The 125,836-nt window shown below is 43.4% G+C and overlaps 6 protein-coding genes across 11 annotated transcripts in view; 2 read left to right on the top strand and 4 right to left on the bottom strand.

Annotated features, from left to right (window-relative positions):
* Window positions 1-5,719: 5,719 nt before the first annotated feature.
* Window positions 5,720-10,348, bottom strand: gpx4a (glutathione peroxidase 4a). Of its 2 annotated transcripts, none has more exons than XM_079266863.1 (7): window positions 10,208-10,348; window positions 8,079-8,173; window positions 7,660-7,804; window positions 6,907-7,058; window positions 6,765-6,789; window positions 6,499-6,558; window positions 5,720-6,070 (listed from the first exon to the last, which is right to left on the bottom strand). In XM_079266863.1, the coding sequence occupies exons 1-7, from the start codon at window positions 10,271-10,273 to the stop codon at window positions 6,038-6,040; spliced, it is 576 nt and encodes a 191-aa protein (XP_079122989.1). In that variant the 5' UTR covers window positions 10,274-10,348; the 3' UTR covers window positions 5,720-6,037. The 2 variants fall into 2 exon arrangements, with proteins under 2 accessions (XP_079122989.1, XP_079122988.1); XM_079266862.1 differs by having other exon boundaries at window positions 10,181-10,342.
* A 245-nt stretch (window positions 10,349-10,593) lies between these two features.
* polr2eb (RNA polymerase II, I and III subunit E, b) lies at window positions 10,594-13,686 on the top strand. Its single transcript, XM_079266819.1, has 8 exons — window positions 10,594-10,749; window positions 11,250-11,424; window positions 11,658-11,773; window positions 11,898-11,978; window positions 12,069-12,127; window positions 12,337-12,415; window positions 12,934-13,006; window positions 13,548-13,686. The coding sequence occupies exons 1-7, from the start codon at window positions 10,693-10,695 to the stop codon at window positions 12,997-12,999; spliced, it is 633 nt and encodes a 210-aa protein (XP_079122945.1). The 5' UTR covers window positions 10,594-10,692; the 3' UTR covers window positions 13,000-13,006; window positions 13,548-13,686.
* Window positions 13,687-14,115: 429 nt separating this feature from the next.
* Window positions 14,116-30,928, bottom strand: arhgap45b (Rho GTPase activating protein 45b). Of its 2 annotated transcripts, none has more exons than XM_079267033.1 (24): window positions 30,774-30,928; window positions 29,647-29,860; window positions 28,606-28,788; window positions 25,136-25,279; window positions 24,544-24,628; window positions 23,396-23,468; window positions 22,904-22,979; window positions 22,246-22,377; window positions 21,466-21,527; window positions 21,204-21,314; window positions 21,002-21,082; window positions 20,725-20,892; window positions 20,453-20,590; window positions 20,118-20,314; window positions 19,260-19,351; window positions 19,066-19,140; window positions 18,800-18,892; window positions 18,501-18,664; window positions 18,212-18,400; window positions 17,975-18,112; window positions 17,529-17,800; window positions 17,217-17,445; window positions 15,925-16,030; window positions 14,116-15,063 (listed from the first exon to the last, which is right to left on the bottom strand). In XM_079267033.1, exons 1-24 carry the CDS (start codon window positions 30,891-30,893, stop codon window positions 14,630-14,632), a joined length of 3,576 nt encoding a protein of 1,191 aa, XP_079123159.1. In that variant the 5' UTR covers window positions 30,894-30,928; the 3' UTR covers window positions 14,116-14,629. The 2 variants fall into 2 exon arrangements, with proteins under 2 accessions (XP_079123159.1, XP_079123160.1); XM_079267034.1 differs by lacking the exon at window positions 30,774-30,928 and adding an exon at window positions 30,319-30,684.
* A 1,689-nt stretch (window positions 30,929-32,617) lies between these two features.
* tjp3 (tight junction protein 3) lies at window positions 32,618-53,652 on the bottom strand. 4 transcript variants are annotated; one of them, XM_079267047.1, is made up of 30 exons: window positions 53,519-53,652; window positions 44,909-44,965; window positions 44,223-44,347; window positions 43,990-44,092; window positions 43,609-43,897; window positions 43,405-43,508; window positions 43,093-43,282; window positions 42,886-42,961; window positions 42,623-42,720; window positions 42,432-42,522; window positions 41,948-42,130; window positions 41,345-41,451; window positions 41,126-41,210; window positions 40,362-40,450; window positions 40,043-40,136; window positions 39,040-39,128; window positions 38,852-38,924; window positions 38,655-38,728; window positions 37,876-37,939; window positions 37,631-37,787; window positions 37,034-37,142; window positions 36,723-36,942; window positions 36,433-36,638; window positions 36,226-36,321; window positions 36,043-36,122; window positions 34,941-35,151; window positions 34,699-34,799; window positions 33,780-34,349; window positions 33,249-33,304; window positions 32,618-33,150 (listed from the first exon to the last, which is right to left on the bottom strand). In XM_079267047.1, the coding sequence occupies exons 2-30, from the start codon at window positions 44,954-44,956 to the stop codon at window positions 33,027-33,029; spliced, it is 3,912 nt and encodes a 1,303-aa protein (XP_079123173.1). In that variant the 5' UTR covers window positions 44,957-44,965; window positions 53,519-53,652; the 3' UTR covers window positions 32,618-33,026. The 4 variants fall into 4 exon arrangements, with proteins under 4 accessions (XP_079123173.1, XP_079123171.1, XP_079123172.1 ...); XM_079267045.1 differs by lacking the exon at window positions 53,519-53,652 and adding an exon at window positions 49,170-49,312; XM_079267046.1 differs by lacking the exon at window positions 53,519-53,652 and adding an exon at window positions 49,170-49,312 and having other exon boundaries at window positions 37,631-37,781.
* A 3,686-nt stretch (window positions 53,653-57,338) lies between these two features.
* On the bottom strand, window positions 57,339-117,489 carry sbno2b (strawberry notch homolog 2b). The gene is made up of 32 exons (XM_079267653.1): window positions 117,350-117,489; window positions 103,774-104,006; window positions 102,214-102,302; window positions 94,665-94,788; window positions 76,495-76,674; window positions 75,063-75,149; window positions 74,190-74,295; window positions 73,893-74,053; window positions 73,635-73,768; window positions 72,594-72,684; window positions 72,276-72,419; window positions 72,058-72,175; window positions 71,852-71,957; window positions 71,511-71,664; window positions 71,224-71,400; window positions 70,754-70,851; window positions 69,576-69,658; window positions 69,092-69,274; window positions 68,491-68,612; window positions 68,202-68,333; window positions 67,940-68,075; window positions 67,288-67,400; window positions 65,033-65,104; window positions 64,807-64,915; window positions 64,621-64,692; window positions 63,520-63,663; window positions 63,182-63,276; window positions 61,481-61,573; window positions 61,175-61,306; window positions 60,204-60,280; window positions 59,644-59,834; window positions 57,339-59,150 (listed from the first exon to the last, which is right to left on the bottom strand). The coding sequence occupies exons 2-32, from the start codon at window positions 103,879-103,881 to the stop codon at window positions 57,982-57,984; spliced, it is 4,800 nt and encodes a 1,599-aa protein (XP_079123779.1). The 5' UTR covers window positions 103,882-104,006; window positions 117,350-117,489; the 3' UTR covers window positions 57,339-57,981.
* Window positions 117,490-120,456: 2,967 nt separating this feature from the next.
* tm6sf2b (transmembrane 6 superfamily member 2b) overlaps window positions 120,457-125,836 on the top strand; it is a gene marked incomplete at both ends in the record, with an annotated part of 10,673 nt that continues 5,293 nt past the window's right edge. The window contains 4 exons of the mRNA XM_079267714.1: window positions 120,457-120,536; window positions 123,093-123,196; window positions 124,737-124,834; window positions 124,953-125,056. Of these exons, the coding sequence (XP_079123840.1) occupies window positions 120,457-120,536; window positions 123,093-123,196; window positions 124,737-124,834; window positions 124,953-125,056 (386 nt within the window). The remainder of the gene's footprint in view (window positions 120,537-123,092; window positions 123,197-124,736; window positions 124,835-124,952; window positions 125,057-125,836) is intronic.

The following is a 125,836-nucleotide window of genomic DNA, read 5'->3' as shown; positions in this document are numbered from 1 at the left end:
GCAGGTATTCCCAGAAAAACAATGGGAATCTGAATCATATTGAAACACAACACATGAAATGATATCATTGAAATAAAGACAGGAAAAAGAAAATGAATCCTATCTGAAAACATAGTTTAAAAGAAGAAAAAGCAACGCTAAAAAGTAAAACACTCCCCATCCCCAAAAACAAAATCCACCTCTCAAAGATATCATAAAAGTACAGAATACAAAACGTTGAACATATCAGAAAATACAAAATACCCCCACAACCTCTTTGTTATTGTATTTTTTCTTTTCTTCTCTCTCCTAGAGCAGAAAAGTCAATGTCCAGAGTCACATGCGAGCCGCGCCAGCAGCCGTCACTGTCGATAGTTCAGCATCTCCCGTCCAAGACGCCACCTGTCTCAGCCCGCTTTCTGTCCCAGAGGACATATTCCTCTACCCCCTGGTCGTTAGAGTCGATTGAAGGCCCCCGGGCCCACGGAAAGTCCAGTTTCAGTATTCGGATACTGATAAGGACCCAGGTCCGCGTAGGCCAGGTCTCCCCCGATGGGCTGATGGTCCCTCAGGTCCGTTGCATCACGTAAGGGCCCGTACACGTTTCGGGGATCGATTTCTTCGTCCACAGAGTGGACAAAGGTCAGGGTCATGTGGACGTTGGGAGACAGAGAGGGAGAGATAGCAGTGGGTGATTCTGGCGAGTCCGACAGTGGTACAACCCGCCGGTCCAACTGGACCTGCCCCGAGCTTGGAGATTCGGTGTGGTTAACCTGGAGACCTCAGGGATGAGAGGTTAAACCCAATATATCCAGGGGATGAGGATAAAAGTATTCAACAAAAATAGCAGTAAAGTATCAAAGAAAGAGAAAACCTTAAATGACTACCTATTTCAACCTGTCCTTTCTAGACTGAGGCGTGCTATCTCGCAGCCGATTAAGTTTTATACAATCGTGAAGGATATTGTTAGCTGCTGTTTCCCTCGCCCTTCTGTATGCCATATGAAAGCACAGATCAGGATCATAGATCGTTGGGCTGGGCCAGTCATCTGGTCCAAGATTCATTTTCACATAATGACCAGGGTAGAAATCGTGTAGAAATCAAAACATAAAAATCTGAAAAGGCTCTCTCCTTCCTTAACTAGAATATTCAACTTAAAAGTTTGAAAAAGTTTTAAAACTAAAAATAAATGCTCAGTCCGTAACAACTGCATAAAACACTCAAACGATGTGTATATAATCCCTACTTAATATAAAGGATAAGATCGTAAAAAATATAAAATAAGAAATGAACAAAATGTCCTCGCAGGAGAAACTGAAAAATCTGAGAAACTCGTGTAAAATATACGGCTGATAAGAATGGAACTGGTAAAGTAACAAACAAAAAAAATGATATACTTTTAAAGGATTAAAGACCCTAACTATATTTAGAGAAACGGTGATTTTGGAGTTCCCCTGAATGCCAATAGAGGGCTGTCCAGGCTCATTCTAGGCAAAATCTTGTCCCCTGAGCAGCTGATGATCCAGCCGGTTTGTGGAATGTAACGTGTGAGGTCACAGAAGTCAACGTGAGGCTCATGCTTGCCTTTTTCCTTTTTTCCTGGTGTAGCTGTCTTGAAGCCATCAACCATCGTTCACTGTTGACCCGTGACCTCACTTTGTGTTGGATGTGTTCTAAGGTTAGGAAGAGGAACTAGATTCTGTTTCAAAAAACCTATTGACCTTGTCGTGTCCCTCATTTCGTAATCCCTCATGCACATTGGTCCTTATTGGAGAGGCTTGCTCAATCAGGACCTCAGTGAGTGCATCTTTCCCTCTCCAACCTGGTGGAAGGAGTTAGGGAAAGTTTAGCCGTTTTTCGGCCTGGCTTTGGGCCATTTAATCCACTTGTGTGGGCGAGCGGTTTGCTTTTTTTTCTTATTCTAGCTCATTCTGAGCTGCCTTGAAAGCAAGGGAAGCAAAGGGGAGGGGCTGCCCCTCCTCCCCCGCTCGCTCTCTCTCCTCTGAGCAAAAAGGAGGGGGCCGCCCCTCCTTTGCCTGCTCTCTCTGCTCGGAGCAAGGAGGGGGGGAACTGCCCCCTCCCCTCCGCCTGCTCTCTCTGCTAGGAGCAAGGGGGGGGGCTTTTTAAATTTTGCACTTATCAATATTAACCAAAATCAACACTGTAATACTACCCCACACTGCAAATTTATAAATCGTTTTTAGTGTTTTAAACACGGATGTTCTAAACCGATATCTTGTATTCATGGTATATACTGTGCATTCCTGATTATATGGTGGCGGAGCACTGGGCTCCAGGGCTTTCCTTAATTCCCTGCAATAACTACCCGGATCAGCGTATTTACGGGGATCTGGACATAATGTCCTCCGCGGTTGCTCAAAGTGGGGGGGAGATAACCCCCCATGAGGAGGGTCCTCACTATCTGAACCCCATTCCGTTCCTTCCTCCTCCATTTTCGAAATACTATTATTTTAATATATAACAGCAATAAAATACAACGTGTTGCGATACCACTGCGGTAATATCATACACCCTGATTCTATCCTGAGAGAAATCAATCAGTTCCCCTGTTCCACACGTCTTGGCGTTTCAGAGCCTCATTCTCTCAGGTCTCTGCTAAATGCTAGAATCATATACTGATAATACCATTAAGCCCTGCAATAATATTACTGTAATATTACTACGAACAATACATGGAACTTCTCTATTATATAACTATGATATAATCTTCCAATATATTGACTAAGGAAGGATTTTGCCCTTTTTCATCTCTTCAGTGCCTGAGTCGTTAATTGCATTGAGTGATCAGCCCAACTAGACCTTCTCTGTGTTACAGCGGTGTGCTAAAAAGGGCACCCTGTTTTTAGACGGGGGAGGATACTATACTATTTTATTTAAAATCGTATGCTCTCGCCGGGCCTCTGTGTCGACAAGCTAGGTATCCTTTAAACCTATGCGCAGCGATCAATATCTCTGTCCACTAAATCTCTTAAATGCCCTCCCGTGAAGTACTTTTAATTTAAGGGTTTCCTCTCTACTTGGTTCTAAGTTTTTTAACACTAAGGATCTGTCTATTTGTCCCGTTTTAACTGAACGACTCCTTCTCCTGTGAGAAGGACGGTCAAGTTTTTTAGAGGATTTATTGACTGCCTCGATCCCTGGTACCGATTCCTAATAGAGAGAGCAGAGTGATAAAATCTTTTCCTTGACTGCCGGTACTGACGGACGAGTGTTGCGAACGTCGGTCGAGGATTGTCGATTTTTTTACCACTTCTGGCAGAGTTCAATATATCACCTCAGCTTGATTTCGCTGGTTGAATTCACATCACTTTTCTGTTTTCTCCTTGGGAGGGTCCGTGTATTTTAACCCGAGAGGGAACCTCTGTTCTACCCAGAATACACGTTCTAGTGTTTCTAGGATCTAATCCCTCTCGGGTCCCTGTTCGGGCGCCATGTTACGTGATTTCTGGGGGGTGACCCCTCACGACTTTTTGATTCGATAATAAAAAATTGAAAAATTAATTAATTAATTTTTTTTTTTTTTTAATTATTAGAATAAGTATCAGTGTGGTTTGGGCATTTCAAGAATGCCATCAGTAATGTACCGAGCTGGATCAAACACAACTTACCTCAGGGGATGAAGGGGATCATCTGAGGTGTGACCCCTCTCCAGGGCTGACTTCTCAGGAAAATATCAAGAAAAGGACTTGGTCGAAGAAACTAATTCGTTATTTATTTATTTGCATTTAAATCAAAGTATAGTCTCTTGGTCCAAAATGCAGATGAAAATCGTTAACTGAAAAATATAAGAAAAAATCACCTAAGTATTCAAAAACCCCTTCAGAGCAGTTTACAGACAAAGGATCTGTAAAAAGCTGACTCAGACAGCAGACGGGCTTGCTGTGTAGCTTACGGAGGAAAAAAGTTAATGATTCACCCAGCGCAGGACTGGACAGAGTGAGCCTTCTCTCCTGACTAGACTTCAAAAAATCTTCTATTTGTCCTTAAAAATTCTGACTTGTCTCTAAGTCCGGAGATTCTGTAAAAAGTTAAAGTTTCACCCCGTGCAGGCAGGAGGCCGCACGGGGTTCGAGACTCCGTCCAACTCCTTCTCCAAAGCTGCTTCCAAGGTTCTGCTCCAAGTGTTCTTCTGCTGTTTCAAAACTGCCCTTATTTATACTAATACGGGCTTCAGATGTCTGACTTCCAACGGATTCCTACCCTTCACCTCACTTGATTGATGACACAAAAACCCTTACTTCAGCGTAATCTTTGAAAGCCAGGTCTGCCTTCGTGGTCCATATGAGCTCCTCAGCATTTTTCACTTTGTCTGGGAATTTCCCTTCTGTCTTCTCTAGACTAATGACCTATATTCTCATGGATCACACTGCCTCCGGCTTCCCGGACTCCACGGGGGTGCGATGGCTGCCCCCCCCCCCCCCTCCTTCTCCCCTAGACTAGGTGGCGTCTCAGTAATTTGCTGGCTCAGCTTTTGGACTTCCCCATGAACCGAGGAGAGCATCGGGGGGGGGGGGGGTTGAGGGTGTGTGTGTGTGTGTGTGTGAATGAGTGTGCGCCCACCCGTACACATCAGTGCAACAGGGGTTTTGCACAACACAAACCTGTCTGTCTACCCGGTTCAATCTTATAAGAGCCTCAGAGTCATATGCCTGATTTAAACAACGGCTTTGCTGGTAGAGACATCACTACTTCGCAAAATCTCCACCGTGTTCAACAGTTGGACTAGAGAGAAACGTCTTTTCAACTCCCCTGTATGTTCAGTACATTGTGGAATTGACAATAAAGCAAACTTTGAACTTGTGTAATCTCTTCACAATACCAACATGAAGTCTGATTTTTATACCTTGTTTTTGGTTGACAATGCCATAATTTAATCATTATCCAATGTAGAATTATTAACAGGGATCTGTAGTTTATCCAGGGTAAAAACAATCACTGGCAGATTATTTCTTTGCTGGAATATTTTAATATATACTTTTTCTGGCTTTATGAGGCAACTTCAAATGATGAGGTTAGTCTGAATTAGGCACATTTGTTTTGCTTGTAATCCTTTAATACAAAGCCACATCTCCCCAATTGTGAGCAGTTCAATCAAACAGGGATTTTTCCCATCTCACATCGTTTAATTTGAGTTGTTCGTGGTGGCATGAAAAGGTTAAACTATCCAGTATTTCACCAAGCAAATGCAAATAAGAGGAAAATGTAATCTTGTGATTCCTTGTACGTTTCTGAACCAATGATCCCGGACAAAATCTGTGTTGTGTGTGTGTTTATTTTACTTCGTATGCAAGGATAGTTTTATTGAATAGTCAAAATGTTTAATCTGTGTCTCTACAACCATCTCTACTGTGTTGGAAACAAACACAGTAGAGTGCTCGTCATTCAAGTATTGAGTGGCTGTGCTGCGAGTTCAATATCCAAAAGATAAAACTGACATTGTTCATTTTTCTTCCCTGAAAAAATAAAAACCTGTTTCACTTTAAGCCCCGGCGCTCACTCGTGAACGGTTCTCTGACACGCTTGAATTTGTCAGTGCGAGATAAATGGATTTTCTGTCTTTTTTTCCACCATTTCCATAAAACAGAAAGAAAGATCTTTGTGCCCAACAATCCCTGAGGACAAAACACATCTATTCTACAAGCAACACCAACATGATACAATATAATACAACTTTTAAAACGTCAGTGTTTTCCTGACAGACAAACAATACAGACAGAAATATCATTCGAGCAAAATCTTAGTGCATTTTATTATGAACACACTGCCACACATGAATACTGAAAGACGTGATGATCCATTTAGGGATCCTTCCTCTTTCTCTCCAGAGAACCAAATGAATGCAAGCTTAGTAATCCTCCCAGGAGGTTTGCACGCCATTTTCATCAGGTCTGCTCTGTCCGCCATGCGGGTTTATGAACAGACCGTCACTGGTTCTGGGCTGGAACCAAACTATGTCCACTGGTTCTCGGAGAGGAAGAGAAAAGGAGCGAAAAGGACAGAAGATCAGCGAGTGAGGCATCAGTCATCCATGAGGCGTTTACAGGTATCGGGGAAGATCCTTCTCCACCACCTGGAAGAAAAGCAAGAGCAGCGGTTGACTATAATTGTCTGAATGAAAGTGTATTAACACCCGGAGAGACACAAATATGTGCAGTTACAGTCACACACAAATCCTGATCGTTTTTTATGAATTATGGCCGAGAGATAATAAGAGTTAGTTTATATGAAAGTCAATTAAACTTAAAGCCTCATTCTTGCCCCTTTGTTCATTACTTCAACTTATTCATCATGTACACAATGTTACATCTGGACAGTTTTACATGGAAAGATCTGGACATGAACTGAAAAAGCTCTGCCCAGTGTCACCAGGTCTCTGAAGGCGAATAATTACACAGCCACATGGGAAATATCTAAAACAAGTGCATGAATAAAAAGATACACAAAAAGTGCAGTACAGTCATGATAAATACACTATAGTATCTGTGGCAAAGTACATACACTTGGATCATCCAGGGGTCCGTATCTCTTCACCACCTGACCTTCTCTGTTGATCAAAAACTAAAGAGAAAGACAGAAAAGTACAGAAGAAGAATGAAACACTTTCTCAAGAATCATTTACAGGCTTCTTTCAATAAGTATTCTGCACCCTCATGATAGTAAACACACTATAGAGATATGGAAAGAACACAGGAATATGACCCATTTTCAGCGCTATCAGCGGTAATGTCTAAATTTATAATAAATAACAGATACAAAATATTTACCTTGGTGAAATTCCACTTGATGCTACTGTAGGGATGAAAACAAATCACACGTTAGAAAATAGTAACAATTGATTTAGAGGATGTGTCTCTAAGCATCATGTCATTATATTATGAATAAACCTGTTGTAATATCACCACGTACTTTCCCATGAAGCCTTTCCCGTTGGGCTGCTCCTTCAGCCACTTCCACAGAGGATGAGCGGTGGCCCCGTTCACATCGATCTTACTGAACATGTCAAACTGGGCGTCGTAGGACTGTGCAAACTGCTTGATCTGAGTTTCATTGCCGGGCTCCTTCAAAATAAAACAAGTTGAGAGAAATAATTCATGCCCTGTGGTGTTAAAGTCTCCAAATAAAACAATGCTGATGAAACAAAGGTTGGCTAAATGGAATACTTCACTTCATTCCTACAATGTTTAAAGAATTATTATTATTATTATTATTATTATTATTGGGAAAAAGTAAAAATGATAGTAAAGTCGAAAAAATAAAGATATAAATAAAATAAGGATAATACAGAAGTAGGCTAGTATGATGGTGCACATATACTGTATATTTACACCTTCATACTTATATATTTGCATACGCACAGATTTGTCTATACACAGGAAAAAAATAACTCCTCAAACTCTAGTTATTTTTATTCTCCTTTATCCATGGAGGTGTGCAAGAAAAACAAAGTTTATTTCAAGAATTCATGGTAACACTGGATGAGTAATTGAAATATAAATGATAATTTGGGGGGTGAAGTATTCCTTTAATTTATTATTTTAAAAAAGGACAATAATATACTTGCTGTTTCACATTCCTAGAGACATGCCACTTTATAGATCACGCACACGTATGTTATAATGCCTGTTGTAGCACAGAGCCTTAATAAAACATGTTGTTTACCTGGTTCCCAAACTGGTTCGAAGGGAAGCCAAGGATGCGTAAACCTCTCTCAGCGTACGTGACGTGCATTGCCGCAAACTGAGAGTAGTTTACTGGGGTTTTTCCTCACTTAGAGGCAACGTTGGTGATGATGACAACATCCCCCCTAAAAATACAAAGACACACAAACATCATGTTTTAGTGATGGTGAGCTTATGTAATGCGATGCTTTTTAGGGAGACAATATGTAATTGTGATACTCTAAAATCACTATTATACAACAATGCTGTGTTAATGTTGTTTAAATATTCATATTAATATTATTGTGTACTTCTCTATTTTGATGCTTTGGCAACATTATTTTTTTCCTTCAACTTTCATGCCAATAAAGCCACATTTAAAAACGAAATTGAAAAAGAATATATCAAAGATAGATTTACCTGTATTTTTCTAGGGAAACCAAGTTGCCATCAATATCCGTTGCTGAGAAGCTGTAGATAGACGTGGCCGTCTGCCAGTCCTCTGTCGGAGTAGACTGTAAGGAGAAAGGAAACTTGAGTGATGGGAGCTTTTTTTTAAATTATACTTTTATCCTGTTGAATGAATATTAGACAACAAGACATTTATGTTCCAGCAGATATACACATTTCCCCTGAGAATACATCTTTAAGAGTAAAAGAGTTCTGTGTGCATTTCATAATTATACATAATGAATACATCAAAAGGAATGAAAACATGAACACATGTAATGATCAATTCAGTTCAACAAAATCTGACTTTGTCCAAACGTAAGTTCCAGTGCTGCAACATAAACCACCCGTCCCTGTCTCAAGTTTTCTTACCATAGCCTGCAGCAGGACAGAGAAAAGGACAGTGGACCCTATGAGGCGCATGTCTGCCCTTCAGTAATCTGTAAACCGCCTGAGTGGCTTCAGCTACACCCTCACTTGTCAGAACATAAAATCACTACTGAGAGAAAGCAGACGATCCAGTGTCCTCATGTAAAAAGAGAACGGGTTGATCATTCACACAACTGATAGGCTGTGAGTCTCCAATAGGTCCCTGTCTACTGCTGCAGGCAAATAAATCCACGAGACACGCAGATGCACCTCGGTCCACAGTCCACGACGGTATCACAACCTCTACAGCAAAGATGACGCGTTATAAAAGCAAAACAATCGGCCATGTCGGGGTGAACAGACCTTGGGTGAGCGTCATGTGGCCAGGGTAAAGACCAACAGTCTGAATAAATACATAAACTCATGAGCTTAGTATCAGAATGAAAAAACTAAAAGTTGCATCAGTGAATAAAGCACACATAACCTTCTAAATCTCACCCAAACATAAAAGTTACAAAGGCTGAGACGAAAACACATGTTCATTCTACCAAATAATCATAAGCTGGAAAAACAAAAACAATTGGTGTTTAAACCCAATTAGAAGGAATAAATCAATGTAATACCAGTAGAACCACCAGGCAAATCATTGAACAACGGTGAGCTGTTGGGCAACACACTGATCGGGTTCTTACAAGATTATTACACAATTTTCAGGCAAGTCTACGTGGGAATCATGCTTCATAGTTACAATACATCTGCTCTATTCAATAACATCTAAACAGATACTTTACTGAATGATTCAATATATACAATTGAGGAGCCAAAACAATATATAGATGTAAATGACAAATAAAATATCGTAATAATAACAATAAAGTTTTTGTGAGGGAAAGTAATTTATATTTGGGGATATTACAGATATGGAATAAAGAGGAAAATAATTTCAAGTTTGCAAGGAAGGAAATAAATGAAATACATTTACTCCACTGTTGTATTTATTTACACCTTTAACACACTCGTACTTCACTTGAGTACCTTCATTTTTAGATTACTTTACACTCCTACTCCACTACATTTACTTTCCATGTGTAGTTTATTTGAAGATTAATATTTTGTGAGAATTAGTTGCTTGAAGAGACGCTGGTAAACTGAAATGAATTCCCATTGCTGATATAATAAGATGTCAGCTGTAACAGACAACGACATTGTGTTCTAAAACCTTTCAATGACTGCGCATGTTGATGCGTTTCTCAGACTGATTAGCCTACCACCTGATATCTATCAGCTGATATCAGCTGCCAGATGATGGGAGGGGGCTGCTGCAGGAACATCCGGTGTTACAAACCAAGCTCATATAATATGGGCTGACCTTTTAATTACTTCTCACACTCCAACACCATTAATTAAGTAATACGCAGATACATATTAAGCTGTACTGTGTTTACAATCGTGCACCACCATGCTGACAGACAAAAACAGGTATTTTGCACTGAATGAGGAACCGTTATCTGGGCAGAGAGCCACGAGGAGCATTACAGTACTGACAAAGTATTCCTTTACCAAAATAACATCCACCATCGATCATATGCTGCAATTAAGAAGGGAAATCAGAGGTTGGTAGTTTCCGGACATCACTGTTACTTGGAAATCACAGGAGCACCCCCCACACCACACAAGCACCGGATAAGTTAGGGTTACTTTACCGTTCGGGATACAACTAAATACAGTACCATCGTCAGTAGTGCTCCGCTGCTCACCACAGCCCCAAATATCAAAATAGCATATAATGGCCTCATTGTTTCTATCAGAGAGGCCAAATTGAATCTACTCAATAGCTACAAAGTAGCTGCTGATCCGCCCCCTTCCGTTTGTTGTGAAACTGCGGCGGAAACCGGCGGTTCGAAACTGTCAGAATAAAACGATTAACAAATAAAATATATATATATAGAATTATCACTGTTAGTATAAATATCGTTACAATTACAGTACAATTACTATTATTATCGTACAGATGATAATAATAATTGTTAATATTAGTAAGAAACATCGTTATTCGTCAAACTCCACCCACACACACTACGACTCAGCGTTGACGTCATCAGCTTGCGCTGATCAACGGAAACGTGCGTCGCATTGTCCGCAGGAGCGAAGCTGATAAATTAACAAAAAACACACTTTAGTTAAAATCTAGAGCAAGTGAAACATTTGAGACGATATGGATGACGAAGAAGAGACTTACAGGCTGTGGAAGATTCGTAAAACCATCATGCAGGTACTTTATTTCTTAATGTTTTTGTTTTTTAGCCTGCTAACTTAGCATGTAGCTAAGTTCCTCCAGGAACTAAATGTGAAAAAAGCTGTGAAATCTCCTTTTTTTTGCATTTTCACAAATAGCATGAATGATTCATGAATCCAAAACTGTGTTTTAAAGTGTCTCTTGCTTCTCTGGGATTAATGGAGTGTAGATTGGACAAGTCTAGTTCTAGTGGTCTTTAATCTGGACCTGGTCCAATGTGGTCTAAATGTGACAAAAGCAGTGAAAAATCCCCCCTTTTTGTATTTTCACAAATGGAACAAAGACATTTAAATGTGGGTTATAGACAGGAAATAATGGAAACCTCTACATTGCCTTCTAATTGCTATTAGAGGTGATTTACAGTGCTGGGTGTGAAGAGCTTCTTGACAGCTCTAATCTGTCCCAGTTTGATTTTTAAACATAATAGTTTATTCTGTACACTCACTGATTTTACGGTCTCACCTTCACACCCTCAGCTGTGCCACGACAGAGGCTACCTGGTGACACAGGACGAGTTGGACCAGACGCTGGATGAGTTCAAGAGTCAGTTTGGAGACAAGCCCAGCGAGGGTCGCCCCAGACGCACAGACCTCACTGTGCTGGTGGCACACAACGACGACCCCACCGACCAGATGTTTATTTTCTTCCCTGGTAGGTTGATACCTATTCATACATACAGGGTGGCTAGCAGTCCTTTTATTTACAAAATAAATAAATACACAAATTGTCCTGGGAACTAAAAATGAGGCCATTGTATAATTGTTGACAGTGAGCTGAAAGGTGTTGAGCTTTGAATTTATGCCTCTACATGCAGCAGTGTGCATTATTATTATTATTATTATTATTATTATTATTATTATATATTATTTTTCTTCACTTTTCAGAGGAGCCCAAGGTGGGAATCAAGACGATCAAGATGTACTGTCAGAGGATGCAGGAGGAGAACATCACACGAGCCATCATTGTTGTTCAGATGGGCATGACACCGTCAGCCAAACAGGTAAACACCTGCATCGTATATCAAATTTCTGAACATCTCCAATTATGCAGCGACCGTCTTGTTGTTGTTTTGCTTTCTTTCTTGCTCTCTCGGTAACCATATTTAATGAAATGTCTCCTTACAGTCTCTCGTTGACATGGCACCCAAATACATATTGGAACAGTTTCTACAACAGGAGCTGCTCATCAACATCACAGAGCACGAGGTAAACAACGTACTGTATTAAGATCTCGTTTCCGCTGTTGATCGATTGAGAATTACATTTTTGTTTTTGATGCGTTGTTTTGTCTTTCAGCTTGTTCCAGAGCACATCGTTATGACAAAAGAGGAAGTGGTTGAACTTCTGGGAAGATAGTATCCTTACAGCCACTGCACTATTTAGAGTAATTGAACAATGCAGGAAAAGCACTCGGTCATCTTCGGAGTACTTACTATTTGTAATGAAGTTTAAAGTAGCAGTTTATTTACATAAAGACAACCATCAAGCTGTATTTAGTGTATTTGAGACTCAACTCTTCATGAAAACATGTATTTGTTATCAGACTTTAACATTTTAACCTCAGTAAATTAAAGGAAAGTCAGTTGCCGAGGATTCAGGCTGGGGACCCCGTGGCTCGCTACTTTGGCTTGAAAAGAGGACAGGTAGCTCATCGATGAGACGTTTGTTCTAATAATCACAATGCATAACATTGTCATCATCACATGACTGCATGGTGCTGCGTATTGGATCTTGGGTTGGTACTCTGGTATATTGCCTTTCTGTCAAGGAGTGTGATCACTCAAATAGAGTTTTAGAACTTATATATGTTCCAAGACAAAATGTTTTAAAGATGCATGAAGGATGATTCCAGTTCATTAGCATGTGGGTCTTATTTAGGACTTTGCTGTAACAATGTTGTGTTTCCAAATCTTAGCTATTATCTTGATTTTCCGATCCTGAATTTGAAATGATAGTAGTGTCCAAAACTAAAAAATTAGACGTGTTTTTAATAAACTGGAATTATTGTTTTAACACGCATGGAAGTTATTTGCATGTAACATATGATAGCAGCTGGAATTCAAATAAACCTCTACCCAAATGCAAATACAAGAAGCATGCAACTTGTGTTCCCAGTAATTCCAGCACAGTCTAAAATTCTGCGATTTGTCTACTTTTCCAGGTGGTAAAGATCATCAGACCCAGTGAAACAGCTGGGAGGTACATCACATACAGACTGGTGCAGTGACAGACAGGTAAGTGTGTGACGCACAAATTAGCAGTTTGTCACGAAAAGGTTGAAACACACTCATACAAGTCAGCCTGCACGTTAAGCACATTGATACTCCTGTTGTTAGACTTTTTGTTTTCATTTTTGTAACTACCGTAGCTTTTGTTTAGCATTAACGGGAGAATTTGCCAACTCTGCTACATTGACCGAGAAAGCAGAGTTCTCCTGCTGACTGAGCCGTGTGGGCAGTGCCTACACGTACCAGGATGCATTGCACACAAGCTGTCGCATCAAATTATGGCTCTGGACCACTGTCTCTTCTGCAGCGACGTACTCTGCTTTCTTGGTCAAATATAGGACACAGTTCTTTCTTCAGCTTACTTGAAGTTGGGGCTATCTGGGGTTTACCACAATGTATTAAGAGAAAGTGAATAATTGAGAAAGGGATCAATTGTCCCGCCCAAAAATACATGCCCAATCAGTCGTGACAACTTATCTTATCAGCCATAATGTGTGTGTGGACCATGGCTTTAAATAAAACATATTTTGTTTGTTTTATTTTCCAGATTATTTCCTTATTGATCAACATTTTGGAGCTGAAACTGACTCATTCATCCATGGATTATCCTTCTGCTCTTGACTTGTTGAAATTGTAGTTTATTTGTAATAACTGATTTTGTAAAATAAACTATTCAAAATGTCAAATGTTGTTTCCTCAGGATGATTTAGTTCAAATGCTCTCACCGTTTGTATACATATCAAAAACTAGAAGTTTAGTTTAGTATAAACTTGTGTTCTATTTCTGCCAATAGATTCCCCGAACTACTAAACACAAGACCTGTGAAGCAGGACAGAATGATCTACATCATGTTTTAAAGGTTTTAGAAGCCTACCTTCCTCTTCCTCTTAAAGGGCATGTTGTAGCTGCTGTAGACGGAAGCTTTGAGAGCTGGTTGTTGCTCCTCACAGCTAAAAACCTCCACCCGCTGCAGTATCCTACCTCTAGTGCCCTCCCCAGTACCAGGGAAGTGAACACGTCTCTGTTCAGCGGCTCACCTTTAGTTTCCCATTTTACATGTAAAATACATAAAGACAATCAAAGCAAGATTGTAGATCGAATAACAAAACTTTAAAATAACAGTTTTATTATAATAGACCAAACATCCATAACAAGGCAATACAGGCAACATTTATAAGAGACCGCTAAATTTATTATTAAACATTTTAGTGCTGGAATAGATCCAACAGCACTTTAATTTGCATCAAAATTATGCACATTTAAATGTGACTTACTACCCACCTTTCCTCAAGCTGGCAACAGCAACGAGTAAAATATTTAAAAAACGTATTTTTGCAGCAGTATGCATTCAATCATTTCAGTCAAAACCTCTTGAAATGACCGGAGTAATCGCATCAAACAGCAGTAAGCGTGCAGAGGTTTCACTGCCAGGATAGATCAGTACAGCTGGACAACGCATTCAAATATTAGATCTAGACGTACACAACACGATAGCCCCATCAGGTGCAGGTTTAGCTGGATTTTAATTAATAAAACCAGATCAATAATCCTGTCACTCAACTCAAACTGACTTCACACACACACACACTCTCTCACACACACACACACCCACAGGTTTCGATCATGAAATCAGACAAACTCAGGCTCACTGTCCCGGTTTTTGGTCAGGGGTAGTTTCTTTTGACACAGACGTGCCAATGGAAACCCCGACAAGCTCAATACGGGGGACAATGGGTAGTTGTTGTTCTGGTTGACGTTGAGCTCGGCCAGAGAGGCGCTCAGGTCCTGCTCTGCCGCTGCCTCTTCATCTGGTGGCCCGCTGTCCGGCAGCGCGGGGGGCTCCGCTGCAGCGTGGCCCTGATCTGCATCCTGTTCCGGGTCGGTTTGGGTCGCAGACTGGCTGGACAGGTCCAGACTGTCCCTGTAGCTCAGCTGGTCGTCGTCCACGCTCACCTCGCTCTCCTGCGCCACCAGGCCGGGAGGGAGCGCAGTCCTCTGGCCGCTATCGTCCAGCTCAGAGTCGGAGTGCTGCTCACTCGACCCCAGAGACCCCAAAGAACTTCCTAAATGGAGACAAAAGAGTCAAATGGTTGCACAGGGGTAAGATGTTTTTATTGCAGTAAATTACAGAGAATTTCATTTTTAGAGGCGCTACATTCGTACGACGTCTACTTTTAAAAAGGCATACTGTGCAGGAATTGTCGCTCACTGTTTGTGAACGACGAACTGTTTTTGTGCCCCTCTGCCACAACCCCAGAGGCTCCTCCCTGACCCGATTATCAGAACACAGCCCAGTGCACCACCTGCAGCGTCACAGGCTGCAGTGAAAGCAAACCCCACATTCACTCTCGTTTTGGAAAAAGTTCCAGAGCTTCCGCGTGGTGATTGCCTCGCTATATTTGCATCTTTTCCGGCGCTGTGTTCGCCATCGTTATGGATTTCTGTTAGAGTCCGTCCGAGTTGGAACCTCTCGTTGTCTCTCCAGCCCCATCAGCCTCCTTCTCTCTCTCCTCATGTTACTTTTGTAAATAATCAGCGAGTAACGGAACACGTTAACAGCTAAATGGAGGGTTTTGCAAAGTTCTACGCCGGTACGTTGCATGCACCTTCTGAAGGGCACCTCTGTTTATGATCACCATGCATTTGCATGACTGCGTCCATGAGAAATTTTAACACGAGCAACGAAATGTGGTCGCAGTCTGGTTCCCTGTCAGAGGGTCATAAATGGTGATTGAGGGACTATTTTTGAATGAATCTACATTTTAGTGAAATCCTTCATAGTATACCTTTAAATACCGTGACGTCAATGCGAGCGAGAAGCACACAAGTTAACTTCTTTTTAATTCCACTCTTTGAGGGGAAGTTAGATCATTCAACAGTATTATACAACCTAGGCTTTATTAAAAAGAAATATAAAAACGTACCACATCCCTCCTCCATCTTGTCAGATTCGGGTTTATTTGGCTCCTCGCTGCCTCCATCCTCTTCTGCGTCAGCAGAGCTCACAATCTTGTCATCTGCAGTACTTTCCTGAACCAGGAGGGGGAAATGAAGAGATTGTTATCAAGAAAAACAATGTGAGCTTTTAGTTTTTTTCAGATCAGAGCTGTATATCGAAACATGCAAATCAGGAGGGAAAAGCTGTCTTCCAATGAATCGCTTTTGTAGTCAATGAAGGTTTTGTTCATGCTTATAAATTATTGGCAGCTTCTCAGTAAGACCATCTTTCATTCGTTAGAGTAAAACAGGTTTCCACTGCTCTGCGCTGAACCAACGTTTCCCAAATGACTCCTAAGGGTTCAAGTTCTCTTCTGTAAATATCTTATTCAAAAGAAATATTAAAAATATCTTTTTTACTCGCAAACTCACACCCTAAAGAAAATACACTAATTTGTATTATTAATATATTTTATTTGTAACTAGCTGCTGTGGGAGGCGGTACTTAGACACTGTGGTGCAACGTACACGGTTCGGATTCTTCCTGGTGGGTGCCGTCACACAGTGACTCATTCATTTGAATAAAAAGCTACAATGCAAATGTGAAATGACCAAATATTTGGCTGTGGCGTCATAAATCCACAGGACCATCAATGAGGTCGTCACATCTAACGCCCATTTATTTATTGCCTTCAAATTTCATATAAAAAGGCCGACAACACCCCCAAAAGGCCCAGCGGTGTATTTCAGTGTCCAAAAAACTAAAAGGGTCATAGTTACAACCTGTATAATTAAATATTAACCCCTAGTCCCTTATGCATCACACTAGGGACATTTGTTTTTTACATAATTGTATACATCTTATTTTGTATGTTCACGGTTCAATCTTAGCTCCCATGAGAGGAAATTAAATAAACAGTGTCGTCAAAATAGAGACTCTGACCCTCCAGGACCAAGATGTCCCCGTTGAAACACATTAAAACGTTTTTTGCCCCCACAGCCAGTACAGCATTATATTATAACAGCCGTTAAGGGTTTCAACTCGCGGCATCGCAATCAAAAATCAATGTTGTTGCTCATCATTGAATATCCCAGACTGTGAATTCTCCCTTCAGTTTTCAACAGTTGCGTTCTGTAAACAAACATTTAAAGGGTTCTGAAAATGAATGCATATATTCTTGTAACGATCAGGACTGAAGTTGTTTGAAAAACGTCAATTCAGTGAAAGTGGAAAATAACATTTGATGTATAATTCTTTTATGACCGTTCCCATCCATACCTGCTGCGAAGCAGTGCGAGAGGTTTTGTGGGTCCGAGAGGTTTTGGACTGGAAGATGGAGGAGTAGAAGACAATGAGCGACTCCACGATGCGGGCCTGGTGGGGGTAATCGACCAGAGAGGACAGGGATATCGTGGCCCCGGTCGGACGGGGACGCATCAGGGAGGGACCAAACACAATACCCAGGTTACTGGGACTCATCTTGTTGTCTTCCTCTAGCTCTGCAATCCTGGAGGCACGAAGAGAGAATCAACAAAAGAGCCTGGAGTTTTATCTTCCTAATTTAAAATTTTGTTTTTAATAATTACTGACCTCCGGAGGTGGCGGATTATGCAGCGCAGCGTAGTGATGTTAGCCTTTGGCAACTCCTTCAGAAGCGCCTTCAGCTTGTCCACCAGGACCAGGACCTCTGGGTCGGTGTCTGGGCCCAGATCCACCAGCTCCGGCCCCTTGCCCCCCGCTGGGTTGATACTGTTCGACTCGGTCTCCTCTCCCTCCGGTGTCTCTGCTTCACCCTGCAGACTCTCCTTCGCCAAACCCATCAGACTGTTGTACAGGCGGAACAGCATGATGGGCTCTGGAAGCTGGGGGGGGGGTGAAGGATACAAGGAGTGTTAGAGGGTATTATGAACGAACACACTCTTTAAAGTATGGAGGAGCAAGAGAGGCGTGCGAAAGGCAATTTCTACAAAAAAAAGTGAATCAAGTCTACAGACTGGACCTTTGAAGCACACTGCGTTTTACTCTTGCGTGAGCACCTGTCTGAGGTAAAGCTTGAGGACGTTGCTGATGTCATGTGGTGAACACTGGGACAGCTCCACCAGCTCCTTGCCGTTCTCAAAGGCCTGACACAGCTTCTCCACGCGCGTCTTCACCCCGTTCACCCGGTAGATGCCCTGCAAGGAGGAGGCGGACAGTTTAAAACAGACCCTGGGGAAAGTATTCCAAGACGTCCAGCAGTGCTCACTTAACAAAAGCAACATTCCCTTTCTCACCTTCATCTTGAGCGCCCGTCTCTCTATCTCGAAGATGCACTTGGTGATGATGAAGGGGATGCCGTCACTGGCGTCGCTGGCCACCTGAGAGAAGTCCCTGCCGAACAGCTGCAGACGGCCCTGCAGCTTCTTGTGGCCGCACTGGATGGCCAGAGTCTCCAGGCAGCGCTTGTGACACGCCAGGAAACACTGCGAGGACGGAGAACAACGCGTTGACCTCACGAACATCAGCGAGGTGCTTTGAGAGCTGCGTGTCCCGAGTCGGAAAACGGGATGAGGGGAAACTCACCTCCTCGCACTCGGCCCCCTGGAAGTAAACGTAGCTGTCGCATTCGCGGCACTTGGAAGGAGTCCGTAGCTTCCTCAGTCGGTGGGTTTGCGACGCTTTGGACAGGCCGATGTTACGGAAAGGTCTGGTGGACACCACCACGTCGGGATCCATGCCGTTCATGTCTGAAGACAAAGACCCACGTCATACAGGAAACCCACAAGTGATGAAGATGATGCGTCTCAAGTGGGGTTTTTCCTCAGTCGAGTCATGTTATTTAAATGTCACATCAAACAGTGATTACAAGCTGTAAATCTTACTTTGAGCTTCAAATGAGGTCACATTCTCATCTGCGTCCTCATTGGACGACATTGTTCCAGTGGACAACGTGCGAGCAATTTTACTGATGTCACCTAGATTAAAAATACAGTTTAAATACTCACATATGAATGAAGACAATCACACATACTGTGTGCCTTTCAGTGGGAAAAAACCTCAATAAATCTTCGTTGTGGTTCTTTATGAATGAGATATTCTGGTGCACGTTCTTGTGAATCCCTTTCAACAACCCTAGGTTTTCACTCACTTGTGCTGGCAGTAGGAGACTCGAGGCCGACGCTGTCGTCGCTCACCGTTGAACCCCACGACTTGTGGCCCTGCCCTGGGGACGACGAAGGGACAAGACTTAATATTTACTCTTGAAATACAGAATGCAATGAACCATGAACTCATCAACAGGCTGGAGTTTCTGTAACATCTGCAGCAGCAGGCGTCACTTACTCTTGCGGTGAGCCTCCGTGTCTCCAGACGCTGCTTCTGTCTGGCTCGTCTGCTCGGTGTTGAAACTGTCGTTCCTCAGTCTGTGGCCGTGGCTGCGATGTGGAATTAGAGGGCAAGTTGTTTTAATTATTATTTGGTAAATACACGTTAGAGAGTTAGATGAGAAGATCAATACAACTCTCTTGTCTGGTCACTAAAAAGGAAGCTACAGCAGTTCCCAGTTGTTGTGCTAAGCTAACTGGCTACAGGCTGTAGCTTGATGTTCAGGTCTTCTCATCTAACCGGCATCACAAAAGCATATGAGAATACACAGAAACATGTTTTTTTTTTAAGGCGGTATAATATCAAACAATTTCCTAAAACAGAGACAAAAATATTCTCTCCCAATCATCACAAAGAGAGCGGACACGCTACAGCAGGACGAAGGCTGCATTCATTCAAAATCAGTACATTTGTGTTATTGTGTCTTAGGTGTTTTAAAGGGTTAGTGTGGATTCAACAACGTTACATAATAACATAAACAAACTAACGGTAGACCAGCAACATCGTGGTCTGCAAGTTAAAATGACTGTTTTTGTTCATGGAGTCGTGTAGCTTTGAGGACAGCTGACAGACTGCTTCAGGTCCCGCTGGAAAAAGCTGTCTGATGGCAAGGTAGAGAGATGAAAATATATATACACATGTCTGCTTCCTCCATCCTCAACAGTCTGTTTCTCCAAACTGTGGGCGTGCAGAACGCCATCTTTTGCAGGCAACACAACGACTGTAGACCTCATACAACCCAACGTCAAAAACTACCCCTTTAAAAAGGTTGCAATTGAAAACCTGGATTGTTGTGGCACGGACTGAAGCTCTTACTGTGACGATGAGCTGGAGGGACAGTAGTTCTCAAATGTGTAGTGGACAGTCGGCTGCTCTGGCAGCTGCAGGTCTCGCACGTGGGCCGCGTACTGCTGGCCTGGGTCATACAGCTTACTGTTCTCACACAGAGTCTGGTAGTGCACCGGCAAGGCTACCGTCTGCATGTGCATCAGCTGGTAGTACGAGATGGTCGCCTGGTGGAGGAAAGAGGTACAACCAAAAGGATCAGGACAGAGTTTCTATTCGTCTTCTTGGATCACAGGCAAGAAGCTGACACCAGGAGTGTGTGTGTGTGAGTGAGTGTGTGTTTGTGTGTGTGTGGGTGTTCTGACCGAGCGGAGGGTCTGGTCGCTCTGTTTGATGACGTCCTGCAGTTGTCTCAGCACTGTGACCTTTGTGTGCTCCAGCTCCAGCTGCTGAGTGGTGGCATCTGCGATACACGTCCTGTAGGTGGCCTCCGCCTCGTCTGACTGCACACAAACACATTGTTTCATTTGCAACTTACTTCCAGTGTTTTCCTGTGGCAGCCAGATTAACCATATTTTTTGGTGATAAAGCTCTGAAACAACAGACATAGCGATAAAGTAAAGTTATTGCTGAGAACCTTGTTGCGAGCCTCTTCCTCCACTCTTTTCTTCTTCTCCACAGACTTGGCTGTAGCTCCTCCTCCCTCCTCTTCAGCTCGGCAGGCTGCCGTTTTGGCCTTTTCGTACTCCTCGCAGCGGACCATGTAGACTTGCTTGGCTTTCCGCAGGTTCACCTCACACTCCATCTGAAAGGCGAGTCATTGTTGGCCCTTATGATTCCTTATTGCTACTTTGAGATGAATAAACAGTCTCACTGCAAACGCTTGCTCACGTGTACAAAGTAAGAGGTCGCACCAGTTTTCTCTTGGCTCGAATCCAGTGCTCCTTGATCTCCTTCCGTCTCTTTTCGTGCTCCTGCTTACGCTGCATCAGCGGCTGCACAGACAAACACAGATCGACACCATGTGGATGGAGAGCATGAGCATGCATGAGAGGCCGTCACACACACGACTGACAGAAGTTGTTCACGTTGCTTTCAAACGTTGGTTGAGGTTACCTGGATGAAGGTCTGGGTGTGCAGGGTGGTGTTGGCCTGCTGCAGACCCACACTCTGCTCCTGGTCCTGATCCAGAGCCACAGAGTAGATGGAGAAGAGGGGCATGTGGGGCTGGACGGAGCCAAGACCGACACGGAAAGAGAAGGTTTGATATCCAACACAAACAGAGAGACGGAATTCTGTATCGCTTTACGTTTATCCAAGTTGTTAACATTCGATAACTAGTGAGAGATATTCAGAGGTGGAATAAATGGAGGTTTACGTGTGTTATGCTGTGTTTGCAGGACTGGTACAATCTCTGGAGGCCTTTGGAAAACTCTGTCTCTGGTCAAACAGAAGAAGAGGACACTGTGTTAGCAGAGTGTTTCTTCAGTGTTTCATATAATAGGGCTACAACTATAGAGTGCTACAGGGACGAGTCCCAAAATCAGAACATTTGTGAAGATTATCTTGCCGAGTGAAACATGCAAGTATCATAAACGTTTCTTTGCCACGGAGTTTATTTTCTGCAATCATCCAAAATCCAATGGAAAAAGCTTTTTGTCGAGGAAATCAGTGCGATGCTAACTTCCCGACAAAAATACGTCATTCCAGCAAAAATACGTCAGCAGCTATTATCTTAAATCACTGTTAAATCACAATCATAGTAATTAATCATCCATCTTAAAAAATGTCAAGAAAATTACAAATAATCACAATTTGCTGAAGCTCCAACCTGTGTCACATAACCGTAGCTCACAACATAAAAAAAGATTTAACAAGCTATAATCAAGTCTTTAGCAGAGCATGAATAATATAATCAATTATGTTTCTGCATTTAATATTTAACCTTCATTTAATAAGATATGGGATATAGTCCAACTGAGATCATGCATTTCTTTTATAGGTTTCACCACATAAAAACATAGAGTAAAAATAAAAAGATCCATAAAAACACAAAAGAAATCACTTAAAAGAGACAAGAGTCTTAAAACAAACCATCAAATTGCATCAAAGGACATGACGTCCCATAATAAACTGAGCCTCCGACACTCCCACTCACCCAGTGAGGTCCTCTTCTCCACGTAGCTCATCAGCTCCTTCATGTACTTGGAAATGGTTTTGGCGTAGAGCAGAGCGGAGTCCACCCCTCCCTCGCTGTTCTGGAGGATCACATCCACTTCCTCGGCTCTGCCTACGCATCGACACACAAACACAGGTCACTGCACAGGAACAACCACAGCCTGCTGCGACAACATTCAACCGTTTGATTATTAGGATTTGTGGGAGGCAGAAAAAAAAAAAGTCTGCAGTCAGAGTTATGATCTCAGACATCCGGTGTTGTATTTTGGCGAAGACGACTTGTCGCCGCTGTGATCAAAACTGGAATTTTCAAACACTGTTGGAAACATTTTTCTTCCGAGTTTCTGCAGCTGAGCCGGCCCTCCTGCCGTGAAACACATCGGTGTACCGCAGTCTTTACGCCAGCAGGGGGAGACCTCCCAGACACGCAGTGTGTGGCACAACATGTGAAGGTTTTCATGAACTGAATAAAGGTTGGATCACCACTTCCTACTGTAAACAGATAACAGGGTACAACACAAACATGTAAAAGCAACAAAAGGGGAAGTGACTGGAGGGACAGAGGTGTAGAAGTGCCACAGACATCAGCCATGAGGGACAGAGAGACGTGGGAGTGGAGGAGCAGCTGATCGGCCTACCCATGTCCTGCAGGTCGCTCCTGAACGGTCCCCCGTCGGCTCCCTGTCCCGCTGCAGCGTACAAGTTCTCCATCGACTACACAGCACAAAGATGAGCCATTACTGACCGACACACAGGGCTCGTCATCCACGGAGGGATGTTTTTGGGTGTCAGTGTCAGGGTGATGGGACTAAGTGAACAACTGATGACATGACGAAAATAAAAACATGTATTTTATGTCTAAAATAAAAACATGTATTTTATGTCTAAAATAAAAACATGTATTTTATGTCTAAATTGTACATCGACTGGTGATGGGTTCTAATGATTCTATTTCTTGGTGAAGTGTACCGTTATATAAAGTGGGGACGGGCTACAATCTTTAGCTTTTACATGTTTTCATCTTCAACCTGCAGTAAGGACAAAGTGCAGACACTTTGCGTGATAATGAAACGTATTATATTATTCCAGTGTATTTGTGTGTGTGTTCAGCAGCTCTGTATTGAACTCACCCTGCTCTTCTCAGTGGGCAGCAGAGAGAGCAGCGTGCTGCTGTCCACCTCTCCCATCAGCAGCTCAGACACACTGAGGAGACACAACACAGACAGCTTTACATTGGGCAACATCAGATATTAATAGATGCAAATATAATATGGATGTGAGGAGGTCACGGTGACAAAGAACGAGGCAGTAATAATCATCCCTGTGTGTGAAAAATGGCAGATTACAAAATAAAAAGAGGAAGGGGCCCTCATGGAAAGTCTCCACAGCGCCACATGTACTGCAGGAGGGAAGTGATCCAATACGCTCAATGCGAGTGACTTTCCTCTACCTGGGACGATCTTACTCGCTAACATTCATTCTTTATGTGGAAGAACTCAATTTCTTTCAGAATCAGAATCCTGTTTATTCCTTTTGACATCTTTCATTTGTATTTAATTATTTAGACTAAACAAAAAAAAAGTGGCGTCTCCATCTCGGTGTTTTTCTGTTTTCGTGACACGAAAATGAGTCGAACAGAGGAAGAGCGGAGGAGAGAATGAGGAAACAGACACATCAGGCAGATTTCAACCGTCTCTGCGAGCTCACTTCCTCCTGAAGCTGTGACAGATGTCTGAACCCTGAAATGGCACAGACCAACATGTGATAACTGTTGGTGCGCTCCAACTACACAGCTCTCTGCTCTGGGTTCACTTTTATTTATCATATTATTATTTTTTTAAAGACTGAAAACGTAAAAACGTAAATTTTGAAATAAAACAAACAGATTTTACGGTTTCATAGTTTAATGTGTTTGGTCTCGATTCCTCTAGAAGAACATTCTAGTGACTCGTTATCTCGTCTGTCTGTAGCAATCCGCCAGGTAGTCAACAGCAATTTCTAGTTTTGGTTTTGTGTCATACGCTAGAAGAAAAAAGAACCACTTCCTGTTTTCGGCTCAGCCTCATGCAAATGTGTCACCAGCGCTGCACTTTTCACTCCAAATTCCCAACAACAGACTCGGTACGCAATGACACACACACACACACGGTTAGAAACACTTCCTTTGTCATTGAAGGTCTTTGTTGAAGGGCCAATAACTATGTCATACTACTTGAGGATTAAAAAGCTTGTGATCTGATCATCAGACGTGTGGTGTGAAGGTGCATCAGATACTCACTTGCTGCTAAATGCAACTGCAATGGTTTCGATTGCCTTCTCAAAGTCATTTTTATCCGCCTCGTTACAAGCTTCATAGTGGAAACCTGAAAAATCACAACCATGCATGCGCTCAGGTTTCAGTTGTGGTTTGAAATAAACTTCTGGGCAAATTAACTCAGTCACCTGCACATCACACCATATGATGAACGAAATAAGTTCTCTCACAAACGAGATGTGTAAATGTTTTATTTTAAACAGCAGCTTTTCCACTAAACCTCAGTAAAAGTAAATGAATATAAAGCATGGAAAATAATAGTCAAAAAATGAATAAGGGCATCAACATGCATAAAAACACCACAGCAGTAAAATGTGAACACAAAGACAAATACGCTCCTAATTACATAAATATAGACTGAAGACTTTACTCATTCATAAAGTTATCAGAGCCTAAAGCATCAACCCAGCAAAGGAAAGGTTAGTGTATCATAATGACAATGAAATACAACATAACCTTGTTGGTTGACTGTTGATTAAAGTTGTGAGTTTGTGTCATCACACCAAATAAGGCGGGTCTGATGGTCTGTAGTTTCAGAGAGCGAACCCCGACTCACCTTTGACTTTGGATATGAGCTTGCCGGCAGCAGTGAGGATCTCCACGGTGTTGAGCAGAGGGTAGGTGTTGATGACCTGACGCAGCACCCGCAGGACCTCGCCCAGGCACTCGTGAGCCACGGGCCGCTGACTCTCCCTCTTACCTGGACGAGAGGGAGGAAGGAGAAAGGTGAGCGGAGCAACAAGAGTAACGCAGCGATATCTCAACGGGCTGGAAAAGACCACATCCCGGCTTTATCACATTAACTAGGAGGCATTTACACCTTCAATTTACTTCAGCAGTGTCTGAAACAAGCTAACACTCTCTGAAATTTAATTTTCAGACGGGCAAGCAGTTACATCATCATTTTCCAGACGGGGATCGAGTGATGATCCTCAGCCGTCAGAGCCGAGGCGGAGCCAGACGGCGTGAGCCCCTATGGTCGATAAAACACAGTGCACTGATGGGGGGCCCTTCAATGGACAAAATGCGACATGCAGTGCCATGTAAGCTGCAATACAGGCTAGAAAACATGCATGCTGATGCTACACCTCTCAGACAGGCCGAGTCCGCCACTGCGTGAAAGTAGTCGGGCTTCAGCTCAAACCTAGACGGGGGTCCGGGGGCTTTTTAGTAACATAACATAGGTAGGGTTGGGATTTAGGATAAAGAGCATTAATGGTCTTGAAACCTATTTTGTGACACTATGCGGGTAGAGTTCACAGAATAACGGTTTAGCTGACCGAGACACTGAGGGGAAATTACAAAGACATTTTGGGTGATACCCTTTATCTTGATCCTGCCGGGGAAACCAGCCGAGACGAGTCGTGTTCAGTTTTTGCGTGGATTAAACAAAAAAAAAAAAGTGTCAGTGAGCATCAGATGTGACACATTTTGTTACCTTTAGACAGAGCCAGGCTAGCTGTGTCGCCTCGCTTCCAGTGTTTATGCTAAGCTAAGAGGCTACCGGCTTTATATTAACCATACACATATGAGACTGGCCTCGATCTTCTCATCTTTACTTGCTGCAAGGAAGCAAATACATGTCGCGAGTGTTCCTTTAAGTCAGTGCTTCAATCGTCTCTGCGCAGCGGATGGAGACGGACAGTCTGAGCACAGACAGTAAGGTCAGTGATAACGGGCGAACAGGTCCAGAGTGCCAGACGGGTCAAAGCTCCTCTGCTTTGATGCCACGAGTGACACATTGGCAGCCTCCATCCTCATTTCCTCCCAACACACACAGTCTAGTTTCGTTAACTTATGTTTCTGTCTAATGTTGCAACCTCACACTCTTCTGTGAACCCCTTATTTCTTTTTCTAGATTGGAGGCAGCTCGGCCAGAGGGCAGCCGATCCGCCGTCCTCACACAAGAAGTGTGTCAGAGTGTCGGAGCTGCAGCAGAGACAATAACAACACAGTGACCTGAACATCACGCCGGAGGGGGATGTGGTCATCTCTATTGTTGTGCAAGATTAGAAACTAATTACGGTGCGCAACATCTGCTTTCTGCGGCTCACGAAAAACAAAATCACTTTACTCTCGACTCGGCTGGTTTGACGTTAAAAGAAATTTAAAAAAAAGGTGAGAGCCAGCAGCCGCTCCAGATCAAGTGGCTCGTTGGATCACAGAGGGGAGGACACGAGGCCAAAACTCTGATTGTGCTGCTGATTAAAGGGCGAAGAGGAGGAGTCACGTCACGGCCATGCAGCCAGCCTATCGGAGGAGGAAGCGTGGACGAGGCCCTGCTGTCGGAGGCTATCCATCATGGCTTCCTGTTTAGAAAGCGCTCTCTGGGTGGAGAACAAGACGGAACAGAGCCAGATAACGGCAGAGAGAAGGACGCGCAAACAAAACTCGTTCTGGTTCATCTGAACCACAGAACCCTTCCCAACCGTGACGAAGTCAAACTTTATTTGGTTCAGCAGGTGGAGTCCACTCTGAGGTGGTAGCATTTAACTCCAAGGAGGAAACCTGTCGATGTTTCGCCATTTTTAAGCCTGTGTGAGGCTGCAGTAAACAAGAAGCCGGCTTCCTGCTGGAGACAAGAGTGCGGTCGAGTCTGTGGGCGCAGCGGAAACGCAGCCCTTCACTTGGAGAGAGGACGCTCACACAAGCTTGTTCACTTGCTTGTGCAAGGTGGCGCCTCCCTTGTTCTCCCTCCTCCTCCCCCACACGTCGGTGAACACAACTGATGCAACATTGCCAAAAACCTTTTGTGGACACTTCATGTCCTCTGTGTGTGTGTATGTGTGTGTGTCAAAAGGGACTGGAGCTTGAAACACTAAAAGGGGAAGAGGCCAAACTGTATTGTTCCATCTAAGTTCACATGAACACAACACAGCGGCCCTGTTCACACCTGGAGCGGCCGGCCCAGAGTGCGTCAGATCACACCCGGCTTCAGAATGAGTCTCCAGGACCACTTGTGACTGAATCTATTGACCGGGTCTATTTGTTGGCATGTGCCAAGCGAACCAATTCACAAAAGAGGTTTGAAGCACTCGGAATGAATCTCTAAATTTCCAGATGTCGTGGACAAAGCCAGTTAAACTGATTTGAGAATCAAGTGGAGAAAAAGGAGGAACAAACGGAGAGCGGCGGCTATGAATTCTTATTTTCCGTATTCGTCGGGGACACGTGATATGTTGTCTCACGCCTCCCTGACCACCTCATGAAGTGGCGCGAGTGATCGGATCACAACGTGTCTTGGTCGTCGTTTACACTTTTATTTAGCGCCGTCCACTCTTTTTCCCTCTCTTTAGTTTTGTGTTCGCAGCAAAGAGAGCATTTGGCTCAAACCCAAAACATCCAATCAAACCCGTTTCTGTGCCTTTTGGCAAACACGTACCAGCTGACAAGACGCACAGGAGCCAAACTCATATTGATGGTAAATATTTGAGACCTTCTGAAGCAAACATGAGGTCAATGACTGCTGGAAGATGACACTACAGGTGAGTAGGGTGAAATGTTAACGAACCAATAGCCTCATGAAACTTCCCTAGTTGATTACCAGAATATAAATATTGTTCTCATTACAATATTTCTACAAATGTATGTTTCAATGTGCAAATGAGGCATTATGGTAAATCTCCATGTTTTTAGGTATGAAATATTGCATAAATCAGGCTCTGAATGATATATGAACAAACACCTCTGTAGAAACCTTCAGACTATAGAGAGGAAAGAAAGTGGAAAGTTCGGTGTATGTAACAGCTGCTGAAGTGGAGATTTCTGGCTCAGAGTCTGAGAAAAAAAAACTCATTTAGTGAAATAAAATGTTGTAGTTATTAGTTTTCTGAAATGTTATGTTTAAATATACAAACGAGGCATCATCTAGTGGTAACTTTTGGCAAATCTAGGAGAAATCTACAGACAAAGTGGTAAAATAAACACCTAAATGTGTGTTTGTGATGTTTTTGCTCTACTTGTCTGAAAGAAGACACGTTATGAAGGCTAAACAGCCCTGAACCTGAGCATGAAAGCCTCCCCTACCTTCAGCCATCACGACATCCTTCAGCTTCTCCACAGCCTCCGCGAAGCGCGCCACGTCCCTCAGCAGGGCCGGGATGTCCTCCACCTCGATGGCGGTGCTCTCTGGACCGTCAGACGGGGTCGTCGGGGTCACGGCCCCTTTGCCCTGGCCTTTAGTGAACACCCACGACTGCAGCGGGAAACCTGAGACGACACACAGAACAACCGTTTTATTTTAAAATCAGGCAAAAACAACAAACATTTTACAGAGCCAAAATATTTGAAAGTGTGAAAGAGAGAAGTTGCAGCTCAATATTTCTGGACTGCTTTTGTCAGGAGCTGTAACTTTGCTCCCAGACAAGAAATACTCCGGCACATAACCGCATGGAAAACTGCAAATTTAGCATTTTACACTTCTTTTTTTTCCCCCATACAAGTTAAACAAACCAGATATGACACGTTAGGCAGAGAGCTTAAGGAGGATTTTGTTACCTTTGGACGTACCCAGGCTAGCTGTTTCCCTTTGTTTCAAGTCTTTATGCTAAGCTAAGCTAAGCGGCTGCTGGCCAAGAGTGGCGTCGATTAACTCATACAACTCCTCCAACACGTGAATAAGCATATTTCTCGACAAGTCAAACTATTCCTTTAAATGTGAGGCTTTGCGGCTCTTCTCTGTTTAATATCATTGTAACTTGAATATCTTTGAAATTTAGACAAATCAAACTATTTGAGAATGTTGCCTTTGTGACGGATAGTTTTTTTGTTTGTACATTTTGGAGACTAAACAATGTGTTGAAATAAAATGATCAACCAATCAAATCGGTAATGCAAACAAAAGGTCAAGGTTCCAAAAATCTATGCTTTCACTCAAACTTTTCAGTCATTCTGAAGTGAATTTGAAATAAATTGAATTAATTTGTTCTGGATTCGCTTGCTTGTTAAATTTCAGGTAGGTAGACGGTGCTTTTTAGGATATTTTGTGCACTGTTCTTGTCTAGAATTTGCTTTCTGCTGCATCTCAGGTGTGCATTTCTGCATGATTCACGATGCCTCGAACCAGACCTGCAGCGCTGGCGTGTCGGCTCAGCGCCGTCGGCCTCCTCAGGGTGGCCACGGCGTGCTGGACGCTGGGGGTGCCGGGGCAGGACAGGGAGGGGTCCTGTGCCCCGGCGGACGTTGGGGTGAGAGTTGAAGAGGAGGAGGAAGAGGACCAGGGCGAAGAGGAGAGGCATGCATCGCCTGCATCGTTCCGAGGCTTCTCCTGCAGGATGGACAGCTGAGAGACGCACAGGAAACAAAAACAAACAAAAGAAAAGTCAAGATGATCACATGATCTTCACAGCTCAACCCTGACGGCGTCCGGCGTTCACTCGTCCTCTCTCCCTCTGTGGACTCTAAAACACAGCAGAGCTTGTTGTTGGTAAACACACATGTGGAGGCTTTCACAAGATCCTGTGTTACGTTGTGAAACACTTCCTGACTCCGAGCCGCTGTCGGGTGTGGCAGACAGAGCATAGAAAGGACATTTTCTACTGTTTGGAATAAGAAAAGGGATATTCTTTGCAGAGAAATTACCTTCAAACAGGAAATAAAAAGTCACAGAAAAGTTGTCTTTTTTTGCATCTTATCGCCACTTATAGTAGACGTAAATGTGTACAGTTCAGGGCCTGACAAGTGATTCTCTGGCAACGCACAAACACAAAATGCATACACGCATACACACTCGAGACGCACCTGCTTCAGCCATACGTTGTGCTTGTTGGGCAGTATGTCCAGCCTGTCCGTCGCCTCATCTTTCTTAACTCTCTGACTGGAGGAGTAAGGGTTGTAGCTGCTTTTGCCCACACGTTTCAGCATGCTAACTCTCCCCCTCTCACAGCTGAGTCCCCAGTCTAACTAAAGGCAAACTACAAGGCCCCCTCTTGAAAGTGCCACTGCAGGTATGTGAACAGAGGAGTCAGCGTGCACTCACATCTGAACTCTGCATAAAGTTTGTTCCACACAGTTATCACAAAAACTAAACCAAACTTATATCTAGAATGTATAGTTGGTATATATCACCCCTTGTCCGGAGCCCTCTCTGCAGCCTGTCCCCTCCAGCTGAAGGTCAACTGACACACACACACACTAGCAGACTAAGCAGCAGCGCGCGAGACGCACGAGGAAACCAAAAGTGATGCGCTACTCACAGACGGGGCGCTGCTCTGCGGCCCGGGGCTTCCTGCTCGGCTCTTCTTCGAGATGGAGGGCGTCTTGATCAGTTCCCGTTTCTTCCTGGCGAACATCTTCAGCGTACCTTTGCCGTCCATCCCGACTTCTTTGAGTTTTACGCGCAGCCCCCCCACCCACCCCCCGATTCGCCACTTGTGCGCTCTGCCGCCGCTGCTCGCGCTCAGCGGACCGTCCTCGGTGCCATACGCGCCGACGTGCAGCCACGCTAAGTGTCCGTCTGTCTTCCTCCTGTTGCTGCTGCTGCTGCTGCTGCTGCTGCTGTCGCACATCGAGCCGCGCAGACGCACTGGCAGAGAGACAGACAGCTCGCCGCGTGCGCAGCCGGCATCCGCTTTGCGCGCGTGCGTTTAGTTTCCCTCAACGGAGGAGGAGGTGGAGGGACACGCGGGTGATTCAACTGTGGGGTTTTCTGGAAGATTAATTGCGTTTAAATTGCACTCAATAAACTGTATTCCAGAACTTTAAACTATCTCATTTATTCAAAACTAACTTGAAAGGAGACGTAACTGCGTCCTGACGCAAACACAAACAAACAACCAACCGCTGCTTTGTTCACAGTCATCAGTTCATCCTTCACACACGTGTGTGCCTCCGACATGTGACCTGAAGCTTTTCATGGTGTCCTTCCGCCTCCGCGTGCACCTGCTGCAGACATCCAAATCAAACAAGTAAAAGAAAACTGGAGAGATAGATGTTGATAAATGTGTACGGTGGAGAGAAATGAATTAATAACGATTATTGAAGTGTTTGCACATCTTGGTGTGAGCAACATATTCATTTTCAATTTGATTATTTTCTGCTGCCGTCTTGACCAGGACTCCTTATAGAAGAGATGTTTACAGCGAATACATTTTATATGATATTCACAGATATTTTTAAAAGTAAAATCTTTAAATGCTATGAATTCAGTGGGAATAAACAGTAAGTGTTCAGCAGTTACGTTTTGGTCTCATCTCTTGAGTGGACTGACACAAAACAATCTATTGAACCTCAGTTTGAAGGTGTACTGGCTTTTAAATGTTGAGTGCAACATGGTGTTTATACTGCGTATAATTATCTCCTTTGACCACCAGAGGAGCGGTGAAATCTGGAAGCATGAAATAAAATAACAACTATTTAACATGACGGTGAGGAAGTGTGAATGCAGACGGGGTCAGATTAACTCAGACGAGGGGCCCCAGGGCAACAATGAGCTGTGGCATGTGACTACATGTGAGCAACATCAACTGATACTTTAATTACAGGTTTGAAAACAAAGGAGCCCATGTGCAAAGTACAGTAAATATACAGGGGCCACCAATATATTTATAGAATATACTTATATATACATATTTTTTAATTTATATGTAGAGGGAACAAATGATGGCAACTGTTTCCCCGTGACGAGAATGTGATGGTTTGGATCAGTTCATCTGTACTGAAGTCCACCACCTTATTTAACTGCACGTCTTATATCGACGTGTGTTTGGTTACATGCCTGTTTTTTGTCTTGTTGGTGTTGGATATTCTTGGTGTATAAAATTCAATGAAACTTTAAATTATATTTAAAACAAAACACATGTGCAATTTATGAAATAAACCCCAAAATATTTGCAACAGGTCTGACTCCTTCAGCAGAGTTTAATAATCAGGTAAACTCTGTGTCACAGCTTTAAAGGTTCATTGATTCTCCTATTAACAGCTAATATCAGTGATCATCAGTTATGTGTTGAATTATGTTAATCCGGGTAAATATGTAAAAGCAGAAAACATTTATAGCCGCTTTTGCCATTTTGTACGATTGAACACACCCACGTTTAAAATCGGTAAAACGCTTTATTGTAGAAAAAGTTGGAGGCATCCAAACATTCCATGAATGTTTAAATGAAAATATATTTAAACATAACTAAACATAATATTTCTATGAAAAGACTCATTCGGTGTGATTTCTAATAAAACTAGAATCTGTTATGTTCCAAACAGCGGCAGTAACATGGTGTTATTTAAATACAAAATAAGAGCTACTCAGGCACTCTGATCTGAACCTTCACGTTAGAACCTTTCGTTAGATGTTAAAACTTTTAGTTAACTTTATAAAATCTCCCACGGCTGAACAAGGCCGTTCATGAAAATGGTACAAAATGATCCGAGAGAGTTTCTTGAAAGAGTGAAATAGTCTCCACGTCCTCGTCGGTTTAGTGGACTCCGGCTTTAAATCCTCGATTCAAACTCTACAGCTCCGTCGCAGGACCCCATTCGACGTCATCCTCCTCTTCCTCCTCCTCCTCCTCGGAGCTGTCGCTGCCTCGGATCTGTGTGCGTCTGAACTGGACCGCCTGGTGATGATGTGCTAGCCTGTCAAAGAGCAGGACAGAAGGAGGAAGTCGGTATTAGCACATTAGCCTCAGTGTGGCTTCACTGTGACGGCCAAAGACAAGAAAAAGAAGACTTACACGATGAACTGAGGGCCCTTCCTCTCAGCTGGTTCCTGTGGCTCTGCAGAGCGCACCTAGAGGAGAGCACACCAAGGGTTTAAACGCCAAGCATTTGGGTTTCTCGTGATTTATCCAATGATACGTTATACAAACAGCACTTTAATGGCTTTTCTGGGATTTTAGGTGCATTTACAACGTATCACATATCCTTAAGAGTGCTTCCAAAGCACTTACTGGTCTAGTAAGTAGAGACTCTACAGGTGGATTTGTAAATACAGATAACATGAAACTTCCCCAGTTGATTATTTACATGACAATTATAGTTTTATGAACAAACCCCTCTGTAGAAACCTTCAGAATATTTACATTTGACAGACTAAAACCAGCTAATATTTGGCTTTTTTTGCTTTAAAAAAAAAAAGACTTGAAAATTGGGTATTTTGTCAATTTACTGACGAATCAATTCATCAGCCAATTGTGGCCATCTACCTTAATACCAAGTGTACTGACACATAAACACAGTTATATTCCTTTAAGTAAGAGCAATACCTGTTGTAATTTCTGCTCGATAACAGACAGGCTGGCGTGTTGTGGGCTCTCGGGCTGCACCGCGGCGTACGAAGGCTCGGTCACCGAGTACCGGGAGTAGGGGTCGGGGGCTATAAAATCCGGGGGTCCGTCTGACGGAGTGTCGGGCGCGATCACATCGAGCGCACTGAAATCTGAGTCTGTGAAACTGCGATGCGAGAAGTCATCTCGGTCGTCCTCCTCAGCGGCGCTGTGAGACGGGCTGTAGCTCTCCTGCCGCGGTGCTCGGGGTTCAGGCACGTGCATCAGCGGTGGGATTTCTCTGCGCGAGTGCGCGTCGGATTCAGACTCGGAGTCGGAGGAGGGGCTGTGGTGCGCGGCGGCGGGCTCAGATGATCGGGCTAAAGCAGCTCCAGCGACCCTGGAGCCTCTGGGGAGCTCTTCGGCGTTCTGACCGGGGTACGCCTCCTCCAGCTCCTCGTTGTCGGTGTAGATCTCTCCGTCCGTGTCCTCCAGGTCACTGGCAGCACTGAGGTAGTCGGACTGGGTTTGGTCCAGAGCATCCAAGTCCTGTTCTCCTCCGCTCTCCAACTGGACAGAAAATGAATTCGGTCACTAGTTTGCCACCGGACAGACAGCAAGAGACGTTTAACAAACTGTAAAATAGTTGAGCAAGAAAGGCATTTTAAAATGTTTAAATGTAATAAACATCCAATTACATATATTGAGTAACTTTAATTTTTTACTTCTGTCACACAAGACCAGTTTCAGGTGGATTTTAAGTGAGTCAATTTAAGCATCTCATGATCCCTTTTGGGGCGATGACATTTCACAATCATTTAACCCTTTAAAACAAAGAGAAACAGGTTTAAATGTGAAATATTTAGGTGTGTGTGTGTGTGTGTGTGTGTGTGTGTGGGGATGTTACTGTGTGTCGAACCTTCACTTCAGACACCCAGACAGGTTTTGACTGTTGGTGGCGGATCTTATCCTTCAGACTCTCGTACCAAATGTTGGAGCTGGGCTGCAGGTCAATACGTGCTGGAGGGAGAGTCAGGAGAAAAACAAGTATAAACACAGTAAATTGGTACCAGATAACTAAACAAACAAAGAAGCTACTTCTGTACAGTCTATTGCACGTTCAACAGAATAACATCACAGGAAACGGACTCGTGTCGTTACCTGAGAAAAGGTGGCTGCAGTGTTTCCTCAGCTTCAGGGCCTGTGTGTAGAGGCGTCTGGAGCTCTTGTTGGAGTTGGGGCTGTACCTCTGCCTGATGGCCTTGACGTCCTTGCGGCTGTGCGGGTCCAGGAACAGCACCATTGGGTGGTACTGGATGTAGTTCAGCCTTTCCACTGCAGTGGGCGTGATGTCCAGAAGAGGGTGCTTGTCCTGGGAAAAGAGGAGCAAAAACAGGGCGTGAGGGGAAAAAATAACTAAATATCTACATTTAATAATTTGATTGTAAGGGACACATATGTAGATTTGATAACCTGCTTTAAGGGCACAAATACAGTCAAATAATACAAGCTTAAAATGACAGCAGTATAACGAGAACGTACCTAACCCGCGATAAACTTCATCACATTCCCACAAACATTCCAGATATTTGTGTTGAATGCCTGAATGAGAAAGGAACTTTTTTTCCATTGCTAACGTGAGAGCTTAAAGATACTGACACGATGTGGAAAACGTTGTTCAATGTTCATCACACATAATTAAAAGTAACATCCCATTAAGGGCAGAATATACCACAAAGACTTCGTATAACAATAACGCAAACACAAATGAGCCACTCTGCACTTCCTCAAGCCGGAAGAATAACTGATGATGTTGAAGAACCACCATCACTTGGAGTCATCATGTGTGAAATTGTCATAATTAGCATATCAATACTTTGTTTTCTGAGGTCACACCAAAATCTATATCGGGACATTCTTGAGTCCAAGTGGACGTTTGTGTCAAATTTGAAGAAATTCCCTCAAGTTGTTTGAGATACGACTGAAAAGAAAATTCACATACATACATATACACACACACATTTAGATAACATATAGGAGTATTCTGCCTTTAATTATTTAACATATATCATAATACCTATTTTATGAATTCAAAAAAATCAAAACATTCCTGTGCCTTGTTATACGTCCGTGAGCGTGACTGTGCATGGAGGGACACGTGCTGTGTATGTTTGTATACTGATGCGTTTCTTTTGGAATTACGATTGAAATCTCACTGAAAACAACGACATTTGTTTCTGCTGCTGGCGAACTGAAGACTCACCTTCTCCGCTATTCTCCTCACAGTGTCCAGTTTAATGACTGTGGAGCCGCCGTCTCCTCCTCCACTGCGAGGAACCATGTCTGCCACGCAAAGCAAGACGCAGGGAAACAATGTTTACCATGTGGACATCAGATCCGGAGAACTACAACAGCTAAAAGTCTCGTGAGAAAGATGGAAACCAACCTGCCACTTCATATTCATCAGGCATCTCTCTGGCCAGCTTCTCCATGGCAATGTCATTAAGAGGACCCAGAATGACAATGGGCCGTTTGAAATTAGCTGGAGACACAAACAAATCCGGGCTATTGAAACATGATGGACTCGTAAGGACATGATCACACATCATCATCTTTGTGTGTGTGTGTGTGAGGGTTTAATAAACACACCAACCTTCTCTGAGCAGGACTCTCTCGTAGGGCGGGAACTTGCCCTGAATGGTGAGGTGCAGCAGGTCGTCGCGACTCCGGCGGCCGTTCTTCTCGTTCTTTTTGTTCCCTCTGAGCCCCCGTAGCTTCCAGAACTCGGCTCTCGGCCCCGACACCTGCCGCTCTCCGCTGACCCGCTGCGACTGCTCTATGCTGGCCAACGTCTCCGCCCTGCAGGAGACAATGACAAGACGTTAAAAGAGCTGAATCACGGCTCCCGGTTGAGCTGGAAACCCCAAATCTCTTTTCCCCGACCTGGCCTGGTTGGGGATGGTGCCTTTGTCCATCTCGTGCAGGTCGTTCCCCATGCGGCTGGCCAGCCAGTTGCCCAACTTCCCGCGGTGCATCGTGTCCACCACCCTGAACACCTCTCCTCTGGTGAAGCTCAGGCCGATGGGGCCTTCGGCCTCGTGGTCAAAGTGGGTGCGAATGTAGAAGTTGTCGGCCAGGTTGGACTTGATGATCTTCTTATAAACTGAGGAGAGGAGGAGGAGGAGGATTAAGATTCATACAGTCACTGATCGACAGTGGCTTGATCATCATCTGAGGTTTAGTGATAAACTTACTGTCCATCTTGTTCTGAGTGGAGATTTCAACCTGCTCTCCTCTCTTGATGTTGATGAGGAAGTTGGCGGCTTCTTCTCGTGTGAAATGACCAAAATCGACTTTATTTACCTGAACAAAGGAGACAAGTTTAAGGATCTTTATCTGCGACATCCTTTCTTGTCAGTTTCCATTTTTCCCCTCTCTCGATATAAAAGTACATACTTATAATTGCATTTTTTTTTTAATAACAGCAAACAGAGTCAAAACACAAAACAATCAGTTCATAAAGTGAGTATTTTACAGGCCGAGTCTAACAAGTTGTAGCTACAAGAGGAACTTTCATTTTGTGTGTATTCCGGGGTCCCTGTGGACAACAGCGGTCGTGTTTCCGAGCATTCGAGTCTCTTTAGAAAATCGCTCATTTTTACTGCAGCAGGGTCCGACAGTCTGCTCAGTCCTGGTTCTGCAGCACAGAACAAAAGAAACTGTGCTCCCTCATGGTGACATGCTGACATGCCAAAATAGTGGCTTAGTGTAATCTTGAGCTTCAATAAATATTAGTCTCTTCATTCAGCTAATGAACGACTGCCAAGTGTTCAAACTGATCATTTTCTCACCTGCATGATCTGGTCCCCCTCTTTCATTCCCTCCTCGTACGCCGGGCTGTTTGGCTGAACTCCACCGACAAATATGCCGACATCGTTGCCCCCCACCAGCCTCAGGCCCACGCTGCCCTCCTTCGCAAACGACACCGTGTGAAGGTCTGAGCTGTACCTGAGCGCGAGGAGAACAATTAGAGATACGTTCATTTCTGTTGAGCTGAAGAGACGAGGATGCATATGAATAAAGGAGCATTACTCACCCTGGATTAGGTGCTGGGTAAGAGTCTGGAGGTAGGGAGTAGATCGGCTCCTCTGCAGGCTTTGCTAGAAGAGACACGGAAATGATGAGACTCCCTGCTGGTGCTCCTAATGTATATGTTCTTTGTTGTCCGTTCATTTTAGTATTTAGATTATAAAATGTAGGGGAAAAAAAGCACAATTCATCACAGCTCAAAGTGAAACCAGCTAGTTTTTACTTCATCAAGTACAAAAATACAATCAAAGCTGTATATTTTTGGAGTCATAGGGCAATCAATTGGTCTCCTTTTTGGAAAACTTAGGCGGTGACGGGAGACTTGGCCAATCACGGGTCATTTCAGAGAGAGGGCGATCCCATTGGCTGTTTAAATGCAGACGTACGTGCACGTCCCTTCGGTGAAAGCCTGATTCAGTGGCAGAATATCCATCTTCTCTCTAATATTTAAGCCTTCTCTATTAACGCAACGCTGCAGCGCCTGATATCGTAGCTCGCTAGAGCCTCAACTCACAGTATGTCACCTCAAAGGGCTTTAATTCTTAAAAAGTATGTTAATTCTTATATAAGGGCAACGGGATCACAATCAGGATGCTGATGTTTGAAATGAACGACTCGTAATTGTACAGGTTACTGTATGAAGGATGACGAAACGTGTGCTCGTCTGGTGGGAGGGGCTTAGGACGGAGAGGGAAGAGCTGCAGGACAACTTTATTTAAAAATAAACGCTCTAATCAGCACTCAAACTCAATCAGGTTGCCTCAGTGGTTCTATCTTGAGCCTTACAGTAGGTTGGAGGGTTGCTCTTCGCTGAAATGCCGGACTTCAGGGCGTCCTTTCCATTAGCAGCACGAGGAACTCTGCGAGGAGGAGAAAACATCACCTGTGTTACTGGTGTTCCAACACATTTCAATGGCATACGAGGAGTTTTAAATGACGCGGATCTGAGTTGGATGAAGTGCATGTTCAGCGCTCCGTCGTACCTGCGGCGGCTGACGTCCCGCTCAGAGCTCCCGGACCTCCTGAGATGTGACAGCTGGTCTGACTCGGAGGAATCTGCACAACAGAGACTGTGGTCAGGACCAACTTAGGACCTTTCTGCTCTAAAACATAAGACGACAACAACGAGGAGGAGAGGATGAGTGTGTGTGACACAGAGGAGCAAACTGACCATCGGGAGGAGGTCTGGTGGGTGACTGGACGCGGCGAGGAGGCTCCTGCTTCACGGCGACTGACGGGGATTTGATGTCGGGCAGGACTCTGATTGTAAGACAAATGCATGTAATTAACTACAAAACGTGATTCAATCATTCCGCTGTCATCTTGTGATATACAACAAAAAGAGACTCGTCTGTTAACTGTCAGAAGTGAGAACGTTAATTCAAATGTCTCATCAAAAGGTGGCGTCACGTGCACCAGTGTGTGTTTTACAATGCGACATCGCGAGTGTTTGGATTAAGCAGATAAACCGGTCGGACATCCTGTCGGTGTCATCACTCACATCTCCAGCTTCCCTCTGCAACAGATGCTACTGCAAATGTTTATTAGTGGCTGCATTATAAAGTTTAAAAGCTTTTAACAATCAAGTGCTCCAATGTATTCTGTAGCATAGTCTCGCATAGCCAGACCTCCACGGCATCAAAGGAAAGCTCTAAACGTCATCATTCTGCTACAGGGGGAAGAAATGCTTGTTCAGGCGTGTTTCTTTAAACCAATCACACGAGTCTTAGCCGGTGCTGAGGATGCAAAATAGAGACAGATCCGATCGTCTACATCCGGTGAGTGAGACGAGTATTTACACAACACTACAAGCTGCTACAGTGCGTTTCCTAAAAACAGGAATAAAGACCATTTAAACACTGAATTGCACTCGTCCTCTTACTGAACATTACTACTCAATTATTGGTTGATGCAATTGGCAGTCTGTTGCGCGTCTTTAAATGTAACATTTTGATGTTTACCTTTTGTTTTTAAGGCCGTTTGTGTGAACAAAAGCTGTAATTTGTTATCAAATCATGAGCACGAGGCCCGTTGTGTTTCTCAGCACTAGCGGCTCCACTATGGTGGCTGAACGCTGGTCACTTGTTATTTGTGACGGAAAGGTTTTGCCAACAGACACCCGTCATGTTGTAGCGAGTCCTCTTTTGACAACAGACGTCACAGGTGCGTCTCACCTGTATCGGTTAGCCGTGCTCGACTTCTTGGGCTCCGTCGATTCCCTGCGAGGCTCAGATTCGTAACTGGCCTCCGATTCTGAATCTGAAGGAGCTGCGAAGATCAATAAATGAAATGTGAAACTATTTGATGCATCATTTTGGGGCGGATATGCTCAATAAATGTAACTGTAAAAACACATTATTAAGAACATATGCTGTGTGATTTGTGCTACATTTAAGGCACAAATAAGGTATAAAACTCAAACAATAACACAGAGATGCTCCCTCCTCAACAGTGCTTACTGACGCGCACACACACACACACACACACACACACCTTTCCGTGGCGGGTTGCTGGCAGTGACGCTGGGGGCGCTCCATCGGGGCGTATCCACGTGAGGCTGCAGGGCAACATCTGGCAGGACTCTGGAAGAGAAGAGAGGGAGGCGGGAGTGAGGGAGGAGGAAGACAACAGATCTCAGTTACGTTTGGAGAGGGGGGGGGAGGGGCTGTGGCTAATTTGATGAGACTGAAATGTTGAATATTCACCTTAGTGTCTCTTGGGGGGAGAAGCTCTCTCTTTGACGGTTAACTGCTTTGTAACTGATCAAGATTAACCATTTAGTGGCAATTCGTAGTATTTCCTGATCTACTACTGAGAATTTATATTACATGCTGAGTAACACATGCAGATTTGTAATTGGGGAACTATTCTACAGATGTTTGATTGGAATATTGCTGTTTCAGCGATAAGAGTCCTCTGTTTAATCAGCATTTAGCCACATACAGGAGAGGGACATGTTCAGTGGAAGTCACTTTTATTTCATTGGTTAACAAAAGAAAACACAAAACACTTGGTACACACAAGAAACACAAGTCAAGCAAAAAACCCAAAAGGCTACAAGATGAGCAAATCAATCAAAATCAAGAGACAGAAAGAGTTTAATAAAATAAAATTAAAAAAAAGGTAAATACATGATTAGCTAATGTTTAAACAGGACAAGCGTGCACAGTCAACTCAGTGTCCCAGTCCGTGGGATGTTGGTGGGTTTCGGGGAGGGGGTGGGGGGGTGGGGGGGTGGGTTGGACCTTCATCTGTACCTGTATCTGCTGAGGGAGTCCTGATTGGACGTGGTGCTCTGCCTCTGAGGACGGGGCAGGCTCACTTCCGACTCCGAGTCAGAGTCTGACAACGAGACAAACATGAAATACGGCAGAATGAGACCGCAGTAATGTTGTCAAAGAGGCGTCAGACAAGTCCGGGATGTATTGTGTACCATTAAAAAGAGAGTTGGATGGTGTGTGTGTGTGTGTACTGACCGGAGGGCAGGACTCTCACAGGAGAGTTGACCCTCCTCAGTGTATCGCCACGAACATCGATGGGTGAAGCTCTCAGTCCTCCTCCGAAGGCCAGATCAGGAAGAACTCTGGTGGGGGGGGGGGGGGGGGGAACACATAAGTTCATAAGAATTGTGATTCCCCAGGTTCTCTAATTGAAGCTTTGAGTTGATTGGAACGATATGACAATTTCATGTCACAATTATTCTTGCCAAAAAAAAAAATTATATTATCCCAATAATCATTACAATATGCAAAAAACTCCTAAAAAAAAAGCATTTTATGCATTTTATGAAGAAACAAATATATAATTTTTTTGGTGAACAGATAATCTTAAATAAGGTAATCATGAATCATAAGATAGATAAAAACAAAACATCAACACTGTGAGTCTGTTCTTTGTTTACATGATAATTCCTCTTGTTAAAATCCGGCTCTATTTTTTCACTTCTATCATGACAGGGCTGGACAGCTTTTTCACGATTATCCCGGTAACTTATTGCGAGTGTTTTTTTTAATTTTTTTTAATCGCCATCCACCATAAAATCCGGTGTCGTCTCATCCCTGGAGGTGCATCGTCCTTACTTGTATCTGCTGTCTGGACGCGGGCTCCGTCTGCGCGGCACAGGGGAGGTGCTGCGGTCCGAGTCAGACTCCGACACCGGCTTGCGAGGCCGCGAGGCGGAGGAGGAGGCACGGGAGGTGGACCAGTTGGGGACTTGAGGAGAGGAGCGAGGGTTGGGGAGGATGGACATACCAGACAGAGATCTGGAGGAAGGGAATAAAACATTTATTAACACCTCACTTCTTTTGTTTACATGCATTTGAGCAATCTGGATATTGTTGTTGGTTAAACATGAATAGATGTTTTGTTATGGTGATAAAATAATACCTCTGGTAGAAAGAAGCGTACGATTCTAATATAAATATGATTTTATTGGATGTTTGGGACCTTATTAAATCTCACAAGATGATATATTTTAACTGAAAGTTAAACACAGCATAGCATACATGTGATGTGCCCAAACATGCAGTTTGATGAACATTTTGTGAATGAAACTGAACGGACTTGTATTTGCTGGAGGGATCCCTCAGGTCCGGACTGTCCCTCCTGGCAGGAGGAGGAGAGGCACTGCGGTCCGACACTGACTCAGAGGGAGCTGAAGAACCAACAACAAACAGCAACAATCGTTATTGTCTTGTTGTTGCACAAACCGTCTACTTTCATCCGTTGGTTGTAGTTCTCGGGGGGGGACTGACCTCTGCGATGGGCGTGGGATTTTACGGGCGGACGAGTCAAGGTGGAGCGCACCGGTGACGAATCCCGAGACTTGGATGGAGGCGGTTCAGCTCTCGTTCTGGATTAAAAAGAAACAATCATAATTCTTCAGAAATTATTCAGTGCTTTGATCCTTAAAAGAATACTTCACCCACAAAATGACCATTTTTTTTATTTACATCAATTAGTCATCGCGATTATTTGTGGTGTTGGGGGGGGGGGGGGGGGGGGCTGTGGTGTGTACCTGCGTGTCCGTTTCTCTCTGTTGGGCTGGCGGGACGTTCTGCGAGTCGGCGTGTCTTCGTCCAGGTCTGAAATGTCTGATGAGCAACATCAAAATAATTAGTGAGACCAGAAATTCTGCAAAGACGAACTCCTTCACCAACGAGTTCCCTCAGAGCTGCTTTCACTCTCGCATTCAACGCCCTCCCTCTCCGTCTCCCTCCCTCACCCTCCAGTTCAGAACTGCTGCCTCGGCGGCGTTCGTTGTCGCTGTTGGGGGCGCTGTCCTCTATCTCTGGGATGCTGACCAGGAACTTGCGGTCGTCCCTGAGGACCGTCATGGTCAGTTTGCCCCGGCTCTTCTCCACCAGGTGCTTGGTCTCCAGCAGGGACAGATTCTCCGTCGTCATGCCGTTGATCTGGTCGGAGGAGACAAATCATTTAAGGGAAAAAAACATGACTTTCACAAATCTGTTTCGCAAGAGTTGTTGTGCATCGACATCGTGGTTTTAAGGTGAATCATCCAAATCTTAATTCCCACCTTGAGGATGAGGTCTCCCTCCTGTAGCGTCCCTTCCTTCGAGGCCAGGCCTGTTTCCGTCATGTGCTTGATGAAGATCTGACTGCCCAGCTTCAGGCCATACTCTGCAGAAAGACGACGAGAACAAGAGTTCCGCTCAGACATCAGCACTCTCCCCGGTGCGAGTACGTCAGGACAAGCAAACTACGGCTCCCGAAGTCTTACCATCTGTGATTCTCTTCTTGAGCAGAGTAGTCCTGATGGGCTTCTCCACCACGTCCTGCCGCGGCAGCCTCTTGTACGCCGTCGACATCAGCGGCAGCGCGTCGCCGTGCCCGTTGCGTTGCGGCGAGACGCTGCGGGCGCGGTACCGGCTGCCCTCTCGGTTGTCGCTGGCGTCAGAGTAGCGTCGCATTCGTCTGGGAGGGTCCGGGTCCAGCAGGTTGGAATGGGAGACGGCCCGAGTCGGCCTGGTGGTCGCCGGGATCTGGATCTTGCGAGGCCGCTTCACCGTCTGGAGGGAGAGAAGACCAGAGAGTCAGAGACACCAGGTTACAACTCGTCATTTCCGGTGTTTCTTTTGGTCGGCACTTCCTCCGTACTCACTACGTTTGCGGTCTTGCCACATGACTTGAGGTTCTGGATGGTGTAGGTAGAGTAAACGTTCTCCATAGACACGCCATTGACCATGACGATCTGGTCCTTGTAGCTGCAGAGCACAAGCACAAGCAGACGCACACGTGAGTCTGGTTCTTATCGGGACAATAGAGTGTTTTTTGATGTAAACGTTTTTTTAAATGTTCCCGCAGTCACTTCAGAAGCCACGGCGCTCAACTTACAACAGTCGTCCAATGGCCGGTCCATTTGGCAGCACATCTGACACCACCACAGCTATATCCCCGTCGTCTGGGTGAGGCTTGTCCTTGCCTCCTGAAATGGCAAAGCCGAACCCTACTTTGGGATCCTGCCATTACGAGAGAGAAGAAAAACAAAAAGCGGCTTTTAAGTGGGGCAGAAAGTGAAAGCGAGCACGCGACAGAGTAACACAAACGTACGCAGGAAAGTGAGTGGGCAGAGTATGAGCGTGTGCAGAGAGACGGAGGGAGGAAGAGCACATTCCAGCGGCGCTCAGTCTCGGGCAGGACAGTGGAGCGGCAGCTGGTGCTGTGCGGGGTGCAGCAGGGCGTGTCGCTCTGAATTCCTGCCGCAGTCTCTGCCGTGACACCGAGAGGTCTGAAGCTCGGTCCGGCTCAACCCCCGCGAGCCCTTTTAGTGATACTGAAAGGTGATCTCTACATCCAGCATCGACTTTCACTGGTGTGCTCGTGCAGCTCGGCGCAGACCGAGCACACAAGATAAGTGCTCTGCACTTTAAGTCTACTTTAGTTCTTTTTGTGAAATTTCATGTTTTACATGTGGAGAAGGAAAAATACATCAATGTCTTCATGATAACACCTTCAGGTCTGAAACGGACACCATTTAAAGCACGTTCTGTGTTGCTGATTGAAACAAGACAACCACTTACTTTGTTGAGTGTTATTGTGTGTTGCTCCCATATTATTAGCTCCTCCATACCGGGTTTCTGGAAAGAAACAAAAGGAAAAAAAAAACCCACAACAATGATGAAATCAAAAGTCAGCAAAAGGAAAACTTATCTTTGACAATATCACAAATGAATGAATCCTTGATACATAATGCAGGTCCTTACAGGGAGGACTGTGGAGCCAAACAGGAAAAGTGCGTGTTCCACTCAACCTGATCTCGGCATGCTCTCACCTGCCTCAATCCTGCCTGACCGGTATGGAGGCGGGGCTACCTTTGTGTGTGTGTGTGTGTGTGTGTGTGTGTGCTCGTAAGTCCCTGCGATGGTGATAACATAGAACAACCGGGGCTTGTTCACGATGTGTAAACACAGCAGAAAGTTCAGTCAGGAAGAGTATACTCTTGCGTGCCTAAACCTGTATAGTTTATTTCTCATACATCTGCCGATCACTCATTCATGCTCATTATTTCCTTGCTGCTGTTGTTCGGGGCCGTTGATCATGATGTCAGCTGTCGAGATCAGCTGGTCTCTTCCATCCAATAGCACAACGACACAATGACATCGTTGGCCTATCATCTTGCTGCTGTCCCTTTTAAATATGACCGTCTCACCTTCAGTACGTTAATGCTGCTGTTACGCAACCCTCCACCTCTGCAGCTTCATCATTCTATCAGCCTCATCATCATCACCACCAGTGTCTTTAGACTTCATCATCACATATCATTTGTTCACAAGGAACAATTATCTTTCCTTCGTCTGACTCGTCTCTCCCGATTGAACCAGTAGTTATTTTCATTGTCGATTAATCGATATAGTTTGGCCTGTAAAATGAGTGAAAAAATGACTGGCATAATTTACTGAAGCCAAATATGACTCGTCTTGTCCCACCAACAGACTAAAACCGAAATATATTCAGCTTCCTTTTCATACATGACAAAGATATCCGGCCATGTGAGAAGTTTGAGCCAGCAAATAAAGAAAAAATATATATTATTTGATTTTGAAAATATTTGCCCATTCATTTTCTGTTGATTGACTAATCTCATAATCGAATAATCAAGGCAGCTCTGAAGACGTATGTGCTCTTACAGTGACAGACACATTGAGCCTGTTCTACACATCACATTTCTACGTTTGTCTCTCTGTAAACAGTCACATTCAGGGATCACTGGAGGCTGAACTACAGAGCAGACAGTCCTCAGCTCTACACTCAAATATAAACCAGCAGGTTGTTGCTGAGAAGACACTTGCATCATCTTAGTTATTGGATCCGTATCTCGAGGAGCAATAAGGAAACTGGACGAGGCCGGTATAGATAATTACGTTATCGACTTATCACACCATATATGGACATGACCGCAATCATCTCTGAGCCCTGTCATTGTAAGACATTGCACAACTTTGTTAACAGAGAGTCCATTTTATTTCATGTTTTGATTGTGTGGTTTTATTTTATTCATGTTTCATTTATTTAGGAAAGTTAAATATTGTTTTCACATTCCAATTCCAACCTTTAGGAACCAAAAGTTACTTATAAATGACTCTTTTTTTAAAGGGTGTAGTTGCGTGATTATGCTTTTATAAGTGGCATAAAATATAAAAGTAGTTATGACGACAGGCCTGAACTGGACTTTGTGTTTAATCTCAGACTTTTTAACATATCTGGGACTTTCATACTTCACATGCGAGCCGGTAACTCTACCTGAGAGTTACCAGAGTCACACAAGTTAAGGTGCACGTTATGAAAGTTTCCTGGGAGAAGATGTCACAGCTGCAGCACGCTGTTACATAAAGACTCCTCTTTACTCCGTCATCTGTCATCTATATAACAGAGCGCTGGCCAGTCGTGGACTAAAATAAATATATATACATATATATATACACACACACACACACACATATATATATATATATAAATAATATGAGAGCGCGGGAGACGCCTGCTGAGTTACAGTGAGAACGGGTAAAGCCAGCTGCTCTAGTCAGTCTACTGTTGTTGTCAAGCAATAACAACAGTTTGGCGTTTGTTTGAAACACTGGAGTAGAATATGAAGTCACACAACCAGTGCAAGGCAGTGACACGCCTGAGGCATAGAAGACATTTACAACTCATTGAAACAAACTCCTAAAGGGGCCGAAATGTCAAAATATGATCCCCAGAAGAATCTCAAGCTGTCTGGTGGAGGGAACCACCAGCAGAGGTGAACAGTGTGTGAAGAGTGTGTGACCTGTGAACAGTGGGACGTTTGTTTGACCAAGTTAATCATAAACCTGAGGGCGGAGGAAAATACACAGCAAGTGACCTGATGGCCGAAATAAAAAGCTGGCTGTGGATTGTCTTCATGTACACGGACAGTGACACCCGGAGGGTTTAATGTTTGATCTTGTAGTTGCACTGCAGGTCGTAAAAGACAGCAAAGCAAGAGACAGAGCTACAACCGAGTGTGGACGAGGGCTGCACAATTCAATGAAGTCAAAGCAAATCAAAAATCGCAATATGACCGACTGCGATTTTCTGATAAAATATTTGTCAAAAGTCAGAATGTGTGTCGAAATACCATTTTAACTAGATATTGTGCTGCTGCAGCGATGTCCTGTCCTCCACATCAGAGTCTACAGAAGTAAGGAAACATCTTTGTTTGGTAACATCACACCATCATCATTTTTATATGTTTTTCAATTGAAATGAGAATAATGATGCAAAAATGATCATTCCCTCTAATAACAGTCATAAATGATGCACGGCCATCAGTGTAGATAATCACAACTAGATATGTTCTCAAAAGCATCAACGAGAAAAACAAATGTGTCAATTTAAAATCACAAACGAGTGGAAGACAAAATCAGTCAAGCAGCAGCTTGTTCGTACAGTCGATGAAACCAGAATTTGCAGATTTAATAACTGAGTCAAAATTTTGAGTGAACATGTCAGCAGAACAACAAAGAAAACTTATGAGGTCATCTTTGACTCAATCCTGTTGCTTTAATTATATTGCAAATGTGCAAATAGCGGTCATGCGATCAGTCCTCGGACGAGGGAATTGTCCAAATATCGGTTGAGATTTCCAAAAACAAAATCAAGCGTTTGAACAAAGGACAGCGATGTCTGTCTGCATCCGTCACAAACTAAGTCCTCACACTGTAAATAACTGATCTTTATCAAATTGAGCCAAAACTGTCCGCAAGATCTTGAGAGATGAAGGTGAAGAATATTTGAAGATGAAGACCGTTAATGCTGTGTTCTTCCTTCTCCACTTACCACTTGGTCTTTGAACCGTACTTCCATTTCCCACTGGGATCTCTCTGCTGAACAAAACACCTGTGGCCTCCCAGTGCTCAGTGAACCGGCTCTTTATATTCCTTATGGAAATGCCGAAAACAAAACAATCGCAGCCCTCCGCCCTCCCTCCCTCTCCAAGTTATCCAACACGGCGGCTGCTGTCCAGAGGAAACCTGACCTCCTGCTGCTGAAGTTATTTGTAATCCGACCGGCCGTGGTGCTTCTCTCTCAGCAGACGAAGGAGGAAAGAAACGTCGAGGAGAGACCTCACCTGGAGCGCTCCTCCCCCACCCAACCTTTGCCCACTCTCACAGCCACAGTGCCCTGTGGTGAGCATGAAGGCGGCGCTGCACCGCCTCCCTAAGAAAGCCCCACGCAGAAAGATCACAACGGAGGTTTGCTGCTTTCAAGTCGGAAAAGACAAAAAGACTTCTTTATTCTTCTGCCGCTGCTCATTCAAACCATCACCTGAACTTAGACAACGCAAAGCTCATCATGTCTGATGCAAAACCTTATAAATACCTTTCCTCCTATTTCAACAGCTGCAAACTATTTCTATTTAACTCATTATATTTGTTTTCTTTTCATCGACTGCGATACTATTGTTATTGTTTTGAGTATCAGCAGAAGCAAACTTAAAATGTAACTTTAGTTATTTTTCTATTTCTACCTTTTGTGTTCAGTTCAACAAAATAATGTTTGAAATAATTTCCTTTCATTTTATTAAAATTCAACAAGCGTTTTGTCTTATTTTAGCAGTTTATTGAATCCAGCATAAAGGCACAACTGTACACTTTAACATCTGTTTATTTATCGCAAATAATATCGTTATCGCGATATTGAACTACATTTTCCTCATATCGATCATCCCTACAGTACATAAACGCATATTTTATCTTTTTTAAGTTGAATCTTCTGGTTAATATTAAAACACAGTACAGCTTGTTGCCGTCGTCCACTTACAGGCACCACCAGCAGTGGTGGCCGAGGCTCCGGGGGCAGAGAGCCAAAGTGCTTCAGCAATTTCATTCTCTGCGTCAGATTCATGACGTCGTGGAGTTTCTTCTTCTGCTGCTAAACAAAGCTGAAAAAAAGACATTCCTCTGCTTCCAGCACACAAGTCAAGCGTCCAGTGACGCGAGTCCTCAGTTATTCCCCTCTGTGGCGGCTTCATGAAGTCAAACAGGTCCACTTGCAGTCCTTCCCACACGGCACCAGCAGCAGGTCGCTGTTGGCTGAGTTTCAGTCTGCTTGGTGCCATGGTTACGTCGGGGGAATGAGAGCAGCGGGCCGTTAATAATTGACGCGGTGTTTGCTGCACTCTGGCTCTGCTTGCCCCGAGTAACGGTTCCTGGGTTCCGCCACAGAGGGAACGCTGTGTTTTTAGGATCAGTAAGTGACAACACGCAGCTCTGATGTCATCTCTCCTTCATGGTTTAACTTCTGCAGCACACGCCCTGAAGCATATGGGTGTGCTGCAATCTTTATTCTCTCCCAGTCTGACTCGGACTATCAGGGTCCTGCCTAGTGAAGAGTCACAGTGACTCGTGCCAGACTTGTTTACCAGGAGGAGCAGTCACGTATACCTGAAGGAATTCAGGGGGAACAAATCCTGAAGTAGAGAATGTGCAACATCATGTGAAGTATATAAGATTCTGTGACAGTTTGGAAACAGGTGGTAGAACAAGAACTTGGGCTCAGTCGGGTGGAACAGCTGGCCTCTGGTCAGTCAGAGCTTCAGTGTTGAAATATGAATCGATCAGAAGAAAACAGAGAACGGCAAGCAACCTCCACTGTTCCTTTAGCAACCGCTACTGTTCCTAAAGCAACCTCCACTGTTCCTTTAGCAACCGCTACTGTTCCTAAAGCAACCTCCACTGTTCCTAAAGCAACCTCCACTGTTCCTAAAGCAACCGCCACTGTTCCTAAAGCAACCGCCACTGTTCCTAAAGCAACCGCCACTGCTCCTACAGCAACCGCTACTGCTCCTACAGCAACCTCCACTGTTCCTAAAGCAACCGCCACTGTTCCTAAAGCAACCGCCACTGTTCCTAAAGCAACCGCCACTGTTCCTAAAGCAACTGCCACTGTTCCTTTAGCAACTGCCACTGTTCCTTTAGCAACCTCCACTGTTCCTAAAGCAACCGCTACTGTTCCTAAAGCAACCGCTGCTGTTCCTAAAGCAACCGCTGCTGTTCCTAAAGCAACCGCTACTGTTCCTAAAGCAACCCCTACTGTTCCTAAAGCAACCCCTACTGTTCCTAAAGCAACCTCCACTGTTCCTTTAGCAACCTCCACTGTTCCTAAAGCAACCTCCACTGTTCCTAAAGCAACCTCCACTGTTCCTAAAGCAACCTCCACTGTTCCTAAAGCAACCTCCACTGTTCCTAAAGCAACCGCTACTGTTCCTAAAGCAACCGCTACTGTTCCTAAAGCAACCGCTACTGTTCCTAAAGCAACCGCTACTGTTCCTAAAGCAACCTCCACTGTTCCTAAAGCAACCTCCACTGTTCCTTTAGCAACCTCCACTGTTCCTTTAGCAACCTCCACTGTTCCTTTAGCAACCTCCACTGTTCCTTTAGCAACCTCCACTGTTCCTAAAGCAACCTCCACTGTTCCTAAAGCAACCTCCACTGTTCCTAAAGCAACCTCCACTGTTCCTAAAGCAACCGCTACTGTTCCTAAAGCAACCGCTACTGTTCCTAAAGCAACCGCTACTGTTCCTAAAGCAACCCCTACTGTTCCTAAAGCAACCCCTACTGTTCCTAAAGCAACCCCTACTGTTCCTAAAGCAACCGCTACTGTTCCTAAAGCAACCGCTACTGTTCCTAAAGCAACCCCTACTGTTCCTAAAGCAACCTCCACTGTTCCTAAAGCAACCTCCACTGTTCCTTTAGCAACCTCCACTGTTCCTAAAGCAACCTCCACTGTTCCTAAAGCAACCTCCACTGTTCATTTAGCAACCTCCACTGTTCCTAAAGCAACCTCCACTGTTCCTAAAGCAACCTCCACTGTTCCTAAAGCAACCTCCACTGTTCCTAAAGCAACCTCCACTGTTCCTAAAGCAACCTCCACTGTTCCTAAAGCAACCGCTACTGTTCCTAAAGCAACCGCTACTGTTCCTAAAGCAACCTCCACTGTTCCTAAAGCAACCTCCACTGTTCCTAAAGCAACCTCCACTGTTCCTTTAGCAACCTCCACTGTTCCTTTAGCAACCTCCACTGTTCCTAAAGCAACCTCCACTGTTCATTTAGCAACCGCCACTGTTCCTAAAGCAACCTCCACTGTTCCTAAAGCAACCTCCACTGTTCCTAAAGCAACCTCCACTGTTCCTAAAGCAACCGCTACTGTTCCTAAAGCAACCTCTACTGTTCCTAAAGCAACCCCTACTGTTCCTAAAGCAACCTCTACTGTTCCTAAAGCAACCACTCAGCGAAAGGTGCGCCCCCTCCAGCAGGTAATCACTCACTCCTGAGTCAAGTCTCTCCAGCAGTAGTAGTAGTTCTGTGTCGCCTTCATTCCAAGCTAGGGACACGCCTTTTATTATTTAAAGTTTATTTAAAAAGGAGTGAACGTTTCGGTCTCTCGAGACACATCAGAAGAATCTGAAAGTGAGGGCTCAATGCAGATATAACAGCTGTGCTGGATGTGTGTCAAGATCAACTAGAGCTGCATCGATTAATCGCAGCAGCCCCTCAACTATCAGAACAAACAACAATCCCATTTTCTCCTCGTTAATGGCAGTGGGCCAACCTGTTGTTACCAACATACAAACTTCCAACTCTGACCTCCAGAGTACCTTGTTCCACATATGAAAACAGGAAGTCTACTTCCACGCTGCCACATAACTGGAATTAATCGCCCCGTGCATCAAGCGAAAACAAGCCTCTCTAATAAATATTCATGACCGAGTCGGACACGAAGTCGGCTTCAACAAGCAGCAGTTAGTGGTTCATGTACAGCGATTTGAAAGGCAAATACTCCGGAGCGCATAGAGTGGCTGTAGTGACACAGGCCCACAGTGGAGCTACTCATTGGCATGTACGGTCAACAGTGTTTAAGCACCGCAAACACACACTTCACAGCTACCTGGACTCGCATACAGATGCCGTCACTACAGAAGAAACTCAAAAGGTGCATTTTGATGCCTCATTGTTTAGAATCAATAGAAGAAACGTAACTGTTAAGAGCATTGTGTGTAACGTAACGCTACCCGTTGTTCATAATCTCAAGCATACGACCTCAGTGTGTTAGTTGGTGAATGTTTGTTTAATAAGAACAGAAATGAACTGATCTGACATGTGTTTAGCACCGAGTTCGAACCTCCATTTGGTGTCAATGAGAACGACTACTTTACAGCAATATTACATTTTTTACATGGCAACAATTTCTCAATTGATAATATAAAAAGGCCGACACCACAAGAGAACATTGTACCCACAACACCAGCAAAAACACACAGCTCTCTTCAGGGAGCGAAAGATTTAACTAGAGACAAAACCAGCGCCGGAAGTTTTGAAACACCGCTTAATTAAACTTTCCACAACAAGCAAGACATCGGTCCAAATGCGTTTGATCATCAACCTTAATCACACAGAGCATCAGTAACACACACTGATTGGAGTCAAGGGAGCGGAAGATGAAACTATTTGGGAATGTGGAAAAGTCGAAACTACTGTGAAACTCTGAGGCAGGTAGAAACTTGCATGTGTGGCAGAACCAGAAAGGTGAGGACGAGGAAAGCGGGGCTTACAGCTGACAGTCACCAACACACGCGTGCGCACACCATCACAGATACACGCACCAACACACGCGCGCGCACACCATCACAGATACACGCACAAACACACACCACATCACAGATACACACACTCCCAGATACACACCAACCCACCATCACAGACACACACCAACCCACACCATCACAGGTAAACACACACCACATGACAGATATCAAGCCTTTAGCACTGTAAATATCATTTTAAAAACTGTATTATTTATTCAGCTTTACCTTTAACTGCCATTCTTCCTTTGTTTTATTAATATATTTTACACATTCTGTTTCTATTGGCATAACTTTTGTTATTCATTTGATGACACGGTTTTCTACCATGCAGCATTTATTATTGTCTTATTTATTCTCTCGTTTCTTCACGTTATTGTAAATAACGTTGAGCTACACCCCCTGTATGAAAGGTGCTTTATAAATAAAGTTGTGTTACCATTTAAGTTAGTTCAGTAACATGTTTTACTTTCTCTTCGACTTCCACTTCCTCACAAGGAAACATTTGACAGCAGTGACGCTCACTTACCTGTAAAGCTGTAAACTTCCGCTTTGTAGATTCAATTGTTTGTCCGTCCACGTTTTTAGAAATAAAACCCGAAACTCTCGAAGTCTTCTTTGACGTTTCACTCGCTCGCGTTGACTGGTGTCAGTTGTTTGGAGACTTCCTCCTAAATCTCCCTGAAGACAGGTAAGGAGTGGCGTCCACGGGGCTCAACGTGCAGGTGAGTTTCGAGACGTCATCACGCAAAGTGTCGCGTCAAAGACCGGAAGTTGGTCCTCCGCTTAAATAAATCCTCCACCCGGTTTTGGTTGAGATAAGAGACGCTATTGTTCTCTCTCTCTCACTTCTTCATTTAGGAAAACATGGTAGTTTTACACAATGTGCTCACAAAACTGTCCATAGCAGGCAGCATTTAAAGTGTATGATTATTACTACTTATGTTATTATATCTGTATATTGTGTATATTTTACACATACCTAGTTCTAGTGCCTTCTTGATGTTGTTTTTATCGTGGTGCCATACTGATGCAGTTCTTGATACAAATTTGGTTTAGAGTCCGTGTTTTCTTGTAAATGTGTAATTTCCCCCAAAACAAATTGACTGGAATAAAAAAATATATACTTTTATCCTGAAATGAAATAGTTTGCCCGCTTTTCCTTCTTAAATAATGTTGAACATCCACCCAAAATATTTTGGTATTCATACAGGGATGAAAACGCATTTTGGATGATTGTCAAAATGTAGATCTTAATTTTGGTTTGTTTTGCTTTGAAAACAAAACAATGGCCAGCTACAACTTTACAAATGATTTTGTAACACTGCTACACTTTATTTGATCTTTTTTGCACAGATTTCTAGACGATGGGCACAGAGAGTAACTACATTTACTCAAGTAATTATTTGGGTACTTGTACTAAAGTTAAGTATTTTAATTTGTGCTTCTTTACACGTCTAGTCCTCTACAATTCAGAGAGTGTATTTGATAATTCCTCCACGACTATGTGGCATTAATAAAATGATGTCCAGGTGTAATGTGAAGCTGCAGAACATCACTGGCAGAAACTAGTTATGTCCATATTTAGTGTTAATGTGAAAGTTATCCTGTCTCTTTATAATTTCATCTCTTTATTTACTATGTACCTTGTTTAAATACATGAGACGTAATGTTAGACATGCTGCCGTAACCTCCAGCAGTGAGATCAAAGGCCGTTCCCTAAACGGGGGCCGATCAACAAAACACTCGGTTTCAGCAATCTTCAAGTTTTTATTTGTTTACAAAGTTAAGATTGCAATTTCATATAGTCCTTCCTTTAATGAGTAGAAAACCTTTTTAAAGAATTCGTCGAAAGGCACAAATTTTACAATATATACATTTGGATCTAAATTATAAATATATAGAAAACAAAAGCACAACCCAGAATAAAAGTGCTGAACACAGTTTCTTTTTTTTTCTTTTTTTTTTACAGAAAAAATAGGCTTTGTTTAAAAATACATACAATCAGTAGCATGTTTTTTGTTTCATTATTTTTTTGTTAGCAATAAATTATTTTTGAGAGTGATAACATGTAATATGGTGAAGAAACAAGGAAGATGGTTACAGTATACACAGAGCTATCCATCACAGATCAGAAGAACAAGCTTGCAATGCTCAATCATAACCCACAAGAGAACAGTAACTTGATTATGCCATTCTTAGTGCAAAATGATAATAAAATGATGAACTACACTGATACTACGGATCTTTTAAAAAAAAAAGCTTTTTCTTCCTAAAAATGCGGTCCATATCCCTCAAATGCATAAAGCTTTATGTGTATGAATTAAACACAAAATCGAAGGCAAATCATTTGCAAACTGATGTCTCGGAATGTGCCTAATGAGGAATAATAAAAGCGACATAATTGAGGGTACAAGGAACACATGACGTATAATAAGAAGCTGCAAATAAACAAAGAAAGAAGAAGAATCTGAGATCCTGCGATCTAAACACGTGTTACGCTGAGGCTCGGACAGATCAATTGCACAGATCAGTATAACCCAGCGTGCCAATCGACTCGGAAAAAACAAAAATCTGCCGGCTTTAACGTGAATTAAATGTCCAACACAGACGGAAATAAAACAGAGAAATAATGTTTCTTGAAAAAAGAAACAGCCGTTGATCTTTGCCCTAAGAAGGCATAAACATTTAGAATCACTGACATGTTCACGAAGGACAAACAACAAACCCATCACATTGAAGTCTAGAACATAAATACAGCAAGAGTCACAGCACAGAGTTACGAAGAGAAGAGCACATGTACTGGTTAGTTTCACCACCGTCACGAGGGGACACGATAGAGATGTCTGCTAACGCCCCGCCGCCACACCTCTCGGAGGGTTCTTCCTGAGATTGACAAAAGGTCTGATATCTTCGAGCCAGTAACTTTAGGGGAGTCTGTGGAATACTTTGGTATCTCTCTGCGAACTGGAGGCCCGACAAAAGGTCTGCGAGCTGGAGAAACAATTCTACTTGAGGAAAGCAAAACTGAAATGAGCAGAAATTAAAAACAACCCAGACACTGTACAGCAGTACAGAACAGTGCAATCTTATTTGGTGGCAGATTATAATAGAATTTGTTTTATAGTAATCTTGAAAACTAGAAACTTCCCTGACCAAACATTTTTTTCCGTTAACTATTCTAATAAGCAGGATAACATATCTAAAATCTAAATATCCCTTAAATATAAATAACAATAACTTTTATAATAACGATGACTAAAACATCAAGAGCGCATTGCGCTCGTCCCGTGAAAACGTACTTTACAAAAAGGTCGTATGCATTTCAGAATAAAGAAACAGGAGCATGAAGCACAACGGAGGAGATTCAGACCATGCAGACGGAACCACAAAGCGTTGCCTGTTGAGCGTAAACAGTACTTCGGCATTTCTATTTCACAACAAACGTAGAAGATGGTTTTATTGCTTTTTGATCACTTGAACTTATCCCGGCATTTTCATGTCATGAACCAACTACAGTGCACGGTTGTCACACAAAGATGGCCAGATCTCACAGGTTTGTTTTCATGCGCAGCGAGCGCCTCGAGTCTGCACACGTTTCAAATCGGTTTGTGTTTTTTAAGTCTCGACGCCGGAAAATTGAAAAATATTTCATGAGAACTTTTTTGTTTTTGTGTCTCAGACGAAGTGTTTCGTTTTCTGCCCTCAAGACAATAAAACCTTGAAACTCTTTGTCATCCGCCGTATTTAAAAAGACTGAAAACAACTAATTTTCATACGTTTGGTGGACGACAACAACAACAAAAAGCACTCGAGACTTTCCTGAGAAATTCAAAAAATCCGATTAAACCAGGAGTCACATCACTAAATGTTATTGTCGGATAACAATTTTTGGACACATTTTGTTTTTTATCCATGCTGCTCAGTAATCCGTACTGACCCACGTAGCATATTGTCGCATCAACAGGGACAGAAGGACACAGACAATCATACGAGCACATACAGGCGTAATGGAGGCTTCTTCCTGAAGCCCACCACCAGCATAGTGTAACACAAACGACGACCGAGGGGGCTAAACGTTAAATACAAATATACCATGTTTAAATTAAAATGAAAACCAAGAGTACAAATCTATACATTAGGCTACATGGACTTTTTAAAGACTGCATTTATAGATTTCTCCAAAGGCACTGTTTGCAACAGCAGACTGCTCTTCCTCTCCCTTTTTCCTCACACTAGTGTTCATACAAGCAGGGAGAGAAACAAGAGGGAGCATGAAGAAGAACAACAAAAGAAGAAGAGAACTGAGGCATTTCATGGCTTATCAGCTAAAAGATTTCATATCTGTTTTGTTTTTTTTGTGTTTATTTTCTCCTCATCTTCCAGTTCAATGCTATCTTTTGTTTCACTCCAACCCAAGCCTTGCATACAGCCTTGTTCTAGTCAAGACAAACGGCCATGAAGCAGAAGTAACAGTAAAGCAAAGTCTAAAAGATGCGGGGGTTTAAAAGACTGGTGAAAGGCATTTAGAGCTTCCAGCAACTTCACCAATTATACCTCGTAAAATCAGCAGCGGGAGGTTCGTTAAAGATTTCCACACCCCGATGAACGAGCTTTTATTTTGACAGCTCGTACGTTTGGTAAAATACAGTTATCACGTGTTGATGTTTGTTTGTTTGTTGTTTGTTTTACAGCTGCCTTTCACTGTGGAGCACACGCGTTGGTGCAGAAATCTGATGTTGATGGAGCCCGCTGTCGCCTAAACAGCCTCAAGCAGGTGAACGCTACAGGTGGGTAAAGAGAAGGGTGAGCCGAGCGCAGGACAGGCAGTGACGTGACTATAGGCCCTGAGGGGGGGGGGGGAGTAGGTCCGAGGTTGCGATCATAAGACAGCAGCAAACAAGACAACATCTGCTTTAAAAAGACAACAAAAAAAAACAAAAGAAATTACCTAAAAAGGAAAAACAAAGTCCAGACGAGCTGCTGCTGCTCTTACTGCTCTTCTGGCGGCCGGTACTTAATGACGGACGTGCGGTCTGGTCCCTGCAGCATGCTGTTCAGGGCCTCGCGGACGTCGAGGTCGCCGGGCAAAGATAGCGAGTCCGGCTGGGAGAGGAGATAGTTGGAGGAGAAGCAAGGGGAAGAGTTGGAGAACAGGGAGGAGGACGAGGACGGGCTGGAGAAGAGAGACGAGGAGGACGATGTCTGGATGAGGCCGGACGCCGGCAGGAGGCCGGCGGGGACGTGTGCAACCAGGTTGTTCGAGGTGGAGGACGTGGAGGACGAGCAGGAGGAGGTAGAGGACGAAGGGCTGGCTTTCTGTGTGGGCATCTGGGGGGACAGGGGCATGTCAAATAAATCTAACAAGTCTTGGTGGTGGTTATTGGCCAGCAGGCTGTGGTTCTGCTGCGGTGTGGCCTGCAGATGCTGCTGCTGCTGCAGCAAAAGAGGCTGCTGTAACAGTGCGGCGTGCTGGGCGCTGGGCACAGTCTCAGAGATCAGAGACTCCAGGTTAAAGTTTTCCACGAACGCTGCCGAGTGTCCCGCCAGTCCGACCTCCGTGCTATCCGGGGACGGGGACGGCGAGCTCACGGTCAGGTCCAAGATCTCATCCAGGGGGTTCTTGGAAGACACGCCGGGAGAATGGAGTGGAAGTGACGGGCTCTTCAGCTGATGAAAGGCGGACACGAAGGACTGGGGGTAAAACTGGGAGAAGTTGGAGCGGATGCTGGCCGTGTTGGGGACGGAGCCCTGGTTGATGGTGGGGGAATTGTTGGGCCAGCTGTTATGGGTCCGTGGCTGCGTTTGACTGAGGCTTCTCAGGGGTAAGTTCTGCTGTAAAGCGGACTGGCTGTGGGCCTGCAGTCTCTGCAGCTGAGAGATGCTCCCAGTTTGTGTCCTTTGGCTTTGGTTCAGTTTCTGTTTGAGGATCTGGCTCTGGGCGAGCGACTGCGCCAGCGACTGGTTGAGCATCGGCTTGTGGTTGAACAGATTGGCCAGGAGGTGTTTGTTGTCCTGCTCCATCTTGCGGGCGCGCTCGTCAGCCAGCTGCTGGTCCGCGACCTGCTGCTCCCTCTCCTTCCGTCTCCTCTTCACCTCCTCGTCCATTTGCAGCAGCTCCTCGCGCACACGGGCCACGCAGTTCTCCGGGATCTTGATACCTGGAACAGACGAGGAGTACGGTCACGTTACAGTTATCGTGAGGTAAATAATCAAGTCAGTTAAATCAGTTAATTGTTAACTAAACACTTTTTAATGGAGAAGTTCTGAGTTCCTTTGTAAAACAGGAACAAATACATACAGAGAACTCTCTTTCATTATCTAGTTTGACAGATTTTCCAGTGTGAAATATTGCAAAACAGTTGATAATTTGCTAGATCTGGCTAACGTTACACTCTCCGCTAGCACAGCTAGCCCAGCTAGCACAGCTAGCACAGCTAGCACAGCTAGCGCCGGCCCGATCGGTACTGAGAATGTGCAACTCTCAACAGAGGTGCTTCCATCATCTGGTCATTCACATTTAAAAACTTCTCTTCTATGATTGTTTAGAGTATGTTCCGCCCAGTGTTCAGCGTCAGAGCTTCTGACCACCAGTAACACATGTGCACGGTGTGAGCGAAGTACATCGGACTCGTATGAGGGACGTGTACTGACCGACTTGTTTGTTGTGGTGTTTGGTTTTCAGGCGGACAATCTGCAGGATGCTGGAGCTGGTGAGGTCAGACACCACGTCGGATACGCGCTTCCACACTCGCAACAGAGCGCCACACAACATGTGGTACTGACGGAGGCGCATGCCCTGCAGACACTCCTGACCTTCCTCTATCTTCTTACACTTCCCATTCCTAGAAAAAAGGACACGGAAAGAAAAAGGCAAATTATTCATGCAGCAAAAAACAAAGGCCCACAAGTTTCTCGCCTATCCTTCTTTCAGGAAGCTCGAATGGCAGGTTGAAGGACCGCCTGTTGGCCGGTTATCAACATCACACGCGGCTCCATCCCAGCATTTCAAACACAGTCTGCTGGTCATCGGACGACGGGGGCACATGTGAGCCTTGCAGGTTTATTTCTTCATGACTACTTCTGAGGTGATCTGCAAATCCCTGGGAACGGCATCCGACCTTTAATCCTCCCCGGCTGAATGCTGATACGTAGCGGCCCGATTGGACGCATTGAGCCATTAATCCAGCGGGACGTCGTGGTTTCCTACTCACCAGTTGGCATGGCTGCACTTCTTGAAGGAGAAGGTGAACTGGTTGTCCCAGCTGTCCCGGGCTTCCTCTGGAGTCACCTGGGAAAGGACAACGCACCAGAAATCAGCAAAGAACTCCACAGTTTGATGCGACACCATAACACAGCTTTCAATATCACATATCTACCAACACAGGAACGTTAGTTTTTTTCTATTATTTTTTTGAAATAATAGTATTTAGTATTCTCATTTTTCTTTATATGAGTAAATATTTGTATGTTTCTATATTCTAAATAATAGTATTTAGTCTTTAGTAGTCTCATTTTTCTTTGAATTTTTCAATGAATTTCACGACCAAAATGGGAAATACTTCTTCTGTACTTCTGTATTGTTTTGTATTCCTAATAAAAAGATTAATAATGAAGGAATTGTGTGTGTTATGTGGGCTTATAGTTATCATCGCCCTGCTGTTCTTGTAGGGAAGTGAAACAGGTAGAGCTGAAATAAAGGAACTTCATCACCTCACTGTCGTGTACTTCTTATTCTTATGTTGATCACGTGTTTGTCAGTGAGTTTAGTGAACTATACGGACACATTGTTCAGCTGAACGTTGCCTGGTTCAGTTCTCCTCCATGGCCACAAGGGGGCATCCGACTCCGCATATAAACTCCAAATAGCAATGGAAGAAAAAGTCTGACCCACTACATGTATTTAAATCATGTTCTTGTTATTGCGTTCTACATACAACTGGACTGGACTGAATGTAATAAACAGATACAGTTTACAGACAATCATTTTGTCTGTAGTGACATCGTGAGAACATAGTTTTTTTTAAAAAGCAGGCTAAATTGTTTTGGTTATGTTTTCCTCAAAGGATATTGTTATTTAGTTTCAGTTTTACTTTATGATAACAACCCTGGAATATAGAAACCGATATGCAGATACAGCTACAGGCCTTCCCGATTCCCTCGGCAGACAGATCGAGTCTCTCACCTTCCGGTAACGGAGCTGCAGGTTCTCCAGGCTCTCCGGGTGCGTCTGCTTGCCGATGTTGGGCTTGTAGACGATGAGGTTCTTGCCTCGTCCCTGCTCTGCCAGCAGCACACACGGGTGGTTTCCTCGCAGCTGTGGAGAGTGAATTATGTACACCGTCTTGTAATGGAGGGACTAATAACATCTTTTCAGCGGACACAACGCGATGCTATTCAGTGAGGTCTGTATTAAACAATAGATCATATACATATCGTGCCTCTTGCGGTATACCGTGGGTTTAGTTTGCTGAATATAACGTGGACTCACCTTCAGGGACAGGTAGAACCCCTCATCAGGACTGCTGAGCTTTAGTGACTTGTTGTAGGCCTCGTCCCACGGCATGCCTCGGTCCACACTGATCTACAGGGGCAGAAAGGATCAGCGCCTTAAAGCATGTGCTGTGAAAGAGGGAACCAAGCAGCTATATGCAACCACACACACACACACACCGCTGTCCTGAGAGTGAGACAGGCTCTTGCAAAGAAACCCAAAAGTACTTCTCCTAACAGAAGCTGTGTTTGCACCAAGAAGTCCTTGGAATTCTTAGTCCTAGGACTACTTTTAGAGGAACTAAAAGGTTCCTTCAGCCCATTATCTCTGTTTCCATAGCGGTGTAAGGACCTGCGAGATAAGGCAAGTTAGTCTGCTGACGTATGACAAAGCAACATGACACGGGATGAGGGCTGCATGACGGCACTCTGCAGGTCAGTGTGCCCGACCGTTCCGACTAAAAGAACACTTTGAAACAACAACCCTCTGTTTGGTTTTGTCTCACTGCGACGACAACAATCAGCAACGTTTTTTTCTCTCATTCACAACGCTGTCTCTCTCTCTCAGCGCTCTCGTGCGATCTTTGTTTTTCTCTCCGTCTCTCTTTAAAATGAGTCAGGAAGCCTCACGTTACTTTTAATATTATGAAACAAAGAGAAATGCTCTCCCTGCGTCCTAACATGATACTGGAGTGTTACCTTTGTTTTATGAATGAAGCGCTACACAGGAGTTGAAACAGCAGCACTGTGTGTTTGAGCAACTAGCGACCGTCATCCCTGCAAACCCCTCCCCGAAAGTTCCTGTACTTTCAGAAAGTAACTCCCCCGACTAGGGCCTTTTTGGAGGGGAAAACGTGACCGGGAAATGTCCCCGGAATTTAATTTAGAGCCTGGTCCCTGCGGCTGAAACGCAATGAGTTCCTCAAAAAAGTTCCTAGTCCCTTGGGAAAAAGGTTTCTGTCGTCAGAAACGGGCTATATATTTAAAAACACACACACACCTAAAGCCTACGACTCATTGTCTAACACAGTCGTGCATGAACCCAACGCTCTCCCTCTGTACTTGCTAAACTAGTCCAAGCTCTGCCGGCTTTAAAATGCCAAATGCAGGTTAGCCTGCAGCCGACAGCTAAAAGCAGAAGATAGCGGTAATTATCCTGTCCCCACCTGCCACCGCTGTGTGCGTGGGCCCCTCGGCCCTGGGCTAAGCCTGTATGATAACATTCTTACTGCTGGCAAAGTGACATCAATCACCGTGAAGTGCAGAAGTAGCTACTCGAGTTACCTCTGGGACTGCAGGTCATGTGGAGCAAATCTCACCGTTGTATCGGGTCTCTTTGTATGCAGAAACTGTGCACCGCGCAAACCGTGTCACGGAAATTTATAGTCATTGGTATTTGCTCCTTAATCTCTGAAGATTGCTTCGCTGCCATTAAACGTGAACTTTCTCATCGCTCTGGTCTACCGGGAGCCTACAAGCCCGACTGGATTTAACTCGGAAAGAGAACAAGATTTGCATTTTTCTTTTAGGATTCATGGATATTCATAGGATCACTTCTGCTCGGTGACGTGTAATGCCTGGAGATCGGCCCGGGCCTGTAAATGTGACCAGACTGTGTTGCCCTTCTAACGGCATACAGGCCCACGTAGGCAACGCAACATTGCTGATCTGTTCTTGGTTTTTTTTGCGAGGTGCCTACCTTATAGAGAACAACCTGTCCATCCTGAGGATTTCCAACTGTCAGGAAGGTTTCCTGCTTCTCCTCGTAGATCTCATCGTTCCCCGGGGCGAGATCTGTCAGAGACGCAAGAAGACAAGGGAGCCAAAACAATTACTTATTGAAAGATTAGTAACAATCCCTTAAGGGCCAATCGCATTCTCATTTAAGGTATGTTGACAGACAATTTAAACATGACTTATGTAGCTGATCAATAACTTAAGTTTGTATTTTTACTTTTGGGGTTATGTTGCATTCATATTTTGGATGTAAAACCTAAAAACCATGCCGTGTTTTGAGTAACTCTTAAAGCGTCATACCTAGGATCCCCATGTCATATTTGCCCTCCTTCTTATCCTTCTCGATTAGGTAGTCAAAGTTGTCCGTGAAGTACTGGAACAGATAGTTCTGCTTGTGGACCTCCAGGCCCAGGATGCGATTTAAGAACTTGGTAATGCTGCAGTCTGGGATAAAAAGACAACAACACAGAACAGTTCATTCAGCCACAAGAGCAAAGAACGCAGCTGAGATACATGTAGAAGTTGGGGGCTGGGTTGATAGTTTGGTCGTGTGAGGTACTTCTTCACAGTCAGTGTATTTATCTCCAGTAGTTGGCGGTTAGAACGCCCCCAGTTTGGAGAAACACGCAGGAGTAAAGTTACAGGAGCAAAGAAATGTTCTGTGTGGACGAGGGCAGCAGCAACAAGGATTTCTAGATCACTTTAGGTGTACGCTATATTTAGGATATTCTCATCACCTTACCTTGCCGTTAGACCGACTTTCTGACGGGGAACTGAATCCATTATATCCATCCACGCTCCCGCCACAGCTACAAGACTCCATTGACAAAAATGTTACCCAACAGAACACAGAAGTTGTTGTTCTACCGCTGCCTCGATCGGTTAGTTAGTTTGTGTTGTTGTGTGACTTTGGTGTATACGAACTAACCCTTTAAAACACCAAAGTCACAAGAAAACAAAAACAAACTAACCGATCGTAGCAATAACAGACCAGCAACTCCTGTGATTCTTGAGTTAAAATGACTGTTTTTGGCAAAGGAGTCTTGTGGCTTTGAAGAGAGCATAGATAACGCCTTCAGTTTCCTGTCTGAAGGGCTGTCTGACGGCAACGTAAAGAGGTGAAGACAATCCAAATATGGCGTACACGTGAACTGATATTTATGTTTTTAGGTGTCTGAAATGTGTCTTGCTGCTGCCCCCGTCCACAGCAGTACACGGCTTCGCTCCTGTGCTGATCCTCGCGGCTGTTTCTCCAAACTGGTGCCATGCCGATCGCCATCTACTGTAAGTAATACACTGGTTATGGATGAGCGCATCATACAACCCCACCTCAAAACAGCCGAACTATCCCTTTAAGTACACTGGCACACAATATGCCTGCGTGCCTCTTGGGTACTCTACCTTTCTCAGTATTGATCCCAACGCGCGACTCCCTGCAAAAGATGCCCACATCCATCATTCCCACTTTCATGTCTGAAATAAAGAGAAACAAGAGTTGTTTTTACGGATCGATCACAGTGAACTGGTGCCGGTGAAGACGTTCTCCGTCAACAGATGCTGACAGTCAACCAGAGATCTTAAACGTACCTCTGAAGAACAGGGCTTCGCCCACAGGGTAGCCTTTGGGAGGGGGCACCTTGTTTTCTATGTGGCCAAGGATTGCTTTGGTGATCTTATCTAGAGCCTTGGTACCATACTGCAAGAAAGGGGACACGCACTTGTTAAAGATAAATTCTCTCTGAAGGCTCATTCAGCAACAGCAACACTTGAAAGGTCAGCATTTGTATTTTGAAGGGTTGTTCAATTTGCCTACCTTGTTCTCAAAGTTGTACTTGCTCAGGTCTCTGGATTCTGTGGCTCTTCTGTCTCCGTGGGTTAACGCACCCTGCAAAGTGGATTAGCAGCAGTGTTATTATGCGTATTAGCGGTATTAGAGTTTACAGCCTTCAGAGCGTCATCACACTAATACAGATGGACAAAGTGACGCAGGATTAATCTGTGTTCGCTTGTTGAGCATCAGTATCCCAACGGGCCTTCACTGCTCAGCCTCGACACGAGTGGGTGAGCACGAAGTAAGTATATCTGCATAGTATACAGTCATTAAAGGATTACTACAACCGCACAGGAGATAATAGTGTGGACTTCCGGCTCTCTCATTCATAGATCCTGCTCCTTTAAATATAATATTGTTGAGTTTTGGTTATTGAGTCAACGTTTTAATAATTTGGCTGAGATACGTGGTTTTCCCTGGGCAGGAAGAGGTTGCAAAATGTTTTATCTAAGAAGTAACTAAAGCTGTCAGCCAAATGTAACGGAGTAAAAAGTCAAATATATCTCTCTGAGATGTCAAAGTATGAAGTTACATAAAATGGAAATACTCAATCAAAGAACCTTGAAATTGTACTTTAATACAGGACTTGAGTAAATGCACTTTGTTACATTCGACCACTGGTTGTTTAAAACCCCAGCCTGAGAAGCTGGGATTCAACCTGTGACATTAGTCTCTCGTGAACAGGTCAAACTCTTTCAGATGTCGGTACATTCACTCAACAAACACACCAGATAGTGCGAGTACACAGCCGGCTCTCAGCCCGAGGCATCAAGAGGAAGCAGATGAGGTTGAGGTGTGAAACAACTGCCTACTGACATCATTGTGTGTCTTGGGGGGGGGGGGGGGGGGGGGTCCACAACGTGTCCACAACGTTTCCACAACATAGCAGCATATAGCGGAATGTGGATCAACCGGAGTGATGTTAACTGTGAACACTCTAACATGCAAATGAGCCTCAATGATGGAGAATGTAAATACTAAGCTAGAGCAGTAAGTAACCAAACCTGCCTGTTTACTAATACTTACTACCGGATGTTACACTCTGCCTTCACCACAGCACCGACATCAGGGTTTCTAGTTCAAGTTGCCGTTCTTATGGTTGTTTCTTGCTTTGGACAGTAGCTTAGCTGCTAGCGGTAGCCATGATGCTAACTGCGTTGTTGGTAGTTTCTAGGCTCTGAAGGAAACAGAAGTGATCCGGTACTTTTTGTGACAGCGGCACCGATAATAAAACCACCTGGAAACGCCAGGAGGGGTTAAAAGCTTGAGCAGTCTGTTGCCACTTTAAATTGTAAAGCCGGGTTTCTGTAATATCCCAGCTCGTGTTTGACTGTTTTCCATTCTATTTCAAATGAACTGCGAGGAGAGGTGAAGGGAAATTTAAAGACTTGTTGGCAGCTTCTGTCTCTGTCCACACAGAAGAATGCCTTGAGACACCAAAACAAAGGGATGTCTTCGCCAAATATGAGTTCACGGCTGATCTGGAGTCAGATGGTTGCAAAGGTATTCAGCAGTGTGTGTGTATCGGTTTCAGTCAGACAAGATGGGACCTATTCTTGATGCAGATTTACTGAACACGGCTGGCAAACACATGAACGACTTCCTGGAACCACCGCCCCCAATGCTCCGTCCTTACCGTCGCCCCAAAAGAACTGTCACGCTGTGTCACTACGGAAATAAAAGACCGCTTCTGCTGAAACGCATTGATAACTGTGGAAAACAAACCCTTGAGTTATAAATTATCCAAACAAAAGCTCCTTTTGCTTTTTCTGCTGAATCAGTTTTCCTTTTATTGTGCTGGAGACGGGAAAGACCCTCTTGAGGTTTGTGGGAAAAAAGAAGTTGATATAGCTTTAAGGGAACCGAGAATAAAAGAGACTCGGCCTCTAGGGTAGGGAATACCAAAGACAACAGGAAGCGCAGAGGGTGAGGGCCGGGCGAAGAGGTGAAATGGCAAAAAGGGGGCAGAGTGTCTGGCAACCCGGAGCACAACAATCAATAAACACAAAACACAGATCCTCTCCGCGTACAGAGGGACGCTTCATCTCACGCAAGGACAACAAGATGAAAAGGACTAGTTTCCCATGAGACAGGTTTATCTCGGTTAAAAGGGAAAAAATCTAGTACCGGTAATTGTGGGACAAAAGAGGGAGAGCAGTGCAACACACACACACACACACACACACACACACACACACACACGCACACACACACTTCTATAAGGTTGTGATATTTACCAGGCTCTCCAGTCTTTTAGCCACAATGGAGGCAAAGCGTCTCTCCCCAGCCAACTCTGAGATGAGGAAGATGTACTCTGGGGCCGTCACCTGATTGGACCGATGGGTGCGACCTGGCGAAGACAAGGAGAAGACAGAATTTATCCATCTTGTGTCTACCATACACTAGATGAGATGGAAAACACTTTTAACAGAATGACACCCTCTCACATCTAAAAGACAAGGTGTCATAAGTCACAGTTATGAGGTGTAATTTACTTACGACAATAAAACGTAAATCAACTTTACCGGTAATTGTCACACATGTACAGAGCACAGCACACAGTTTAGGGGTCCTGTGTCTTGCTCCAAGGCACCTCTGCAGTTCCCAGGAGGCGCACTAGCACCTATCTAACTACCACACAGCTCGTGTCGGGACTTGACCCTCCGGTTCCCAAGCAAAGTCCCCACAGATTGAGCTACTGTCGGCCCATGTCATTATTTTATTATGTTCAATAAAAGTGTATTTTCCTGAATCTTGAGACACCTCATAGGCATTAACAGCTCTTGTAGGCTTTTTTTTTTTTTTGCACGCATGCAAAAACACCACTACAACCGCCACCACTCCATCCTCGGGGAAAACACTGTCGTGAGATCAGATTTCCTCACTCACCGAATTGCTGAATGGCCCTGTCTGCACTCCAAGGCAGCTCCAGGGTCATGTGGACCCTGCGCCTCTGGTTCTTCACTCGCTTGTCCGCCTGCAGGGAAATCCCAGAGCTGGCCGCCTCCGAGATGATGGCCACGAACTGGAAGGAAAGAGGTTTGGATTATTATCTTATTGGTCCGTTTATAAAGCAGATGCAGATTGTTTCCAGCCAAGTCGTGGTTCTTTATGTGCGAGTAGACGTGTCGATTGTATTGGTGAATCTGACCTTCTCTGCACTCATGAAGCGGTCTTTCTCCTTGATGTTTATGTGGTCGATGGTGAGACCCTGCTCAGCCCGGGACTCGTAGCGAACTCTGCCATCAGGACGCCGCACCACGCGACCCTTACGACCAGTCATCTGCACAAGAAATATTGATCACATTGTCACCCTTTTGCTTATAAAACAACATGAATGCATATTTGTTTTTGTGCTGATGTGTAGACATTGATTCAAGTGAATCCATCCTGCACTATTTAAGCTGTAGAGTTTCTGGTTCAGTGTCTTGAGCTCGTACCTCTGAGACTTTATCTGGTCCTCCAAACTTATCGATGAGCTCGTCCAAGGTATTGAGAGGTAGTTCTTTTCCCAACACGGCTATTTTGTTGAGGAGGCCCTGCTTCATCTCCTCTATCCTGGCTGTGGACAGGAAGCAGAGGGGACATTAACTTTGTAACCCTGATGGGCAAGAGTACGACGGCGTATTAGGGCCATCGTCAGTAAAACAAAAAAAATATTACAGAGCAGGGGGAAGGTGGTTGTATTCTAAAGTCTAAAATGTATGCGAAAGAACTCAGAAATAGTGCAAATTCATGGTAACGCCAGCTGCAGCCTTAATTGCGTTGCGCCTATACTGTTGTTCTTAAGGTAAAGATGGCCTCTGCTCTAAGCAAGGCGAAGGTCCCGAAAGAGATTCTGTGTAACATTATAATATCATCTTCATTTTTACCTACAGTGATGAATATGCTAACACCTACAAGAGTGACAAAAACAAAAACACAACAGGGCATGGAAGGCAGTTTCACTGTCTGGATCTCTCTGATTGAGACCGGACACACCCACTGAAGCTAAAATATCTTCCTACCGACAACAAACCAAAGAAAAAGACATCTCCCCACCTGTCTGGCAGCTAGTGTGGTTGACAAAGATGACATCGTCGTTGTCTAGCAGGGAGTCTGGTGAGGAGTTGGAGTCCGTGTCCATGCCGTCCGAGTCGCTACTGCTGTCGTCGCTGATGTTGATCACACCGCCGCTGTCCACGGTGTGCTTTGGTACTTTGGGCTGGCGACCTCGAGGCTTCCCTGATCGGACGCCGCGACACGATATTAGATTAATAAACAAGAAGCGCAGCTCAACAACGTGATTCAATGAACGGCCAAGAAATATAGAAGCAGACTGCAAGAAAATGAGTGCAAACAACAAGATGCAGACAAATATAGAAGTACATTCAAACAACACTCAGTTAACTGTTGAATTAAGACTGCGGGGCAAAAGCCTGACATGTCAGCTGAGCACTGGCTACATGCAATACAAGTAAAAAACGCACTATGGGAACGGTTCCAGTTCTCTTTAGGGCAGACATGCTGACTGGTGTTCACTTACGTTTTCTCTTATTCCCCGGTGCTTTCTCTCGCCTCTGTTTCTCTGAGGGGAAATGCTTCGATACGAGAGACTGGAAGACTCCCCTACAGGAAAGAGGAAGAGAGAGGGAAAACGTTATTCTGACAGTAAAGCGATCAGGACAACACACGGCAGTTGAGACATTTAGACAGTCAATACATTCCTGATTTGATTTGTTCATGTCTTGACAGGCAGATGAACGTGTGTGTGTGTGTGTGTGTGTGAGAGATTTACTACACTCAAACAGCAGGTGTGTCTGAGGTTTAGAGTCAAGAAAGTTCAGAGCACTCAGCACCTGTACCCTCGCTTTCCTGTTATACTTGTATCATAATTAAATAGCTGCTAATGACTAAAGAGATTGGTTTAAGTGAGGATAAATGGTGAGGACTGTAAGTGCATCACCTGAATACCTATTGTTGAAAAGAATGTGTGTGTGTGTGTGTGTGTGTTCTCCTCAGTTTGATGAAGCAACTAAATGAAATGGAAGAAACCCACAGACTGCTGTGGCTTCCAGCGAACAGACGGTAACGGCTACCGGTAGGTGTTCAGACTGGGCTGTAACCCAGGGAAGACATTGAGTGAATATTCTTTCAAATGAACCAGAGGCAAGCCACCTTATGCACATGTAGTTAAAGAAATAAGCACACTAGCAATAAGTGTGCAAGAGTTCTTTGAAAATGAGAGTGCCCTCTCATCCACATGCCAGATTACCTCTTTCACAGCCGACTGCAGCTGCTCGGCCTGTTATTTACGGTAGTTTGATTGATTTTTTTTTCTCCCACCACCTGCCCTACTCTGCTTCTCTTTTGGCTCGTAATCGTTGCCCTCTACACAGAAGTTTTTAAGTTTATTGCTGATGAATCAGAACGGGGAAAGAGGGTTAATGATTTCAGCTTAGATGTGGATGGCAGCCTTCTCGTGAAGTGCTCTCTATGTATAATTATAACGTCCTTTTTTAAATGTCGCTATATGGAATGAAATATATGTTTTGCTGTGGTGTCATGAAAAAACTTAATGTTAACTTCAATGTTGATTCAGCACACTGATTAACAAGAATATTAAAAATGGCACTTCCTATCAAAAAGGTTGACAAACCCTGAAATAAACCTATTAACATAGGAACACACAAAACAGCAGAGAAAATATTCATTTCCACTCACTCTGCTGCGGAGACGAATCTGTCGAGTTGCCCGTCGTTCTCATCCAGGACTTCTCTGGTCCGGGACTCTCCGGTAGACTGCAGCCCGATGACGATGCACTGTGGTGGAGGGCAAACAAATACACATCAACAACCTAACAGGTCTACTGTGTTACCTGAAGTCCATTCTATCGTGGACTCATTCATGGAATCCCGATGGCACATGTTATACTAAAATGCATTGACTCAACCTATGCACAGGGAAGTGCAAAATACAGTCTTAATAACTCTTGTATATCCAACAAACAGCATGCAAAACCTTGTAGAAAAAGCTAAATATTGAGCAATAATTTGCTCCGTCCTTGCCGTTCTCCCCTCTTATGCAACATCTATAGAATTTCAGTTCCTGCTTGGATCTTCCTCTGGGTCATTTATAGTCCTCTAGACTATACAAGCTATATGACTCAGTGTTCGAGACTGTGTTGTGCTGACCTTTCCGGCCTGCAGCTCTTTTTGGGCCAGCTCCACCAGGCAGCGGATCTTGGCAGCGATGCAGAGGTATTTGAAGAAGCGCTGGTGAGACGACCAGAACTGGCCCCACAGAGACTTCCTGCTGACCAGGCCCAGCTCATCAGCCGCACGCATGAACACCTGCAACGCCTCCGCCCACTGGACACAGATTGCAGATGTGATGAGTCACTTTCAAATATACAGTGTGTGTGGGTTTCTTTCAATCTCTAACACAACACCATAAGCATAGACACCGGCATGACGCTCACCAGTCGTGCAGCTTTGTTATAGACCAGTTTGAAGTCACTGTCCAGTCCGATCTCCTCGACGCGGAAAGACACCCCTGAGAAGCTCAGCTGCCGGGCGATGTACATGCCGCTCACTTTCATGTCCATCGCAACAATCTCCATGGCCCCGACGCCTCTGTTTACAAACAGCATATAAAGTATTCAGCACAACTCAATCGCGGCTCAAGCAGCAATAACTGCAAACTGATTGTACGTTTATTTTCCGGTGAGCACGCGGCGATTCGACGATATGTGCCCGCATGATTGGAAAGGCTCCTGAAAACACGTTTGAGGTAGATTCTGCCACGTGTGACCGTACGAACCTCTTCTCGATGGCGTGCAGGAAGTCTTCAAAGGCCCTGAAGGGCGTGCCCTCACCCCAGATTCCCAGGCGGCTCATGTAGATCATGTTCTTTGGCTCAGAGGCACCTGGGGCAGAGATGACAAAAAAACAAACATATATTCAAAAAATCCTCGCTTGTGTTGCATGACGCATATTGAGTGGGTTTGTAGTGGTGCGTCGGCCTACCTGTGGCACTGGCATACACCACTCTGGCCCTCGGCAGCTTGTTTTGCAGGTCAAGCACCGCCTTGCCCATCTTGGTAGATGTGGCATTCTTGGCTTTGTGGCATTCGTCAAAAATAATCTGTAGTGGGGGAAAGGTCAAGGGCAAACAACGCAGACACGGAGTAACAATTCGTGTTGGAAAACCGTTGGACGTGAGGTCGTCGAAGTGAAAAGGATACAACTCCGTCAAAGTCTGACTTGCACCAGTCGAGGATCTGTTTGATTCTCGTCCGGTGCTGCCCTCCTGCCTGGCTCTCTCCAATCAGCGCAGAGTAAGTTGCAAACAGGACTCCTTCTGAGGTAGCTGTGTCTCCATACTTAATCTACAAAAACAAGACAAACATTCAAAAGTGTATTTGTTAGATACGAACATTCACAGAGCCACGCTGTCGCCAAACAGCTTGTTTCCTTTTCTGCTCGGATGAACATGTGACTCACAGTTACCGAGAACAAAACTCTTTCACTCAGCTGGTCACGCTAACTCCACCCGGACTCACCTTGTTTAAGGCGTGCACAGGGATATTCGATGCATCTATGTCTTTGAGATCTCTCTCTGCATCGAATTTCAGGTCATTGGATATGCTGAACCTGAGGGCAGGAGCAGGGTGAGGGTGAGTCAGTAATTCAGTCGACTGCTGCACTAACTAGCCTCTACATGCCCAATATATCTCCCGGCACAACACTGGATGCAAAACACAAACGTATAAATCAATTATTGAAGCCCAATGAACTTGTCATAGGGCTGTACAGAGTGTCTTCTTCTACGCAAAAATCTTTGATAGAGGTTTTGAAATTAAGCTTTAAATGTCTGCCGTAATATTTTATAACGTCAACACCCTAAAAATCCTTGATTTGAATGAAGTGATTCATAGGATTAAATTACTTGATCCTTTTCTTATGAACGCGCCTTCCTTGATGACTATTAACTCGTCAGTGCATTCCCTCCTTTTTGTGTGCGGCAAACAGGGGAGCAAACTGTTTTTTGACAGCAGTGAAAACGCCTTTTTTGAAAGGTTGAACGCCCAAAATATGGACTAAAGCAGACTGTTCCTTTCGATAATAACATGTTGTGGGTTTTGGAAATAACTACCGGTACATCTATTATACTACCGGTACTCTTTATTGTGATCTGGAGTTATTGGAAATGTTTGGATCACACACGTCGGACACAATCCTACGCAGCCAGCACTGCAATCTAATTCCAGAAATAGTATCATACTATTCACTACCGGGGCTGTTTGTAACCGGTACGACAACTTTATCTTCACTTCAGCCGTCTCCTCTCTGTTCTGCGTGTGTGTGAAGAGGCCCGCAGAGGACATTAATGATCGTTAATGATCGCGGTAGAATAAATATAGAAAATACAGAGTCTAAACACAATGAATAGACATAAAACAATAAAGCTACACAGCCTTTGGATGTCGATTTAAATCAGAATCCGAAATGTCAGCATTATGAACGAAGCTTCAAAGCTTCGAACTGTTCGGTACAGCCCTGGGTTGTTACTTTAGGTTTCAGGAGTTGTACATCTCTCTTACCATAGTGATTTCTTCCTTCCATCAAGGTAGTTCTCCAGTATGATTCCTGCCACGGTGCGTCCCTTTCCGACCCCTGCGCCATCTCCGATCAGGAAGCCTGCCCTCTGGTTGTTCTGAAGGATCACCTCGTGTTGCTGAGGGTGCACAAAGAGCAAATGCATGAACAGAGATGCCTGTATAATCAAAGCATTAATCATTCATTGCTACAAAAGGAATAAGTGCTTTGTGTACTGTGTGTGTGTGTGTGTGTGTGTGTACCTGGCAGGCGTAGATGATGGCCTCTAGCTGCAGAGCGGACAGCAGGCCACGGTTGATCGTTGGCTCAGGGATAGACAGGGTGTAAGTGATGTCAGGAGGCGGGACACTGGATAGCGTGTTGGTCTCCACCACTATGTCAGGATGAGAAATTCCTATAGTGGCTGTATAAGAGAGGAGGGGGGGAAACAGAAGAGCAGTTTACAAAAAGGGAACATTTGACATAATAGCAAACCTATACGAGTGTCGTGGCGTAATAAGAGAAAAAACTGGATGTTGACATTCAGTCTAGCGGCCTACATTTGGAAGGTCTGTACTCAGCATATGTGTCTACATGTCCCAGTTCCTCTGTCTCCTCTTCCTCAGCATCCTCTTCCTCCTCTGGAGGTGCCTGGGTTCTCTGAGGCTGGGAACACCAAAGAGACTTGATTCAGTATTAATTCATTAAAAATGAACGTCTCGGCTTAGGTGAGGATGAGTTAGGAAAGAGACTGTAGCTGAAAGTCAGAGGCAGGTGTGCGGTTAGTAAAAAGGTTAGCGCGGCACATCTAGAGCTCCTTATCAGGGAAAGATAGCCAGTGGAACAGGGAAATAAGAAATGCAATTAAAAGGTGGGTTAAAAACCAGCTGCAGCAGAATCAATGAGAGCTTTGAAACATGTTCGTGACTGGAGACAAAAGAGTGCTTTACATATTCAGGCAACGCCACAATGTTATCTGAGAAACTGGAGATGCAAAAAGGAGCCGTTTTAACGGACAGGTTGATAATACACTGTCTTTATTATTTGTACGGAGACGATGCAGTATAAGGAATAATCCATTCTCTCTGCAAAAATGTGCAGAACGTCCAACACGTGTAATATGTAGCAATGCTTTCATCATCTGTGGTTATACAGACACACCAAAGGAGGCGTGAGTATCACAATGTCACCAAAGCACATGCTACTACCTTCATGCACTGCACTCCCAGTCTCAGATTAGTGGCATGTTGCTATGTAAAACAATCTAAGCCTCATCCTGTTTAGCAAACACACAGGACGATCACAGCTGCACATCAGACACATAAAGCATGAACTGAACATGTGTGCGTTACTGAGAACTGCCACGAGGCGCGTCTAGTTAGAGAGAGCTGGGTTTCGCTTTAATATCAGATCGGAGAGGTTGGTGTGGCTACCTGGAATCCTCCTAAAGGTGGGGTGCTGATAATAGCAGATATATCATCCAAACTGGCCAAGCCATGAAACCTGCTGGTGCCATTCAGCTGTCAACGAAACAGAAAATGAAGAAATACAAACACAGATGAAAACATTGCCAAATGTATGAGAGAAGAGAAACAAAAAAATAACATGAGAAATCATATGTACATATATATATATATATATGTATGAATGTGCGTGAGAGCGTGTGGGCACTTGGTGGATGACTGATGGCTCAGCACTCAACAAAATGCAATTTGTTGTCTGGCGGTGAAAAGCAAACGACGACGACAACAAAAGGCAGATAAAGCCATGTGTATCTGGGAAACATAATGGATGAAATGAGGGCAGGATGAAAAGGAAAACATAAAAGGCTTTCAGACGGCAGAAGCAAATGAATGTTCTCTGATTCATATCAAAAAGATATCCTGAGACCCATCGAATTCAAAGAGGACAACAGCAGCGTGAGCAGAGAGGGAGGATTAACACTCCAGATTAAAAGAGTTGCTCCGCTCAGATCACAGACTCGGGGACCACGATATGCTGCAGTGAGTTTCTGCGAAGGGACAGTCCGTTAAAAACAACGTTGGTTGTTATTTACGGTCTCATGCGGCTTTCTGTAGCAGAGATACTATGTTGTGTCCCAAAATAAGCTTGTATAATACTGGTTGAGTGTTTACATTGTGAGAATAAGTGTTGTGTGCATTCACAGAGTTGCGTTCCACAGGCTGAATTCTGTAACTTCGTCAGGTCTCTAATGATATTTGTTGGTGCTTTCGTGTTGTTACAGATTCCCCAAAAGTAGAAGCTCAAAAGGATGGTGGACTTGGCTTCACTTATGCGATAACAATATAATTATCTTAAACCGATGTATGAGGTGTTAAGATGTTGTGGTTACTACAGAGCCAGTTATTGTGTCAAAGACAATTAACTGTGGAGAATTCTAAATTAAATAGAAACACCTGCATGAAAGCCAAATAAAGACGTATTAATAGTTGTAGTTGTAGTGTCAGATAATCGTTATATGTCTGAGCATTAAACAGATTACTCGAGGAAGCAGAGCATTAACAATGCACAGACAAATTAACAAATTATTCAGTAACTCATCATGGAAATAAAATTAAAGTGATACAAATTGGCTTAAATCCATTACACTACAAACGGGTGACTGAAAAGGGGAAAAAAACGCGTATTCAACCACGGTCCTGCCCTGCGTACAATCAAATTAAATATGAATAAAAGAAAACAGTTATTTTCATGTGTATAGATTGCACGGACGCCTGGGTTGAAACAGAGTTGTAGTGTGGATGCTGTTGGACGAACACAAACCCATGAAAGTCCCATTTAAACAAGTTTGGTTCTGGTAATGATGTATGTGTGTGTTTGTGTGGTTGAGCGCTTCCTTCTGACCTCGAGCTGGCTCTGTGCTGGTGCGGTGGTGGTTGTACTAGTGTTGACGTCCCAGAGGGTGGGCACCGTGCTCAGGTTGTCCGGGCTGATGAAGGGCTGAGCATCAGCATACTCCGACAGCGAGTCAGCCGGAGAGGAGAACAGAGAGTTTGTGGAGAGGTCATCAATGCAGGACAGGTCCTAAAGGCAGACAAAGGAGAGGAGGTGTTAAGTTCAACATCTGAAACGAGGCCACATATTGCTCAGCGAAAGTGACATGTAGGTTCCCAAATCAAAACCGAAGTATGCAACAACCGCCAGACACGGGCTTCCCAAATATTTCCTTTACCATCAAGCTTTATGGGGAAGTAAAGGAGGACCATAAATCCTCATTACAGACACAACACACAGGATAGACGCATACGTAGGAAAAGATAAAAAGGTGTATGGATGGGAGTGAACCACAGACAATAAAGGTGGCCCATTCATTCTGGATCCCAGCCAACGCTGCACTCCTTTGGGAGTAACACGAGTCGCCTAAACAAAATCTAATCACACGCAGATGTGTGAGAGTGAGCACGTAAAAAATAGAGAGCGAGGGGCCGGCATAATGGGAGCGCTTGTGTCTGTGTGTGTCATTTCAGCTATGGCCGCCTTCCAGTCGCCCCTCTATTCATATCCCTCCTGAGCCATTAGCATGCCATGTTCTTTAACTAGCTCCTCACGAGCAACCCCTCGGGCCCCCTCGGGACTTATAAACATGGGTGCGGGGAGATAGGGGCTCACTGATTTGAGGACATGGCAGACAAGCTGAACAGAGGAGAAACTGTTTTGGAAATGGGAGTATGGATCGACATTTTTTATTGTTTGCCAGTGTGTAGTCCTGAATGTGTGCGCACGTATATTTATACTCTGTGGACCATGTGTGTAGGTTCCCACACCCCCGTGATCCAAATGCACCCTCCAGAGGACCATGAAGCAGCCTTGAAAACTACCAGACTATCACACGACAGTTTAACTCACTTTTAATGGAAAGTTCCACGTTTTAGGACACATGTTTATCACTTAGATGAGAAGATTGAGGCCACGCTTGTGTCTGAGCAGTATATGTGGATCTAACGCTTACGGTAAAGCAGCAAATCATTGTTTTTGCACTTAGTGTTTTGTTAGGATTAAGAAACTACATAAAACCTATTTATTGGGGGGTTTTATAACCTCGCTGTGTCCTTGCTTTCAATCTATGTGCTAAGCTAAGTTAGCTGGCTGCTTACGGTACCTTCTTATTTAGTGAGTTGTGTCAATCTTTTCATCCAACTCCAGGCAGGAGAGTGAAATAAAACTATTCCCCAAAATATTGACTTCTCCTTCAAGGCCTGTTTGTCTGTGCAGTAAACAAATAAAACCCAAGCAAAGCAAAAGCTAATGTACTTAGTTTACACTGGAACTCTCTTGCATGTAAATATGCTGACATGGATTTGTCGCAGCACCTCAAGAGTAACGCTTATTCAGACAAAAGGAATTCTGCACCGACCAGCAGCGACGTGTGGGGTTGAAGCACAATATGACGTGAGAAAACCGAAAAAGAACAAACTGTCCTGAAACAGACACGATAAGCTGTGATGCTGCCTCAATCTCAGCGATATGCTGCTGATGGTTATTATTTCTGAGAAGCTGTGCCGACTTCGGTCAGAGCTGCCCGTCGGCCATTACTCACAGCTCAGCTGAAAATGTTGCACCGGCGTGAGAGTGCAAGACGGAGAGCTCTCTGTGTTGACGTGACTGAATCATGTGGTGAACAGACAAACACAGGCTCACCCCTTACAGGTACAACTCTATATTTTGCCCTCTGACGGTAACTCGCTGTGGGTGCTTTGACTATTGGAAAGAGCTTTTTTTCAAAAAGTTACAGCACTCCCTCACTCTGTACCTTTCTTCTTTCCTTCTCCCCCATGTGTGCTTCCTGAGGGCAAGACCAGGCATGAGGTCTGAAAGCAGCTGAGTGGAACAGCAGCCTTTTCTACAGTGACAGAGGTTTAGCTGTGGAGAGGCTCAATAACACTCCCTGACACATAACCTGTCACTTTCCTCAGCGTTTCCTTTCTCCACCTTATTTGTTTATCCTATCAGCAGTGTGTCTCGCTATCCCGTTCTTTTTACTGTCCCGCCCCTCGCTCTCCGCCGGCTCTACAGGCTGAGCAAAGATAAGTAAACAACAAGGCCCGGGAAAAGGACACCGGAGCCGTCATTCCACAGAAGCACAACTGTGGAAACACACAGATGAATGTCGTGGAAAATAAATCTCTTTAACCTCTCTGTGAGAAATAATCACGATGGAACTTCTTAAAGTATTAAAACCATATTTAATGAACAGAGAGACTCACAGATAGACACATGGATTCCACCATGGAAAACAGTCGTTTTTCCCCCCACAAACAACTGATGAAAAAATAGTTTTATTACAAACATTAATGGTGAAAAGAATATCGATTTAACTTAGTTTTGATATAAAACTACAGATTAACTTGGGTTACAATAAAGTCGTGAGCTGACATAATAGCTTTGTGTGTACTAACGATGACTTCAATGTGCTGCCTCACACTTAAATGAATTCAAACTCCAGCTGAAACGATCCCGAAATCTGTTCTGCAAATCTGTGAGATGTATTTACACTTGCAGGTCATTGCGCTGTGTGTCACGTTTACGACGTGATCACTAGGGTGTCCGCGTCGTGCAACCGGGCATAACGTGACGCCGTCATTAAGACGACCCAAAACCCCAGTCGTCCTGCCACAGAGGGATCACAGACACACTGCAGCAGGTCGGTTTGGCGCTAACCGAGACGCGGCCGACCTCGGTGCCATGCTAATCGAGTTGTTAAGCAGAGCGTAACAGTGTTTGTCCCCCCGGCAGGCACCGTACCGAGGGCTAGTTCATCGACTGCTGCGAAGACCGGGCCCTGCCGAGCGGAGATAAGGCTCGACTTCCAACTGCTCTGATGGTAATCTGGCTCCCTCCACAGCACACAGCCACACAACCGTAAAACCACTAATCCTGCCTCTCCCTCTCTCTCATTTTCTGTGCTGTGGATAAAAAAAACAAATAAATGAATGTGTGTTTCTTTTTAAATTGTTTTCAGGGAATTACATCCGCTTGAAATCTTGATTGCAAATTCTGAGAATACGTAGAAAGAACGTGTGTGTGTACATGTGTGAAAGCCCATGTGCACATCATTTATCCACGCTCCCGTTCGCCTTTCACGTGTTTCTTCCTTCCACTTCCATTTCTCCTCTGCTATGAATGCTAAAGCCAGCCGAGCATCCCTCCTCTTAAAACCGACCCAGTAGAGCCGACACCACGGACAAATGCCGGGAACTCCAGAGACCACTAGCCAATAACGTGGCACAACCTGAACAGACTTACTGTGAAAATCTCCGTAAAGGAGCTTAACACACATATGCATGTGCCGCTCATCACGTTGGGTGCCCACAGAAGCGGTAAATTGTACTCGAGTGTCTGGATAATGACAGTTGTCGGCCTGGCGATGATTAATGGAGGCACGCAGCAGTGAAGAACTGCAGTAAAAAAAAGCCCGTGTGTAGTGCAGCGCTGCAGAGCGACTCGATGGTTGTGGTTGAAGGTTGGTGGTTATCGGTTCTAAGAATCAGAACTGGAAAGAAATACACAAACCCGCCCACAAACAGCTCGGCTTCATCGTCTGTTATGGTTGATGTATTTACAGTGTGATGAGCCATCTGAAGAAAAGTGTCACAAAATACTAAAAAAACAACTAAATCCCACAGAATCCATGATCTAAGTACATTCAGGCTAAAACAAATATTAGCCACGATTTCTTCGTAGCAGCCGTTCCTGATTCAACGACCACAGTGACACTGGTTATGACACCTAAGATAAGCGCAGGCGCTGCCATACAAGGAAGTCACCAGCCTGATAAAAAGAATATATTTCCATGGCCGGTGTACTTCTCTTTGTCTGTCAATGTTGCTCCCTTACTATTAAGGGACAGATGGTTTCTAATCACAAATCCTATATAATGACGACAGACCACTTGGGTTGAAATATATGTGGTGTTTATCAGATGGGAAGCGTTCTTAAGCACATGTCCTTTTAAGAATACGCTGTGACCGTTCCAGTTTCCAACTAGAGTTGTCGTGCCTCTTTTTCCACCACATTTGGTCAAATCCTCCGTGTTGTAGTTCTTGTCTCCCAGAGGAATAAATGAACAGCCACGTGCCTCCTGTGACACACATGGCATTGCCAGCTGCTGCTTCTCAACACAAGTTTCTTTGGCATGTTGGAAACAGTTGACATATCAACATGCTGTCGCTGGACTTGTCTCCTTACCGACTTACCACCTTTAAACACCCCACAATTAGCTTTGCCGCAGAAAGAAATTACTTCTTCTGCCCTGTATACATCAGTGCTACATATTAGAGGCTAATATTCTCCCCTGCTATCAAAAGGAACTGTATATAGTCCTAGACCACTTCCTGTTAGACTGGATAAGCTGCCTCAGCACAAGGCCAGGCCGGGCTTTCCCCTCCTACTCACTGCCAGCTTTTCCAAGGCCAGAAAACAAGTCCTCCCACCTACCCCGCACACCCACGTGCATACACAAACACACACCTCGAATGAACCTGTCGTCTCACCCATACGTTGCTGTCATCTCGGGCTTATTTTTTACCCAGACCTTTTTATACTCCACTGCCCTCGTTTCCCATCCCATCTCCATCAGCCTGTTAAGCCTGGTGGAGTCACCGCGCGTAACAAGCCTCTCACGGTTTGTTTATCCTCCTTTTGTTTTCCCACAGAATTATGCGACAGGAAAAGACACTTACTTTTCACTGATATTAATCCGCATGTAGCTCAGCTTCTTTTTTGGGAGATATCGTCACTGTCGCACAGTTAAATGAGGGCAGAAATAGCATTATATTACAAACACCGTTGTGTGCCATATGATGAAGGAAATGTAGACTTAAATCAACGCCTATTATCGTACACTGTAGTGTTTGCTGACTGGGGCAAACTAAAATGCATTTTCACAAAAAGTTGTTAACGACTATGGCCCCTTACAGGGTTCACCATTAGAGCAACTTTTTTTATGATGGTATCATTGTATAAAGGGCTGAAGGTTTTTTTTTTTTAGGCCAACCTGGAAGTTAGCATCGCACTAGTTCCCTCGACTAAAAGGATTTTGGATTATTGCAGAAGACAAGTAATCTTCTGGCAAACAAACTTGTATGATACTTCCACGTTTTATTCAGCAAGATAATCTCTTTTGAAGCAAAAATGCGATGAAGTAAAACGCTGCCGTTCGGCTATAAACAAAACTCCAGCACAGTCGCATGACTTCATGCGACCAGTTATCTAAAGGCGGACTAGTGATCTAGTGACATTCAGAAGTCTCATTTCTTGAGACTTGAGAAGGAACCGGATGTGCATAAATGCCAACTCATTTCCTGGTTTAAGGACGAATTCCTGCAGTACTGTATTCTGTAAGGATGTAATTCCTGCCGGAGCCTGAAAACGTGGCTGTAACAATAAGATGTGAGTCCAATCACAATCAAGAACCTGAGGGCTATAAACGCTGACAAAATGTCACGGCTCTTGTTTGTAATGTAGGAATGTACAACAATGACAAGTGTAACCTAGCTTAACCACGCCAATGAGACAAGCAGTGGCACTGAAAGCTATACGGTCTTATCTGTCGGTGTGTGTGTGTGTGTGTGTGTGTGTGTGTAGATGAGGTGGTGGGATGGAGGGCTATTAAACCAGCCACCACCCCACACTTATCATCAGCCGACTAAAACAACCCCCATCCCAGGTTCTCCCCACTGGGATCAGCTGTTGACCTTGTCCATGCAGTCAACAAAACCTGATTGATGGCCAGAGTGTGTGCGTGTGTGTGTGTATGTGTGTGTGTGTGTGTGTGTGTCCTTTCATGATGTGGGTCTGGAACTGAAAAGCCACCACCGGTGTGTCTCCCTTTCTGTCTGGATTATGTTATGCCAAGATGTCTGCGTGTCCCACATCCCTGACATATCTGTTGGGGCTTTAATAGCACAGCTCCAAGCATTTCCTTTTCTTCAAGCAGATACTGCATTTTTGGCAAACCAGCTCTGCAAAAACTCAAAGTCTGACCAAATATATTTGTCTATTTACGAGTCAAAACAGTTGATACAAGACACCTAACAAGTATCCTTTCAGTTTGTAGACATTGCAAATATATTGCTATGTGACAAAATACCACTTTTGAGCAATACAGGCGTGTTACGACACATAACACTTCCTAAATATTACATCCTATTTCAAGACATCGTACCAAGCCAATTTTTACTTGTTCAATTGGCTGACTTTTGTTTAAGACAAAAATGCCCCCCCCCCCCCCCCCCCCTCGTGTATTGAGAAGACCGGTAGCAGTCAGACCTCTTTTGAATTCAGTGTTGAATTGATTTGCTGTGGTGCGTAATAGTTGAGCACACCCGAGTCTTTTGTGGACAGTAGAAGCTTGTCTTTGTATCCAAAAACGACGCTCGAAGACATGCAGACATAAATCAGCTTATCCTGTCACAGGGCTTTGATCGAGGAGCCAATTTGTCAAAAAGCCATCGTTTCTTTATGAGAACACATGGAAAAGCTTCACAACTTGTTTTGAACCCTTTAGTCACACATTCAAAAAACACATTCAAACGTAAAGTCTCAGGTCTCAAGCCCAAACTGATGCTTTCTAGTGTAGCTTAAAATCATTTAGATGTTTTCTTTTCTTAAGACCCAGGTTGACTCTCCTCGACGGCTGTGCTGAAATGAAATTAGCGAATGTTATTTTGAGGTTTTTTAAGGATTTACATTGTGATAACCGTGGTGTCAAAAGACCATTATTGTTAAGTCTAGCCTAACCCCGACCCTCTAAACGAGGCCAATCAGAGTGGCACAGCCAGTCCAGCGACCTCCGGACAGGAAGGCCTTCATGTGGTGCCAAGTCTGAGTAAAAGCCAGCCAGGGTCTGCTTGCTGCTTACAGGCCACCTGGAATTTTCCAGTGTTTCCATATGTTCTGGAAAATATAAAGGTTGCCATGTCAAGTGTCCCAGCTGGCAGCCCAACGACGGGGCTGGTTCAAAGAACTGCTCCACTATTTGTGTGTGTGTGTGTGTGTGTGTGTGTGTGTGTCTGATAAGGATGACCTGGCATTCACAGATGGTGTGTCTGAGTAGTTTAAACCTGTATCTTAAACTGACAAAAAAGAACCGACATGAATGCAAAAAAATATGGTGGGCTTCCGGAAAAGGATTTGCGATTGTGAAATTAGAATTACACTACCAACAAAGAACTCGGAAAATGACTCACACGGTCTCAAACTACGTGTGTGTTTTTGTGTGATAAACGTATTGCATGTGTGAGCCTGGGTCCCCAGTGCTGAGAAAAGTGGATGTGAGGGGAGTGTTGACGCGAGATGACGTCTCAGTTAAGCAGAATTTGCGACATACCGCAACAATCGCACACAGGGGCAGACGCTGTCACGTGCAAAAAAAAATAAACTCCTGCAAACTTCTCTTTAACCTCTGCTCAGCTCTAATAATAGACCCTTTAGAGCACACGTGTCAAACTCAAGGCCCGCGGGCCGAATCCGGCCCACCACGTCATTTTATGTGGCCCGCGAATCCGCCAGCAAAAAAAATAAAAATAAAAAAAATCTTTTTTTTTGGAAAAATAATTAAAAGTTAGACTTGAAAATAAAAGTATCCCCATGGTCGAAATTATGAGATAGAAAGTTGAAATTATGAGATAGCATGTTGTCTGTGTACCGACATTAAAACTATCACAACAGGTGGACAGGAGAGGCAACAGCCCGAAAAGAGGTTTGAAACGATTGAAAAAGATCGACAAATAATCCCAAAATGTCCACGAAGAGAACAATTGATGCAGACGGAAGAAAATGTAATGAAAGATGGGAAAGCGAATACATGTTTGTGCTTCAAGGAGAAAAGCGGGTCTGTCTTCTGTGTTATGAGGCGTGTCGGTGATGAAGGATACAATTCACGTCGGCATTTTGACACCAAACACGGAGCTAAATTTAGCCTCCAAGAAAAACATCAAACTGTCCAAGAATTAAAAGGCAGACTGCAATCACAGCAGAATATATTTACACAGCTACAGCCCAGTGCATGCTGAAGGTATGTGAGCAGAGCTCCGACCAGATACAGACTTTTACAAATGTCAGTTTGTGAAGAAACACCATCGCAGACCGAGTTCATGAACTAGCAGCAATCTAACAACACAGCTAGCTAAGAGACGAGCAGGTACTTGTGTTTCTAATGAACTGTTGATGAAAGCACAGACAACACGGATACATCATCTATCCATGTTCATCAGACCTGACTCTCAGTGAGGAGCTCTTGGATGTAGCTGCATGCACAGGACGACGACAGGGAGGAACATTAGTGATGCAGAGAGGTGACACAAACAGCTTTGAACAAAGTTAATGGAACAACTTGTGCTTGATGATATTTGTCTTTGTTATTTTCCTGAACAGTTTGATCTTTGATAGAGTAATGTGGGTTTCTTAACCCGAAATTAAAATGATTTATTATTTATTTATAATAACAGAAATGTGCTTAAATATCATTTTACATTTATATAACTGCATGTACAATGTTTTTACGCTTGAATAAACAATAATCAAATGCAGAGAGTTAGTCAACAATATGTTAGGGATTAGTTACATTTATACAGTTTTAGAGTTACAACCGGCCCTTTGAGGAAAACTATGATGCTGTTGTGGCCCAGAGTAAAAATGAGTTTGACACCCCTGAGCCCAGAGTCTTGAGTTTCTCACGTTGATATCCGTGTGTTAATTCGTAGACGCATATTACCGTTTTACTACGTCCTATTTATTCTCGCTCTATGTGGGAGACCAATTGTAGATGACGAGAGCGGTTTGCAGTTGAAGTGTGTATTCACAGGTTCTCATTTTACCTGAAATAACCCCGCTCTCTGTTGTCACCCACCACTTTCACACACCTGTGGTCAGTGGACTACGATCACGCTGCGACTCAGGAAGGTGGGCTCGTTGCCCGTAAGTTGCTGATAACGGAGGAGGGTATTTACTCTTTTACAACCTTGAGCTGGGACACCAGACACTTTGACTACACTTTTTTATCATCATCATGACAGCTGCATGCCGGCTGATTATCCTGTGAACGATCCCAAGTTAAACGAACCCTAAAACCCAGTTACAATCAATATTTAGTGTTGCACACTTAGTGCGAGAAAGGACTTCAACATCAGTTCTATCCAGTTAAAGACAAACAGAGTAGTGTGACATGGGACAGAAACAATGTTGACTTAATTCTGACATCATAATTCTCATTTGTATTAAAAAGAAAACATTCAAATGATGATCTGGGCCGCCGTGGCTCACTGGGTAGAGAGGGTCGTCCGGCAACCGCAAGGTCGGCGGTTCGATCCTTGGCTGCTACGTGTCCTGTGCCGAAGTGTCCCTGAGCAAGACGCTGAGCCCCTAAAAGACACGCTCCCCGGGCGCTTCTCAGCTGCCCACTGCTCCCAATAAGCTAGGGATGGGTTAAATGCAGAGGACAAATTTCGTATATGTGTAAATGTATATGACAATAAACTTAACTTGTGTGTGATTTTTGCATGAAAATTTCAGCACCAAATAAAGTCTGTGGAAATGATCAATATGCAAATCAATATGCCAGGACATCTGTACAGCACTACAACAATACTATATTTATATGGTACTGTATATATTTATATGGTACTATATATATATATATATTTATATTTATATGGTACACATTTCACTTAACAACTGGCATGCCTCCTGCAATAGGAGGCTGTCACATCCCACCAAGAGAACAAAAAGAGATGAACAACTGAATAAAACTCCAGCTCATAACAATATGTAATTCTTCTACAGTAAATGCACTACAGACCTACTGAACCTTGATTTCTTTCTTTCATAGTTCTGCCCTTTTTTAACAGTATAGACACAGGAACAACGACAGAGAAGGACAAAGGTCTTTAATCAATGAGGACCTTTCAATCACACCCTATATATCGTAGCCATTCAGCTGCAGGGTAATACGGTAGATCTTTTTGGACACAATTTAAAACACCAAAAATACCCATCTGATTATTTCTTGAAGTTCCAAACTCAAGACGTTAAGACAACAATGTGGACTCGAGGACTGCTGAGTGGAATATTCCCGTCCACTGATGCATGAAAACTGAAATGAATTAACGGTGAAACTAGATGAAACCGGTACTGTGACGTGTGACATCTTCCTGCTCATGCAGCGGCTGTCCTGTTGTCTGATTAAAGTCAGACCTGACAGATTTACTGCAAGAATTGGTTTTAACAGCCGGCTACAATTAGCGAGGATCCCCCCCCGGTATGTCGTCTCTTCACCTCGCACCACACTGAGTTATTCCACTGCTGCAATTATAATTGGCATTGATTTGCGAGTTACCACAACACTTATGAAATAGGTGTCATTAGTGCTGACATGGCAACATGTTGGTAAAGAGGGCATGCAAGATAAGCAAGGTGGCGGCTTTTAATTCATTTTCAGCTTAAGAAATCGGCATTTCTGGCATCCATGCTCTATTTCTTCGCTCCCCCATTCTCACCACCACCACTCATGATCATTGACTGCATCAGCCCCCCCCCCCCCCCCCCATGCTCTCACTCATCCTCACCATCATTCTTTATTCACTTCCCGTAAGCTGCACGTCGAGGTCATGCTTGAGGGTTAGCGTAATACCAGGAAACTGACAACATGTGCCCACCAAGAGGCTGCCGCGCTGCACCCCCAGGTCTTAAAGGACGGGTTCACAGGTTTATTTAAGTCCATCTTAAAACAATAGTCGGGAAGATTGCACTAAAAAGAGTGTAGCTTTAGAAGAAACACACTAACTGACTGCTGAAGCCTCAGATTAGCTTCAGTTCAAGTTTGGAACACATTCTTTCAATGTTTTTCAAATTAGGAAGAAAATTGCGAACCTATCCTTAAAGGGTTAAGAACAGATTTTGTAAAACAGATTTTATAAAACTACTTGAACCACGTAGAAAATGCTGAACATGGGTTCAGCAAGCCTTGCACTAATAAAGACATGAAACAGATTTTGAGTTTCCACGAACACCAACAATAAAGAAAAATCATTGCAGTTCTATTTACAGTGCAGTCCAACAATGGCCGTATTTAACAGCCATCCAGTAAACAGACAAGAGTGCTGTTTAGCCTGACAACATATCAGGTTCTCGCACTTACTGGAAGAAGGCGAGGACTGAGGCAGATAATCATTTGTCATAGTTCCTGGCTGGAGTCTCAGAGGGTGACCTACTCTGGCCTGCCAGCTAAGAAAGTCACAGCCTGACATGCTGACAGGACAACTTTCAATAGTGAGCCCAAATGCTAAGGATGGGTTACTTTCTTTGGTGTTTTTCTCTTTCAATACACAGCAAACATGTGAGTGTTGTATGCAGATAATAAACAAGGAGACTAGAATTGTGTCGTCTGTATCAGGAATTAAGCCGAGTCCTACTTTAAAATCAAATCAAATGGATGTTGAAAAATGTTCTTTAGTTTAGGATGTGGCTCAGGAAACCAGCCTTTGTAAACAAAAATCTTGAAAAAGTCTTGAGCTCTGTAACTTGCCACAAACTTTTCATTAAAACACGATGTGTTATTTTAATTACAATGTGAGCCAAGCTCTAGACACAAGCTCACAGGCCTTCCTCCATTAGTGTTCTGATATTACGGAAGTATTTTCACAATTCATTCAAGGAAGTAAAAAATTTGATAATGAAGTGCTTACTCGTCATATCTAGACGTCCCTCGATAAGGACAATACAACTCTTCACACAAGCAGCTTTCAGTTCAGCACAATTCCTTGTTCAACAGATTCATTACTGACTGTGACATCTAAAACAAAAAACTAAAAGTCCTAAAACAACAGACTTGATTTTGTGTAATACATAAAAGAAGCAAACAGTACCTTGGGAAGCGGCCGTCCCAGCTGTGAATACAATTTAGTCCAGAGCTGCATGAGAGACATGGGTCCAGATGCTGCAGTCTGTGGGGGGGGTGGGGGGGTTAAAAGAAGCATAAACTCCTGCTTCACCTTGGATCCCTGAATGCGACAGCCTCGTCCATGTGTTGGTCAAAGTGTCGGTAATTCACCTCACAGCTGGTGCACTTCCACCCAAGAGTGGACTCTCACTAGTCACAGTTCCTCTCTGGTTCAAAGACACGCACACACACACATCTGCCTCCACCTCAGGTATACACTCGAGGCAATGAGCTCACAGACGGAGGCACGGGCACGTCTAAAACACAGTTCATGCTTCAGCAGGACGGTCAGGTATTTGCATAGAGGGCTCAGTCATCGTAATTGTGGACTAGTTCCTTATAGCGCAAAAAAGAAGAAAAAGAAAGGTGGTTGGAGAGTGAGTGAGAGAGAGCAGAGGAGGGGAGGGGAGGGCAGAGGTGGGGAGAAGAGGGAGGGAGGAGGGAGGAGCTTTCAGGAAATGATGCTTTTGTTGGTAAGTGACTAGAGTTACTGGCAGTCGGGCCCATTTTACTGTACATGGTGTAACTCAACCGCATTTGTAGTGTAAACAGTGCTGCACTGTGGACCCGGCCGCTCCTCACACCCCGCCGCTTACCGCTATGTTTAATGGGCCTGGACCACTGTTTAATGATTATTATATTTAGAGACAGGCTGCCTGTCTTACTTCAGACTCTGCTTTTTGTCGTCCTATTTGTCTGCACAGGCTCAATTTGAAATTTCTGCTCTTCTAGTCATAGTTACTGATTCAAATAATGATCCATAGCTCATAAGGAGGAAGCAATGGGATGCTAATAATTAACCTGTTAACAGTGAACAAACAAGCATTTAGACTGATTAATGCTATCAGTTCAACAGTTACAATTCAATTAAATGTTTTTTTTATTTATTTAGAGGAGTAGTTTGTTACTTAAAGGAGAATAACCACCTTTATTTTAATCAGCAGGTGGCTTGCATGCAAGATACGGGAACTTAGCTCGAGTCTTGATGAGTCATATTATTTATTCACAGACAAATAAACTGTTCACACACACGGCACTGCTACGTTTAAAGCTATAACGTTACTGTTCTGAAACCCAGACCGAGTGGCCGATACCAGGCAGACACTCAGCTGACGTGGGTCCACAACAATGCAGTTGACATTGTAGCTGCTAACTCTCCCGTACAGGTGAACCGGGGACTCAGGTGTGTGTGTTTTGCTCATACGCTGCTACATAGAACTAATGTGATTTATCTCCTGAACAAAAGGGAATAGAGGGGTCCATTTGCACACCCAGCTTCCAGGAATACATGATATCAAGTCAGCACGGTGAAGGTACTGTAATGTCCATCTCTGTCGGACCGAAGGGGAGTCAGACTCTCAGAGACCGAGTGGCGCCTGTCCATGGTGTCATCATGGTATGAGTGGGAATCCTCTGTGTGTGTGTGTGTGTGTGTGTGTGTGTGTGTGTGTGTGTGTGTGTGTGTGTGTGTGTGTGTGTGTGTGTGTGTGTGTGTGTGTGTGCGCCACAGAGGGTGAACAGGGAGGAATGAATCATTGATGAGCTTCTTTTAAATACTCAAACACACCTCATTGCATCCCAGCCCATAGAAGGCTGGATCCGTGCCTGTTGTCACAGACAACACACACTCAGACATGCCGGCTCATCGTTTACATGCGCATATGCACTCTACTCTACGGCAATCGTAATGTGGCCGCTTGAGACCACATATGAGAAGAATTTGTCATTGTTTAGATCCTGTAATCATTCCGATTTCATTTCCTATTCGGTTTATGATTCCAGTCATCACTGACTCCTGGTTCCAGATGTGCAAACATCAGCTGATCCTCGGCTGTTATGGTTACAGCTGCGCAGGTTAAAAAAAGCTACATATGGCACCTTTGCCATGCTGCTGGAAATAATGCATCACTCATATATTTTTGTAAGTGCAAGCATATTGTAGACACTATTGTTGACACAATGCGTAACTGCCAATGTAAACAAAAGGTGCAGTAGGTCGAAACTGATAGAAATGATAAAAACTGCAGTTATTTGGTGAAAAAATACTTTACAGAGCTAATCTAAAACTAAAGTGGATCAGGTGGAGCACACACTCCCAGAAGAAAAGTGTGCACCTATTAACAAGCCTTCAAATGAACCTTTAACTTCCTCCTTTAAACTAGGCCACTGACAAGACGATACAAGTGTTCGAGATCTTTAAGAGGAAGTAACTGAGAAATATAGACTAATTCATTCACTGGCTTGCTGCAAGAAACAAGTCAAGGAACACACAATTACTGTCTAAATAATAATATAATATATCCAGAGGCAGTGTAGCTTCAGAGTGAAACAAATTGATAAATATTTCCTTGTACTTGAGAAGCAATTGGATTCTGAGGAGAAGTTTGATCTATGCCTGTCTGTGCAAAATAAGGATGTAATTATGGATCAGCTGTGGAGTTGCAAAAGTTTTAAAAGTCAACGCATGATTGGACCGTAAGCCTGGAATGATTGGACCATCTGCAGCAGGTCTCTGTGGTTTGAGACTAATTGGGTTTTTTTCCTGTGTGATTCAGGTTCTTCTTATGCCCACATGGGTGCTCTGGGATTCTCCCACTTTAAAGCAGTACGTTAGCATTGCTGTCATCACCTTTGACAAAGGCCCTGACCATTAATCTCCAGCCTGTCTATGGGCGCTGGCTAATGGCTACTTACAGTTAGCATAGGTTAAAGGGTTCAGGGTTTTGGGTAAAGAGCTGTAAAAGCAGACTTAACGTAAATCAACTCTTCCTAGAAGTGCACTGTTTACATTAGCATGTGTGTGTGTGTGTAATAGTGAAAGGAACCTCATAGAGAAAGAACGAGAGTATGCAGCAAACGTGCCTGAGAGCGTGTACATGTGTACGTACGGTATACAGAGTATACAGTACGTGTGTTAATCTGTGTGCTTGCAAAGTGCTGTTCAGTCTCTGAGGTTAGACGGAGTGGTTAGTGAATGAGTTTGGGTTTTCTGTCTTCCAGTAAGTCTTGTTTTCATTGTGACGCTCTGCATAGGCGGTTCACGTAATTCAGATCCACCTCAGACACCGTGTGAGAAATGACCAAACCTCAGACAGGTGTGCACGTGTCACTGAGGAACCGTGTACAGTTAGCCTTCAAACCACACTTCTTTTAAAGACCGGCGCTAAGGGCCTGCCATTATGTTTTGCACAGACTTCAGGTTAAAGTAGATCAGAAAATATGGCGAGGCCTCCATTTGGTTTTGTCAAAGTTTCCACTGTTTATCTTTATTCCACTGTGTTTTGATAGTGCTTTATTTTAGGGGGTCATTAGAGTCTCAGTAACTCCCAAGAAAGGATTTGATGCGTAGCTGTTATTTCTGGGGAAGGTTCCTGGAGAGGACTGTACTGATATATCAGATGATCAATTACTTTTTGGCTGAATCTAGAGATAAATATCCCGTCCACATGCTCCAACAATGTGCTTCCTTACAACATGAGCTCTGGTGAATACATCCACAAAATGTTAACACTGCGAACCAGAAGAGATCTCACGAATGACTCTACAGCTGTAACTGAAGCAAGGAAGCAGGCTGACATAAACATAGCAGTCACCTGACAACCTAAACAATCACAGGGTGACTTCCACCCAGTCACGGATGGCTGAACGTCCTCTGTGACATCGCGGTTCAAGAGGGGCGGAGAAAACAAGAGATGCTGCTTTATGAAGGCGGATGGGTGTAGGAAAGAATTAGGCATGGGTCAGCATGGTGGTGGTGGTGGTGGGAAAGAAAGTGCAAGGATGAAAAAAAAGGGTCTGGGTGTGAGGTTAGGATTCGTCATGATGACCTCGTGACTTACATTTTCTGCCTCACATGGTAGGAAGGAGTGTCTACAACCAGAGAGAACAGCTGAGAAAGCACAACACAAGCATAAAACCTCTCTCTCTCTCTCTCTGACACCATAACATTCCACATCTCCACTGCCAGGAAACCAAACTTGCCGACGACGAGGCTCATTTTAACTAAACTACATAAAAATGACAACTGTGAAGTCCTGCGTTTCTAAAAATGTAAACCCAACAAGTATAGCATTATCATGGACACTAGTAATTACTTGTAAGGGAAGGAAGCTACAGCGAGACAGGCTAAAACAAGCAAATGGAAAACTAGGGAAACCCCACATGAATCACAAAATCCATGCCAGCATTACAACGCAAGTGCAGAGGTTGACACATCACTTTCTTGTATATAAAAGCCTTCATAAGTACTCTTTGTTCCTGAAAACAAGCACCCCAAAATAAACACATTCGAAATATTTGCTGCATTAGCGAACCAGACAAACACTAAACTCGTGTTGGTGCGTTTACTTGCGTGCGCTCAGGCATCTGTTTTAGAGACAACGGTGACGCAAATTAGTTTTGGCTGTGGGGTGAAAAGTTTGCCTAACCCGACAACATCACAAACAAATGTGGATTCGGCTGAATAGAAGCAGATGAAACGGAACGAAAAACAAAAAAGGAAATTGGTAAAGCCGAGGGAAGCAAAGTGACCCGACATCTTTGAGCTGGACAGAAAAATGTACTGCAAAGTGACGTACACATGACATGTATACATGTCACATTGACATCATCAGGCTGACGTGCAACTTAAATTAGGAGGTGACCAAAGATGGTTTTAACTGAAGTGCCCCTTTAAAAATGAGTAAACAAACACGACTCTCCAGAACTGGCAGGTTTTCCTGTGCCAGTCATATTATAATGTGCACCTGTAAGGTTCTTATTTAATGTTGGCAAAACATTGCTTAGCATTAAATTTAATAAAGTACAGAATATAGCCGTAAGCTGTTATCAAACCCCCAGGCTGTGAGACTCCAGAGAGACAAAAAAAAACTCAACTGAGCTCCAGCACTCAGCAGTTTAGGAAGAAAAACACATCCCGCAGTGGCAAATTGGCTCATTTATAGTATTTTGTGGTTCATGTTAGGAATGGCATTCCCTCATGTTTCACAATGAATTAAATGTAAAATGATTCAGATTCAATGTATTGCATTGCCGTCTTGCAAATGCTGCAATACATGTCTTTAATAATATAGCAACGCAACCTTTTTCCTCATCATTTGTCATCATGGTTTCATTATCCAGCAATGTGCATGGTTGACATACTGCACATGAAGAGACAAACAGCCGTTTAAACTGGTCCTTTTAGACCATTTTATATATTATTCAGTGAAAAGCCTAAAGAACGCATCATCAAGGTAAGAAACACCTCATTATTTACTGTTTTGGCCTCATGTTGAACCAAGAAACCCCCCCGATAGCTGTGCCCTCTGTACTGTCAGACAGGATAATCATAAAGGGGGGGGGAGCTTGGTAACCCATGACTGCCTTCCTTTAAAACTCACCATCTTCATAGCATATTTCTTTTGTAATATGCTTCCATAACGGCTCTCATCAGCTCAACTCAAATATGCCTCAGATTAGAAACTCGCTGGCCTGTGTCATTGCGATTGGCTCCTATTCATACGACTCTAACCATTAGGAATTGGCTGGACGGACACACGAGCACACAGAAAATGCAAATGATGGACAGTAATCACCTGGACTGGTGAGCTACATATATGAGCGAGTTGAAGCTTCACTTCGCTAACAATGCTGCATCCTGAAATGAACTTCCTGGTCTTATAGTTGTGTCTCTACGGGTTGGGAATAATCCAAAAGACACTAAACTGATCCACTTAAATAAAAAATACCTTTAACACATCTCACTGTGTGGACTCCAAGCATGACGTTAAATTACAGCATCTTATTAATGACATGCCTGGACAGGAAAGGGGCAGGTACCGCTGCACCCGTCTAGACAACACTAGCCTTTAATCAGGCTGCTCCTTGGTAAATTAAGCAGAGCTGAATACACAAGGAGCACATGATGAAAGAAGAGGGCGGGAGGCTAGTCCTTCCATCTGATGAACAAGTAAGACAGGGTTTGATGGGAGGAAAATAAACTAGAACGCATCCAACAGTGTTTTCACAGTGCCGTGGGCACTACAATTTGTCAGTGTTACTTTAATCCAAACATGAACGAGCCACCATTAAAACCAACCTGGGGGAAGTCTCCATTCCTAGGGAGGTTGAGGCTGGAAAAGTCCACGTCAGAGAATCCCGAGTACATGTCCATGTGCACATCCGGAGTGGTGGCGGTAGTGCTGCTGTTCAAGTGGTATTGCCTGGGGAGGGAGAGAGGGAGGAAGAAAGGGGGAAGAAGAGCTTTAGTTTGTTAAACAGCTACCTCTCAGAGCAAAACTGCCACCTGTTCTCTTCACCTTCATACAGTTTCACACATTTACAGCTTACAGCTGCCAAGTACAAGCAGCCTTCTATTTCTGTGCAATAAGCAGCGCCAGCAGAGGAATGAAAAGGAGGCACTGAAACACAGCTCATGTGATCGAGTGGTCAAGTGTTACAGTCAGAACAGAGGAGGAGGCCGTTTCTTGAGAAACACTTGATGATCACAGAGATTCCAGTGTAGCAGCCTCAACTGTCAAAGACACGAGAGGGATAATAACATTTATATCAAGTCAGACAGGCAGAAAGAGTTAGAGGCTTAAAGAAGGACAGAGGGCAAGAGGAAGACATCTACAGAAAGTCAAAGAATGAAGAAGAGCAGCTCCTACCCGCTTTGAAGACAATAACTCCAGCTTTCATCGGCACCAACGAGCTCCCTGAGCTCAGTGGTAAGATCAGAAACACCTCCGTCCACCTTATTCCCAGATAGTATTCCCAACATGAGACAGTTTCTGTTTCTTGCTGAGTACAAGTCGTCATAAAGTAACTATGGACTTCGCTGGCAGTGGTGGAATGTCACTCATAGCGAAAGTAAAATTAAGCCTTCCTAAAAGGTGGAACTTTAACCGTACCCTCCCTTGTGCCTCTCATCCAATCATGCGCCGATGCCCTCCCACGTCCTCCTCGTCCAATCAGGCACCAGGGCTCGGGCTCAGAGGGACTGAGCTCGGGCAAAGCCAATCACAGGATTTAGCTCTGGGTCCTCGACCACGGGCCAGAGATCAGTGAGGCTGATTCATTCAAGTTCAAAACACACCGAGGGGATGAAAGGGCGGCCTGTAGCCGGTCTATGAAAACAGGACTCCTTGCTGTGTCTAAGTTCAAATGTCTGCTTTCTAAATGAACCCTCATCTTTTAGACAACCATAAATATCACTGGGTTGTGATGAAAACAGCATTTTTATTTGTTTTTTTACTCTTAATAAATAAGTAGTGATCACAAGTGTGCACAAATGTGTCTTAAATCATTGAGGATATTTGCTAAGGCTCTGTTTGCTGCAGAAGTTAAATGTTAACAGCCATATTAACCGTTGTAATCATAATGAGTAAATGTCTTTTTACAGGTAAAGACTCGACAGGTCTAGTTCTCAGAAAGATCATAGCTCTAAAATGTTACAATCATCCACGGTGGAAATCCCCTCGGTGGCCATTGAGCCAACAGTGGTATGACAGTGATATTATTATAGCAGAGGTTCTTAGCTTCTTTCCAAAAACACAAAGCTGGTTTGTGGCTCTCAGCCCAAGTAGCTGTTTGACTTACAGTTTGTGTTTATGGAGCCTTCACATGCTACGTAGCCTGTAGCTGTGCACGGATCATCTCTTGAACCATGTTAGTGGTTCACGTTCTTTTTCCTGAATATAAGCTTCTGCATTTTCCAGATGCTCTCGTACTATTCAAACGTATTGCAAGTCTCGTACCGAACATTACGTACATAGGTACGTACATTTAATACGTACATACCGGTAGTTACAGCCTTAGAAACCAATAATAACTGTGGCGCCATGATGTGGTTATAAGGAGGTATTTCAGCTGCAGGACAACAGTGAAGGCCTAGGTATAGAATCCACGGTCCGCCACTGACTTGCAATAACATGGAAAATAAAGCCCAAAGTTAAAAGACTAAATCATTCTTCACACCCTAAATTAGTAGGGATAACACATAAATGTAGGACTTGAACAGGACAGAGGTTTACTTTAAGTCCTGTTCAGACAAAGACAGCTAAATTCCACCCAAAGAAACTACTTGTATGTGTTGATAAAGAGAGGAACTTCAAGAGCACAATGTTACTGCTTTAGTTGGTTAAGAAAAAGTGAGAATTGCACCATTTATGAACCACACAGCATGCTCCACTGCATTAAAGTTCACTTTTGTCAAACAAAAGTTTGTCTTTTAGGGTGGATTTTCTGTTCAGATTAAAATTTTAAAGCAGTTTTAAGAGCCATGCAATTTAAAAGGAGCAACAAACAAGTGAAGAAAAGTTCAACCACTGGCCCCTCGTTGTGTTTATGTGTAGTATAAATATGTAACAGCTGTCTTGTGCCCGTTTTCAAGTTAGCAGGAGAACTATTCAAAATGTTCCTTCCTTGGAAGGACTCTTCCCTCCAGTCAACACAATCATGATGTCTAAATCCGAAGCGATCAACATTGTGCAATAAGGGAACTTTGACTCATAGCACTGGGAAACACTGCAGGCAGTATCAACACAACAGAAAGGCAACCAGTCAAAGCAAATATTGGAGTAAAGACTGTTACACACGACACGGAAATGCTAAATACTCGTCTGTGAAGATAAACCAGTATATGTAGGGCTTTTCTTGTGAAAGGTAAGAATGGAAGGAGAGGATGTGGTCTGTGCTGCCTTTGTCAAGGTTGAAAAGACTACCGGTAATAAAGTTTGTCTTCTTGGTTCCGACTGTGTTGTTATTTCATAAACACAGCAGCGACACAACCCATTTGGCACAATGTGATTGGTTGTTGCCTTATTCACAGTGCGAAAGCTCAGACAAATCTGGGGAAAAGTGAAATTTTCCCCCGTAATATTCACGTTCTGTTTTAAAAGTATTCATGAATACTTCATGAAAAAATGTAGTTTAAAGTAAAGAAATTATGTTCTCAAGTAATCCTATTTCACAGAGCCGTGTTAAACCTAAATACTGCCCAAAACATGAGCCTTTATGACTGATGACTGACGAGTTGGTCAGAAACAATCAGAAATAAACAAGACATAAAAATAGAAGCAGATGTATGTTCTGTTTCTTCTGCTGTAAACAAACACCCAGACTCTGCCTGGGACGGACTTAACATGACCGCCACAAACTGTTACTGTTGTTGGCTAAAAAGATTCAAAACAGTGAGTGTTGATTTTCCTCTTTAATTTGTATATTTAAAAGAATTGCAAATATTTCCGTGGTTATTTTGCTACAGTCTGGTGCCGCTTCCACAAAATGCAGCGCGTGATTGTGGCTTTGACGGTGCACATCATCAATTAGAGCCTGCAAGTACAGAAGAGGCCATCAGCGAGGGGACACTAACAGTTAGTGGATAACAGATGGTGGTCACGTTCACGCATCAATCTTTCTTTGTCACAGACATTAATGCCATAATCAGAGTCATTTTTCATAGTTTTTCCTGTGTTATCAGCTGGTTGAAGGACGTATAAGAAAAGTGGGAAGACAGACAAAACATGAATTCGGGGGTTTGTGTTATTTTGCAAAGGTTTGCATAGGTGGGTCACTTTATCACCAAATAAAGTGACACAATGGGCCTCATGCAGGAAGCGAGAGAACATAATTTACCGCTTAATTTTGTTCATATCCACGATTTGTTCTTATTTTTTAGTACCCGTTGATTGCTGTGATTCACCAATGTTTTACTATTTTTGCTCTTTTCTTAGGAGCGAGAGAACACTTATCAAAATAAGAATAAAAAAACATCTTGTTTTCACAGTAGGAAAAATAAAGGAACGCATGAATGTCACTCAATTTACATACGTGAGCACGTGCCGGAGTATTTGTGTTTAGTGGGCGCTACATATACTGATGACAAACAATCAACCACTCCCCTCTAACTTATGATCAGCTGGGATTCCTCAGTCAGCAGATTTAGATTGTTCAGAGCGTTTGGTGCATCTAGAGTTGACTTCTTACGCTTTCTCTCTACAGAAAGATTGAAGAAAGTGTTGCTCCACGAGGCTCGATGTCACAGAAGACGGGCGGGTTGCTGACTGTGCAAGGCGCCGTTATATTTGGCACAGAGATTGCAGCGCGCCACTTGATTGACTGCACACCCTCTACTGTGTCTCTCCTCCCACTGTATCAGGCTGCTCTAATACTCTCCAATTGATCCAGAATGCTGCAGCAGGTGAACTTACAAAAACCTGAGAAAAGAGATCATATTAGTCCTGTATTAGCTTCTAACAGGCTCCCTGTAGAATCCTTCTCCTCACCTACAAAGCCCTAATTGGCCAGGCAGTGTCATATCTTAAGGCGCTTATAGTACCCTATTAACCCACAAGAGAGCTGCTCTCTAGTAAGTTACTTGTGGTTCCTAGAGTCTTAAAAAGTCTTCAGTCATCCTCTTCTGTGGAACCAGCTTCCAGTTTCAGTCCAGGAGGCAGACACGCTCACCACATTTAAGAGCAGGCTTAAGGCTTTCCTCTTTGATTACGCTTATAGTTAGGGCTGGCTTGGGTTTATAGTTATGGTTCTCTCCTCTTCCTCTCCTTCTGTATGAATTCATGTCCAATTAATGCACATTAACAACTTTGATTCTCCCCGGAGTCTTTGTGCTTTCTCTCCTCGCAGGTTTCCGTGGATCGTGGTTTTATCTGGACCGTGGTCCTGCCTGACACCCACTGCTACTATCATTATGATTCTATTATATACACTGCAGCTGTTATTATTAGTAGTCATACATTTTCTCCCCCGTTAAAGTATTATTTGGGGAGTTTTCCTGTACCGATGTGAGGGTCCTGGTACAGAGGACGTCGCATGTGTAAAGATTGTAAAAGCCCTCTGAAGCAAATTTGTGATTTCAGATTTTGGGCTGTACAAAATAAATTTAATTGAAAATGTCAGCTCATGAGCGCAGAGCAACACTCCTTAAAAAATAGAAAATAAACCAAAGCAAAGCCCGATGTCAGGTCCTCAAGCTTATACAGCCCGCCCCTCCATATTTTAAGACCCAAAAGTTGTTAAAATCATATGGAATTAGCAATATATCAGTGTTGGAACAAGAATATCAAGTGATCCCCATGCGAGGTCTCAACCCCCTCGACACCTCTCTCTCTCTCTCTCTCTCTCTCTCTCTCTCTCTCTATATATATATATATATATATAAATAAAACAGAAACTCCCTTTCAGAAGGCTAGTGTGTTATGTTGTTTTTGTGACGTCTATGCTCTGTAGACTCCAGTGTTGTGACCTATAACAGACCCGTTTCTGTGACATTTGTAATCACGACTCATCGGAGAAGTGTGTGCTGTGCAGCAGCGAGTGAGCGCGTCAGCCGGTGCATCAATCAGTGCAACCAGAGCACCGGCTCATTCACACCGTTTCCTCACCGGTGCCATGTGACCTATTCACTCCTCTGCTTGTTCTCAATGGGAGAAGTTCAAATCAAATGCATCATGACTGCGTAGTGCAAGTCAGTCGTACCGCGCAGCAGCCTGTAGATCATGAGAGGGTGAAAAAGAGCCCGGCTGAACAGCAGAGATACTACTGAAATAACACCCTTTCAGACCATTGTTCTTTACGACAAAACAATGAAGCCACAAAATGATATTCCATCCCACCGATCGTATTCTGAACCGCACATCATGATGTTGATCGTGATATTTAGTACGATGGAAGACGATAAAGGGTCTTGTAAAACCAGCTTGATGTCAGAAAATTCAGCTTTGAGTCAACCTGAGAACCACAGAGCGTGCTCTCACGTCATCTGCTGCTCGAGCTTTCAAGGAAACACTGCAGACAGCGGGAACAACACAAAACACCACCAATCGAACGAACACTTCCTCAGTTGTGTTTCGTACCACACGGGTTTGGTGATGACTAAACCGAGTCATTCTAGAAGTTTGACAATCTTATCTTTAAGATAAGAGAACACTTTCCTTTTCCTTTCATTTCATTCGATGTTCAACATTCCTTTTGTTTGCATTGGTAAGAACAATACCAATGTGCATGTTAACAGTGTTTAAGACACTGGTTGCTATCATGGAAGGGCTTTCTGACACAAGAAAAGAGACCTGTATCACAACTGTGAAATTGCTATTACAGTGAATACCTGTTATTTGCTGTTCGTAGACATTGTAACTGCTACACACTAGAACTACACAACAGTAGTTGGAGTCAGTGACATGTTGCTTAAATGTCAATAACATAACATTTCCATCCCTATTAGACACACCTTTTCACAAATGTGAAGCAACAGTCGGACCAGCATCCAAGCACACCCCCAAAAAAATGCATGTTGACCAATTGAGGTAAATGTCTCGGCTGCATTGATCTTGTAATTGTCATTCTTTGTCAAAACATACGCAAGCGCACAGCAATCCTGTAGCTCGACAAATAAAATCTAGATCTAGACCAGGACTGAAGCCGCTTCTGCTCCATCTGTGCAACATTCTCTCACACGCAAACACACCTCACGTGGGAGGAAAGAGACAAACATCTCTCATTTAGCGGTGATGTCATTAAAAACAGAGCAGGATGTTGAGATTAACCCTCAGAGTGAGGCCGTCACACCAGGCCGCTCGCTGCAGGAAATGAAGGAGGGCTGATGACGGAGATGATGTTGGCGTAGTGGCAGGTTAAAAGTGACGTATTGGCCCGATTGTGTTAGGACACTTCAGGTGTCAGGAGTGCAATGATGGGATCCAAAAATATCAAATTATTTATATTCATATACAATCTCTTCAACATAAGATGCGTCTTCAAGGGTGAAACATTTACAATTAGGGGTAGCACAGATTTACAGTGCAGAGCATCACATTAATCGTTAACAAAAGAAAACACAATTTACAAAACTAATCACAGTTATAATTGTATTTAAACTGTTCTCAATTCAAATATATAGCTAGTGACTTCCACATCTTATATCACTGCTATGATAAAATACTTTCTATCTCAGAATACCCAACTCTGAATCTTTAGTACCTGTCCTGTTTAATATTATAAGAGTGAATGACTTGATTGTAATCGTTTTGACTCTGGCTGTGGGTCCTTTTTAAAAAGCTGTGTAAGTGTATAAGATTTGGCAGCATCAAGAGGAGAGGTTGCAGGTTGCAACCAACTGAAACTTCTCCAGTGTGTCAAGTGTTTAGGAGAACTAAGGCGGCCGAAGCAAAAACGTGAAATGTGTAATCTGGAGCCAGCGTTTGGTTTGTTCTTCTGGGCGACTGTAGAAACATGGCTGCCGGCTCAGATAGATATAAACGGCTCATTCTGAGGTAACAAAAACACAGCGATTCATATTGTCAGGTGATTATACACTAAAGAAATCATATTTTATAATATTCTATTCCATTTCTGGCAGTAGATGGCTTTAAATGCTACACACTGTTCCTTTAGAAAAGTCTATAAATGAAGGGGAAGTGTGTTTTTTTGGCATGTAGATGTGGTCGTCTCACACAATAATGTGTTAGACGAATATACACACCACTCGCAAAATATGCTCGTGAACAGTGTGAAAAGTCCCTCCAAAGCCGTGTCTTTCCTCGTCATGTTTTCAGCTGATATACTGTCATTCCCAGCGCATGATAATGAAAGGTACTGTCAAGCGTGTTGGTGAGCTTGTATTCACTTACTGGTTTCCAGATTGCATAGGGCAGAGTATGCTGTATCCAGCCTGCTGAGAGTAGGATTCCCAGGAACCAGAGGAGGCGTATATCGAACTCTAAAAACAGAACAAAAGTAAAATCTGTCACGTTACGGGAAAAAAAAGCAGAGAAATATAACACTGGAGGTCTTTAAGGGGGTCGTTGAAGACGGCATAGATGGATATAATTGCTTAATTTCCTGTCAGAAAGGGCTGTCTGACGTCACGGTAAAGCAGTTAAAACATAGTAAATATAGCAAACACTTAAACCGATATTGCTTATTCTGGGTGGGCCTTTTTTTTAAGTGGCTAAAATACGTCCACAGCAGTACACTGCTTCTCTCTCGTGCCGGTAATCCTGCCTGCTTTTCCAAACTGGGGGCGGGGCGACTGTCACAGACTGCAGATAATACAGTGACTTTGGAAACTCAACACAATCCCAACTATCCCTTTAAGTGTTGGTTTTAAACAAAAAGAGCAGGTTCTACGCGTTCACCACCTCAGTGATGAATGGAAAACTGCCTCCTTTGTTATCTTTACAACTCAAGAGAATACGATCATCACCATCACAAGCGTTCACCTCGCCAAGCACCAAACCACATCTTCACAACACGAGGTCTTCGGAACTCCAAACCACATGTAGATGGTGACAGATAGTACTTTGACTTTCTTTTGTTTCAGTGGAACTGTATAAGCCTTTAAAACGGTCAGTTTAGCCGCATGTTCACTACTTATCCCTCGTGGTATCGAGTGAGTTTCAGTGTTATGAGCCAAGATTTTGGGAAACTTTCTGGATTTTCTGACACTAAACCATTACAGTGGAGCTAAGTGACATTTTTTAAGTGGTGCGCAAAGACCATGAGGCCAATTTCTTTGGTAGATATCCCTTCCAATTAAAACTGAAACTGACTTAATTCACGTGTCATTTTTCATTTTTGCGAGCACCAAAAAAACCCTGAAAAAATTCCATTCATCCAAATATTAAAGTGACAATAGAAACCTGAGCGGACCGATAGCGCTACAGATAAGTGCAACCGTGTGAGTGACATGAGCCTTTTATATTTGGCCTCATCTACATAGGAACAAATAATTAATTTGACACCACAAGTAGGACCACTTCCTTTCTCACACACATCTAGAGATGACTGTTCTCACGTCACATTCTCCAGTGTTCAGTTGTCTAACAGCAAATATTTGAGGTGTCTCGAGGTACAGCTGAAGTGTCTTTACCGAGCAGATGCGTTTAACTCTTTCAGTATCCAACACTCCAACAGTAAGAATGCATCGTTCTGTACTTGTAACATTCTCACACAAGATGCAGTAGATACGTTTAAACACAGTCTTTTGGGATTGATCCCGAGCACATATCCTATAAGAGCAAGAGGTAAATTAAACTCAGTTTACTCAAAGGAGTTTATCTGAATCTGTAAAAGTGGGCAAACATTAAAAGGGGGATGATAAAATAGGCATTTGAATACATGGCACATGGAAATGGTATGCGAGTTACTTGAATATGCATATGGCATTTAAATAAAATCCCTCAGCGTACCTCCATGCTAGGGGAGGCCACAGAAAATAAGCTGCTGTCCAGCTGAGGGTCTTCTGGATGCAGGTAGTTCTCCCCGTCCATGACCAGCGCTGAGGGGAGGGTGGGCATCAGACCACGGCTTCACACATGACCACCAGCTGATTTTAGGCTAAGTACCCTCCGACCCGCCACCGACGCGCTGGCTGTGTCCGAGATAGTACTTCGTTCTAACAGGGGCACATGCTTTCCATGACCTGAGGAAGACAGAATGTAATATGGATGGATGTAGAGAGAGAGAGAGAGAGAGAGAGAGAGAGAGAGAGAGAGAGAGAGAGAGAGAGAGAGAGAGAGAGAGAGAGAGAAAGAGAGAGAGAGAGAAAGAGAGAGAGACATTAGAAGAGCTGCAGGGAATATGTTCCAGCACACATAGTGATCAATACCACATCAAAGTTTTGGATAAAAGCAAGTGGAAAAAGTCACTTTAACAGACTAGACTTCAATGACTGCTATTTAAGTGGAAATCCGTCAGAGAAATTAGGCAAGAGCACCAATAAATATATGTGGAAAATTCCACCAACAATGCCCTCATTAAAGAAGAGACAGCTGTAACATTGGCTGAAACTGGTAAGAAGACAAAAGTGCACAGATTATTCAAAATGGTGTGCATCACTTTCCATTTAACAAACAGTAATCATAGAGCAAACAAAAACATAAAAGAGTTCTGAGGAAGCTTAATAAGTCTGCAATAGAAATATGAATGACGTTGATTCAGAGATGTACACTCCTGAAGAGCTCATAATGTATGAATATAAATAACATAATAAAATCTAAATAAATGCTTTTTTGTTAAATCAATAACAAGAAGCCGAATCGACAAATAACTGGTCTTCCTTCTCTATAATAACTCTAGTAGTGCCTTTGTCACCACACAAACTGAATTCAGGACTTATTCATAATGCAGTTTGAAATTATATCCATTGATTGACAGCCCTCATTAGCCGGTTGACATCTGAGATGACTGAAGGTTCACCATTTATCAGAGGACCAATTAAAATCCCAGCAGGTGGTCCACAACAGAGGAAACAGGCTGGGAAGCAAAGGCAAGGCCTATTCTAAAGTATAGTGTATATATATATATACACACACACGGAATGTCAACATATGGTGGTGTAGTACTGGCACAACTCACCCCTTGGTGCAGATGGTTATATTTTGCGTGAATATAGATGTTGAAACACGAAATGTCTATACGCTTAAAGACGGTAAATTCCAAATGCAGAGTATAAATACACCGTAGCAGCTTCCAGCTATATGTTAAACAAAGATAGAGCAGAGATATGAAGTCCTGAGCAGAGAACCACGTCGCGCTCCCTCTGTGTGTGTTGTTATCCGAAGCTTCACCATGTTTTGTTTAATGTTGCCTGTCGACTCCCGGTGTGCGCGCCCCCACCGGGGTGACCATTAACCGCTATCCGCTCTGCACGAGGAGGTCAACATCGGTAACGGCTGTCCGAGCCACGGTGTCGTCGTAGAAGCATGAAGTTTAGTCAGGCGGTAGATCGCTTATGTCACAAACAGCTATGGGTGTGTGTTACAGCTAACGCTTTTTGTGTAAAATGACAGGTTAGACTAGCTAGACCAGATAGTCTAGACTTAGGAAGACGGCTCCCTACAGTGTCAATAAGCGCCCCACTACATCTCTCTCTTTCTCATATTCACACACACACACACACACACACACATATATATATATATATATATATTTTGGAACCTAAAACATACATAAAACATATATAATTAGGGTGCAAGTTGCACTGATGTTTACAAATGTATTGGCAGGTTAAAACCTAATTTACTTGTGATTATGTCATACGGTCTTATATTAGGCTTAAGAGCGCTCTCTACCAGCCTTCAAATTCACAGCCAATGCTGTGAGAAGCGACGTCGGGCAATCTGTGGAATCCGGCCTTCGGATTCACAGCCGATGTTGTAAGAAGTACAGACATAAAAGTTAGGCCTTCAACTTTTAAAGCACGACAAGAGGCAGATGATCTTCATTCAGTAGCTCTCTCTCTTGCCAGCCAACTGGGAGAACTTATTTAATGCAATGAAACTCTCAACTTAAAAAAAAAGGAAAAGCTCGCTCCTTGTGAATTCATCTCTGAAGCGCCAACACAACAAATATTGTCATTTTTTATCGTTTTAATGTTAATCTTGAGCTCACATTTACATTACAGATTTGCCTCTTTAATCTGTCTGACTAAATTAGACACACTCCTCCATAATTGTGAAACTGACCACGATGACCTACTTTCTTCTGCAATGGCTTCACACAGAGACCGAATGACTCTGGCAGCTTGTTCTTCTGCTGCCTGACACGAAGGTTTAATGACAATAGAAATATTGAAATTCCATGAAGTGAAGCTTTATCACTACATGTGCTTAGACAATGGATCTGTTTCTCTGAGGTATATGACAACACCAAATGTAAACTGCTGTTTCCAAATGCATTATGCAGGCAAATGTATATATATATAAAAAACAGAAACATAAACACCTAGTAAAGAACTCAAACCCACTTCTGTGGTCGTTCCCACTACACTTGGTGTCTCCGGGACCCCATTTTTCCATGATGACACACACATAGACTCAGAAGGTGAAAACATAACCAGCTTTGCTGTCACAGCTCGTTAAAAAAACTGAATTCTGTGTTACTTCCAGACTTAAAAGCTCATAAATATCCCACAAATCTCACAATTCTGGCTTCCGAATCAATCCAATCTCTCAGCACTCCACAGTGCATGTCTGGTGAACGTCAGTGGCACTCCTTTGCCCCCAAACTAATCAACCTTGTTACCTTCCTTCCTCTCTCTCCTTTCCTTCCTCCAGTTTGCCCCCAATCTGGAACACAGGCCAGGCGTGTTCACTGGGGACAAAGCTGAGGTAATAAATCCTAATAGAGTTCATGCCGGTCTAAATAAGAGAGCCTTTGTGTGTCTGAGTGTGTGTGTGCGAGAGAGAGACAGAGACCTGACCCAGCATATTCACCGCTGGCATAGCCAAAACACATAAAGGAAGGCCATTTCACCCTCAAAAGAACCAGTATGATAGCGTCTGGGTAAGGTTGAAGCAAATGTGAACAAGCCTCAACTCAAGGAACCAACGGGCAAACTTTCTAGGCAGGAGGTCTTAGGCAGACGGATATTATATACCTTCTGAATATGTATGGGAAGCCTTCCAGTCTGCGAGGTACAGATAGCAAGGCAGCTCGGGGCAGTCAGGGAGTGTGTCGAAAGTGTGTCGAGAGCCTTGTGAGGCCCCCGTTGGTGCTCAATGCAACACCCCAAGGAGGCTGACATCTTGCATGCATCAAGGGTTCTTAAGCATAAGGCCAGTCGAGCTGGGTAAGAAGTCTTGATATATTTCAATACCCCTTTCAATATGCAGGTCACGGGTGAATGTTCAGTATCTGGGTTCACAATTACGTACAGCCCTCATTCAAACCGAGTTTACTATAAGTACTATAAATAAAGAACATTGAAAGGAAGGTAAAAAAAAAGAGTGAGAGAAAGAGAAAGTGTGGTTGTACTGCAAATCGGTGAGCAAGAGGGAGGAAACTGAAACTTAATTTTGTTACTTATCTGTGTTTTTCTATTGAATTCTGTGGTTCAGCAGTGATGTATATGAAACTACAGTTGTAGTGTCAAGTCTCTGAACCATTACATCAAGAGAGTACTCTGTGATGGCAGTCGGAACGCACATCATGAGGAGTAAAGGTCATTTCAGCAAAATATCAGTGCGCGGTCAAAGCTACAATACATAATTGCCCAGTAATACGGTGGTGGTAGTAGCAGTGGTAGTGGTGGTAGTATACATTCCTCAGTGGACAGAATCATTTATCAATGACTCTGACAGCTGAAAACACACCAGTTCTCCTGAGCCGTCACTCCATCCCCAGTAACCACATCACCCACCACCACCATACCAGTGACCGTCTCTTAGCAACAGAAAAATGTCTGCCTGTCACCGACCCCCCCGCCCCCCCCCCCCCCCCCCCCCAGCTCCTCTGAGGATAATCGATACTGATCACTGCAAGAGTGGTCCCATATATCTCCTTCCAGTAAGGCCTCTCATTACCGGGAAAAAAACAGCAAACCCCCCCCCCCCCCCCCCCCCCCCCCACTACTACTACTCCAAAACCACCGCGATGAGGAAAAAGGAGGTGATGAGGAAGATATCAGTCGGGAGAAGAGATGGTTGGCGATATGGGAGGAAAAAAACAGAAGATAAAGAACGAAACATGGCCGCTGCAGCACAAGGGAGACAAGGAGTTCATTCATCAAAAAGCGTCACACGCACATAAGTAATTTTTATAGCACTGCATGGTTATTTAAAAATGTGTCTCTCTTTTTGTCAACGTCTTGATTTATAGTCTGTATCAAGACAGCTAAGCAAGATGTGTACGTTTTATATGCTGAAGAGCATATGTCCATTTAGAGAGAGAGAGAGAGAGAGAGAGAGAGAGAGAGAGAGAGAGAGAGAGAGAGAGAGAGAGAGAGAGAGAGAGAGAGAGAGAGAGAGAGAGAGACTCTTTTGCAGTGTAATCTGTTAATACTTCAAAGGCTACTGCTGGTTTTTGTACAACCCCCTCCCATGTGTGTCTCCCTCCATCTCGCCCTCTCTCTGTGGGTGGTCTGGTGCAAAAGCTCTCTGCAGAGAGATTAGACCATTTCATGAGCAGTATTTGTAAAAATCTTTTTGAAAAACATAACAAGGCCCATACATTATGCACTGAACATGCCAAAATACACGGACTCACTGGCGATGTGGCCACATTCTAGTCTTTTCTAGGCTAAGTAGTTGCCTTTGGGGAACCGTGAGTCACTGTTCCCGTCTGACAGCCAGACACAAGTCAACAAGAATCATGCATCTGTCGCTTCAAAAACACAAGATGTGTGTTTACTACGTGTGTTGTGGATTACAGCACCCCAACATGTGCGTGGAAGAGACCTGCCTGGGTTCTGCTGCTGGTGGCCTTTAGTGCGTGTCCAGAGCACATGGGGATCATCCAGGGAAGTGTGACTTCCTTAAGCTGCTAAATCACGATTAACGCTCACGAGGAGAACCACCCTGCCTAGCGCGTGCAACATCTCACTCCCAGATGCACATGTGGAGTGTTGAAATATAATCATACTTCCCCACACACACACACACACACACACACACACACACACACACAACTAAATCATTTGTGTAGGTGCACATATGATTGATTAAAGGCTGTTTATCTTGTTGTGTACAATAATTTATTCACCTAATAAGGATTTGGGTGCGTTAAAAGCATGTATGCATGCACGTGTCCCTTTAAATACAGTGACAAGTGTAAGGAAAACCCTGAACACTTATTGTAAAGGTTAGGACTAGGAGTGAAACGATTCCTGGAGTAACTCGCTTAAAATCATGAATGCAAATTCTTTGTTTTGAAGCTTTGTTTAAACCCGATAGCGTAACTTTATAAAGCACACTTTGCGTCTCACAAAAGATTATTACACAGCCAAAGTATGCAAGTAGGAGATGCAGTATGAAAATCACTGGCGATGAACTTTCAAAGCACAGCAGGAGTGAATGCTTAGCACGCAGAAGTTCCTCATGTGAAGGCCCTCTGCTGGCATCTGTCACCCTCCTGTTCTAGTCTACATCCGTCTTCGCGATTAACAAGCCGGCTGGCGACGATCATTCAATCCAATGCACAACACTCACTCATCACCAATCTGAGTCCATCAGCGTCGCCCAGTAATCCGGTTAGAAATGATCACGGCCCAGCTGCCTTACACCGGAGCAGCGAGGGGGCTGTTAGCTGGTTATGATTGCCTTGACTGGCTGGATTCATTAGCCACCGTGATGAAATATTCATAAAAAGGAACAAGTCACTTCCCTGGGAAACGCGGGGCTTCGTCATTCAAAACAGCATACATTTTTAATGAGCACCTTTTACAACACAAAGGGCCTCTACTTGACACAACACGCACACACACACACACACACACACACAACATGACCGTAAGCACATGAATGAAAGAATGTAGGTACCAATCTGTTCATGTGCCCGTCCACACAGCCACTATTAGGGATAACGATTTATCTTAATTAGATTCTCATCAACCCGCTACACGCGGCAAATTCAGCACCATTTTAGCCACGATGATGAATATCTTTGTGTCCACAAACACCAGCTGAATGAGGAATTAAAAGTGAGTTATCCTTCAAGTGGGGAGCTTAATCAAGCTCTCGTGGCTCAGAGGATGCCTTTGTCGTGGTAAATAAAGAAAGAGGAAACAATGGTGAGGGCCGTTTGAAGGCCGTAACGGTGCAAAGTGCAGAGAAGTAGGAAAAAGATCCCAAACACTGGTTTGCACAGGCTTGATGACACTCATTTTAGGAGCAAATCCCTCTACTTCCAGCAGCAGCAGCAGCAGCAGCAGCAGCCACCAGAAATAGATCAAAGGCCGACCTGATCAGAGAGAGAAGGATCCACTTAGCTGCTGCTTTGCCCCGTTTTCCTCTGACATCTAATTTCCTCAGAATAGAAGGATGATGATGACACATGCTAGCCGAGAGCGGCTCTCTAACCCTTTTTCTGCTCTTGTTCAACTAGCTAAGGGAACAGACAACAGCTTATTTTACCGAAACAATTACAACACTGAATACGGGAGGCTGGACATAGCGATAAGTTAAACGAGTGATGAGTTTGATCAATTACCGTGCAAAGCTATTGAATCTGGATGTATTTTCTCACATCTTTAAATGCAAAGCACGTGACTTTTTCTGCAGGGATGATGTGTTTTTGTAGGTCAACCCGGAAGTTAGCATCGCACTAATTCCCTTAATAAAAAAAACGAGAATGAAATTTTTCCATCCGATTTATTTTGGATTATTGCAGAAAATAAGCTCTGTGGCAAACACAAGTTTATGATACTTCCACGTTTTGTTCGGCAAGATAATGATGAAAAATTAACCCCTTTCTTGTTTCATTTTTGAAGGGTGAACGCAATGGCCACAAGTAAAATATCGTAGAACAAAACGTTGAAATCTCTAAAGCTTATGTTGACAGCGGACCTTATTCCAGGCATCAAACCAAAAACCCATGAAAAAAATGTTTTGCTTCAAGACGAGGGCACTGGAAGAGCAAGAATGCTAACAAATTTCCTGTATTTAGGACTCATTTCTGCAGCAATCTATACTGTCGTCATCACCGGCCACATATCTCCTCAGCGACATTTTCTACTTCTTCTCCATTTCCATTACCTTTTTGATGGCCTTTCATTTTCCTATTGCCATCACAATCCCTCTCTTGTAATGTTCAAGCAATGTCCCTATTTTCCGTACGATAATTCTTCTTTCTTGCCCTTACCCAGCCTGACCTCTAGAAGGATTCTGCTGCTGATTGGAGGCAGCTGGTTCCCCGACTCTGAATCTCTACCTGTACCCACCCCTCTCAGTCCTGGCTAGTCACAGCCAGTCAAAACACCAGGCAGAAAGATATCACATGCACACAGGACAGGACAGGGAGGGTCTGCTGCACAAGAGTGCAGGATACAAGACAGCTTTAAAAAACATGCTTGCTGTGGTGTTACAAAACAGAAACTGTCAGTCTATTTGTCCAAATATCATGTTGCATAGCACTAGTAGTATGCTAGCCCCTACTTAAGCTCAGCCTGAAATGGGAGCTGGAGCAAACCTGCGTCTCAGACTCTACATAGCGCTTGTAAATAAAAAATGAAATCACGTTTAGTAGAAGCTGCAAATATGAGCGTTTTAGTTTTCTGAAGCTTGCCCTGCCGCTAGTCAAATCCAGACAGGACTTTGCTCCACACAGATTGTCCTCCCTTCTGACAGCGTCAGGGAGCCCGTCTGTGTCTGTGCCACTTTGCTATGCTAACATCAGTTCAACCAGTTCATCTGTCTGGTATCGACTGAGCCCGCTATCGCACTCTTGAACAGTAAAACCACTGTGAGCCAGTAATGCATGCAGAGAATAAGTCAGACAGGCACAAAGGTTCTAGAAAAATGATGAAAAAGTGATTAGGTTATTAAAATCATTTGAAATAATCTGAAAAAGAACTTTACAAAGAAGAAGTGGTGGAAAAGAACAAGTTCCCAGATGTTTCCTCACCAAACAATAAAGTTGAGTAAGTTTTATGAAGTTAAATTTCCAACTGTACAGTGCTCTACTAAGTTTAAAAGTCGAATTTAAGTTATCTCTATAGGAACTATTTAAATGTATCGTTATTAAAAATGTACTGCATTGTTCTCGTCAAATAAAAAGTGTTAATTCCTAATTCTTCTTGTTGATAGGTAATTCTTGCCAGCAGTCATTCTCTTCTGGTTCTAATCCATTTAATCTTCTCACAAGTCCCACCTCCATGAGTGAGAGGGATTGGTTGAAGTCATAGAACAAATTAACCGTTGCCTCACTTGAAAGAAAATGTCAAAACACATAAATTCAATTGGACCATATCTGGTGGGAGCGAATCTTTAAGGACAAAGGTACGGTCAGACAAGTAACTAAAGCTGAAAAGGACGAAACGGGTTAGAAATATTGGCACAATCTGTGTGTCAGAATAAGATTACCAATACAGATTGACTAATGTTCATCTCCTAACGAACACACATAAATAAATATCCTGGGGATCAACTTATTGTGAGTCATGCAGTAAACAAGAACAGTAAACACTTACTCACTCACTAAACTCTTCGGGCATCCTGTAACGGATTTGTAACAAGACGATAACATTTAGAAATGCAAATGCACTTATTTTAAGTCTAAAGGACATGGTGGCTATAAACCGCCAGACACCGACAAAGAGCAGAATTTCCAAATAATTTAAGAAAATAGTGATATATTTCCACAATAATAGCATGCTTTGTCACTGGTGTGTTGTGCAGTGACTATATCAGCTGACACTGAGCAGGGACCACAGTGGCTAGTGATAACATGGCCGACTGCTTCCACCCTCAACCTAACTGGTGTTACAGTAAACCGATTTGGAAACATTTGTGGTCAAGCAGTGGGCTACAGACGAGGCATCCTTTCAAAAAGGCTCAGTGTGTTCACCTTTTACTAGTGTTGAAACACCCACACATGGAGAGTGTGGTTCTTTTTTGTTCCAGTCTGATCATTACTGCTCAAAGCAGTGAGAGGGACATGTTAGTTTGAGAATTTTAAAACAGATTTTACTTTAAACTAAATGTAAGCATGTATTCAAAATAATGACCTACAGGTTATGTATGTAAAAGTTTTTTTGAGAATGTGGAAATCGCCAATGACCCTATCCAGAGCCTGAAGACCAACAGAGGTTCCCCGTGTTTTGTTTCCCGACCATGGAGACCAAAACTACGGTGTCCCCCTGTGTTTTACGACCGTGGTCGGGAAGCTGAAGCAGGTTGGTTTGTCCGTTCTGGGTCACCGTAGAAACATGGCAGCCGGCTCCGTGAAGAAGAGAAAAGTATGTCGATATAAACTGCTCATTTTTAAGACAACAAAAACACAACAGTCCTTATTTTCAGGTGATTATACATTCAAGAAAACATACTTATTAATGTTGTATTCCATTACTGCCAACAGATCCCCCTAGATGTTACACACTGTTCCTTTAAACAAGAATATCATGGGCCGTCAAGTCTACTTTAGGACTCCCATGCAAAACTTAGGGGGCGACCGTGGCGCACTGGGTTAAGCGGTCGTCTGGGAACCGGAAGGTCAACGGCTCGATCCCCGCCTGGGACGTGTTGAAGTGTACCTGAGCAATACACTGGGCAGCCCACTGCTCCCTATATACAGGGATGGGCCAAATGCAGAGAAAAATTTCCCCCTTAAAGGGATAAAGATAGTATAAATTCTATTCTTAGTTAAAAACAACTACTTTGGTGTTTAATGTGGCATATATGACCACTATACAACCCTTCAAACATGTCACAGTCCAGTTTTGTGTCAGCCTTGAAATGATGTTTGTTTTTTTTACTTCCCTGTTCATCACATGGAGCTGGTTATAAATCCAAGCTGATAACTGAAACTGTGACACACAAAGTATTCAGTCATCCATCAACGTGAACACAAATATTTCTCTCATATTTCCTTGCTGGATGAGTCCCATTTTGAAAACACTGTTTGCTTTTCTAAGAGGGATGTTGACACACCTTTCGCACAGAAAACCATAAGGCGAAGCGGTGAGGAATGCCAGTGTGTTGCATGCTCTCCTGCATTTCTCTCATCTCATGCAGAGCTCTGATGTGGCTTGGGAGAGATCCACATAGCCTCCAGGTCTGGATACTAGTTGGGACATGGGATACTCAAATAGCCCATTGTAAAAGACCCGTTTAACAGTCACATATTCCCAACAACCGTCCCTTGTTCTTTCACTCTGTTGTGACCAAACATCCATGTTCTGTTTAATACATGAACTATTATCTAATGAAGGCCAGATTCCGGGAAAGCAGGAACTGAATCAAACGTATTACCTAGCCCCCGATTCCCCCTCCTCCACTCCACATTTTTCACTCTCACTCTAATCAGACCACGGGCCATAAATTTGATTTATCACTGGCACCAATTGGAGAGGGGAGGAAAAAGGGCGAGCAAAACACGAAGGCAGGGAGAATGGAGGCCAATTGACAAAGAGCAGGGGGCATGAGCCAAGGTTGAGCCGAGGATCACAGATGTTTGAGCTCGCACCACCAGCGAGTGTTTCCAAAACTAACATCACAAACAAAGAGTATGCCATTTCCTGGTGATAATTATCAGAATGCATTCAAACGAAACATGAAGGAACATTTTCTGAAAATTAACATTTCAGAGGATATATCATCATATTCAAAATGATCGAACCAACTTGCTGATCCTGCTTTGTGAAACACCCCCGCCATGTTCTGTGTATTGTCCTTACGGTTCCTGTAGGCTCTAAACACTGTTATTAACAGATCCAGTGAGTTGTGACCCTCAGAGTCCCTGCAGGGCAGGCAGCCATCAATTGTCTGACCCAGTGGTCAGAAAAGGAAAATTAGGAAAGGGGGAGATGTGCACCACAAACAAACACTGTTCAGGCCAGGCTTTTGCACATACTGTATCCATTAAATATTACACGGCATGCTGGTTGCTAAAAGTAGCCAGTATTACATGTGTGAAACATGTCAACTGTTTGATGAATTACAATTATTTTGGTGACACCAAATGCCCTAACAAAACAAAAACAGCACCATTTGATGAAGCCATTTTCCTGCAAGTAGAGTTGTCTCTGAGGAGACGTTTTAGGAGTTTTGGTTGTAGACAGGTGAAACAAAAAAGGAGCAGCCAGTTGTGGGTTTTAGCTTGTATTTCTCCTTTTTTTTTTATCCAGTACCTACACAGCCTGCCTGTTGCAATTAAAACCTATACTGTGAAAGAGAGAAAAACCTGACTGCAAGAGGGATTGGACTGCAAGCGACACCAAGGTTGTTGACTGTGTCACTGGGGTTAAGGGGCACTCGAGTAAAAGACAGGAACCTTGCATGTCATTTACTTTAGAGTTACCAAGTAGTATCCTTTGACGGGGGGGGGATGACGACACAATTAGAAAAATAGCCTGCCAGCCACCATAGCAACCCACTATGTCAAGGCTTGCATGAGGCCAGTCTAGCCTTGGCTGCAGGCAACAGGCACACTGGAAACTAAAGAGGGAAAATTGCAGGAAAGAAAAAGAACCAGAGGGGACGGCTTTGTGAGGACTATTCTCATTTTCCTTGGTCACTCCTCCAGATTCCCCCATCATCATCATATATATATATATATATATATATATATATATATATATATATATATATATATATATATATATATATATATATATATATACATATGTAAACTTAAAACAAAGAAGCTGTACATTTTAAGAAGACACTAGTGGTATGTTTATGCTTAACTTCGTGTGTTTTAGTCACATCATGGGCACACTTCATTACACACAGTGAAGCCACTTCTTTATAGGCTTGACTACTTAAGCTGATGGATACACAGCTAGAAAAACGTATAATTTAAGTAAAAATATCTGGGAATGTTACATTCAATGTTTGCATTTAGCTACCATTCACGTTACACCGCTGGCCGACCAAAGTAGATTACTAACGTTGGGAACAGTGTATCTGACCTATAACTAACGTCACTAAGCTGGTTTTACTGTTCCCTATCTCATAAATTCATGCTACATTATGATAACACATGCCAGGCTCAAACTGGGGCTGTATCTCCTTAAAGCTTTGTGAGAACTACATTAATTTCCAACTAACTCAATGTGAGCGGCTACTACATCATTGTAACTGAAACATAAACGTGAATTGTCTTGACAGCAATTCAACTATATAGCTTTACCCAATCTTTCCTGGTGTGTATATAAGATAAGATAATCTTTTATTAGTTTTTTTTAATTTACAGGATTACAACAGCAGTGGATAGTGCAAACAAGAGACAGTAAAAAAACAAAAACAAGAACAAAACAATTATAAATCAGTAATAAAACAGTAAAGAATATTAAATAAGTAAAAAGATCCACAAAAACAAAAATATTATATATACAGACAGAATAATTGTAGTATTGTACAGTATTTATATTACAGATATAATATATATATAATATGCATGTTTACGCATCAAAGTGTGCATATATTTACGTGGACTTTGGGCAACGTTTTCACACAACTATCATCGTAGTGAGCCGAATTGTGGCTTCTTCTAAAGAGGTACATTAGTCTCCGCACAGCACAAAGAAAGGCTCTACGTTACAGTGTTACTGCTGTTAGCCGTTAGCTTACTGTTAGCTTGTCGATCGACAAGCCAAACGGTACATTTAACAATCTAACGTCGGCTACAGATAATTTCTGAAATGCCCACTTCTAATATATCGGCCAATAAACAAAGGACGTACAAAAATATACAGCAACACACGACACTAGTTTGATAAGACGAGGCATACATTTGGATAGCCAATTGTGCTATAGCTAGGTTAGCATATCTCATAGCCCTTTTTCTGACTATGGGTATGCTCGTTTTGTACGATGTTATTGGATTAACGTTGTTACCTAACTAACGCTAGTTAGTCTGCTGATGAAAATCTTAAAATGACTTTCTGACACTGTCAATAATATAGTTTGTGTATCAAGCACACACACTAGCGTGTTAGTGAATCTTAAAGTAATGTTTTGATGAGCCACATTAACGCTACTTGCTGGTTAACTAATATCGAAGCTAGCTTATTACTAGCTAGCTACGTAGTAACCAGCTAGCTTGGTTAGCCGCTGGCCTTTCTTCAAGGTAATGCAGACATATTCATAACAACGCGTTTATTGTTCATTTACAACAACTACCCCAACTTCCCTCGGTCTCAACTCATTCCTCGTTGCCTATGATAACGCTAAAACTAAAGACAACCACTGAAGAACCGGCGTGTCCCGGCGTTAAAAACGTGCGCGCCTAGGAGAGGCTGCTCAGAACGCATCTTGTCGTAAAGGCAGCTGCCGATGTGTCGCTTTTTGCCCCTTTTCACACAATATATCCTCGAATTACACTTACCGTGAATGTGTTTTCTTATTCTCAATCCAAAACCACAAGCACGCGTGCTGACTTTGAACGAAGGCTTCGCGTCAAAGTAACAGAAATAAGTGGATTTTTATCCAACTTATTCTCCTTAGTTGTTTTCTCCACTTCCTGATTGAGTCGGTGCCATTTTGAATAGCGAGAAGAAATATTTCCGCCGCTGTCGTCACGCGCAGTTGCCGCTTGATGATCGCGAGCAGAAAACAGAGCCAGGCCATAAATAGTTCATCACAGGGATGTTTGGCACACCTAATCCGATGTGTCAATTCAGAATAAATACATTAAAACGAGGAAAGATGAGACCAGAAATGAACCAGTTATAACTCTAGTAACTCGGTTATCAGCCTTAACGTCAAGGCATTACATAATTATACATTTGCCCAGTAAAATATACATATACACGTTACATGTTTGTTTATCTGTAAGTCTAAACTGTTCTATTCTGCAAATAACATTTAAATGTGGGCATGTTTAGGTTGGTTCACTCCATTATATAGTTGTACAATAGTACTATACATCCTTGTGTGAGAGCAATAACACTTTGCGTTTGAAGTCGATTGAGCCATTAAAGTCTCTGATATCTGGAAATTAGGTCAGGCCTTTGCAAAAGCAATTGTTGAAGGGAAGACGTCTATAAATAAATGTTCCTCTATCAGATGTTAACTGTTATTTAAATGAATGTATAGGCTTCAACTCTTACAATTGGCTATTTTATTTCACAGACAACCTTTCCTCCGATCGCTGCAGTAAAAACCAACAAATCCTGGTAAAACTCATATTTTGACACAAGAACTAAGTCGTTTAAGACAAATAAACTCATTCATATTAATAGTACATCATTTCTTTCACTAGTCATAATGGAATTGCAATCTTTAGCCATTGTTTTCTCTCTCACTTTAAGAGGCTATGGACCTACATTTAGCCCATGCACAATACCATTGTTGCTGCTACGGCTATTACAATCACTCTCACCACTAATGATAGTAATAACCAAAGCTAATGACTTACTAAGAAAGACAAAAAGCATTACACAACTGCATAAAATAGCAACGTAATATCAATGCACAACAGAATAAAGAGAGCATGAATGGCAATTTATAAAACGGGAGAATGAAGTAGATCATAAAAACCTTTTGCACTAAAATAAACATGGATTGACTTGTGTTAAATGCTTAACATCAGTTGCTTTTGTGCAACTGAAAACAAATATGCTTTGTCACTGTTTCTTACATCGTATTTTCATTTTAGCAAATCACCTGGACTCCATCCTGGCAGACAGTTATTGTGCATAAGCGTATTCTCCTGTTCGATGTTAAACAGAGTACATGTTCATCTTCCTCCTGCAGGTCGCTGTCTCATTTAGGCATCCAAGTTATTGAACGACAGAGCTGGAAGAGCTCCAGTTGTTTCCAGCAAACACACACACACTGCCACTGCTTTCCGGGTATAACAGTCCCCCCTTTTCCCAACAAAGGAGGGTGTGTGTGTGTGTGTGTGTGTGTGTGTGTGTATTTGTTTGTGTTACATTTTAAGGTACTGCTCCTGAAAGACACTGGAAGGGCTGTCCTTTGTCTTCCCTGTCTGGTATGTTGTTGTATTGTCTTATGTCAGCCAGGTGGTGGGTAATGATACAGGATGTAAAAGCAGCATCCTGGCACATTTTAGTTACACCTTTATAATGCATGTTAATCAAGTCGGACTAAAATTGGTTCAACACAATGACAGCAGAAACCTGCGACAATGTTCAGAGACTATTTCTGATACTTTTTAAACATCTTGAATTAAAAGCATAGATGATGTGGTATCTCAAAACTAGCTGTAGTTCAACAGCTAAGGAGTCTGCTATTTTACTGTGAATTTGGTGCACCCTACTGGAAACATACTGCAAACACTTGGTTTAAAGTGAACTGGATTTTAAAGTTGTGACTGTTTGAGGGAATTAATTGAGGAATTTAACAGTAATTCCAGGGGCTTAGAAAAAAGCACACAAAGCAGAGACATTACACACCCAGACACAATGCAGATTTGCCTCCAGAGAAACCACTGCAGGGATATTTCCCACTTCCTGTTTGTGTCTACTTCCCACGAAGTCATTTTTTTGCTATTTGGCAGCTGTTCGTTGTGACTCTTACGCAAGTTAGTTACTGTAAATAGTCAAAGATGACGTCAAAGGCATTTCTTTTATTGGAATTATCTTTGCAGAAGAAGTAGAAAAAGCGGTTGTGTGACGAACCCAAACTGGTGATTCATTTCCATCATGGGAAGTGATTTAATCTATTTTAGCCTATACCGTGTTCACGTTTTGATGGATTCAATAAGAAATGGAGAGGGAAACATTTCTTGCATTGCAGCAGCTCCATCAACAAAGACCGACAAATGAAGACAAGACCCAAGGCAACGATTTATTCAAACCACTTCAACACACATGTGATCTGGGATTAGGCTCCATCTTTAGAGGATTGACACAAAAAGTGCTTAACCTCATTATCGTGGAACCCTGTTTTTCCATTTGTGAGTTTATTATATGGACTCGTGAGTCTGAAATAAGAGTTGAATTATGGAGAGCACACAATGCACACATTTCATAAAACACAGCAACAGGAATCACTTGATAGTGTTGCTGCATAAATAGGAATGTCGGCCTATTCACTAATACGATTTATGTAAATCACTGACAAAATCAAATTGCGTAACTTTCCACCCCCCCCCTAAATCTTCTTTGTCTCCACTCTTCATTATTTTCCCAGTAAAGGCCATGTCTGCCTCAGGCCAGCTGTAATTTGATTAATCCACCGAAAGGATAGCCAGACGGTAAGAGCCTGCTCTACTTCTTTTCCATTCAATTCAAAATTGCAGATCTCATACGGGATTTAATTTCATGACATTCAGTTGATTTAATTGTTTAAAAGATTTATTTTATTTGTTCCTATAAATATATTGATGTATTGGCAGCATTTGAATATTGATTTGATCAAACATGAGTGTTACTATTGCTGGAGCAGAGTGTATTGACTTACAACCGCGTTGTATTTTCTCAGTGCTGTGGATATTTGAGGGAGGGAGGCTGAGCAGCTTTCAACGAGATGGAGACCTTTGTCTTTTTGTTTTCGTTGTCTGCCCTCGGCATTCTTTATGCCATGAACACCATTCCTGAGCTTCAAGAGTAAGTCAGAACATTTACTGGTTCCTTATTGCTCAGTTTATTACTCGATTGTTAGTTATTTAGTTTAGTTCTTTATTTGTGCTCATACAGATATAAAACAAAAGAGAAGAAATATACAGTGACATAAGAAAATGCACAGGTGGGATGTAAACAAAAACCACGAGGGCTTTAAAAGGAACCTATATGCATGCCACCAATTTACAAACAGACATAAGTATTTTTAAAATAACTAAAAGAAAGAAAAGAAAGCAATTTACAAACAATAAGTACTAAAGATAAAAAACAAGGATTAATTTACATAACACTGTACTCAGTTCGCTCGTCACCTTTCAGTTTTTGGGAAAAACCTGTAAATAATTCCTATACAATTCTAGAAACAACTTTTATACAACCATAACACTTACACTTATTAACTTAGAAATGCATTACTATGTAATCAAAACTGTGATAAAAGAATGACAAGAATACCAATGTATAGGTCAGGTGATCCTTGTATCATGGGATGATAATGATAATATACTTTACCACCACTAGAGCACACTGTAAGCTTAAAAGCTCACGGTTTGACCGTACCTCATAAATCCCCAGCCACTTTGAGCACCACTAATTCCACGATTTCCTGAGTGTATTTGCCAATTCCGTCTTAAGTTGTGTAAACTCCTAAAATGATTAAACCGTGACATTTCTTAGAGGGGCACGGAAATGAATAGGGAGCAAAAAGAAGAGAATGTGAACAGAATTTGTGGAGATAATCTGATATTAGAGATAATTCCTTTTCTTCACTGTAAGGGATCCGTTTCTTCTTCCATTGTTATCTGTTTTGCCTGTTTATTGGGATACTACCTTATATCGTCTATGCTGATGGCTGAGTGGGCTGAATAAACAGAGCCAGGGGTAAAACACGTTCCACTCCCCCTTCACACTCTTTACTGCAAGATATTTCTGATATCAGACTTTTACACACCTCCTGTGAATATCTCAGCTGGCTCTCTTGTTGAGTGTGTGGACATTGACCATCAATACAGACTGCACAGAGGAGTTTGATCAATTGCTCTTGACATACAATATGCCTCGTGCTCTTCCACTCTGCAAACAAACAGTGTTGTGTGCATAAATCTTCCTGTACGGTTGAATTGGAGAGGTAGCGGGGGAGCTTCCCTTTGCTCTCACAGCTTTTGTTTTCCTTCTGTGAACACACATTGTGAGTTTTGCGAGGATGTTGTGTTGTTTACCAGGAGATACCTTGAGCACATTAATCTTTTCCAGTGCAAGGCAGCGGTACCTTTGACCAGTAAACATGGAGGGCAGGGCTGAACTAACATGGCCTTACCTTCCTGCTTCCCACACCTCTCTATGATTGATGAAACCTTTGTAAAGCTGTGCTTTTAAGCCACTGGTGGGCTTTGAAAAACTTGGAAAACTCGATTAGCCTAGCAAGATAAATATTCGTTTTAAATATTCTCAATTATAAAGAAGCGATCCAATGCATATATGACCACGACAGGAAAACATATTTTTGCAAGAGTTTTTATCAACAACACAGAATCAGATTTGTCTTGCTTAATGTCCAGACTTTCAAACTAAAAGGCTCCTCTTTGTATTTAAAGCAACCTGCGATGACAGGAGTTTCGAAAAAGATAAATCAGATGTGACACTTGGATATCCCAATGGTAAAACATGAAGTGCCCTCCAGGAAGCCCTTCCAGTGGAGAAAACGTAATGAAGCATTCTCTCAGAGGCCCTTCTAGTGTAGAGCAAATGTACCCTCTAGTGCAGAGGTCTTCAACAAGGGGTCCGCGGCCCCCAGGGGGTCCGCCGAGGTACTGCAGGGGGTCCGCGAAATTTTTGCTTGATTAGAAAAAAATGATTTTTTTTTTCTCTAAACATGAATGTGTCCATTATTTTAATAGTTCAGTGTTGTATGAAAGATAACAGGTATCTTTATGCATGGCAGTGGTACTAATAGGCCATCACTCATTTTTCGTTTCCACGTTTAAAATGAAAACATAAATTTGAATAACTTGTTTGCATGATTATCATGCAATTAACAGACAATGTTGATATTGGCATTGGTATCAGCTGACAAGGTATGTTTATAAATGGCAGTGGCACGGCCACCCTACTCACTGTACCTTACACATGTTTAAAATAAAAACATGAATATTTGAACCTGTGTATTATTTGAATAGCTTAGTATTAAATGCACAATAAAGAGGTATACACGGTACCAGGCCCATTTAATATAAAACACAATGTTATACAATATATATAGTCGGGGGTCCCTGCTCCATCTCTCATATCAGTTTGGGGGTCCTTGGCCTGAAAAACGTTGAAGACTTATTTCGACTTACTCTAGGTTGCGTAATTATCATTCTCTCTGACTTCCCATTCATCATAATTTACTAATTTAGCGCTGCTGAGAGGTCTGACACAACTTCCATGGGCGAAACTAATTACTAAAGAGAATGAAGCAGAACATCAGAGGGAGATTGGTGTCTAAAAGTGCAGAGTGTTATTTTCCTTCTGGATAACAGTTGAATTCCTCTTCTCTCACAGGCCTTACGTGATCTTGGGGATCGGCGCTGCTGTGTTGGTGGTCGTGTTTCTGTTCTACCTCCTCATTACTCGTGGCAACCCACCTAAAGACGCCTTATTCTTTGGTATTGAACTCGCACATTTCCCAACTCACAAGCAATATATTTCCAAACAAGTGTTACAAAGGTTGAATTGTGTGTGATTACATCTGATATGTGGAAAGCTGCTTAGACTGCTCAGGCTCACAGCAAATCATGACTGACCCCAAACCCCTTGCAAGCTGAGGACCTTCACGGCTCTTGTACACACACACACACACAACCTTTCAGCTGTTGTTTTGAGACTTGAGTCCTTGATTGACCTAGAAGCAAAGCTTTTGGAGAATGGAGAAGGCGCCACACTACACTGCTGTTGTTTTCTGAATGTATGAATGACTTATGTATTCAGTTTGATCGTGTGACATTGGCAGCTTGTGCCCCTTTCACACACTTTTCGTTAAGCTTTTCTATATTAGTTTGTGTCATATTGTTTCTCCTTATGTGTCTAGCCTTCGGTCAAATATGTTCTAAAATTCCGGCCAAGGTCCCCCCCCCCCCCCGCAAACACACCCCTGAGCTGATGCCAGGGGCTATGCTAGGTGGTGATATATATATCGCTAGTTGGTGCCCAGAGCAATACTAGTGTTGTGCAGGTGAACCACAACAATGAGCACAAAATCTGTGGCAGGCTCTTCTCATTGATAGGGAGCCATAATCCCTCTGCTATCTCACCTGTTGGATGTCAAAGATAAACTTGATTGTCCTGAGGATTACAGAGACACTGGTGGTACACAGGAGAGACAAAATGTGTGTGTGGGGGTGCATCTGTGTGTGAAGGACAGATAGGAGGGATGTGATACTGCGGTTTAAGCCGTGGTATCTGCAGAGAGATGCCCGTGTCACAACACACAATCATTCCCTTTCTGAAAAAAGGTCTGTGGGTGTAAAGCAAAAAATGGTAGCTCTCAAAATGTCTTGTAGAAAGCCCACAGGGAGTAGAATTGTTAACGAGGATTAGTAAGACCCATGTGCCGCTCCACACTTTAAATTCTGTTTCGTGGACATGCCCTTTCAGCTCTGCTGGGCTCTCATCCTGTAGAAGATGGCTGTTCACCATGGACTCGATATAAATATGCCTCCAGCCTACTTCACTGCTCAAGACTTCATTTTCTCCCCACGGTGTCCCATAAATCACTGACCAGCCCGTTAAAGGGAAATATCTTGAACTAAAACGCTGTAAAAAGACTGGGAATAAATGACAGAAGTTTAGGAGACGTGAGGCTCTTAGTGCTAATACATTACATGTGTACAGTGCAATCTGTTTTTCAGGCAGACAAAGCAAATTGAGTAATTAACTGCAACTTTCAAAATCACAAAGGCTTCTGAATGACGTTTGTGTTAAAGCTGAAAAAGCTGCTTCACATTTCATGGTTTAATGAGTTCTGCACGTTTTATCTTTGGGTCTGGAGCTTATATTGTACCATGGCAGTTACCCCTGCTCACCTTCCCTTATGTATACACACAAACACACACACACACACACACACACACACACACAAGAACATTTATTTTAAATTGAAGCATCTGTTTCATGTTTTTATACCCTGTGTGTTTCTTGCCGTTGAAGTGTTTGCTGTATTTTCCTTTACTTGTGTCATTCACCTGACGAGTGCCTTGGAATATGACGGCATTATCTCCGGCTTTATGGAATTCTACCAAAAGACAGTAGGTTTCTTGTTGTCTAAAATACTGATGTTAAAAATGCAACGATACCTGGTTTCAAAACGACTGCTCCAGTTCAACCCACTGTCTGTCATGAGCACATGTCATGTCTGTGTTTTAGGGGGAGCCTTATCTGGGAACAGCCTATGCCATCATGATGTGTTACTGGGATGGAATAGCACACTTTATCATGTACCTGATGATGATCAGCAGGATAACAGACAGGTGGGTGATGGGCAAGTTCGTACATCTTGCTCTCCATCACAGAAAGCCTGCCTTCAATGACTACACAGAGATCTACTCTACACCCTTATCAATGAAGCTGCTGACTATAATCGTATGGCTTCAGACTTATTTTCAGGTTTCTATTGTTAAAGAAGTAGAGATTGAGATTCATGCGTTGTATTTATCACATAAAACTCACCCGATGGCCTGAATAAAACAGTTTCAGAAGAAAACAGGGGGTTCTCTAGAGTGAGTTAGTCATGAAGTGCATTCTGTGAGTTCAGGAGTTCAGAGTGAGAGCTGCCTTGGGGCAGGTGGTATTATTGAAATGAATCCTCTTTTAAACAATGCCAGCTTTTTACCATGGGGAGAACTCGTGCTGGGCATTTTGTTTCACACAAAACGTGTGTGATATATGGGAAAGATGTTTTGCCATTCTTAGAAATGCAGGTTCCAAAAGGGCTCTTAAGACTAAGGGTTCCATTAAGAACCCTTTTCATTCATGAGGGACCCTAAATGAGTCCAACATGGTACTTCTTGGAATGTAAAAGGGTTCCCGGTAGTACCTTCTCGGGAAGCCCAAGAAGGAACTCTTGGAATATAAAATTGTTTTGGTAGAACCCTTAACCCATGTGTGGTCATTGTTAGCAACCTTCAAAAATTGAAAAGTTCTGGATAAAACCTATAGAGGAGGTTCTGGGTGGAACCATTTCACCATATAAGGGTTCTCATAGGGGGTGGGGTTGTGATTGGAAGATTTCACATATAGTTACAGCTATA

The sequence above is a fragment of the Melanostigma gelatinosum genome, assembly GCF_949748355.1.
Source record: "Melanostigma gelatinosum genome assembly, chromosome: 4".
NCBI classification, from domain to species: Eukaryota; Metazoa; Chordata; class Actinopteri; order Perciformes; family Zoarcidae; genus Melanostigma; species Melanostigma gelatinosum.
The sequence above is the reverse complement of the archived record's forward strand: the minus strand, read 5'-3'. Positions and strand labels throughout refer to the sequence as shown.

Coding starts and splice junctions, on each gene's coding strand:
- polr2eb (XM_079266819.1), top strand. CDS start 10,693: ATGGATGACGAAGAAGAGACTTACAGGCTGTGGAAGATTCGTAAAACC. Junction 11,774..11,897: donor TGACACCGTCAGCCAAACAG/GTAAACACCTGC, acceptor GTCTCCTTACAG/TCTCTCGTTGACATGGCACC. Junction 12,416..12,933: donor TTGGCTTGAAAAGAGGACAG/GTAGCTCATCGA, acceptor CTACTTTTCCAG/GTGGTAAAGATCATCAGACC.
- arhgap45b (XM_079267034.1), bottom strand. CDS start 30,441: ATGCTGAAACGTGTGGGCAAAAGCAGCTACAACCCTTACTCCTCCAGT. Junction 28,789..29,646: donor CCGACACGCCAGCGCTGCAG/GTCTGGTTCGAG, acceptor GTGTCGTCTCAG/GTTTCCCGCTGCAGTCGTGG. Junction 20,315..20,452: donor GCGACCAGACCCTCCGCTCG/GTCAGAACACCC, acceptor TTCCTCCACCAG/GCGACCATCTCGTACTACCA.
- tjp3 (XM_079267045.1), bottom strand. CDS start 49,253: ATGAATCTGACGCAGAGAATGAAATTGCTGAAGCACTTTGGCTCTCTG. Junction 44,966..49,169: donor CACCACTGCTGGTGGTGCCT/GTAAGTGGACGA, acceptor GTTTCTTTCCAG/AAACCCGGTATGGAGGAGCT. Junction 42,721..42,885: donor AGAGAGAAACGGACACGCAG/GTACACACCACA, acceptor TTTTTAATCCAG/AACGAGAGCTGAACCGCCTC.
- sbno2b (XM_079267653.1), bottom strand. CDS start 103,881: ATGCCCACCCTCCCCTCAGCGCTGGTCATGGACGGGGAGAACTACCTG. Junction 74,054..74,189: donor TGAGTACAGACCTTCCAAAT/GTAGGCCGCTAG, acceptor TCTCTTATACAG/CCACTATAGGAATTTCTCAT. Junction 61,574..63,181: donor GACAGGTTGTTCTCTATAAG/GTAGGCACCTCG, acceptor CTGCCCCTGTAG/ATCAGTGTGGACCGAGGCAT.